The sequence below is a fragment of the Sparus aurata genome, chromosome 10 (genome assembly GCF_900880675.1).
Source record: "Sparus aurata chromosome 10, fSpaAur1.1, whole genome shotgun sequence".
NCBI lineage: Eukaryota > Metazoa > Chordata > Actinopteri > Spariformes > Sparidae > Sparus > Sparus aurata.
Window position 1 is genome coordinate 15,336,364 of NC_044196.1, and position 141,768 is coordinate 15,478,131.

The following is a 141,768-nucleotide window of genomic DNA, read 5'->3' on the forward strand; positions in this document are numbered from 1 at the left end:
CCTCATTCAGAGACGGGATAAATGAGACTTAAAACAGTGTTTAAAATTTCAACATTTTTAATTGGGTAGTAAACTGCTGAGACACTTTATTTCTGCTTTCCCTTCAGAACTAAATAATCACAAGAAATCTGTCATTTTATTATTGATGCAGATTCTTCATTTGGGGAGGCCACAGGGGGTTCCAGATTCAGAGTTATGGGGGCACTGGCCCCTGTTGGCCCCCCTAGAACTTTCAGTGAAGACTCCTTTAAACGTCATTTCCAGTGTGTTTTATTTATAACTACTGTATTGTGTCTCTATTTTACATCATCTTTTTGTCTTTTATTTTGAAGCAACTCCTGTTTCAGTGAATGAGTGCCCTTTCATGGAGAGCTGCTGTGTAGCTGTCAGGCCTCTGTTGATAAAACCAAATGCAAATGCTAAGATAGACGTGACAGCCAGGACTTCTAGTAAGATAATGCAGACATACTGCACACGATCACCTGCACGTGTGTTACGGCCTCCATTATGATAATCTAAGCACTAGGCTGAAAGGGGTCGGAGGAAGCAACATATTAAGGACGCCACACTCAATGTAAACAGTTAAACAAACTTTATTATGCAGTTCTCAAAAGAAAATCCAAGAGCAAACAAAAGAGGGCTGAAGATGCTGGCCAAAAAGAACAAAAGATGAGAAGATGTGGGACCACAAATATTTTGAGCCTGGCTTTATCACACGATCTTATTTCATTTTTTAAAAGGTATGCAAATTAGCGCATTTTTAATGAGATAAGGCCTCATTTGCATATTCAAACATTAAAATACAAAAAACTTGCAATACATTTTTTTCTTAGCTTAACATGAGTAATCAACTGAGAAAGTTTCATGGTGATACCTATTATCTATTTTTTCACCCTATTCACCTGTAGTGTCTCGCCTTAAGCCACTCACATTCCTACTAACCTTCACTGCACTTAATGATGTTGACCTCTTAGAGTGCTATCAATGACATAAATGAGTTCCTCATGCCCAGAAGCTTGGAAATACATATTTGGTTTACATTTCTATCACATTTAGATCCTAAGATACTCACATTTACAATTTTGTGCATGAAAATGACATATAACAGAGGTCAATGACCTCTAGCTGACCTCAGGGGTCGAACTGAGAATGCCTCCACATCTTAAATTAAAGCTTAGGTCATCAAGAACAAACCCTGAAAGTTTCATACTTCTTTCACAAAAAGCAAGATTATTGAGCTTAACAGCTCCACTATAAACTACCTAAAGGAAAAACTAAACCTAAAACAAAAGAGACGAAATAACTGGACTACCAGCAATCTCCAGCCCAAAAAAGAACACAGCAAACTAAGTCCAAAAAAGCCTCAGCACCTTAAGGAGGTTTTAACCAAACCTGCTCAGAACAACAGAGCAAAAAAGGTGAGGGAGGAAACCCTCCTCACAGGTAACTCTAACAACAAATGTGACGTCAAAAACAGCAACTCAGAGACAACATGTAGAGAAACTTGTGAATCACAAAATATGTTTGTTAATAAACATTTTCTTATCACACATGTGACAAACAGGAACAACATTTGAAGTCCAAATTTGATTCATTTGATGTTAATGTTTCAAAGATTAATCAATGAAGGCATCAATTTGATTGCATACAAACAAACCAAACAGGGTTTCAAGGGTTAAAGGTTCAAACAAACATTCTGAGCTAAGCGTACATGTTTTAACAAGGTTTCACATTAGCTTTAGCTTAAAGGGGCAATACGAAAGAATTGGCCTCCTTGAATGACTGTAGCTACGAGCATGCTAACTTCAGTGAATATCTTGTCAACACAACACAGACACGTCTTTGACACAATGTCTCACATATTCCACCTTTAAAATGAAAACCTCACCACAGTAGATCATGTTTAATACAGGACAACTGAAATTGTGTAAAGAAAAATAGTACCTTAATTCATTTACTGTCTCTTCATGTCATGTGTAGCACAAAACATCTGACAGAATGTTGTGGAAGCAGGTTTAAGGTGTATCTGACAGAATGTGTGGCTAAGGAACAAGATCAATGATCAATATGTTTTTCTATTCTTATAAGCAGAAATCATTTCATCATTTAGCTGAGCTTGATTGAAACTTTACATGTCCGGGAATTATGAGCCTGACAGCTGGAAACAGAGTGAACAAACTCACAATAATTTGGCTCAACTGCAGTTTTGCTTTGTTGGTTGTTGATTCTTGTATCCCTCATAATGGACAGGGAGGCACACGTTTCCAACTTTATTACACGCTACAACCACTCTCTGTTGGTGACGTGTTACACTTGTAACCATGCAACACCCGCACACCAAATTCTGGGATTTAACATCATATACAGTCATGCTTGAGGCGCTGATGCACAGGTTTCCTCCATTCACCACACGCTGGCCACCCATAATGCAGATGTTCTTAACATTAACCTCTGAGTCGTCGATGAAGGACTGAACTGGAACTCTGTCACAGATTCCCTTCCTCGTTAGGTACCTGTGTAATGAGATCATTGTTTAACTGAATAGTGTTGACATTGTTTATGTCCAACTTTCATCTGTCACAGTTCCATGTTTGTACTTATAACAATGGCCGTTTTCAAACCTATGGTCATACATTTATACATTCATATAGGTTACAACTATTAAATTGAACATCAATCGTTAAGAGTGGGCTGGCCTGTCTGGACCACAGAACCGGTCTACTTAAAGTCCTAAGAGAGGTGGATAACTGTCTTGATGGAATAGTGACACTGCCACTACCACTTAAAGATTCAGAGATTGCCCCACTAACCCAACAACCCTTGTCAAATTTATGCAGCTTGGAGTCAATAATCCAAAGTTGCTCTAAATGTAGCTAGCAAGCTGACAGCACACAATCACGGTCAGGCCTATTCAACTTCTTTATAAGAAGAGCCAGATTTAAAATAAAGCCAAGTGCCGAGGGGCAGCACTTTTACATTCCATGCACTTTTTATTTTTTCACCACTTTGTTTATTAGTTTTCACAATTGTAAAAAAAAATATATTACAAAAGTGAAGTAAAAAACATTGCACTGCATTTTGTTGTTCTGTGCTTTGGACATAAAAAACTACTTGCAATCTCGAGAAAAAACAAACAAAATTGAACTCACAGGAAAGCAGAGGAAATAATGTTTGACCCAAGACCATATATGGCTTCCATATTTTTGTGCTTATTGACAGACATAACTAATGAATGGGCTCACTGACCAACTTACAAAATGAGAAAGGGCCAGTCTGGGATGTTAAAGCATTTGGGAAGCAAATTTTGAACAGCGCAGGTTTGAACACGCAGGGAATTTCCCAACTGTCCAATATGTGAAACTTTAGTTTTGAGAACAATAAAACTGAATGTGGCTCACTGATAACACACAGCTGGTGCTGTTTGAACCTGAGTGCTCCTGTGTTGTCATGTCACTACCTGATCACACAGATGCTCGTTAAACATAGCACTGAACTGTAGGATTGAGTTCAATTAAACTGCAGTAAAGCAACAATTACTGGTTCTTTCTAAGGGAAATAATTGATCAAACTTTAAACTCACCTTGCCCATGAAGATTCAGAATTTCTGTCCAAGTTATTGTCGTTCAGGATGTGTCTGTAGGCAAATGTGTTGTACGCATTGTTGCCGCCTGTCTGCTGACAGGGTTGTCCTTTTGCCCCGTGATTGAGGGCCACAGTGAAGATGACGCCAGTCAGGAGAACGACATTCATCATATCTAGAGTGAGAAAAGAGATTTCAAGCTAATTAATGCGTTGTTCACAGGAACATTAATGTGAATAATGTATCAATGCTTTACATGGAACTACTGCAAGAAATGAGTGATAAATAAATCATCATCAAACTGTCCTGAAACTTTTTGAGATTACAGTGTTTTTAATATTTTATATACAGTCTTTGGTTTGCATATGACTGTGGTTTAGTCTGGTGTGGTGCCATTAAAGTATTATTTCTTCATATCTTCAATACCATCAGTATATAAGGGTTGAAAAGCAGGCCTGATGTTGAGGAAACCTTTATAATAATTTTGACTGGGTTGCACCAACAATGATTAAATTGATTTAAGATAAACCTTCCTTCTTCACTTTCGGCTGCTCATCATAGTCTTACATTGGCCGCTTTCTGACGTTTTAGGAATTTGTTAAGTTACTGCTGGTGAAATCCCCTCATTTCCTGAATGTGTAGCTTCATAATAACCCATTTTAAATAACAAGTTAACAAAAAAGAAGAGCACTTACAGCTACTTCTTTCAAAGCAAGTCACAGCCACGGATCAGCTGGCTGCTTTTAAATGTAACCCACTCACAGCAAGACACAGGCTGAAACAGGGAACCCTCTGTGGTAATGGAGAAGCCACAGTCTCAGGCTGGGCTGCACTAACAAGGATTATGTCTTCAACCTGATTTAGTCATTTTCTAACTTTGAATTATGCTGCACCAAACTTTAGAACTATCTCAAAACGAAGAAATATCAAATAAAAACCACAATTAAGTTTTTAATCTAAAGATTAATTAGATCAATTTAATTTCTGTTGCACTCAAAACTTTAAACTCCAATTTAAACTGTGCCTAAGTATTTACTTTAAACTGACACTTGAGGAGGTTTTACTTTTTAAATGGCTGTCTTACTGAAATAGTATGAACTGAATTGGGTTTTTCAAATAAAATTGAAAGAAAAAATGAAAGAAATGCAGCTGGCTAACTAGTATTTCCCTACACATGTGCTGGCTCTACTTGACTCAGTTGAGGTGATTTTCCTTTCATTAGAATGGAGCTTCCTGCTTGATGGTGTCTCATTTACTGATAAAGCACTTGCCATGAGTCGATGATGTTTAAAAGCAGAGCGCTGATCCATGGCTGTGACTAGCGGTCACTGGAGTTGCTGTGAATGCTTTTCCTTTCTGCAGTTTTACTGAGCAATTGGTGCTAACAAAGTTCTGTTAATTCAGTAAAACACACACATTTAAATTCCCTGTTATTTATTTGTGTAAAGGCTTTTTTTTCTATCATGAAGCAACAAAAATAGAACATTTTTACCAACAGTAACATGAGATGACTCCTGAAACAACCGAACATGATGAAACTTTTTAAGTAGCTATAGCATAAAAATTTAAGTTTTTGTCAATTACTACAGAGCAGCCAAACGGAGACACAGGCTGCCAGTCCTACAATTGTTTTTATATACCTATTTATTTTTATTTTGGGGGCATCTCGATATCAATTCAACACATTTTGGTTTACATCAATGAACTTAGTTTTGCAAAACAGACATCAATTGGTAATTGTGCAACAGATCTCTGGTTAATTTCAAATCTAAATGTATTAATTTTAAACCTGATTTGCTGAATTCTGCTTAGAAGTAATATGAAAATACAATTTAAATGAAAAAACAAAACAAATCAATAGAGTCATTTTTTAATATAAATAAAATGTAGACAGATGTAGAGAGGTTTTCTCACCTTACTCTGTTGCTGTGTCAGTCTGGAGGTGATCAATACCGACTGATGCTGAAGTCTCGGACAGAAGCCTGAAGTGAGTTTCACCTTTATTAACCTCCTTTTATCTCGTGAACATCTGCTCACACCCAATAATTTTAACTCAAAAAGTGAGCAGCCAATTACAATACAGCAAAATCATCTAATGTCCAAAACAACAATTTCTGTTAAATGAGTAAGTGTACGTTTCTTGGTAGCCAGTGTTAACCATGGTGATGGGCTCACACATAAAACCACATACACAGAAAGTCAGACATGATAAGATGCAGTTTCCAAAAACCAGGTTCAGTGTAAGGACATGCAAAACCACAAAACAGCTCTCCAATCGGTTTGTATTTGAGCATGAAAAACAAGCCATTTATAGCAGCCATTACTCCTGTGGTCTGATGGCACATTGTGTCAGCTAATCCAAGTTTGTCAAATCAAAAGTTTAATTGATCAGTAAAAAAAAAAACCTTACAATCATGGCAATACTAATTAAAACAGTGTTTACGGTTTAAACATTTTTTAATTGGGTAGTAAACTGCTAAGACACTTTCTTTTCTGCCTTTCCATTCAAAATAAAATAATGGCAAGAAATAATTGCTTTTAACTAAAGTTTAATAAACTTCATGATATTCCATAATCTGTTTATGGAACAAATTGTTCTATAAATTGTCTGTGAGGTTATCTTGGTCCACATCTGGCATACAGGGAATTTGCCCGATGTGCCGGCAGGTCTTATGGTAAAAACGACCTTTTACCTATTTATCTCTTTATTTACTTTTGTTTACTGATTGGCCAATAAAACAGGTAGATACTCCCATTATTCATGATTGACCCTGGGCTGGCCCAATCACAGCCGAGGCCCCCTTTAGTTTTGCTAAATTCTGATTAGAAATAATCGTAAATTTATCATTGTTGCAGCTCAACCTTAGTGTATACTCGAACTCCTATGTGTTTTAAATAAAAAAGAAAAGAAAAATACAAAAGAAACAATGGAGTCATTTTTGAATGAAAATAAAATTATCAAAAAATAAAAGACAGACGTAGAGAGTTTTCCTCACCTTGCTCTGTTGCCGTGCCAGTCTGGAGGAGATCGAGAGCGCCTGATGCTGAAGTCTCTGATAGAAGCCTGAAGTGAGTTTTCCCTTTGTCACCTTCCTCTTGTTGTTAGCAGCCAATTGCAATACAGCAAAACTGTGTAATGTTAATGTATTGACAAAAAACAACAACAATTGCTGCTGACTGAGAAAGTGTACGTTTTTTTGGTAGCAAGGTGTTAAACCGTGGGGATGAAAAACACATACGCAGCAAGTCAGGACAAACCAGGGTACGGCCTTCCTGAGGCTAGTTGAGGGTCTAAAGCTTCAACCTTTGTGGGTTTGATTTCTCAGTTCGATTTGGCTGATAATGGCAATCAATCAGTCAATCAGTCAATCAGTCAATCCTTCAATCCATCAATCCATCAATCCATCAATGTGTCATAAACACAACAACAAACAGAGAAAAGACTAGTGTTCCCAACTGAAGGATTGGAAGAAGGGTGGACTGGATTTGTCTCTCTTTTTTTTTTTTTTTCTTAGATTTTTGTGCTGGCGTCAACATGGAGTGATTTATTCAGAAAATTAATCAGATGTTTTGATGTAGATTAGGTGTCTGACTTCCTGCTCTGTGCTAAATTTGGCTGAATTGATGTATCCAGCAAAAGTAAAGGCCTTGCCTATCTTCTACGGAAGGATCTGGACTGCCGGAGCTGCAACGGAGTAGATACGCAACGCAGCGCACATTTCAACCCAAAATCTTTACAGCTAGCTGCAATACAGCAAACGTGTGTAATGTCCATACGTTTATGAAAAAACAACAATCTCTGTTGAATGAGGAAGTGTATGTTTCTTGGTAGCGAGTGTTAAACCGTGGGGATTGGATCACACATGACAACACATACTCAGCAAGTCAGACATGATAAGATGCAGTGTCAGGACAAACCAGGGCCGGTGTAAGGACACGCACAACCACAAAACAGCTCTCCCATCAGTTTTTATTCAAGCTTAAAAAACAAGCCATTATTAGCAGCCATCACTCCTGTGGTGTGATGGCACTTTGTGTCAGCTAATCCAACTTCCTCATGTTAACAGTCGAACTGATCAGTAGAAAACCCCTGAGCAACCATGGCAGCACAGCTGAAAACTGTTTTGCTGATTAAAGAGGCAATACAATACAATTGACTTCCTGAGGCTAGTTGAGTATCTGAAGCTTCAGCAATGGTGGGTTTGATTTTAGTCTCAAAATGGCCAGAAAAGAAAAGATGATTATCATTTCAATAGCTCTATTAAGATAAGTTGTGTTGAAACTAGTAGATGTTTTCCCATCATCATCTGAACCCTTGTAGAACATGTTTTTACAAACTACAATTGTGTTGCCTCCATCTGAAACCGTAAAAAACATCCATGCGGGCGAAATATGAAGTTAATAAAAGCTCAATCATTTGACCAGTGATTTGACTTCATAGTCTGCATGATAACGCCAGTAAAACATCTTGTTGATCAGGCAGGACGTATTAACTTTGGAGAAATAATTGTGATTAAGCTGAAGCATAACAGAGCCGACTGAACATAAGACTGCAGAAAACCAGTACAACAACTTCATGGGCAAACATTTATGGACAATTAAATAACAAAACACGAAATAAGACGAGACAATAAAACTCTGAAGACAAGGCAATAATCAAATAACTTTGACAGAGGGTTTTTTTCCCCTCCAGCTCCAGTCTGAAGTCAACATTACAGTAACGTGATAACAGAGGTGCCTCAGCAGATCACTGCTGCAGTCAGGCTGATAAACAGGCGTGAAGATATGTCTTTTTAATGCAAAAAAGTTTAAAAAAGTAATTTCTGAGCTCTACTCTAGCTCAGCTCTAGTAAACAGCTCGGTTAAATAATCTTATATTCTGTTTTGAAAGGGAGCAGCGGAAAATCACATATTTCATGTTAAAAAAAAAGATATATTTAGAAAATACTCGCCAAATGCAAAAATGAAATATAAATAACCTTTGTTACTGTTGCTAAATCGTTAGAAAAGGCAACATGTTCAAACAACTAGGTCTTCATCAGTTGTAGCAATGGCTAATCACATGACCTAGATAATAACATGACACAAAAAATTGTGTATAATATCACAACAGAAATGTTTAAGTTTACAGTAGATTCTCATTGGGACCAGGATACGTTTATGCATCCAGTCTATGGATTCAAAAAGCTTCCCTTTGGTAAAGTTTTCAAATTCTCTCCCCTGGCCGCACCAAAGGTCACTACTTTTGATTTTTCACAGCAGAGATAATGAGAGGCTCTGAGTTTTTCCCATTTCGATGAAGATGTGGACTTAAATATGGGGAAATCTCACCCCCAAACGAACACCGAGTAAACGAGTAGATGTGAGACTGAGCCGTCACATCGTAGAAGGACACCAGACCTTCATCGTAATCCACGAACACTCCCACCTTCTGAGGTTTCACTTTCAGCGAGAGGCTGACGGGCGGAGCTGTCAAGGCTGCGTACTTTTCATTTTCATAATGTACAGTAACCCAGTAACCCTTATCAGGGGTCAGCGAGAGGTTCCCCTTGCGGTTTGCATCACATCTTGCCACACCCAGGTCCCACCCGGTCTTGCGGGTGACCTCCACCTCCCAGTAGGACCTCCCAGACGTCAACCTGTTGAGCCCCAGGACGCTGCCGAACATATCAAACCTCCCTGGAGCAGCCGGAACTTTCTGGTCCTGATCTCCATCTTTAACTTTCTTCCCATCAGGAGAAAGAACAAGGTAACTGTGTGCAGTGGTCGGGTCCAGCTTAACATCCACTGCAGTTGAACAGAAAATAAACAGAACAATGGAAATCAGGACCGTGGTGCACAACACAAACAGACCCTTAGATGCTATCAAAAGTCCTCTAAGATAGTGAAGTGGTCGTATTAACAAAACATTTTTACTTTGGTTTCTGATGTCTTACATTTAAGGTACAATATGTAAGAACTGACAACCTGTTAAGGTTATACTCAGAACAAATAGGGGGCAGCATATCACCAGCGTCACCGCTAACTGCTACCGACTATGCTAGATGCAGTAAGCTAATTAGCTCAGTTAGCCTTGCAGGTAGCAGTCCAGACTGGAGAGCTGTTCACATCCCGTTGATTAATCTATTTGTGTAATGTTTTCAACATAAATTCTTACATATTGCAGCTTTAAAGTATCTATACAATATACAGTCAGTTATTTAAGAATCAAAATCAGAACCATCACAATAAAAGTCACATTTTAGCAATGAGAGAGACACACCTGCAGATGTAGCCACCCTCCTGAGCTCTGTAGGGGAAAAAGTGAAATTATATTATAACACCTGGCTTTGTATTAAATAGAAAACCTGACAAACTCGAGAAGAAGAACTCACCAACAGAAGAGAGTTTTTCCAATTTCTGCTGAATCTGCTCCATCATGTCTGATGTTGTGCTTCTCAGTGTACCAGGGTAGAATGAACCATCGACGGTTACGTTCCTCCAATCTCGGGATTCATCCACCCCCTTTAGAGGAGAAACCTGTGCGGGAGCGTGTCAGTGTGAAATTATTTTGATGAATCAGAAACAGAAAACAAGTGAAATGGATGCAGATCTTTAATCGGGCTGTTCCAATACTGTGTATCAGTGAGTACATGAGTCTGTGCAGCGATCGGATACAGAACCATTTGATTCAATTAAATTCTTCTTTTGCAATAATATCTTTGTAAATGCATCAGGTTACAGGGTTTCCTATACAATTTACATCATCAGATCTTGTTGAAAATTGGCATTGCAGCTGAATCCATTCTAATAATCAGTTGCTTTTCTCAGCTCACCTGCAGGTCTGGGTTTTGGTCCAGCTCATCAATGGTCTCTCTGAGCTTGTCGATTTCGTTTTGCAGCGTCTGGAACAGATCTTGTGCTTCTCTCTCTACTCTCTGTCTCCTAAACATATCAAACAAAATGTTTGTAAATTTTAATAAATTGTGTGATACGATAACTGCAAAGAGTACATTTCTGCAGTGATGGCCACTAACTGGGTCATCACCGTGGCTTAACTGCACATCCAGCATTTAAATAACGTCTTTACTGGTTCTCTGGGCTTCCAGAGACTTCACGATGGAAGCGCTTAATGAAGCCATCAGAGTTTTTTTTTTTTTTTTTTGTCAGTTGTTTTTGATTTTCCATTTTAAATCAAGCCCCCATCTACTTCAGTTGTTTGGAAGAATGCTGCAACGGTGTTTCCCTCCCCATAAATACTTTCCATTGGCATGAGGGTGAGTGGATAAATAAACGGTTTCATCCACCTCATTCCTATCCCTCATAATACCTCCTGGCATGTTCTGTTACTTGTCCAGAAACAAGGTTTAACACTATCATTATTGCTTAGCCAACTTAGCTAAACCTTCTAAAGGAAAGTGCCACCAGTGTGTCAGTTATTATGATACTTTGTTAATCCTTGAACTGGAAGTATAACCCTCCATAGTTTCCCCAGTGACCCCCCCTTGGAAACTCATGGGTTATCTGAGCCACACATGACCCACCTCTCCTCCAGCGGTTGAAGGGCTTTCCGCCAAGCGTCCTCCACGACTCTCATCACCTCTGAGAACACATTATTGATCTCCTGCCATTCAGCATCCAAGCTGTCCTGAAAGGAGTAACGGACAGTGAGGATTTTAAAGAAAGCATTTCAATTAATTAAGCATCAAAACCAGAATCAAAAACTGCTTCTGCTTACTGTGCTGGCTGTTACGGATGATCTGACTTCAGTCATCTTTTGTTCTCTCCTTTGGATTTTCTGCTGTAAATCAGCCCTTTTGCTGTCTTGCCTTGCCTTGAATAAAGACAAAAAACATTGATTAATATCAATAAGCACACATCAAGTCAAGGTACAGGCAGTGCCAGCGGCTATGAGCGAATGCAGATAGGGAAATTAGTTATTAACAGCAAAGCTAACATGCTTAGTTTATGCTAACATTTGGGTATTAGATGTTGATGAAGGTTATCAGTCATCAAGGTTGTGTGTGTGCTGTATCGTAGGCAACTGGACTTGTTTCAGTTTCTTGAAGATGTTTTCAACTCTCATCAAAGAGACTTAGTCAATGGTACATCCAAAGTGAGAGCTATTAGGAATTCCTGGACCCAAAAGTCCCTAAAACCATGTGCCAAACAGCACTGAAGAAGAAACCATTTGAAATATTGTTTATACCTGAGGTAGCCATTTTGGATGTAGGGCTCTCGTGAAGTTTATATTCATTTTCACAAGAGGTATGGGGGCTAATTTACTTTTTTAACCTTCAAAAATGACAAAACTCTGCTTCTTATGGTCAGATACCTCAGTCTGAACCAAAGTGCTGGACTGACTGACAGCAGACTGACACTGCATCTCTTGAGTCACATAGGCAGTTTTAGATAAAAACATTTATCCCAATTATGAGAAGTTGATTACCTTGAGTTGTCTTTGCGCCTCCCTCTCTTTCTCCTTCTCTTCCTCCTTTATTTGGAATAGTTTATCCTGAGCTGTGGTTGTTGGGATATTCCAGGCATGCCCTACCTAAAGGATGAAAGCAGTCAGTGTGAGTTGGACTTTGGGTTTCCCAACTGGTCAGATTCCGATGCTTTGAGATGGTGGCCTGCCGGACCTACCAATTCAAAGCTTCAGAATTTCAGAAAAAGTCTCAACAATCAAATTTCTCACAAATTGGAGCTTTAAAGAAGATAATTCCAGGATAAAAACTGGATTTGCTCTCCAGCACAACATCTGAAGAAGTCAAGAACCTGTTGTATCTGCTGTGGTCCAGTGTTGAAATCAAGGGCTCGGCGAACGCTGGTGGCGGTTGGATAAGAGTGCTGCGGAGTCTGAAACACTATAAGGAAAGAAGATTGGTCACTGTCAGACAAAGCTGCCTCCAATTGTTTCCTCTTGTTCTTTTTCTGTTCTGGTCCTGTTATGAATTATAAAGAGCTTACACCAATCGTTTGTCTCCCTCACTGCAGGACTTGCTGGGCTGCCAAGGGTCAGGTAAGGCTGTGAGAGAAAAGGGGAGGACAGGTTTTTATGGCTTTACTCAACAAAGCTTTGCCATCTTGTCCCAGTCGCTCAATATTTACATGTCACTTGCAAGTTACAACCACATAGAGTTGAGCAAGAACTTAGCTCAAATGAGTATCGGCCATTAGGCACAGGCAGCGCCAGCGGCTATACGAGACGGCAGATAGGGAAATTAGTTATTTAACAGCAAAGCTAACATCCTTAGTTTATGCTAACATGTGGGTATTAGATGTTGATGAATGTTCTCAGCCATCCAGGTTGTTTGTGATGTATCATAGGCAACTGGACTTGTTTCAGTTTTTTGAAGACGTTTCATCTCTCATCCAAGTGAATGGTATTTCCAAAGTGAGAGCTATTAGGAATTATTGAACCCAAAAAGTCCCTGAAACCATGTGCCATACAGCACTGAAGAAGAAACCATTTAAAAGATTGTTTATACCTTAGTTAATGTAGCCATTTTGGATTTAGGGCTCTCATGAAGTTTATATTCATTTTCACAAGAGGTATGGGGGCTAATTTACTTTTTTAACCTATAAAAATGACAAACCTCTGCTTCTCATGGTCAGATACCTCAGTCTGAACCAAAGTGCTGGACTGACTGACAGTAGACTCACACTGCATCTCTTGAGTCACTTCGGCAGTTTTAGATAAAAACATTTATCCCTATTATGAGAAGCTGAGTACCTTGAGTTGTCTTTGAACCTCCCTCTCTTTCTCCTTCTCTTCCTCCTTTATTTGGAATAGTGTATCCTGAGCTGTGGTTGTTGGGATATTCCAGACATGCTGTACCTAAAGGATGAAAGCAGTCAGTGTTAGCTGGACTTTGAGTTTCCCAACTGGTCAGATTCCGATGCTTTGAGATGGTGGCCTGCCGGACCTACCAGTTCAAAGCCTAAGAATTTCATGACCTCAGAATAAGACTCAACAATCAACTTTCTCACAAATTGGAGCTTTAAAGAAGAGAATTTCAGGATACAAACAGGATTTGCTCTCCAGGAGAACATTTAAATAAGTCCAGTACCTGTTGTATCTGCTGTGGTCCAGTGTTGAAATCAAGGGCTCGGCGAACGTTGGTGGCGGTTGGATAAGAGTGCTGCAGAGTTTGAAACACTGTAGAGAGAGAAGATTGGTCACTGTCAGACAAAGCTGCCTCAAATTGTTTCCTCTTGTTTATTTTTCTGTTCTGGTCCTGTTATAAATTATAAAGAGCTTACATGAATCGTTTGTCCCCGTCACTGCAGGACTTGCTGGGCTGGCGAAGGTTTGCGTCAGTGACATCAGGAAAGGCTGTGAGAGAAAAAGGGAGGAGAAGATTTTATGGGTTTTACTCAACAAAGCTTTGCCATCTTGTTTCAATCACTCGATATTTACATGTCACTTACAAGTTACAAACACATAGAGTTCAGCGAGAATTTAGCTCAAACGAGTATCTGCCGTACGGAAAATTACGAAGTCTGGCACCCTGTTAATGCGTGTTCTCTCTGACCACCAGGACTCGAGATGGTTCGAAGCTGCCATTCTGTCAGTTAGATCAGTACTCAATTAATAATAAAATCTCGTGTTTTAATCTGCCTATCCAAACCTCTGAGATCAGGATTTCTAGGTCAAATCCTGATGCTTATGGTTGTTTTTTGTTTTGGCAGTCAGGCTTTCCCATCATGCAATACACCATGACATTTGCACCATATGATCCTATAACGCTATAATAATGATATCTATACAATGGACAAGACAATGACAAGTCCCCAGCTGTCAGTGACATGTTAAACCAATATCATGTCTTATTTTTGCTTATAAATACCTGCGTCTTGACTGGAGTGCTGTGAATTGGTGCGCTGTCCTTTCGAAGAGCCTCTTCGAAAACATTTCTCCAAGCGTTTCCGTCACCATCTGAAAATAAGAAAGGAAACATCCTTTATATCAAATGAATGCCATCTTTTGAAGCTGCAAACCCACTGAGAACCAAGTAATAATCAGTAGGTTCGTAGAATGGGGCAAAATGATCTGTGGTTAATTCTGCTTGGCAGTTAAATCGAGTTGACATCAAAACTGTAGTGGAACTACTGACTAGATTCTTCTTAAAGGGACAAGGCGCCTCCAAATCGAAAACACTTACTTACCTCTTACCTGTAGCGCTATTTAGCCATCTAAATTGTTTTAACATGAGTTGCTGTGCTTTGAAAATATCGGCTTTAGGGATGTCTGACTTCTTTTGAATACAATGGAACCAAAGTAAATGGTAAATGGACTTTTCCAGTCTACTGACGACTCAAAGCGCCTCTAGGTTGTGCCTTAAGCAGCTATGCAAGGTGCCAACTTCAAATCAGGAGCAATTTGGTTTAAGTATTTTCCTCAAGGATACTTTGACATGTAGACGGGGGAGCCAAAGATCCAAAAGACTGATTAGTGGATGACCCACTCTACCTCCTGAATGACAGGTGCCATGTTTTTCAAAGTTCATTTGAAAAACTCAACACTCCACGTTTCTTTAAAGATAATCCAGACTTTGTTGTTTGTGATGTTAGTCAGGAACTTGTTTCTGTTCGTATCACTGTGAGGGGAGGTAGCGTGCATCTACACATGTAGATATTAATAGCATCTTGCTTGGCTGAGCTGTGACGTTAGCTATTTTAAATAATTTAGGAACTATTTTCTTTCCATATCACAGACCAGAAGGACACTGCGTCCACTCGTGGTTTAGAATCTCAGGCTCGTGACAGCACAGGATGCTTACATTAATGGTGTCGGCTGAGCTGTGTCGTTAGCTATCTCAGTCACCTAGCTGAATGAGCTTCTATATGCCCACAAAGAGGGCTGGGGATTATTTCATATACCCGAGTCATGATTCCTAGAAAGAGACATTGTTCTTGAGTTTATCAAATGTATTTTTGAGAGAAGGCTGATACCCCCAAAACTCAACAACTTACACCAATACAATCAAGATGGATAGATGGCACTACAACAAAAGGGAAATATATGTACAACAAGTAGAATCTTTGCAAATCAGCACAGTTTTAGTTGTGTAATACTCACAAGAATTGACTTGAGGGGTGAAGATATCAATCAGAGGCTCGTCTACTTTGATTGGAGGTCCCACGTAGGTCAGTTTAGGAAAGTACCTGTTGACACTGAACTGTTCACTCTCAGGGATCCTCATCCCCTTCGGCGTGCACCCCTTCTTCCCCTGGTGAGTTCTCAGGCCATGGTAGGTCGTGACTTTGGACCAGCCGCAGCAGCTGCAAGTCTGGAGGCTCATGTCTGATGTGGTGATCTTCTGCAAAGGGTTAAATTCACATTTTTATCCATTTTAGCAATATGCTAGGATAGCACTTACTCCACAGCTGTAGAGGCAACAAGTGCTTGTCAATATGTACAGGATTCAGGATTGTGTGTTGGTTGTTTAAAGCATAAAATCTGAATTTTTGCCTTGGAAAGAAATCATTTGCATCAGTTGCCACAACAGGCTTAGAGGTAACAGTGCATCGTCATAACTTGCTTTCCCTATTCTGACTTTATCACTTTTTGAGCTGATAACTATTCTTCCTTAGAAATAACACTTTTGAAACAAACATTGCTCTGAACCCATGGAAAACCTGTTTCAAGGTTTAATCTCCAGGAAAGGACATGTTAAAAGGAAATTAAAACCCAACTTTACACTTTTAAAGTTCACTTTTTCTTCTTAAATCTTGTGTGAACTGCCCATTTGCTGCTATTTCATTCTTTAAGTCATAGTTTCCCCTAACATCTGTGATCATTTATGACAATTGACTGATCTGTTTGCAACATGGATGTGTGGGATTAATATTAGACAGTGATCAGTCGCCCTCTAGTGGTGTTGAGCCCATGGTACAGTATCGACTACTTCCTGCTGCAAATTTTGACACACATAATCGAAACTTAAAGAGGAATATAATGAAATCAGTTAACTTTAACTAATAAATTGTAAGTGAAGATAAGATAAGATCAAACATTTTTGATCCCAGGAGAAACATTTAAGTGACAGTAGCAGAGGATGAGGGCCAGAGAGGCACTAGAAGTAAACATAAACCATAAAAAGGTGGGGTAGCTGTGGCCCAAAAGGTAGTCTGGGTGATAAGATGAAGTGTCATGATTGGATGCCAAAACAATGTTACAGCATTCTCCTAAACAACTGAAGTAGATGGGGACCTGTTTTAAAAGGTTAAATAACATTTAAAAAATGTCTCCATACGGGTACATGTGATCCACGTATCATGAAGCCCTGAGATCCCAAATTGATCCGACAAAATGTTATTTAACCCCGGTCTAAAGTGCATGCATGAGCTGGATGTGTGTTGAATTTGTAGATAACACTTTTGTTAACTCGTTTTGGGATTTTGCCAGACGAGCTGTATGGAGCAATTTTTCCAGTTGTTTCATTACATTTTAAAACAAGTCCCCTGGTGAAAGCTGCAACACTGTTTTTACTGTAAAGCTCCATAAATGTTTTGTGCGCTACGAAGCTTCACTCAACTTTCACATCAGCATTTACATGAGTAGATAATGACTGATGAACTGCTCCTTTAAAAAAACATACAACTGTCTGTGTTTGCACTTTGAACTGTCGATAAAGCCAATGATTTTAATGACACTCAGACTAGGACTGTTTGGACAAAAGTTAACATGAACTCACATGTGCAGTGGAACAGGTTATGAAAATAACTTTCACGAGAGGAAAGTTTTTTTTTTCGTGTGATGGCAGATAAAGAGCGACCTATTGCTTCACACAAACACACACACACACACACACACACACACACTCACACACACACACACACACACACTAGCACACGCCCTGAAACCTGAGGTTAACCAAAGTAGCCTCCCTGTCAGTAACTACATGTATAGTATGACTTGTTTGTACTGGCAGTCATAGAGTGTCACTCATACACAGCATACTACACTGTAGATAACACTGCTGACATTGCTTATTTTGATAAAATACTAGTTAAGATAAGCAGCTGACCTCAAATGACATTTAAACTCTCTAAGAACGGAAATAATTTCTTTCAAAGGCTTAAACACTTTTTTTTATATTATCTCCTCTTTCACCAGAGAAATAAATCATCTCACCTGTGTTCTAGTTTTTGTTGTGTTGCCTTATAATTGCAGTCGAAATCACAAAGTGTCTTCAAATAACAATAAAGTCAGATATCCAGCAGCCTACCTGTCACTGCCTGCCTCACCTCGGTGCTCCTCTGTGTGGTCTGTCTCTGCTTCACTCCCTTTATCACTTCACCCTGAACTGTTTCAGTTTCATTTCACACAAAATAACTCTGCACTCTTCCAATAATCGCTCCAAACGTGCAGTAATTTGATCTTATCGGCCAGCGCCTTCCTGATAGAAGATGTCACAATGTGTTGTGTAAAAAACAGCATTTCCTTGTGTAGACTATAAAAAGTAGGAATAATGCAATACCCTACAGTATGTTAAATTGGCTACAGCATAACAGCCATACAGGATTGTTTAGCTGACGACATTTAAACATATTTAATGTTCATGAATAACTTAGTGCGTTGAATGTATGGAAGATAAGTAGTGCCACTGTCAAATTTTATTTGAGTTCTGACATTTTTTTCCCACAATTTTGGCATCTGGACCATAAATGAAATTAAAGGAGAGAGAAAGAAACAATATATATTTTTATATAATAAATGAACAAATGTGACAATGAAAAGAAGAGAGAAGTAATAAGTAATGAACAACAAAAGATAAATACAGAAATACATAAGATTTTAGTTTTTTATGTCTAAATATGCATGTTAACTAATGCATGAATATAAAGGGGTAATAATAATGCTTGCAGCAGTGAAACAAATATTATCATTATCATGCCAATAGAGCATAACTATAACAATAGCAATAACAGTAATGATAATAGCAAAAGGATCATAAGTCAAACTGAAGGAGAGAAAAATGTTTAAAAAATTAAAGATGGAAAATTAAAATAGAAGCAACAATTACCACAACAAACAATGGCACCAATTAAAAGAGAAAAAAAAAGAAACTGATTACTACTGTTATTGTGTCATCGCCACCACTATGAGTGAATTAAGGAAAGAAATTGATACAAGATAATAGCCGTTTTTATTCATATGCATGTTAACTATTATCGAAATTGTGATTTTTGAAGTGACAGTGGGGGCAGAATGAGTTTTAAAAAAAGAGGGATGATATTTTTTTATTGTGGTGGCAACTAGTGAAATAGGTAGGATCAATAACTATACTAATAATGATGATAATATTAATAACAACCAATAATAATACAATACCATAGTAAACAAATATATTGAAGATAGTCTAAATGATTATTCAAGAAAGAAACAAAAGAAATTGAAACAATGAAAAAGAATTGATTCTTCTTATTATATCGTCATCACCATCTCATCCCTACAGGCCTGGTTAAGACCTGGATGTCATTCAATTTTCTCAAACTCAACAGTGTCAAAACTGAGCTCATGGCTCTGGTGTCCATGGCGCTTCTCCGAAACATTGTAAATCTCCTCCTTGCTCCATCTCTGCCGCCCTCGAGGTCCGCAACCTCGGTGTCATCCTGGACTCTACCCACAGCACATTATCGCCAAATCCGGTCAAATTTTACCATCTAAAAAACATCTCAAGACTCCAGCCAACACTCTCCAACTCTGACAGAAACTCATGGCCATTTCATCAATACTGCCTATCTCGACTGCTGCTATGGTGTCCTGTTCGGGATCCCCCGTAAGGTCCTGGACAGGCTCCTGTATGTGCAAAACTCAGCTGCAAGGGTTTTCGCCTACAACAGACCTTGACAGCACACCACCTCTACCCTCATTCAACTCCACTGGCTACCCATTAGGTCCTGCATCAATTAGAAAATCCTCTTTTTGATCTATAAATCCCTCCATCCCTCCATGCCCTTGACCCCCAGTGCCTAACACACCTCCCCCACCCCTATACCCCATGCCTGGACCTGCGGTCCTCAGACTCTTGCTTGCTTTTCACCCCCCTGCATCCGGCTGCAAACTCTTGGAGACAGAGCCAGAATAACTAAACTTAACTGGTTGCCCTAAATCTCCCTCATGTAAAAGCCAGACCTCCTGACAGCCGTACTCTTAGCCGACTGATAATACCCTTGCTTCATTTCCCACTGACTCTTCCAGTAGTCCTGCTCGCTCTCTGGGATCCTCATTCCCTTCGGAGTGCATCCCGTCATCCCTTGGTGTGTTCTCAGGACTTGGTAAGTCGTCACTTTGGACCAGCCGCAGTGGCAAACGCGAAGGCGTCTGTCTGAATTGTAGTCTGTTGGAAACATGGTTGAAGAGGTTATTTTAATCTTGAGGTGAAAATTGAACAAGTAAATAATGTTAATAATGTTAAAGGAATAGTTCACCCCAAAATGAAAAGTCAGTTATTATCTGCTCATAGGTGAAGTTTTATAGTTCACAAAACTTTTATGGGGCTTCACAGAAAAACGGTGTTGCAGTATTCACATTCAAAAACAACCCAAAAGAAGAAAAGTTAATTCTGCTCTCCCAGTGTAATGAAGCAGTAACTTTAATGGCTGAGACATGAAGCAGATGCGGAAGTTCCAAAACCTGCAGTTGCTCAAATGGCCACTTGAGGCATTATAGTATATCATTATAGTTTAGTTTTGTGTCCAATTTATGTGAGTAACATGAGATGAAATGCACTAATCTTTATGTGTGAGTGAATACAGCTTGTTAGCCTCAGCTAGCAGGATAGCTCCCAGTTTGTCGGGCTTGTTTAACTAACTAGGCTCGCTTCAGCTCCACCCACTCTCCTCCTCCTTGCCCATTTTAAATTAGAGTTAGGTGGAGTCAGGCACTGCCAAGATGGCGGCGGCTGGTACCCGCCACTTTGAGCCTCAGTTTAGCCCTTCAGATACCTACTGGTGATTTCACAGTGGCTCTGTCCGCTATTTTATATAGTCAGCATGTGTAATCGAAGTCTCTCTAATAGATCCTGAATAGATATGAAAAAACTTTATTTACACCCTCAACAATCAGTTGAGCCTTATGTATCCACTGCGTAACAAAGGTGGAAACATATACCTTTTGCTCAGCAGCTACAGTGAAGTTTTTGGCTTTTAAAAAGGGTGTAAATAATGTTTTTCAAGTCAATTTGGAATCTCAGGGATTCACGAGACTTGGGTCATGTTTATTTTTGACTTTTTTAAAATTCTTTATTTAAAACCAGTCTCAGTCTACTTCAGCTTAGGAGAATGCTGCAACACTGTGAAGCCCCAGAAATGTTTTGTCGACTACTAAGCTTCACCTGACCCTCTATCTGCAGAGGGGTGAGTGGATGACTGAATTTCCTATTGTATTTCTTTTTGTTTGTGGCAATAAGAGGAGTGAACATACTGTGTGTGCAAAATCCATCAGTCTTGTTAAAGTTGTGGTCGTCCAGCCAGTCATTTTGATCGTATGGTAATTCATCATCCCACTTGCTGTAATTCTGGTCAGGCTCTTCAATCCACACAGTCGGCTGATTAGTTCTTCGCCTCATTTCCCACTGACTCTTCCAGTAGTCCTGCTCGCTCTCTGGGATCCGTCTTCCCTTTGGAGTGCATCCCATCTTCCCCTGGTGAGTTCTCAGGCCACGGTAAGTCGTCACTTTGGACCAGCCGCAGTGGCAATCCCGAAGACGTCTGTCTGGATTGTAGTCTGTTTAAAACATAGTTGAAGAGGTGATTTTAATCTCGTCCATTTTTGGAAGATTTTAACTTTTAGCTGAAAATAAAAATGAATACTTAAGTTGTTTTTTGGCAATAAGAGGAAAGAACATTATGTGTAATCTGGCTTTACATGTGCAAAACTCATCAATGTAGTCAGAGTTGTAGTCGTCCAGATACTGGTCCTTCTGATTGTATTGATATCCACCATTCCCCCTCCCATAATGATGCTGGTCATGCTCTTTAACCTCCACACCCTTCAGGGTGCATCCCCGTTTCCCCTGGTGAGTTCTCAGGCCTTGGTAAGTCGTCACTTTGGACCAGCCACAGTGGCAATGTCGAAGACGTCTGCCTGAATTGTAGTCTGTTTGAAACATAGTTGAAGAGGTGATTTTAATCTCATCCGTTTTTGGAAGAATTTAAACCTTTATTCGAAAATAGAATTAAACAGTAAATTTGTTTGCGGCAATAAGAGGAGAGAATATAATGCATAATCAGGCATATGTGTGTGAAACCCACCAGTGTAGTCAGAGTTGTAGTCATCCAGACACAGGTCCTCTTGACTGTCTTGATATCCACCATAGCCCCACCCGTCATAATGCTCTTCAATCCTTTTACCCTTCGGTGTGCAAATCGTCATCTTGGTCCAGGTGCCGTGGTAAATGTAGTTTCTCATGTCTGGTGTTTGTCTGTATAAAACACATTACAACACATGTTGCTCTACAGAGAATGCAGCAGTTCATCATTTTCTTCTTGAGTCAGGTAGCTTCTGTCAGCTGAGGTGAAAAGTCCAGTAGGGTCCTGAGTGATACACTGCACTAGTTGCTTTATGGTCTCATATCTTTAAGAAGGGCATCATACTGTAACATATATAGGCAGAGGTGGGTAGTGACATGCTACATTTACTCTGTTACATATACTTGAGTAACCCTTTTGAGTCAGTTGTACTTTTTGCATCCTTTTACTGTTACTTAGATATTAGATAGTAGATATTTTACTTTCACTCTGTTACGTTTGGATACAATGATGATGGCTTTATTATATGCGCTCATGCACTTTCCGTTAAGGGGCAGGTACTCATAATAATAAAGTTTGATGGTACATACACACGGTATATCATGCTTCAAAACTAGTGCTACCGATGAGGATGGCGCTGCACTACACTTCAAAAAGCGCACTGTTAGACCTCGACTTAATTAATGGGTGTTTTCTGTCCATACGTTCATATTGTATTTATATATTTATCAGATTTTTCGCCAAGGTAAATTCCATTCAGTTATGCTAAGGTAGGCATTGGCAGCTGGACAAACTGATTTTTGGATAATTGGACTGTAGTGTAGAGACTGGTGGAATATCAACACAGTTTTGGATTATTGAACAGATTAATCGAGGATGAACATAAACGTTCGCTGCAGCAGTTCCATCGTTTAAGACTTGTTATATTCTTTTGCTTTGGGCTGAATGTCAAAGTCCCTCTTGACTAATTGCAGTGGATTCAGATCACCTGTGCGTTGGGTCGGGAGACTGACTCCCTGACTACTTAACGAGTGGAAGCAGCCTGGGGAATTCCCCTCCCAGCCAATCAGAACTTGAAGACAGCCTTTTGGGAAGGCTACAGGTGGGGAGTGGCACCCAGGTTGGACTCTGAATCTGTCCCTGATACACTGCAGACATCATCCCGATAGACTGCCAGCCAGAATCTCTCTCCATTCAGGCCTGTATTGAGATATCTTTGCTGCCCCATTTCATTCCAGTTGAGGGGAAATGGTGCTTATTCTTGAGTGAGTTGAGTGACCACACAAATCACCTGTCAGCTAGGCTACCTACATCAGGGCCGTCCACATTTGTGCAAGTGTTGCATGCCTTACAAACAGTCGGACGCCTGCAGGTTTTCTTTTGTTTGTGTATATTTGGTTTATCTAAATTGGACCCCTTTAAACTGTTAGGATTTATTATTTTGCCTGCCTGATCTAAGTGCCTGACTACTGTGACGTAATAACTATGCACTGACAAACTGTATCATTTAAGAGTTGTACTTATCCTGTTGACCCATGTGACTGAAACAAGCATTAGCCCCATGTTATGAAGGGTTAATACATAGGAGAGAAGTCCCAGGATAAGAGAGAGAACAGAGAGTGCCTTTTCTAGGGAGAGACCAAGGTTACATGAGAATATCAGATGATGAACTTTTTACTCTATTTTTGCTGCACGCACAATGATGTCCTTGAAAAAATAAAGTAGATATTAGGGCATGAGCAACAGACAAAGTTCAGAGCTGCTGAAAACACGTCATAAGATAAGCTCAAGACAAGTGAGTGATGAGGTTAGAAAGTAGAGGGAGGTTTGACTGGAAGGATCGTGTTGCTAAGGGAGAGCTAAGTCTAAACCATGGCTCCACCCCACCTGTTAAGCCAATGAGAAAACACACATTTTTGCTGCTAATAATTATATGAAGTACTGTAATGTAAAATCTTTATCCTTTTCTGGGTGATGGGTTGCAGAGAAACAGCATTCCGCTGGCTGCGATTTGTCAAACAGAGAAGGTCCTTGATCAAGCTTTGCTTAATGATACAATTCTAAATAAATAGTACAAGGCCATATACACCTTGAGTTTTTAATATTTTATTTAATTGGGGACTTTAGAGCTTACACAAGCACATTTCAGTTTGATTATCCCCTGAAGAGCCATTTGTTTATTATCCATGTAGTTCACATTTGTCACTCCCTGTAGATGTACATGTTTTTTGTTTATATTTTTATGTAGGTTTTTTTCTCCACTTTTTCAATAACATTTCACCATTGGAGAAAGAAATCTAATACAAAAGTAAAGGAAAAAAAACATTGCACAGCGTCTGTTGTTTTGTGGTTTGGACATAAATGACTCATGATCTTAAGGAACCACATCAAATTGAACTCATTATCACGGGAAATGGAAGAAATTATATGTTTGAACCCTTGACTATACAGGACTTCCATTGTTTATGCTTATTGACAGACATAACTAATGTATGGGCTAATTTATCTACAAACTAAATGAGCAAATATCCAGAGTGAGTTTGTTAACATTACCTAACATTTCCGGTCTCATATGCAGGGACTTTCTTAGTTATATACAGTGTGGTTGTTAATTGAATACCACAGAGTTGATCACTTCCAACTTAGAAGAGAAAATATATAAAAGCTCATCATACATGAATTTCACATACAGGCTTTTTATTCATCTAGAGTGGTGGAGTTCAGGCACCTCTGTCAGTTGCCCCACAACATATCTTTTCTATAGATTCTCTCGGAGACAATTAGTGACAAGATGAAACTGCCTGCTCTGACTGTGGTTTAACAAGGATGTTTGTTCTGTGTATTCTGATCTAAACAAAAGACTATTATTGTGCTGTCCTTTATAAAGTGATGCGTAATAAAAACCAGACGTTTGCGACTCAATCTTTTATTTAGCTTGTTAGGTATCTGGGCCTTTTCCTCTTGCTGCTCTAAAAACCATAAAGGAGGAAGAGCTCAGGGTTACGATCTTAAAGTGTAAACTTAAGAGAGATACTGCAGTCATGTTTGCCTTTCACTCAAATATTTATCTAAATGTTCAACAAATAACTAATTTCGTACGGTAAAGAGATATTTAGTTTTGTTTACACATAAAGTTAAGTTATGTGATTTTTGAGTTCCAGAACCTTTTCCATTCAGGATTCTGTTCTTTTAGTGAGAAAAAGTCCACAACTACAGTACAGTATGTTTTTAAAACAGCCACAAAGCTATTTCCAATTTGAAAAGATGAGTGAATTAATATCAGCACTCCTGCTTCCACATGCTGTGGAGACATTGCAGTTGTACACATGCTGTATCTGGATAGTAGTCAAATCATTAAAAGAGACTTCATTGACGGCAGTGCTCAGGAGAAAGGTTTACAACATGGAAAAAATAATACTCTGAGGTATTACACCACCAGGATATTTCAGCATTGGGCGTGTGTGTGTGTGTGTGTGTGTGTGTGTTAAATCCCAATATCAGAAGGTTACGAAGCATCGAGACTTCAGGAACAAACACTTCCCCAAATGATCAGAAAAGTAAAAACCCTTAACATTTGATAACGTGAGGTTTGATTCAGCATATTTTTAGTCAGGTGCTGCACGCTATGCTAGAGGAGGACCTACCACTATTAACAGGTGATCAACAGATGGTAAAAATGTAGGTAATTCCCATTACAAGAAACACATTCATGGATAGTAATACAATGAGAAAACACTTAAATGTGGAGTATGGTATTACCTTTCAGCGATTGAAATGCTCCTTGTCTCACAGGCTTCTGTCTCTCTCTCTCTTTACTCCCACCTAGTGTGTGTCCTTCCTCTGGGCCTTCCTCCCTCCGCTAAGTTTCATTTCTGGGCAAAAGCCCTGCCAGCCACTTCCTTGTAAAAGACATGTCAGCATGCAAATACGCAAGCAAATCATCCGTTCTGTAGCTGCGGGGTGTGTTGCATGTTGCGCAAGTTTGCACAGATCCAAGGGTGGAATGAGGTTTTAGACTCTAAAAAATATCATTACCACTATTGTGCACATAGAAGTCCTGCAGTCAAAGGCTTATCTAAGTCAAAGTATCAAAGGAAAATAACTCATTATGGAGTTAAATTTTCAAAAGTTAAAACATCTGCCTCTTAAATGTAGTGGAGTGGAAGTATAAAGTTGCATGAAATAAAAAGTACAAATACATCAAACTTGTAAATCGTAAATACACCCACAGATCAAATATTGAACTTGCCAACTGGTTTTACAGGACACTCACTGTGGTTTCATGTGCCAATCATCTATTGCTCAATGTTGATGTTGGACTGAAAGCCAAAAGTTTAATCTCCAGGTTTCTCATTTCACTTCCAGGCAACAGTGTAACAATGAAAAGCAACAATATTGATTTAGTTGAATTTTTTTTTTCCTCACAAACACAAACTTTTTTTTTTAAATAATTACAGCGTTAATGGTTTGATATATTATTCATTCAGCCAAAAAAATTACAAGAAAAGACATAAATCATGAATATTAACACTTAAATACATTAAACTTGAAATAAATCATCCATCCAGGCATAAATGACATTCATACCATATATTCTTAGTCATTGGCAATAATCTTGTCTGAAGCAATTAACGTAGTTCTTGAAGTTTGAACTGAGTTTCTTTAAATTTGTACAAATAATCGTCAATATTTAATTATTGTTGTTTTTAGACAAAAATAAAACTTTAAAAGTACTTCATAGTTGCAGTTTAACAAGGATACATTTCTATAAATGTGTGTCATATCTGCCTGTTAAACACAAGGCCACAAACATCAACCAACTAGCTTAGCACTAAGACTGGTAATGCTGGGAAACAGGCTAGTCTAGCTCTGTTCAAAGGTAACAAAACATTCCTTCCAGCACCTGTAAAGCTCAGTAATTAACACATTACACCTGGTGTGTTTACTCCATAGAAAACTTTCTTTAAGAGCGACAATTTATGTGCGTGTTGTGTCCCAAATTATTTGTTGGCGCTGAGAAATTACTTCCTTGAATCTCTGCCCAGCAACTGCTCCCAGCAAAAAAATAGTCCAGCAGATAACCCCCCATAAAATGAAGCACTGATACTAACACACTTTGCGTTTTTGTACAAATCCAACATAAGAAATTTAACACAAGCACATCAAAAATGTAGTTTTATAGGTGTTTATAGGTCGACTTCTCAGATGTAAGTAATTGTAATTGATGGACATATCTGAGGTTCAGTGTGACTTATTATTTCCTCTTGGGGTACACCAAACGGTCAGGTTGGATGGTCGAAAGACTTTGAGACAAGGGATTGTCCCCTGCTCTTCATCCAAAACTAGGGCGTTCTTCGCCAATGCACTCCCCTAAAAAACAGATGTTCGCAACTCTTTGTTTAGCTTGTTAGGTATCTGGGCCAGGTACCAAGACCAAGAGCTCAGGGTTGAGATCTTGAAGCATGAACTTTTTTACAGTCTGACTTTTAAAGCTTGTAATCTGCTCTGTTAATTTGCATTAAAAAGACCAAGAGAAATGTGTTCTTACCATGTGGTCTTCCTCTGTAGAAAAGTTTTGTTCTGCCACTGAGATGTGCTATGTTAACTTTTTCTGCATTAGTTTTGTTTTCCCCTACTGCCCAGAACTACTTACTGCACTGATATGAGCTCAACCCTGACATGTCCTGACTCAATGCTGTGCCACAGATCTGTTCAAATGGTGGATTAAGGAAGTCAAAGACATTTTTAGAAAGAAGGAACAACCCAGATGTAATTTGAACAGATAACTTTTCAGATTTTAAAATAAAATAAAATAATTACAGAAGTAACAGCATATTTTGAAAACAATCAGGCTCCATCCAAGTCCAGATTTTACATATTGCACATCCTCCAGAGCTACAACAGTTAATTGATTAGTTAACTGTTAAATTAATGGCTAACTATGTTGACAATCATTTTGTAGGGAAGCAATTTTTGCCAGTGAAAGGACATTTAATGAAAACTCAGACTTGTTTAAAGGAGTCATCACCTGGTTTTTTACATATCCAGTCCCTCTTGGATCGCTTTGGATCAATTCTTAAAACTTATTAGAAAAAAAAACAAAAAAAAACACTGACACTTTTTCATACCGCGACTTTCTCACGCGAGATTATGCGCGAGGTTTTGACCGGTCCGGATGTGCATTGTATTAATATGTAATGAGGCGCGCGTTGATTGGCCGCAGGAAGGACAGAGCCGGAATGGGGGGCGAGCCTGCATGCACACAGACTCCACAACATAAACAGCCCCCTGTCATGGCGCACACACTAAATGAAGAGGCAGAGACGGTGGAAGAGACACGTTTACAGCAGGATGTCTCTGAATGGTAAATTCTTTTTTTTTCCGTCTTACTTTTCACACTCGTGTTTTACATGTAAGACCTGAGTTTTAATGCTGGCGGTCACGATGTATGGCGTGAAAATGACAGAGAAACAAGCAGATTCAGCGTGCTCACTCTGGCTGAGGACGGCTGTGAGCCGACGCTTAATATGCAAGTAGCCTCCTGTGGTAACGTCACCACAGGAGCAGAGTCAAAATCTCGTGCTTCAGGAACGCGCACTATTGTGCGCTATTCCTGTTCGGAAAAAGAGCCAAAGCAAAAAAAATAAGCCACTTTCAAACTCCAGCTTTTCAGGCAAGTTTCAACAGAGGTCCAACACCAGTATGCATGATTTAACGAGAGAAATTGCGATTTCCGGGTGATGACTCCTTTAAAAAAGATTCCTGAGGAAAATCTTAATTGTGAGATTAAAAAAATGTAATTATGAAACAGAACTATGAGATAAACGTCATAATGATGATAAACAGTAATGAGATAAAAAGCCCAAACGAGACAGTTAACCCAGTAACCATCATCTGGTTTGAGGGAGAGTGGCCCTTTGCGGTTTGCGTCGTCTCTTGTTACACCCAGATCCCATCTGGTCTTGTTGCTGACCTCCACCTCCCAGTAAGACTTCCCAGAGGTCAACATGTTGAGTCCCAGGATGCTACCAAACTTGTCAAACCTCCCTGGAGCAGCGGGAACGTTTTGGTCCTGATCTCCATCTTTCACTTTCTTCCCATCAGGAGAAACAACAAGGTAACTGTGTGCAGTGGTCGGATCCAGCTTTACATCCACTGCAGTTGAACGGAAAATAAAGAGAATGATGAAAAACAGAACCGTGGTGCAAATGCAAACAGACTTTTCAGACACAAAAGTCTATTATTTAAAAGATATCATCAGGAAGAAGCAGATTATTTCACATACCAGTAAACTTTAGAACCCTTTAAAGTTCTGTGAAGTGAAGACAATGGTTTTAGATCAGTTAAGTCAACATTAGCTGTGATGTAGTGTTGTCGTACTCATGTCTTATGCTGAGGGATCAATAAATTGTTTCTGATTCTGAGATCTGTCTTGGTCTTGACTGAGTCTCACCCTGTCATAGTCTTTCTCTCAACTTTGTCTCAACCCCTTGAAGTCTTGGTCTTGACTTGGCCTCAACACACTCTGGCCTTGGTCATGACCAACTACAACACTGGACTGAACTCTTACCAATGAAGGTCAGCTTCTCCAGTTTCTGTTGAATTTGTCAAATTTGACCTCTGTCCATTTTTTAAAGTTGTCCATTTCTTGAAGATTTGGGTAACTCTGAGGCAGGGAAAAAAGATATAGAAATAGATCAAAAAGGCATCACAGCTCTTCTTCCATTAAACAACATCTGGAAAGTGGTGCTGTCCTCTCACCTGCAGGAAATGGATGTGATCCTCAAATGCAGAGATTTTGTCCAACTCAGAGATGGTCTTCTCAAGCTTGCTGATCTCAGCTTGCAACTCTTTTATGAGGTCGTTTGCCTCTTTCTCCACAGCCTGCCTCCTTTCCCTCAGTGGCTTCAGAGCTGTTTCCTGGGCTCTCTCCACGATGTAAACCACAGCTGCGAACACAGCCTCAATTTCCCACCACTCATCGTCCATCTGCTCCTGGAATTGGGAGACAAGCAAGCATTGTCCATTTGGTATTGACTCAATTTTCTGTTTTATAGGGGCACGCAATCAGACTGTAGCTTACATATTCCTCGATATAAGTCTGTGATTCATGGTAATACCTTAACTAAAGCTACTCCGAACAATGTCTAAACCACAAGGAGGTAGACCATTTCTGTTTGGGGGAAGGATGGTACCTTGGTAGAGCATGCAGGAGGAGAAAGACTTATCTGTAAGACTGTGAAAAAACAAAATTAAGACTACACAGCCTACAGTCATCAAAAGCCATATTGTCCTGTATGAGCGTACAGATCTGATGAACTAGCATTTCACATGGCTGAAGTTAACGATATGGCCAGATTGATTAGGATTTTCATCTTCTTAGTACCTTTTCTGTGCAGAGTTGGCTGCTATGTATGTATGTATGTATGTATGCTAAGCGAGACGTTGAAATTCACTGAGCCATTTAACACAACTCAATGGTATTTTTACTATTAATTTGGAAAATTATCTTTTAAATTGATCATATGGCAAAATTCAAGCGGGAAATTAGGTTAGGAAATTAGGTCCCAAGACACTGGATTATGACATTCCCAGGAGGAGCACTGGCAGCTGTTCGGCCTGGGAGCCGACAGAGGAGACCGAGGGACCGGAACTGGTGTCAGTCGGGCCACAGACCAAGGAGCAGGAACAGGCGCCGGCTGGACCACTGACTGGGAACCACTGGCAGATGTGTCGGCCAGACCGCCAACAGAGTAGCAGGCACTTTGTAGGCAAGGTGGGCTAAGGCCTCGGCTTGGGCCGGTAGCTGGGCCGAGGCGTGGGCCTGGTCCATTAGCTGGGCTGGGGCTGTTGAGGCAGTGCCATTTAGGCTTTCTAACAAAACCCTTTCAAGATTGTCCACCTCCACCTCAACAAAAGGCGAGCTTTATTAAACAAAAGCCAAATTAATCGAAAAACCAGGGCATCCTATTTTGAATCCGTTATTGTGTATATACGCTGGCTGTGTCCCAATTCAGGCGCAGCATCCTTTGGAGTGCGCAACTGAAGTGCAATTACATCACCATGCCGCGTGAAGGCTCCCCACGAATGCGGCCTGCTTTTCCCTCTTCCTGGAGGACACACCGCTACTATCTTTCGCGGCTTTAAATTGCCCAAGATTCATTGCGCGCCCAAAGAGAAGAAAGAAAGAAAGAAATAATGGCGACCTCAAGTGGCGCAGATCTCTCATTTAAATGCAGGTATTGGGTCTATATTTGGTTTTTACTCATTTGAGCGTCAAATGTCAGACATGTTCAACTTCAAGGGACATTAAAACCTCAACTTTTCAGTTAAAATGCGTTGGTAATGCTCAGCTTGGTGCCTTTGGAAGTAAAGGCTTGAAAGCCTTTACTTTCAAATGTTAGACGTTCAGACTTATATCGTATTGTGACTGTGGAGATGTTATAGACTAGTTTTACTTCATGTAGCCTACATAAATGGACCGAGATGAACAGATTCAGATCAGGCTCTGATTCCAGACTGTTAAATCTAGTTAAACGTTTGAATTGAATAAAGAGCTAAGATTAGGATTATCCTTATGAGGATTATGTTTGTGGGGTTTTTTGTTGTTGTTTTTTTTTTCTTTTTTTCTTTTTTGCTGTATTAGAACTCTTTTGTCTGTTGACATAACACAAAACATCTTTTACATTTCATTGTGTTTTAGGGAGCAAACAGAGAGCTTCATCACTTCCGAGGTCAGAACAACATTTATTCACAAGGCGAAACATTCCGCTGCGACTGGATGGAAGTAAGGCAATAATAGATCATTAATAAAAAGCCCATGTGTCAGTCCTGATGTCACAAATCTCTGCATCCCTGTGTTAATGTGATCTTGTGTTTTCCTTTTCTCTTGCTTCTCTCTGTGTTCAGAACAGTTCTGGAGACAACAGGCCTGCAGGAGAAGGTCGAGTCCAGCAGGCCAGAAACAAGTGGGACCATTTCAAGAACAAGTACAAAGTAGCTGCAGGTTTGAATGATGATGTGGAAACTATATTTGTTTTACCCATGCAAGTAAATAAATAATTTGCTGAAAGTTGCTGACGTGATTGATTTCCACTTCCTTAGGATTGTCCTTTTGGATGAGGTGTTGGGACAGAGGCCTTCCACTGCCCCCCCTGTTCTAACTGCCTCCATCCCTGAGGACACACCAGGGCCAAGTGACCAGGAGGAGGAGGATGACGACAGTGAGGAGGAGGAGAGCCAGCCCGGGCCGAGGAGGAAGAGGACGAGGGAGGTCGAAGGAAGACATGAGCAAAGATGGTATATTTACGATGGGATAATCCACTCTGTAACCCACGGTGATGATCAGACAGAGGGGCAAGTGGTTTCCATACAAAGTAAAGTAATTTGTCGGCAGTTATCACCTTCTTTCTTTTTTTCCACTGAGAAAAAATACAGAGGACATGACCTCGGTAACCTCAATGGTTAGTTACGGCCCTGATAATGCACACCATCACCTGCACGTGCACTAAAACACTGCAGAGCTGCAGCTCATCTAGTTCTTACAACAAACAGGGAAAAAAGACTCAAACACAATATAGAATCAGAAACCTGCAGGTATTATTCAGGGGTGTGATGATGATGATGATGATGATGGTCAGTAACAACAAATGTGACGTCAAAAAATCATTTAAGGAAAAAACAGCAACTCAGAGACACATGTAGAGTAACATGTGAATCACAAAATATGTTTAATAGACATTTTCTTATCACACATGTGACAGACAGGAACAATATTTTCTTTCAAATTTTAAAGATTGATTAGCTTTAAGGCATCATTATGATTGCATACAAAGCAAAACAAGCAGGATTTCAATACAGTTTCAAACAAACATTTTGAGCCAAGCGTACATGTTTTAACAAGGAGTAAATTAGCTTCAGCTTAAAGGTGCAATATTTAAAATGGGCCCCTTTGAATTCACATGAACAACCAATAGGGGGCAGCACATCACCAGAAGAAAATGCTAATTGCTGCTACCTGTGTTCTTTTAATACACTCACAACTGTAGCTACTGTTAGCTTGTTAGCTCTGTTAGCACAAGAGCTTTTGACTGTTTTCTGACCCGGGTTAGCTGGTTAGCATGCTAACTTCAGTGGATGTCTGTTCAACACAATACAGACACGTCTTTGACACAATGTCAAAACTTTAGCTCTTCTTCATCTATTTCAATGTTTTAGACTATTTAGCGAAGCTTGATAGAAGCTTTAGATGTCAGGGAATAATTAGCCTGACAGCTGCAAACAAGGGAGAACCATCCCTCTAATTATTTAATGCAGGGGTCACCTTTCGGAATGACATTAATCTTTGCCTGATAATGGACAGGGAGGCATTCATTTCCAACTTCATCACATGCTACAACCACTTCATGATTCTTAGTTGTTACTTTTTTGACAGTGCATACCTCTATGGATTCAACATCATATACAGTCATCTTTGATCTGCTCCTGCACAAGTTATCAGACACATGTTCGCCCTTTGGACTGCAGATCTCCTTAACTTCATCCACTGTGTTGTAGATGAAGGACTGAACTGGAACTCTGCCGCAGAGACCGCTGATCCTCAGGTATCTGTGTAATGAGATCAGTGTTTTACTGCTTAAGTATTGACGCTGTTTCGGTCCAACTTTTAGCTGTCACAGTGTTACACGCTCCTGCTGTTTATTATGGGTTTTTATTCTTCATTGGATGAGTTTTAAACCTGTTTGTTTTTCACACATAAAATGATATATATGGACCATAATGCATCACTAAAAGCAGAGTGAGACCGTTCTCTCTGCTCACGCAAGAATCAAATCCTGTCCATCCAAATGTAAAATCTGGCAACATACTCTGATGTCACTCTAAGGTAATACTACTCTGTTGCTGATTGGCTCGTACTCTTTGCCTTTGTTGGTTGGTTTGATTAGTTTTAGCATCAGGAGAGATGATTGCTTCCAGTGAAATGTCAGGGTAAGCCAATAAGGCGCGTCTTACCTTTGCAATGGTAGGATTCATAAAGACTTTCTATCCTATCATTGACTATTGACTTCACATATCCTCAGCCAACAACACTACTGTGTTGTTCATCAATAAACATTATTTGAGTTGCAACTAATGTTTATAAACCTTTACAATTGCTTCTTAATTGGTTTATAAAGCATTTTACTGTAAAATTGCTTTTAACTAAAATTTAAAAAACTTCATGATATTCCATAATCTGTTTATGGGACAAATTGTTCTATAAATTGTCTGTGAGGTTATCTTGGTCCACATCTGGCATACCGGAAATTTGCCCGATGTGCCGGCAGGTCTTATAGTAAAACCGACCTTTTACCTATTTATCTATTTATTTACTTTTGTTTACTGATTGGCCAGTAAAACAGGTAGATACTCCCATCATTCATGATTGACCCTGGGCTGGCCCAATCACAGCCGAGGTCCCCTTTAGTTTTGCTAAATTCTGTTTTTTTTAAACGGAATTTTTAAATAAAAAAGAAAATAAAAATACAAAAGAAACAATGGAGTCATTTTTGAATGAAAATAAAATAATCCAAAAATAAAAGACAGACGTAGAGAGGTTTCCTCACCTTGCTCTGTTGCTGTGTCAGTCTGGAGGAGATCGAGAGCGACTGATGCTGAAGTCTCTGATAGAAGCCTGAAGTGAGTTTTCCCTTTGTCAACCTCCTCTTGTTGTTAGCAGCCAATTACAATACAGCGAAACTGTGTAATATCCATGTGTTGACAAAAAACAACAACAATTGCTGCTGACTGAGAAAGTGTACGTTTTTTTGGTAGCGAGGTGTTAAACCGTGGGGATGAAAAACACATACGCAGCAAGTCAGACATGATAAGATGCAGAGTCAGGACAAACCAGGGTACGGCCTTCCTGAGGCTAGTTGAGGGTCTGAAGCTTCAACCTTTGTGGGTTTGATTTCTCAGTTCGAGTTGGCTCATAATGGCAATCAATCAATCAGTCAATCAATCCATCCATCAATCCATCAATCCATCAATCCATCCATCATTGTGTCATAAACACAACAACAAACAGAAAAGATTAGTGTTCCCAACTGAAGGATTAGAAGAAGGGTGGACTGGATTTGTCTCTCTTTTTTTTTTTTTTTAGATTTTTGTGCTGCGTCGACACGGAGTGATTTACTCTGAAAATTAATCAGGTTTTTTTTATGTCGATTAGGTGTCTGCCTTCCTGTCTGCTCTGTGCTGTAGAGATGGGATTTATGGCTCTTTGAGAGGAGCCGGATCTTGGTGAGCCGTTCCTTTCAAAGAGCCGTTCAAAAACCTGGCTCATTTGACTGATTTTTAAATTTATTAAGTTTTAAGAAGCCAGCCTGGTGGTTACTCATTTTATCTGTCCTCCTCCTAATTAAAACCGCTGCAGCTGCTCTGCTCTCCGAGGCAGGGGCGGTCACGTGTTTGTTTTTTTGACGCAAAGGCAGCGTGCACAACCCAGTTGGCTTCATGCTACATTTGCATATCTAATATTTATTTATGTTGTTTATTTCGGGCATGTCAATTCATAAGCATCACATTTCATCATTGTTCAAATAATACAATACACATGGCCGAAAGGGAAAAGCGGGAGAAGCCAAAGCTTATCAAGTCCCGCCCCCATTACCCACAGGAGAAAATCTTCATCCTGATCTTTACGCACCGTGCAGCTGGACTGCGCTCCTCCCCATTTAACTTCCCTGTCCCACTCAGGGGAGGAGCAAAGGAGGAGCACACAGTGATATAAAAACTAATAAATAAATAAATACATAAAAATGAATGGTTCCCAGCTGCGACTCGGATCCCATCGTTCATGTTAGCGAGCCGTTCAATAGAATCGGTTCGTTCGTGAACGTCACAACACTACTGTGCTGAATTCGGCTGAATTGATGCATCCAACAAAAATAAAGTGTCTTCTAGTGAAGGATCTGGACTGCAAGAGCTGCAACGGCATAGATACACAACGCAGCGCACATGTTAACCCAAAATGTTTACAGCCAGTTATAATACAGCAAACGTGTGTAATTTGTTTACAAAAAAACAACAATTTCTGTTGAATGAGGAAGTGTGTGTTTCTTGGTAGCGAGGTGTTAAACCGTGGGGATGGGCTCACACATGAAAACACATACGCAGCGAGTCAAACATGATAAGATGCAGTGTCAGGACAAACCAGGGCCGGTGTAAGGACATACACAACCACAAAACAAATTTCCCATCAGTTTTTATTCAAGCTTAATTTTTTTTAGCAGCCATCACTCCTGTGGTCTGATGGCACATTGTGTCAGCTAATCCAAGTTTCTCATGTTAAAAGTCGATCTAATCAGTAGAAAACCCCTGAGCAACCATGGCAGCACAGCTGAAAACTGTTTTGCTGATTAAAGAGGCAATACAATTGACTTCCTGAGGCTAGTTGAGTATCTGAAGCTTCACCATTGGTGGGTTTGATTTTTGTCTCAAAATGGCCAGAAAAAAAACACACGCAGCTCTAATAGGATAAGTTCTGTTAAAACTCATAGACATTTTGTCATTACCACCTGGACCCTTGTGGAAATTTTTTTGCAAACTTCAATTGTGTTGCCTCCCTCTGAAAATGTGAAAAACATCCATGCGGGCAAAATATGGCGTTAATAAAAGCTGAATCATTTGACCAGTGATGTGATTTCATATTCTGCATGATAACACCAGTAAAACATCTTGTTGACCAGACAAGGCATATTATCTTTGGGGAAATAATTGCGATTAAGCTGAAGCATAACAGAACCAACTGAACATAAAACTGCAGAAATCCAGTGCAACAACTTTATGGACAAACATTTATGGACAGTTAAATAACAAAACATGAGATAAGACAATAAGACAATAAAACTCTAAAGACAAGGCAATAATCAAATAACTTTGAAAGAGGGTTTTTTTCCCCTCCAGCTTCAGTCAGAAGTCAACATTACAGTAACGTGATAACAGAGGTATCCTCAGCAGATCGCTGCTGCAGTCAGGCTGATAAACAGGCGTGAAGATATATCTTTATAATCCCAAAAAGTTAAAAAGTAATCTCTGAGATCTCCTCTCGTCAGTAAACGGCTCAGTAAAATAATCTTATATTCTGTTTTGAACGGGAGCAGCGGAAAATCACATATTTTATGTTTAAAAAAAGATAGATTCAGAATTGTTTACAGTTTACAGTAGATTCCCATTGGGGCCAGGATACTTTTATGCATCAAGTCTATGGATTCAAAAAGCTTCCCTTTGGTAAAGTTTTCAAATTCTCTCCCCTGACCGCACCAAAGGTTACTACTTTTGATTTTTCACAGCAGAGATAATGAGAGGCTCTGAGTTTTTCCCATTTCGGTGAAGATGTGGACTGAAATATGGGGAAATCTCACCCCCAAACGAACACCGGGTAAATGAGTAGATGTGGGACTGAGCCGTCAGATTGTAGAAGGAAACAAGACCTTCATCGTAATCCACGAACACTCCCACCTTCTGAGGTTTCACTGTCAGCGAGAGGCTGACGGGTGGAACTGTCAAGGCTGCGTACTTTTCATTTTCATAATGTACAGTAACCCAGTAACCGTTATCAGGGGTCAGCGAGAGGTTCCCCTTGCGGTTTGCATCGCATCTTGCCACACCCAGGTCCCACCCGGTCTTGCGGGTGACCTCCACCTCCCAGTAGGACCTCCCAGACGTCAACCTGTTGAGCCCCAGGACGCTGCCGAACATGTCAAACCTCCCTGGAGCGGCCGGAACTTTCTGGTCCTGATCTCCATCTTTAACTTTCTTCCCATCAGGAGAAAGAACAAGGTAACTGTGTGCAGTGGTCGGGTCCAGCTTAACATCCACTGCAGTTGAACAGAAAATAAACACAACAATGGAAAACAGGACCGTGGTGCACAACACAAACAGACCCTTAGATGCTGTCAAAAGTCCTCTAAGATAGTAAAGTGGTCGTATTTTATACTTTGGTTTCTGATGTCTTACATTTAAGGTACAATATGTAAGAACTGACAACCTGTTAAGATTATACTCAGAACAAATAGGGGGCAGCATATCACCAGCGTCACCGCTAACTGCTACCGACTACGCTAGATGCAGTAAGCTAATTAGCTCAGTTAGCCTTGCAGGTAGCAGTCCAGACTGGAGAGCTGTTCACATCCCGTTGATAATTCTATTTGTGTAATGTTTTCAACTTAAATTCTTACATATTGCAGCTTTAAAGTATCTATACAATATACAGTCTGTTATTTAAGAATCAAAATCAGAACCATCACAATAAAAGTCACATTTTAGCAATGAGAGAGACACACCTGCAAATGTAGCCACCCTCCTGAGCTCTGTAGGGGAAAAAGTGAAATTATATTATAACACCTGGCTTTGTATTAAATAGAAAACCTGACAAACTCGAGAAGAAGAACTCACCAACAGAAGAGAGTTTTTCCAATTTCTGCTGAATCTGCTCCATCATGTCTGATGTTGTGCTTCTCAGTGTACCGGGGGAGAATGAACCGTCTACGGTTACGTTCCTCCAATCTCGGGATTCATCCACCCCCTTTAGAGGAGAAACCTGTGCGGGAGCGTGTCAGTGTGAAATTATTTTGATGAATCAGAAACGGAAAACAAGTGAAATGGATGCAGATCTTTAATCGGGCTGTTCCAATACTGTGTATCAGTGAGTACATGAGTCTGTGCAGCGATCGGATACAGAAACATTTGTTTCAATTAATTTGGAAATCTTCTTTTACAATAATATCTTTATAAATGCCATCAGGTTACAGGGTTTCCTATACAATTTACATCATCAGATCTTGCTGAAAATTGGCATTGTAGCTGAATCCATTCTAATAATCAGTTGCTTTTCTCAGCTCACCTGCAGGTCTGGGTTTTGGTCCAGCTCATCAATGGTCTCTCTGAGCTTGTCGATTTCGTTTTGCAGCGTCTGGAACAGATCTTGTGCTTCTCTCTCTACTCTCTGTCTCCTAAACATATCAAACAATATGTTGGTAAATTTTAATAAATTGTGTGATACGATAACTCCAAACAGTACATTTCTGCAGTGATGGCCACTAACTGTGTCATCACCATGGCTTAACTGCACATCCAGCATTTAAATAAAGTCTTTACTGCATCTCTGGGCTTCCAGAGACTTGGAACACGACGGAAGAGCTTCATGAAGCCATCAGGGTTTTTTTTTTTTTTTTGTAAGTTGTTTTTTATTTTCCATTTTAAAACAAGTCCCCATCTACTTCAGTTGTTTGGGAGAATGCTGCAACAGTTTTTTCGCTTTCCCGGAAATACTTTCCATTGGCATGAGGGTGAGTGGATAAAGAAACTGTTTCATCCACCTCATTCCTAGCCCTCATAATACCTCCTGGCAAGTTCTTTTACTCTTTTACTAATGTACTGTTTGGAGTTATTTCCTCAGGGGGGTCCTCCACACTGGGAGCTGTGTCTGGGATGCTGCTGGGGGTGTTGTCCCTGGGTCCCTTTGGCCCAGCCAGTCGTTGTCTGTCAGGGTCGGGGGGCCTGGGCACTGCTGCCCCCCGTGGCACAGCCTGTGACTCCTCCCAGTGTGGACGGCCCCAAAGGTGGCGTTTCCTCAATCCTCAGTGCCTTGCCATGTCTCCTTATTTCCTGTAGTAAGAGTGTGTGTGTGTGTGTATGTGTGTGTACGTATGTGTGCATGTATATAGTACGGAGGGTGGGAGGGAGGGGCTTTCTTTATTATTGTTTTATGTTTCCTGTGTAAAGCACTTTGTGCTACATACTCATGTATGAAAAGTGCTTTATAAATAAAGTTGATTGATTGATTGATTGACTTGTCCAGAACCAAGGTTTAACACTATCATTATTGCTTAGCCAACTTAGCTCAACCTTCTAAAGGCCTGAAAGTGCCACCAGTGTGTCAGTTATTATGATACTTTGTGATCCTAGAACCAGAAGTATAACCCTCCATAGTTTCCCCATTGAGTGACCCCCCCCTTGGAAACTCATGGGTTATCTGAGCCACACATGACCGACCTCTCCTCCAGCGGTTGAAGGGCTTTCCGCCAAGCGTCCTCCATGACTCTCATCACCTCTGAGAACACATTGTTGATCTCCTGCCATTCAGCATCCAAGCTGTCCTGAAAGGAGTAACGGACAGTGAGGATTTTAAAGAAAGCATTTAAATTAATTAGGCATCAAAACAGAATCAAAAACTTAAAATTCTGCTTCTGCTTACTGTGCTGGCTGTTACGGATAATCTGACTTCAGTCATCTTTTGTTCTCTCCTTTGGATTTTCTGCTGTAAATCAGCCCTTTTGCTGTCTTGCCTTGCCTTGAATAAAGACAAAAATCATTGATTAATATCAATAAGCACACATCAAGTCAAGGTACAGGCAGTGCCAGCGGCTATGAGCGAATGCAGATCGGGAAAATTAGTTATTAACAGCAAAGCTAACATGCTTAGTTCATGCTAACATTTGGGTATTAGATGTTGATGAAGGTTCTCAGTCATCCAGGTCGTGTGTGCTGTATCGTAGGCAACTGGACTTGTTTCAGTTTCTTAAAGACGTTTTCAACTCTCATCAAAGAGACTTAGTCAATGGTATTTCCAAAGTAACAGCTATTAGGAATTCCTGGACCCAAAAGTCCCTGAAACCATGTGCCGTACAGCACTGAAGAAGAAACCATTTAAAATATTGTTTATACCTGAGGTAGCCATTTTGGATTTAGGGCTCTCATGAAGTTTATATTCATTATCACAAGAGGTATTGGGGCTAATTTACTTTTTTAACCGTCAAAAATGACAAACCTCTGCTTTTTATGGTCAGATACCTCAGTCTGAACCAAAGTGCTGGACTGACTGACAGTAGACTCACACTGCATCTCTTGAGTCACAACGGCAGTTTTAGATAAAAACATTTATCCCTATTATGAGAAGTTGATTACCTTGAGTTGTCTTTGAGCCTCCCTCTCTTTCTCCTTCTCTTCCTCCTTTGTTTGGAATAGTGTATCCTGAGCTGTGGTTGTTGGGATATTCCAGACATGCTGTACCCAAAGGATGAAAAGGATGAAAGCAGTCAATGTGAGTTGGAATTTGGGTTTCCCAACTGGTCAGATTTGGATGCTTTGAGATGGTGGCCTGCCGGACCTACAAGTTCAAAGCTTCAGAATTTCATGAACTCAGAAAAATACTCAACAATAAACTTTCTCACAAATTGGAGCTTTAAAGAAGAGAATTCCAGGATATAAACAGGATTTGCTCTCCAGCAGAACATTTGAATAAGTCAAGAACCTGTTGTATCTGCTGTGGCCCAGTGTTGAAATCAAGGGCTCGGCAAACGTTGGTGGAGGTTTGATAAGAGTGCTGCGGAGTCTGAAACACTATAAAGAAAGAAGATTGGTCACTGTCAGACAAAATTGGCCTCAAATTGTTTCCTCTTGTTATTTTTCTATTCTGGTCCTGTTATGAATTATAAAGAGCTTACAAGAATCGTTTGTCTTCCTCAATGCAGGACTTGCTGGGCTGCCAAGGGTCAGGAAAGGCTGTGAGAGAAAAGGGGAGGACAAGTTTTTATGGCTTTACTCAACAAAGCTTTGCCATCTTGTCCCAATCACTCAATATTTACATGTCACTTGCAAGTTACAACCACATAGAGTTGAGCGAGAACTTAGCTCAAAGGAGTATCGGCCGTGAGGCACAGGCAGCGCCAGCAGTTATACGAGACGGCAGATAGGGAAATTAGTTATTAACAGCAAAGCTAACGTGCTTAGTTTATGGTAACATTTAGGTATTAGATGTTGATGAAGGTTCTCAGTCATCCAGGTCATGTGTGATGCATCGTAGGCAACTGAACTGGTTTCAGTTTCTTAAAGATGTTTTCAACTCTCATCCAAGAGACTTAGTCAATGGTATTTCCAAAGTGAGAGCTATTAGGAATTCCTGGACCCAAAAAGTCCCTGAAACCATGTGCTGTACAGCATTTAAGAAGAAACCATTTAAAAGATTGTTTATAGCTTAGTTAATGATAGCCATTTTGGATTTAGGGCTCTCATGAAGTTTATATTCATTTTCACAAGAGGTATGGGGGCTAATTTACTTTTTTAACCTTCAAAAATGACAAAACTCTGCTTCTCATGGTCAGATACCTCAGTCTGAACCAAAGTGCTGGACTGACTGACAGCAGACTCACACTGCATCTCTTGAGTCACAAAGGCAGTTTTAGATAAAAACATTTATCCCTATTATGAGAAGTTGAGTACCTTGAGTTGTCTGTGAGCCTCCTTCTCTGTCTCCATCTCTTCCTCCTTTATTTGGAATAGTGTATCCTGAGCTCCGATTGTTGTGATATTCCAGACATGCCCTACCTAAAGGATGAAAGCAGTCAGTGTGAGTTGGACTTTGGGTTTCCCAACTGGTCAGATTCCGATGCTTTGAGATGGTGGCCTGCTGGACCTACCGATTCAAAGCTTCAGAATTTCATGAACTCAGAATAAGACTCTACAATCAACTTTCTCACAAATTGGAGCTTAAAAGAAGAGAATTTCAGGATAAAAACTGGATTTGCTCTCCAGCAGAACATCTGAAGAAGTCAAGAACCTGTTGTATCTGCTGTGGCCCAGTGTTGAAATCAAGGGCTCGGCAAACGTTGGTGGCGGTTGGATAAGAGTGCTGCGGAATCTGAAACACTGTAGAGAGAGAAGATTGGTCACTGTCAAACAAAGCTGCCTCAAATTGTTTCCTCTTGTTATTTTTCTGTTCTGGTCCTGTTATGAATTATAGAGAGCTTACATGAATTGTTTGTCTCCCTCACTGCAAAACTTGATGGGCTGCCAAGGGTCAGGAAAGGCTGTGAGAGAAAAGGGGCGGACAAGTTTTCATGGGTTTACTCAACAAAGCTTTGCCATCGTGTCCCAATCACTCAATAGTTACATGTCACTTGCAAGTTACAAACACATAGAGTTAAGCGAGAACTTAGCTCAAACGAGTATCGGCCGTAAGGGAAAGGCAGCGCCAGCGGCTATTCGAGACTGCAGATAGGGAAATTAGTCATTAACAGCAAAGCTAACATGCTTAGTTTATGCTAACATTTGGGTATTAGATATTGATGAAGGTTCTCAGTCATCCAGGTCATGTGTGATGTATCATAGGCAACTGGACTTGTTTCAGTTTCTTAAAGATGTTTTCAACTCTCATCTAAGAGACTTAGTCAATGGTATTTCCAAAGTGAGAGCTATTACGAATTCCCGGACCCAAAAAGTTCCTGAAACCATGTGCCGTACAGCATTTAAAAAGAAACCATTTAAAAGATTGTTTATACCTTAGTTAAACGTAGCCATTTTGGATTTAGGGCTCTCGTGAAGTTTATATTCATTTTCACATGAGGTATGGGGGCTAATTTACTTTTTTAACCTTCAAAAATGACAAACCTCTGCTTCTCATGGTCAGATACCTCAGTCTGAACCAAAGTGCTGGACTGACTGACAGTAGACTCACACTGCATCTCTTGAGTCAAAACGGCAGATAAGATAAAAACATTTATCCCTATTATGAGAAGTTGATTACCTTGAGTTGTCTTTGAGCCTCCTTCTCTGTCTCCATCTCTTCCTCCTTTATTTGGAATAGTGTATCCTGAGCTCCGATTGTTGCGATATTCCAGACATGCCCTACCTAAAGGATGAAAGCAGTCAGTGTGAGTTGGACTTTGGGTTTCCCAACTGGTCAGATTCTGATGCTTTGAGATGGTGGCCTGCCGGACCTACCAATTCAAAGCTTCAGAATTTCATGAACTCAGAATAAGACTCTACAATAAACTTTCTCTCAAATTGGAGCTTTAAAGAAGAGAATTTCAGGATAAAAACTGGATTTGCTCTCCAGCAGAACATCTGAAGAAGTCAAGAACCTGTTGTATCTGCTGTGGCCCAGTGTTGAAATCAAGGGCTCGGCGAACGTTGGTGGCAGTTGAATAGGAGTGCTGCGGAGTCTGAAACACTGTAGAGAGAGAAGATGTCAGACAAGGCTGCCTCCAATTGTTTCCTCTTGTTATTTTTCTGTTCTGGTCCCGTTATGAATTATAAAGAGCATACATGAATCGTTTGTCTCCGTCAATAAAGGACTTGCTGGGCTGCCGAGGGTCACGAAAGTCTGTGAGAGAAAAGGGGAGGACAAGTTTTTATGGGTTTACTCATCAAAGCTTTGTCATCTTGTCCCAGTCACTCAATATTTACATGTCACTTGCAAGTTACAAACACATAGAGTTGAGCGAGAACTATGCGAGACTACAGATAGGGAAATTAGTCATTAACAGCAAAGCTAACATGTTTAGTTTTTTCTAACATTTGGGTATCAGATGTTGATGAAGGTTCTCAGTCATCCAGGTCGTGTGTGCTGTATCATAGGCAACTGGGCTTGTTTCAGTTTCTTGAAGACGTTTCATCTCTCATCCAAGAGACAGTTCTAACTACCGTACTGCCACAGCGCAGTATGGTAGACAGCTGCCTTCGCGAGCCCGAGGAGTTCCCGCGATAATCACATGATCACTCGCGACTGCAGTTATAGGTATGTGTCAAAAAAACAACAGCAGGAAGTGTTCCCGACCGAAGGATTAGCAGAAGAGCTTGTGTTTGGGGCATGGTCACGGAAGTGCTAGAGCTGACCCAACTAATTCAACTATTCTGCACCAAATTTCACGGTGATCCATTTGTTGGTGAGATACAGTCTGAAGCACTTCAAAGTGCTGGACTGACTGACAGTAGACTCACACTGCATATCTTGAGTCACAAAGGCAGTTTTTGATAAAAAAACATTTATCCCTATTATGAGAGGTTGATTACCTTGAGTTGTCTTTGAGCCTCCTTCTCTTTCTCCTTCTCTTCCTCCTGTAATTGGAATAGTGTATCCTGAGCTGTGGTTGTTGGGATATTCCGGACATGCCCTACCTAAAGAATGAAAGCAGTCAGTGTTAGTTGGACTTTGGTTTTCCCAACTGGTCAGATTCCGATGCTTTGAGATGGTGGCCTGCCGGACAGGCCCAGTTCTAGACTGCCTTGATTGGGGGGGCAGTAAGAAATGTTGATGGGTCACCAACTGCTACTTGTTTTGAGTGCCATAGGGATGACGTTTTTTTGTATGCCTACCAGTCTATGATGCCAACCCAGACGTAAGCATGGCAGATTCACCGTGGTTCCATCGGCAAAGCTCTAACGGGAATTCTTTTTCTGGATTGACGAAGAAAACAAATTCTGTGGCCAACAAATTATTGACGTCAGTCTACTAATATATTTTCTATTTAAATTTGAAGCTACAATGTAATTGGCATTTTACATTTTAAGCCCACTTCCACCTCCCCGATGTAGGACAACTTTATCAATGCCCAATTATGATTAGTTATCTAATATTAAATGGAATCTAAACCTAAATATTGCGCAACTGGCAGATATAACTTTTGACGCACGGAAAGAACACACAGTGAATGCTATAAACAACTGCACAAAAACATGGACATATCAATGCACAACCCCAATGCATAAAAAAAAAAAAACTAAATCATCAGAGCCAGTCGTTCCATAATAAAAATGTCTTGCCATCATTCGTTATCCATGTTTACCTCTTTTAGCTGAAGCTGCACTTGATTGTAAAAACAAATCAGTCGGTTTGCAGCATTTTTCACCGTCAGCCTACAGTGCTCTCAGATTTCTCTCTCTGTCTCTGCTCACCCCTTGTGTCGCTTGACGCCTCGATTAATTTTTTTGCTAGCTTAATCTCAGTCAGCTTCCAATTTCCAATCTCCAACTTCCAACAACCACACAGACGCGGTCCACTCGATTCAGTCTTGAAATTCCCAGAAGGCATTGCTTCATTTTTAACTTTTGCAAACAAATAATCATATAAAAAAATTGAGGTAGATTTGTATTATTTCAAACCATGCACGTTTTTGAACATCTGAATTAGCTACAAAAGAATGCAGACTGATGTAAAAGTTTGTGACTGTAGAGGGTAACCATGGCTGTGATATAGAGACTTGTATGTGGTATATAAATAGTGATCAGATTGTTGTTGAAGAAGGTGTGAAAGAATTGGAGAGACGAAATACCCATTTAGCCTTTGAATAACGCTAGACAGACACAGAGTGATTAGTCAGCCGGCCTGTAAGGGTTTGTGGTTCCTCTGGCATCTGCCCATGTTTAAGATTGTCAGTCTGTAGCATACATTTTGCCCCACCCCCCAATTTTCCCAAATTCATCGTGTTAGATATGAAGGGAAGTTGGGAAATTTGGGGGTGGGGCAAAATGTAAGTTTCTTTATAATCTCTGACGAAGCAATTTTGTAAACAGCGCTATTAATAATAAATAATTTCCCTCCTAAATAATTTCCCAATAATTTCCCAGTCTGGTATCATTAAAGTAATTCTATCTATCTATCTATCTATCTATCTATCTATCTAAAAATAAATACATAAATCTTGTCTGATTGGTTGATGCTATATTATTGTGCACCACTTTCTCGCACCGTGGAAAGTCGTGTGTGCCTGCCTGGGTTCCCTGTTTCTCCCTGCCAGATGCCAGCAGCTTCAGATTAGCCGCTGTCGGAGGCTCTGGTCCCAAGAAGAAACGTTAAACAGTGGCCGGCGGCGCTAACCTGAATTTACAGGTTATGGAGTCCCCTCTCACTAACGTGTGTTGCTTAATCCTGTCGGCGGGGGTGGGTGAGGCTCGTGGGCCAACAGGACTAACAGCAGGGCTGGAAAGGGTTGAAAGTTGAAACCCACTTCACAACCGGTACATAGCCTGCCCGTGTGAGGCTTCCCATGCCGTGGAGTGGGACAGAGACAAACTAGGCAGGAGCCGCCAATGGGACTAGGCTGGGATCATCCCTATTTTCCCCAGGTCCTATGTTCCCCGCTGTTCACCCAAAGGGTTAGGGTTAGGGTTTATTAGTCATAAAACATGAAAAGGGGAACATAGGTCCCGGGGAACATAGGTACGCTCCCACTAGGCTACTACTGGCAGTTGCTAGCCGACATGCTAACAACTAACAAGCCTGGAGTGCCCGTAGTATCTAATGTGATGCTAACTGAGAGAAGCTGCTACTGACTGTGTGCACAGTACGAGAGAGAGAGAGAGACACCGGCTCTGTTGGCAGAAGAGCCGTGGACTGTGATTACTCCGAGCAGCATTTATGGGAATATGTTACAATATTATATATTTCAATATACTTTTTTTTTTTTTTTTTTTTTTTTCGGAATGAAGCGGGTCGGATTGGTGGGGCAGCTGAAGCATCTGGGGGGGCATTGCCCCCCCGTGCCCATGCCTAGAACTGGGCCCGCTGCCGGACCTACCAATTCAAAGCTTCAGAATTTCATTAACTCAGAATGAGACTCCACAATCAACTGTCTCACTAACTGGAGCTTTAAAGAAGACAATTTCAGGATAAAATCTGGATTTTCTCTCCAGCAGAACATCTGAAGAAGTCAAGAACCTGTTGTATCTGCTGTGGCCCAGTGTTGAAATCAAGGGCTCGGCAAACGTTGGTGGCGGTTGGATAAGAGTGCTGCGGAGTCTGAAACACTGTAGAGAGAGAAGATTGGTCACTGTCAGACAAAGCTGCCTTCAATTGTTTCCTCTTGTTATTTTCTGTTCTGGTCCTGTTATAAATGAATATGAATTATAAAGAGCATACATGAATCGTTCGTCTCCGTCACTGCAGGACTTGCTGGGCTGGCGAAGGTTTGCGTCAGTGACATCAGGAAAGGCTGTGAGAAAAAAAGGGAGGAGAAGATTTTATAGGTTTTACTCAACAAAGCTTTGCCATCTTTGCCAATCACTCAATATTTACTTGCAAGTTACAAACACATATTGTTGAGCGAGAACTCAGCTCAAACGAGTATCGGCAGTAAGGAAGATGACGAAGCCTGGCAACCTGTTAAAACATGGTTCCACCTGAAGAACGAAATTTTGATTTCAGACACAAGTATTTTTAATAAAACTCTAAGTCTTTCAGTTCATGGTGTTTTCTAGTAGTTCGTGGAAACTACTAGAAAACTACTAGTACTGTGAGTTCGTGACCCAGCTCATGAACTCACTGCTTAGTCGCTGCCATTTCTTACCAATAAAATAATACATTTACACAGACATTTTAGTATATCAGCCTCAATATAAAACTGTACCTGGCCAGTTTGCTTCTTTAATCCGACAAAATATATAAATGCATTGTGAACTTTGAAAGCTCTGATACAGATTATCATCACCCTAACATTTGTCACAATGCTTAGTCTCATGACTAACATATGTTTATTCTTTCAACCTCACCTGTGAGCCTCCAGCTTCTCCTCCTCCAGCTCCTCCAGCCTCTCCTGCTCTCCCTCCTCCAGCCTCTCCTCTCTTATCTCCTTCTGCATCTCTACTATCCGTGACCTGACAAAAATATGTTGATGCATGACATGAACAGTGGAACAATTTGGGGTGCAACAATCATCAATTTTGACGATGCGGTTATAGAGGAAAAAACTTAGTTTCACAATTCTCATGAGTTTGGATGTATAAAACATTACTTTCGTAACCTGAGGTTTTATTGTATTTTTCCCTAAATATTTCATTGTTGGTGTTTTTTTTAAACAGTTGCAGCCTTTCAACATAAAAAATAATTCATATATAAATATTATATATAAATATTAAGTGGTATATTGTAAGTAGGCTATTATTATCCCTATTTGGGAACTTTATCCATTTACACCGTTCCTACCTCAGTACACTATTATTTATTTGTTTTATTTTGTTTTATTATATTTTATTTTAGTATCTCTTTTATTTTTCCAATCATGTATATAATGACAGTGGGCTAGGACTGAGTGTCCATGGTGATCAGGCAATACTGACTCAAGTGACTCGCACAACCCAGTTCAATTTAGTCACTCATAATGACTCGAATCCTTAAAAGGAATTGTATTTACCAGCTCTAATTTTACAACAGAAAGTTTGAATTTCAAGAGGCGATCATCAATGTGATATTGACTGACAGAAAGAAAGCACAGTACGTGAACAAGGCGAAGAAGAAAAACATGCAGTGTCAGTGGTCACATCTTCTTCCTTGATTTTAAAAAATAAATTAGACTCGGCATTTATTTGGAACCGGCGAAACCCGACTGTACACACACACACACACCCACGCATATACGCACATGGACACCGATTCAAACGTTAATGTAAATGAAACCTCTGAGATTACAATCCTTCTAGCTGATGTGACCCAGGCAGAGCAAACGCCCAATTTACAGTGGCAGATTAATAAGGACTGGAGGAGCTTGTGGGCGGGTCTAAACTACAGGAAACAGGCTTTCAGCTTGAGCGGCCGTTTTCCGCTTGGTCCTAGTGCGTGACGTGTCTCTGGTTTTGGACGGTAAAAACTGCAGGGGACCAAAACGAAATTACGTCCGTGTCCCCCCTTATCACCAGGACTCAAGATGGTTTGAAGCTGTCATTCTGTCTACTAGATCAGTAAGTAACCAAACCTACTTACTTAGTAATAGAACCTTGTGTTATAATCCACATTTCCATATCTCTGAGATCAGGATTTCTAGGGTAAAATCGGGATGCTTATGGTTGTTTTTTGTTTTGGACAGCGGTCAACAGTCAGGCTTTGCCATCATGCAATACACAATGACATTTTCATCTGCACACTGAACAATCCTATAACTCTATAATAGTATCTGTACAACAGACAAGACAACAACAATTCCCAGCTGTCAGTGACATGTTAAACCAATATCATGTCTTATTTTTGCTTAAAAATACCTGCGTCTTGACGGGCGTGCTGTGACTTGTTGCGTTGTCCTTTCGAAGAGCCTCTTCAGTAACACTTAACAACCTGTTCCGATCACCATCTGAAACAAGAAAGAAAACATCATTTATGTCAAGTAAATGCTGTCTTTTGAAGCTGCAAACCCACTGAGAACCAAGTAATAATCAACAGGTTCATGAAATGGGGCAAAATGATCTGTGGTTTGGGAGTTAAATCAAGTTGACATTGAAACTGGAGTGACAATACTGGCTAGATTCTTCTTAAAGGGACAAGGTGCCTCCAAAACAAAAACAGTTATTTATCTATTACCTGTAGCGCTATTTAGTCATCTAAATCGTTTTATCATGAGTTGCTGAGTTTTGGAAATATTGGAAATGTCTGAATTCTTTCGAATATAATCGAACCAGATGGCACTAAGCTGCCAAAAAAAGTAAATGGTAAACTATTTAGGGTACCTAATCATGATTCCTAGAAAGAGACATTGCTCCAAAATTCAGCAACTCACACCAAAACAATCTACATGGATAGATGTAGCACTACAGCAAAAAGTAAATATATGTATTAATAAGTTTGGACCAAACTGCTTTTTAAATATACTTCATCCGGTCTGTAGAACAGGTAGAATCTTTGCAAATCGGCACATTTTAAGTTGTGTAATACTCACAAGGTTTGACTTGAGGGATATCAGTCAGAGGCTCGTCTTCTTTGATTGAAGGTCCCACGTAGGTCAGTTTAGGAGAGTACCTGTTGATTCTGAACTGTTCACTCTCAGGGATCCTCATCCCCTTCGGTGTGCACCCCATCATCCCCTGGTGAGTTCTCAGGCCATGGTAGGTTGTGACTTTGGACCAGCCGCAGTGGCAAACCTGGAGGCTCGTGTCTGACATGGTGTTTATCTGCAGGCGGTCAAATGCACAATTTTTATCCATTTTAACAACTTGCTAGGAAAACACTTACTCCACAGCTTTAGAGGCAACAAGTGCTTGTCAATATGTTCAGGATTCAGGATTGTGTGTTGGTTAGAGTTTTTGCCCTTGGAACCCTTGGAAAGAAATTATTTGCATCAGTTTCTACAACAGGCTTAGAGGTAACGGTGCATCATCACAAGTTGCTTTCTCTATTCCCACTTGAGCTGATAACTATTTGTCCTTAGAAATAACACTTTTTAAATATGAACATGATTTTTTCTGACCCCATGAAAAACCTGTTTCAAAGTTTAATCTCTAGAAAAGTAAATGTTAAAAGGAAATTAAAACCCAAATGTACAATTTTAAGCTCATTTTTTCCTCTTAAATGTTCGGTAAAATGCCCATAAGCTTTAATGTTATTCTTTAAGTCATAGTTTCACCTTAATATCTGATCATTTATGACAACTGACTGATCTGTTTGCAACATGGACGTGTAGGACTCATGTTAGTCAGTGATCAGTCGCCCTCTAGTGGTACTGAGTCAATGTTACAGTATCGACTACTTCCTGCTGCATATTTTAACACACATAATCGAAACTTAAGAAGGAATTAAATGAAATCAGTCAACTTTGACTAATAAATTGTAAGATAAGATGAGATAAGAACAACCATTATTGATTCTAGGAGGAGGCGCATTTAAGTGACAGTAGCACAGGATGAGGACCAGAGAGGCACTAGAAGTTGAAATGAACCATAAAAAGGTGGGGTACTTTGATTCCAGGTTCCTTGTAGGTCCCTCTGGGAGAGTAACTGTATCTGAACTGATCACTCTCAGGGATCCTCATCCCCTTCGGTGTGCACCCCATCTTCCCCTGGTGAATTCTCAGGCCACGGTAGGTTGTGACTTTGGACCAGCCGCAGTAGCAAACCTGGAGGCTCATGTTTGATGTGCTGATTATCTGCAAAGGGTTAAATTCACATTTTTATCCATTTTAGTTACATGCTAGGAAAGCAGTTACTCCACAGCTTTAGAGGCAACAATTGCTTGTCAATAAGTTCAGAATTCAGGATTGTGTGTTAGTTGTTAAAATCGGAATTTTTGTCTCGGAAAAAAAATATTTGCATCAGTTTCTACAACAGGCTTAGAGGTAATGGTGCATTGTCATAAGTTGTTTTCCCTGTTCGCACTTAATCACTTTTTGAGCTGATAACTATTCATCCTTAGAAATAACACTTTAAATGTGAACATACTTTGCTCTGACCCCATGGAAAACCTGTCCAAGGTTTAATCTCCTGGAAAGGAAATGTTTAAAGGAAATTAAAACCCAATTTAAAGATTTGAAAGCTCATGTTTTCTTCTTAAATCTTCTGTAAAATACCCATTTGCTGCTATTTTATTCTCTAAATCAAAGTTTCACCTTATTATCTGTTATCATTTAAGTCAACTGTGATCTATTTGCAACATGGATGTGCAGGACTCATATTAGACAGTGGTTAGTCACCCTCTAGCAGTGTTGAGTCAATGATACAGTATCGACTACTTCCTGCTGCAAATTTCAACACACATAATCGAAGTTAAGAAGGGATGAAATTAAATCAGTCAACTTTAACTAATAAATTGTAAGATAAGATCAAGGAGGGATGAGATCCTAGAAGGGACATTTAAGTGACAGTAGCACAGAATGAGGCACTAGAAATAAAAATAAACCATAAAAAGGTGGGGTAGCTGTAGCCCAGGATGCAGATTAGATAATGAAATGGAGCGTCATGATTTGATGCCATCAGTGTATGAATGGGTGACCATGATAAGTGTCAATTTACAAAAAGGTTCAAAAGATATATGGAAATATAGTGCACTTTTCTGATACAGCAATTATCATAATGTGCGTGATTAATTTGATTTAATCAAACATAATGTGGAAAAATGTATATATTAAAACAATACATGTTAGTATGTGTAGCTGTAAAATATAGGCCTATATAAATACACAAGTACCTAATAAATTGACATCATACCAAAAGATAGTTTGTTATATTACTGTACAATTGTAGTTCTGTTATATGATGTAATAATATGAAAAACAACAAGTTTTATATATACACTACCAGTAAACAGTTTGGACACACCTTCTCATTTGGTGTTTTTTCTTTATTTTCATGACTGTTTACATTGTAGATTCTCACTGAAGGCATCAGAACTATGAATGAACACATGAAATGATGTAGTAAACAAAAAAGTGTGAAATAACTCTAAATATGTTTCATATTTTAGATTCCTCAAAGTAGCCACCCTTTGCTTTGTTGACAGCACTGCAAACCCTTGGCCTTCTCTCAATGAGCTTCATGATGTAGTCATCTGAAATGGTTTTCACTTCACAGGTGTGCCGTGTCAGGGTTCATTTGTGGAATTTCTTACCTTCCTTAATGGGGTTGGGCCATCAGTTGTGTTGTGCATAAGTCAGGTTGGTACACCCCCTATTTGACAACTGTTAGAATTCATATTATGGCAAGAACCAGTCAGCTAAGTAAAGAGAGATGACAGTCCATCATTATGAACTGAAGGTCAGTCAGTCCAGAAAAATGAAAAAAAGTTTGAATGTGTCCCCAAGTGCAGTCGCAAAAACCATTAAGCGCTACGACAAAAGTGGCTCACATGAGGACTGCCCCAGGAAAGGAAGACCAAGAGTCACCTCTGCTGCTGAGGATGAGTTCATCTTCAGATCTTTGGTTCCACTTGCTGTGTCTTTGTGCGATGCAGAAAAGGTGAGCGGATTGTCTCTGCATGCATGGTTCCCACCATGAAGCATGGATGAGGAGGAGTGATGGTGTGGGGGTGCTTTGCAGGTGACATTGTTGGGGATTTATTCAAAATTGAAGGCACACTGGACCAGCATGGCTACCACAAGATCCTGCAGTGACATGCAGTTGCATCCAGTTTGTGTTTAGTTGGACCATTGTTTATTTTTCAACAGGACTATGACCTCCGGGCTGTGTAAGGGCTATTTGACCAATAAGGAGAGTGTGTGTCTTCAGACACTCATCAGCTGAGTTAGGATTTGACTCCGGCACACTACTAGGCTTATTGGGAAGAAAATAACCCAGAGGTTCTACCAGACACTAGTCTGGTGCGTTACGGCTCCATTACGGTTTTGCAGTACCGCAGTTATTATATATTGTTCCTGAGCAAAGGATAAGTAGAAGAACTTGTATTTTGAGATTTGTGTGCTGGATGTTTTATTTTGAAAAGTAACCGGATGTTATATTGTTGTTTTGGTATGTGACTTCCTGTCTCCTTGGTGCTAAATTCAGATGAATGGCTTTGTCAAAATTCACTGGTCACACATGCACGACTCAATGTAGAATTTGGTAGCACTGTCTCAAATTTTGGTCGTAAAATGCAACCATTTCGACGCCCTCTGGAGATCTGTTATACAATTGGATTACAACATTAATTATTTTCAAGACAGAACACGAAGGGAGGGTGCCAATGGGGGTCGAAAATTATTCTTTTTATTTTCCTCCCTCAACGGTGACTGGCGGCTCCCCTCCAGCAGATGGCGCTCTAGGCAACCGCATATATTGCCTATGCCTAGAGCCAGCCCTGACCTGACCTAAACCCAATCGAGATTGTTTGGGATGAGAGGGACCGCAAGATGGCTGGAAAACCAATCCAGGTGACTACCTCATGAAGCTCAATGAAAGAATGCCAAAAGTGTGCAAAGGGTGGCTATTTTGAGGAACCTAAAATATAAAACGTGTTTAGAGTTGTTTCACAGTTTTTTGTTACATAATTCCATAATGTGTTCATTCATAGTTTTGATGCCTTCAGTGAGAATCTACAATGTAAATAGTCATGAAAATTAAGAAAAACTATTAAATCAGAAGGCATATCCAAACTGTTGACTGTTAGTGTTTGTAGATTGTGCCTGTATTCTTTGTCTTAAAGAATAAGTTTGCCCAAAATTTAAATCTTGGTCAGTATCTGCTCACCACTATTTCGATGGTAAGTTGAGTGATGTTTTGTAGTCCACAAACTATTTCTGGATTTTCACAGCAAAACAGTATTGCAGCATTCTCCTAAACAACTGAAGTAGATGGGGACTTGTTTTAGAAGTAAAATAAAATGAAAAAAATTGCTACATAGCATGAGGTCTTGTGAAACCCTGAGATCAACTGAATTGACAAAATTTTATTTTCACCTGGTCTAAAGTCGTTGCATGAGCTGGATGTGCGTTGAATTTGTAGGCAAAGATTTCTTTAAATCATTTTGGGATTTTGCCAGATGTTTTATTACATTTTAAACAAGTCCCCATCTACTTCAGTTGTTCAGTGGAAAGCTACAATGCTGCTTTTACTGTTAAGCCATAATTGTTTTGTGTAGTACGAAGCTTCACTGGACTTTCACATCAGAATGTAGATAAGTAGATAATGACAGAATGTTCTTTTTAGGATGAACTGCTCCTTTAAAAAAAAAGTCTGTATTTGCACTTTGAACTGTCGATACAGCCAATGATTTTAATGACACTCTGACTCGGACTGTTTGGACAAGAGTTAACACGAACTCACATATGCAGTAGAACGAGTTATGAAAATACTTTTCACGAGAGGAAACTTTTTTTTCCGTCTGATGGCAGATAAAGAGCAACCTCTTGCTTCACACACGCACACACACACACACACACACACACACACTGTATTTAGCACATGCCCTACAACCTGAAGTTAACCAAAGTAGCCTCTCAGTCAGGAACTACATGTATAGTATGATTTGTTTGCACTGTCACTCATACATAGCATACCACACTATAGGTAACACTGCTGACAATGATCTTTTTGATCAAATATTTGTTAAGATAATCAACTGACCTCAAATAACATTTAAACTCTCTAAGAATGGTAATAATTTCTTTCAAAGACATAAACACGTTTTTTTTATATTATCTCCTCTTTCACCAGGGAAATAAATCATCTCATCCGTGTCCTGGTTTTTGTTATGTTGCCTTATAATTGCAGTCGGAATCGCAAAGTGTCTTAAAATAATAATAAAGTCAATACAACAATACATTTCCAGCAGCCTACCTGTCGCTGCCTGCCACACCTCGGTGCTCCTCTGTGTGGTCTGTCTCTGCTTCACTCCCTATTTCACTTCACCCTGAACTGTTTCAGTTTCATTTCACACAAAATAACCCTGAGCTCTTCCAATAATCGGTCCAAACGTGCAGTAATTTGATCTAATTGGGCAACACCTTCCTGATGGAAGATGTCACAATGTGTTGTGTAAAAAAGGGCATTTCCTTGTATAGACTATAGGAATAATGCAATACCCTTGATATTATTACAGTATGTTAAATAGGTTACCAGAACAGCATAATAGCCATACAGGATTGTTTAGCTGACGACATTTAAACATATTTAATGTTCATGAATAACTTAATGAGATGAATGTACGGAAGATGAGTAGTGCCGCTGTCAAATTTTATTTGAGTTCTGACATTTTTTTCCAAGAATTTTGGCATCTGGACCATAAATGAAATTAAAGGAGAGAGAGAGAAACAATATATATTTGTATAGAATAAATGAACAAATGTGATAATGAAAAGAAGAGAGAAGTAATAAGTAATGAATAACAAAAGATAAATACAGAAATACATAAGATTTTTTTTATAACTAAATATGCATGTTAACTAATGCATGAATATAAAGGGGTAATAATAATGCTTGCAGCAGTGAAACAAATGTTATCATTATTATGCCAATAGAGCATACACATAACAATAGCAATAACAGTAATGATAATAGCAAAAGGATCACAAGTCATACCAAAGGAGAGAAAAAAAATAAAAAATAAAATAGAAGCAACAATTGCCACAACAAACAATGGTACCAATGAAAAGGAAAAAAAAAACAATTGATTACTACTGTTATTGTGTCATCGCCACCACTATGAGTGAATTAAGGGCTAAAAAAATGAATCAAGAAATTGATACAAGATGATAGGACTTTTTTTAAAATATGCATGTTAACTATTATCGAAATTGTGATTTTTGAAGTGACAGTAGGGGCAGAATGAGTTTTAAATAAAGAGGGATTATAATTTTTTATTGTGGTGGTGACTAGTGAAATAGGTAGGATCAATAACTATACTAATAATGATGATAATATTAATAACAACAACCAATAATAATACAATACAATAGTAAACAAATAAAGTAATGATAGTCTAAATGATTATTCAAGAAAGAGACAAAATAAATTGAAACAATGAAGAAGAATTGATACTTCTTATTATATCGTTATCTCATCCCTACAGGCCTGGGTAAGACCTGGATGTCATTCAATTTTCTCAAACTCAACAGTGTCAAAACTGAGCTCATGGCTCTGGTGCCCATGGCGCTTCTCTGAAAGATTGTAAATTTCCTTCTTGCTCCATCTCTGCTGCCCTCAAGGTCCACAACCTAGGTGTCATCCTGGACTCCACCCACATCACATTATCGCCAAATCTGGTCAAATTTTACCATCTAAAAACATCTAAAGACTCCAGCCAACACTCTCCAACTCTGACAGAAACTCATGGCCATTTCATCAATACCGCCTATCTCAACTGCTGCTATGGTGTCCTGTTCAGGATCCCCCGTAAGGTCCTGGACAGGCTCCTGTATGTGCAAAACTCAGCTGCAAGGGTTTTCGCCTACAACAGACCTTGACAGCACACAACCTCTACCCTCATTCAACTCCACTGGCTACCCATTAGGTCCTGCATCAACTAGAAAATCCTCTTTTTGATCTATAAATCCCTCCATCCCTCCATGCCCTTGACCCCCAGTGCCTAACACACCTCCCCCACCCCTATACCCCATGCCTGGACCTGCGGTCCTCAGACTCTAGCTTGCTTTTCAACCCCCTGCATCCGGCTGCAAACACTTGGAGACAGAGCCGGACTAACTAAACTTAACTGGTTGCCCTAAATCTCCCTCATGTAAAAGCCAGACCTCCTGACAGCCGTACTCTTAGCCGACTGATAATACCCTTGCTTCATTTCCCACTGACTCTTCCAGTAGTCCTGCTCGCTCTCTGGGATCCTCATTCCCTTCGGAGTGCATCCCATCATCCCTTGGTGCGTTCTCAGGACTTGGTAAGTCGTCACTTTGGACCAGCCGCAGTGGCAAACGCGAAGGCGTCTGTCTGAATTGTAGTCTGTTGGAAACATAGTTGAAGAGGTGATTTTAATCTTGAGGTGAAAATTAAACTAGTAAATAATGTTAATAATGTTAAAGGAATAGTTCACCCCAAAATGAAAATTCAGTTATCATCTGCTCATAGGTGAAGTTTTATAGTTCACAAAACTTTTATGGGGCTTCACAGAAAAGCAGTGTTGCAGCATTCACATTCAAAAACAACCAAAAAGAAGAAAAGTTAATTCTGCTTTCCCAGTGTAATGAAGCAGTAACTTTAATGGCTGAGACATGAAGCAGATGCGGAAGTTCCAAAACCTGCAGTTCCTCGAATGGCCACTTGAGGCTGGTTCCAAAAGCGAGTCAATCATTATAGTCAAGTGTTGTGTCCAATTTATGTGAGTAACATGAGGTGAAATGCGCTAATCTTTATGTGTGAACGAATACAGCTTGTTAGCCTCAGCTAGCAGGATAGCTCCCAGTTTGGTGGGCTTGTTTAACTAACTAGGCTCGCTTCAGCTCCACCCACTCTCCTCCTCCTTGCCCATTTTAAATTAGAGTTAGGTGGAGTCAGGCACTGCCAAGATGGCGGCGGCTGGTACCCGCCACTTTGAGCCTCAGTTTGGCCCTTCAGATACCTACTGGTGATTTCACAGTGGCTCTGTCCGCTATTTTATATAGTCAGCATGTGTAAGTCTCTCTAAGAGATCCTGAATAGATTAGAAAAGACTTTATTTACACCCTCAACAATCAGTTGAGCTTGTGTATCCACTGCGTAACAAAGGTGGAAACATATACCTTTTGCTCAGCAGCTACAGTGAAGTTTTTGGCTTTTAAAAAGGGTGTAAATAATGTTTCAAGTCAATTTGGAATCTCAGGGGTTCACGAGACTTGGGTCATGTTTATTTTTGACTTTTTATTTTATTTTTTTATTTAAAACCAGTCTCAGTCTACTTCAGCTTAGGAGAATGCTGCAACACTGTGAAGCTCCAGAAATGTTTTGTCGACTACTAAGCTTCACCTGACCCTCTATCTGCAGAGGGGTGAGTGGATGACTGAATTTCCTATTGTATTTCTTTTTGTTTGTGGCAATAAGAGGAGTGAACATACTGTGTGTGCAAAATCCATCAGTCTTGTTAAAGTTGTGGTCGTCCAGCCAGTCATTTTGATCGTGTGGTAATTCATCATTCCACTTACTGTAATTCTGGTCAGGCTCTTCAATCCACACAGTCGGCTGATTAGTTCTTCGCCTCATTTCCCACTGACTCTTCCAGTAGTCCTGCTCGCTCTCTGGGATTCGTCTTCCCTTTGGAGTGCATCCCATCTTCCCCTGGTGAGTTCTCAGGCCATGGTAAGTCGTCACTTTGGACCAGCCGCAGTGGCAATCCCGAAGACGTCTGTCTGGATTGTAGTCTGTTTAAAAGAGAAGAGGTGATTTTAATCGCATCCATTTTTAGACGAAAATAAAACTGAATACTTAAGTTGTTTTTTGGCAATAAGGGGAAAGAACATTATGTTTAATCTGGCTTTACGTATGCAAAACTCACCAATGTAGTCAGAGTTGTAGTCGTCCAGATACTGGTCCTTCTGATTGTATTGATATCCACCATTCCCCCTCCCATAATAATGCTGGTCATGCTCTTTAACCTCCACACCCTTCGGAGTGCATCCCCATTTCCCCTGGTGAGTTCTCAGGCCTCGGTAAGTTGTCACTTTGGACCAGCCGCAGTGGCAATGTCGAAGACGTCTGCCTGAATTGTAGTATGTTTGAAACATAGTTGAAGAGGTGATTTTAATCTCATCCGTTTTTGGAAGAATTTAAACCTTTATTCGAAAATAAAATTAAACTGTAAATTTGTTGGTGGCAATAAGAGGAAAGAAGGTAATGCATAATCAGGCATATGTGTGCGAAACCCACCAGTGTAGTCAGAGTTGTAGTCATCCAGACACAGGTTCTCTTGACTGTCTTGATATCCACCATAGTCCCACCCGTCGTAATGCTCTTCAATCCTTTTACCCTTCGGTGTGCAAATCGTCATCTTGGTCCGGGTGCCGTGGTAAATGTAGTTTCTCATGTCTGGTGTTTGTCTGTATAAAACACATTACAACACATGTTGCTCTACAGAGAATGCAGCAGTTCATCATTTCCTTCTTGCGTCAGGTAGCTCCTGTTAGCTGAGGTGAAAAGTCCAGTAGGGTCCTGAGTGATACACTGCACTAGTTGCTTTATGGTCTCATATCTTTAAGAAGGGCATCATACTGTAACATATATAGGCAGAGGTGGGTAGTAACATGCTACATTTACTCTGTTACATGTACTTGAGTAACCCTTTTGAGTCAGTTGTACTTTTTGCTTCTTTTGCTGTTACTTAGATATTAGATAGAAGATATTTTACTTTCACTCTGTTACGTTTGGATACAATGATGATGGCTTTATTATATGCGCTCATGCACTTTCCGTTAAGGGGCAGGTACTCATAAGAATAAAGTTTGATGGTACATACACACGGTATATCATGCTTCAAAACTAGTGCTACCGATGAGGATGGCGCTGCACTACACTTCAAAAAGTGCACTGTTAGACCTCGACTTAATTAATGGGTGTTTTTTGTCCATACGTTCATATTGTATTTATATATTTATCAGATTTTTCGCCAAGGTAAATTCCATTCAGTTATGCTGAGATAGGCACTGGCAGCTGGACAAACTGATTTTTGGATAATTGGACTGTAGTGTAGAGACTGGTGGAATATCAACACAGTTTTGGATTATTAAACAGATTAATCGAGGATGAACATAAACGTTCGCTGCAGCAGTTCCATCGTTTAAGACTTGTTATATTCTTTTGCTTTGGGCTGAATGTCAAAGTCCCTCTTGACTAATTGCAGTGGATTCAGATCCCCTGTGCGTTGGGTCGGGAGACTGACTCCCTGACTACTTAACGAGTGGAAGCAGCCTGGGGAATTCCCCTCCCAGCCAATCAGAGCTTGAAGACAGCCTTTTGGGAAGGCTACAGGTGGGGAGTGGCACCCAGGTTGGACTCTGAATCTCTCCCTGATACACTGCAGACATCATCCCGATAGACTGCCAGCCAGAATTTCTCTCCGTTCAGGCCCCTATTGAGATATCTTTGCTGCCCCATTTCATTCCAGTTGAGGGGAAATTGTGCTTATTCTTGAGTGAGTTGAGTGACCACAAAAATCACCTGTCAGCTAGGCTACCTGCATCAGGGCCGTCCTTATTTGTGCAATTGTTGCAGGCCTTACAAACAGTTGGACGCCTGCAGGTTTTCTTTTGGTTTATCTAAATTGAACCCCTTAAAACTGTTAGGATTTATTATTTTGCCTGCCTGATCTAAGTGCCTGACTACTGTGACCTAATAACTATGCACTAACAAACTGTATCATTTAAGAGTTGTACTTATCCTGTTGACCCATGTGACTGAAACAAGCATTAGCCCCATGTTATGAAGGGTTAATACATAGGAGAGAAGTCCCAGGATAAGAGAGAGAACAGAGAGTGCCTTTTCTAGGGAGAGACCAAGGTTACATGAGAATATCAGATGATGAACTTTTTACTCTATTTTTGCTGCACGCACAATGATGTCCTTGAAAGAATAAAGTAGATATTAGGGCATGAGCAACAGACAAAGTTCAGAGCTGCTGAAAACACGTCATAAGATAAGCTCAAGACAAGTGAGTGATGAGGTTAGACAGTAGAGGGAGGTTTGACTGGAAGGATCGTGTTGCTAAGGGAGAGCTAAGTCTAAACCATGGCTCCACCCCACCTGTTAAGCCAATGAGAAAACACACATTTTTGCTGCTAATAATTATATGAAGTACTGTAATGTAAAATCTTTATCCTTTTCTGGGCGATGGGTTGCAGAGAAACAGCATTCCGCTGGCTGCGATTTGTCAAACAGAGAAGGTCCTTGATCAAGCTTTGCTTAATGATACAGTTCTAAATAAATAGTACAAGGCCATATACACCTTGAGTTTTTAATATTCATTTAAAGGAGTCATCACCTGGTTTTTTACATATCCAGTCCCTCTTGGATCGCTTTGGATCAATTCTTAAAACTTATTAGAAAAAAAATAATAAAAAAAAATCAAACATAGAGCTTGTTCTGACACTTTTTCATACTGCGACTTTCTCACGCGAGAATATGCGCGAGGTTTTGACCGGTTCGGATGTGCATTGTATTAATATGTAATGAGGCGCGCGTTGATTGGCCGCAGGAAGGACAGAGCCGGAATGGGGGGCGAGCCTGCATGCACACACAGACTCCAAAACATAAACAGCCCCCTGTCATGGCGCACACGCTAAATGACGAACCTCACGGAATTCAGGCATTTATGTACGAGCCAGAGTCGGAAACCGAACGGGAGAGTGAAGAGGCAGAGACGGTGGAAGAGACACGTTTACAGCAGGATGTCTCTGAATGGTAAATTCTTTTTTTTTCCGTCTTACTTTTCACACTCGTGTTTTACAAGTAAGACCTGAGTTTTAATGCTGGCGGTGACGATGTATGGCGTGAAAATGACAGAGAAATAAGCAGATTCGGCGTGCTCACTCTGGCTGAGGACGGCTGTGAGCCGATGCATATGCAAGTAGCCTCCTGTGGTAACGTCACCACAGGAGCAGAGTCAAAATCTCGTGCTTTAGGAACGCGCACTACTGTGCGCTATTCCTGTTCGGAAAAACAGCCAAAGCGAAAAAAATAAGCCACTTTCAAACTCCAGCTTTTCAGGCAAGTTTCAACAGAGGTCCAACACCAATATGCATGATTTAACGAGAGAAATTGCGATTTCCGGGTGATGACTCCTTTAATTGGGGACTTTAGAGCTTACACAAGCACATTTCAGTTTGATTATCCCCTGAGGAGGCATTTGTTTATTATCCATGTAGTTCACATTTGTCATCCCCTGTAGATGTACATGTTTTTTTTTTATATTTTTATGTAGGTTTTCTTCTCCACTTTTTAAATTACATTTCACCATTGGAGAAAGAAATCTAATACAAAAGTAAAGGGAAAAAAAACATTGCACAGCGTCTGTTGTTTTGTGATTTGGACATAAATGACTCATGATCTTAAGGAACCACATCAAATTGAACTCATTTTCACGGGAAAATGGAAGAAATTATATGTTTGAACCCTTGACTATACAGGACTTCCATTGTTTATGCTTATTGACAGACATAACTAATGTATGGGCTAATTTATCTACAAACTAAATGAGCAAAGATCCAGGGTGAGTTTGTTAAAGGGCCGTGTTTAGCCCACGGGCCACCAGCTAACATTTCCGATCTCATATGCAGGGACTTTCTTAGTTATATACAGTGTGGTTGTTAATTGAATACCACAGAGTTGATCACTTCCAACTTAGAAGAGAAAATATATAAAAGCTCATCATACATGAATTTCACATACAGGCTTTTTATTCATCTAGAGTGGTGGAGTTCAGGCACCTCTGTCAGTTTCCCCACAACATATCTTTTCTATAGATTCTCTCGGAGACAATTAGTGACAAGATGAAACTGCCTGCTCTGACTTTGGTTCAACAAGGATGTTTGTTCTGTGTATTCTGATCAAAACAAAAGACTATTATTGTGCTGTCCTTTATAAACTGATGCGTGATAAAAAACAGACGTTTGCGACTCAATCTTTTATTTAGGTTGTTAGGTATCTGGGCCTTTTCCTCTTGCTGCTCTAAAAACCATAAAGGAGGAAGAGCTCAGGGTTACGTTCTTGAAGCGTGAACTTTTTAACACTCTGACTTTTAAAGCTTGTAATCTGCTCTGTTAATTAGTATTAAAAAGACAGAGAGAAATGTGTTCTTACCGTGTGGTCTTCCTCTTTGCTCTGTAGAAAAGTTTCACTCTGCCACTGAGATGTGTGATGTAAACTTATTCTGCTTTCGTTTCGTTTCACAAAATGTGCCCATCCCCCCTCTTTCCTCCCCTTCTGCCCTGAACTATGCACTGCACTGATGTGAGCTCAGCCCTGACCACAATGCTGTGTCACAGATCTGTTCAAATGGTGGATTAATGAAGTCAAAGCCAATGTAGAAAGAAGAAACAAACCAGATGTAATTTGAAGAAATCACTTTTAATTAGATTTTAAAATAAAAAAGTAAAAAAAAATACAAAAGTTACATCTTTTGAAAAACAGACTCCATCCTATGCATACACACAAACACTTATTTTATACCCAGAGGACATTAACTGATTTTCCCCTATTATCTTTATAACCAACAACCAAGAAAACGTGAAATATGTACCAACTTGCCTGAAGTCCACGTTTTACATTTTGCACATCCTGCACCAATTAATTGATTAGTTATCTGTTAAATTAATGGCCAACAGTTTTAATAATCGGTTTGTAAGGAAGCCATTTCTGCCAGTGAAAGTAAAAAACATTGATGAATACATGATTTAAAAAGCTAAAAACCCCAAACTATGACATAAGAAGTCATAATATGAGATAGAAAGTCAAAATTACGTGTTGATTTTCCCCTTTAACATCCGACCAAACACAACGTTTGATTTAAAATTTGAACCCCTCTCATCCACAAACTCAAACACATTCTTTATGGCATGTCCATGTCCTGCACACATTGTTTCACAGCAGAAATGATTAAAGGATCAGTGTTTTTCTCATCTTGTTTTCTATGCGGACTGAAATAAGGGAAGATCTTTGCATTGAACGAACACTCGGTATACGAGTAGATGTGAGATTGAGCTGTCACATCGTAGAAGGACACAAGACCTTCATCGTAATCCACAAACACTCCGACCTTCTTTGGTTTCTCTTTCAGGGAAAGACGAACTGGTGGAGCTGTAAGGGCTGCGTACTTTTGGTCCTCATAATGTACAATAACCCAGTAACCATCATCTGGGTTGAGGGAGAGTCGCCCTCTGCGGTTTGCGTCATCTCTTGCTACACCAAGATCCCATCCGGTCTTGTTGCTGACCTCCACCTCCCAGTAGGACTTCCCAGAGGTGAACTTGTTGAGCCCCAGGATGCTGGCAAACAGATCAAACCTCTCCGAACCATTATCACCTTCCTTGTCCTCTCCTCCATCTTTAACTTCCTTACCGTCACCAGAGAGAACAAGGCATCGGTGCGCGGTGGTTGGATCCAGCTTTACATCCACTGTTGGTCACAGGTTGAAATTATTACAAGATCTGAACACAAAAGTCTAATGTTTAAAAGATATCATCAGGAAGAAGCAGATTATTTCACATACCAGTAAACTTTGGAACCCGTTGAAGTTCTGTTAAGTGAAGAAAAGGGTTTTAGATCAGTTAAGTCAACATTAGCTGTGACGTAGTGTCGTCATACTCAAGTTTCGCTCAGGGATCAATAAATTGTTTCCGATTCTGAGATCTGTCTTGGTCTCGTCTCGGTCTCACCCTGTCTTGGTCTTTCTCTCAACTTGGTTTCAACCCCTTGAAGTCTTGGTCTTGTCTCGGTCTTGACAACACTGGACTGAACTCTTACCAATGGAGGTCAGCTTCTCCAGTTCCTGTTGAATTTCTTCTAGCAGAGCATTTACAGTTCTTCTCATGGTGCCAAAAGTCAGAGACGTGTCAAACTCGACCTCTGTCCAGTCTTCAACGTTGTCCATTTCTGGAAGATTTGGGTAACTCTGAGGCAGTGAAAAAGAGAAATAAAATGATCAAATAAGCACCACAGCTCTTCTTCTGTTAAACATCATCTGGAAAGTGGTGCTGTCCTCTCACCTGCAGGAAATGGATGTGATCCTCAAGCGCAGACATGTCATCCACCACAGAGATGTTCTTCTCAAGCTTGCTGATCTCGGCTTCCAACTCTTCTATGAGGTCTTTTGCCTCTTTCTCCACAGCCTGCCTCCTTTCCTTCAGGGGCTGAAGTGCTGTTTCCTGGGCTCTCTCCACGATGTTAACCACAGCTGTGAACACGGCCTCAATATCCCACCACTCATTCTCCATCTGCTCCTGAAATTGGGAGACAAGCAAGCATTGTCCATTTGATATTGACCTCCATTTTTCTGTCTCATTAGGGGCACTCCAACAGAGTGCTAGACCTCATCATATGGCTGTGATTCATGGGAATGCTTAAGTAAAGCTATCTTCTCCAGACAATATTGGAATAATCTGGCCCAGACATTGTCTAAAGTTACCTTTACCTTTACCTTTACCTTTAAAATTCAGAACATTAGACAAGTGGTCAGAGCCACTCTACCAGGTACTGGAGGTGTGTTGTCGTTTTGTCCACCTAAATCCAACTCTAATACCCTGACACAATTTGATCCAATTAATGACAAAAACCTTCAAGACATTATACAGCATTTGAAGTCTTCCTCCTGCAGCCTGGATATTTTACCAGCAGGGTTCTTCAAAAAAGTTTCAGACTGCATGATCCCAGACCTGCTACAGATTGTTAACACGTCTCTTCTCTCAGGTGTCTTCCCCCAAGCCATTAAGACAGCAGTCATTAAACCACTCCTGAAGAAGAGAACTCTAGACACATCAGTAATGAATAACTATAGGCCCATTTCAAACCTCCCAATTTTAAGTAAAATAATTGAAAAAGCTGTCTTTCAACAGCTGAACAATTACTTAATAATAAATGGCTGTTTTGATGTTTTCCAATCAGGATTTCGACCACATCACAGCACTGAGACGGCCCTCGTTAAGGTCTTCAACGACATTCATTCAAACACAGACAGCGGAAAAATCTCAGTCTTAGTATTACTGGATCTCAGTGCTGCGTTTGACACAGTCGACCATAATATACTACTGGACCGACTGGAAAACTGGGTTGGACTCTCTGGTACAACACTAAAGTGGTTTAAATCTTATCTAAATGAGAGAGATTACTTTGTGTCTATTGGTGACTACACATCTGAACGGATGAAAATGACAAGCGGAGTACCCCAGGGCTCCATTCTGGGGCCTCTACTATTCAACATTTACATGCTCCCTCTAGCTCAAATAATGGAAAACAATGAAATTTGCTACCATAGTTATGCAGATGACACACAAATTTACATAACCATATCACCAGGGGACTATAATCCCATACATACCCTGAGTAGATGCATTGAACAAATCAATGATTGGATGTGTCAGAATTTTCTTCAATTAAACAAAGATAAGACTGAAATAATTGTTTTTGGATCCAAGGAAGAACGACTTAAAGTCTCTGCTCAGCTTCAGTCTGTAATGTTGAAAACTACAGACCAAGTCAGAAACCTTGGTGTGACTATGGACTCAGACATGAATTTCAGCAGCCATATTAAGACAGTTACAAAGTCAGCCTACTATCGCCTTAAGAATATATCCAGGATAAGAGGGCTTATGTCTCGGCAGGATTTGGAGAAACTTGTTCACGCATTTATCTTCAGCAGACTCGACTACTGTAATGGTGTCCTTACAGGACTCCCTGAAAACTCCATCAGACAGCTGCAGCTGATTCAGAACGCTGCTGCTCGAGTCCTAACAAGAACCAAAAAAGTAGATCACATCACTCCAGTTCTTAGAGCTTTACACTGGCTTCCTGTCTATCAAAGAATAGATTTCAAAGTCCTGTTGGTTTATAAAGCATTGAATGGTTTCGGGCCAAAATACATTTCTGATCTGCTGCCGCGTTATGAACCATCCAGACCTCTGAGATCGTCAGGTACCGGTCTGCTTTCAGTCCCCAGAGTCAGAAGTAAACATGGAGAAGCAGCTTTCAGTTACTATGCGCCACATATTTGGAACAAACTCCCTGAAAATTGCAGGTCTGCTCCAACACTCACCTCTTTTAAATCAAGACTTAAAACATTTCTTTTTGCCATTGCTTTTAACTGAAGCAATTCAAGTCTTTGAACTGCATTATTACTCTGACTCTACAGTCTTGTTTCTTTTAAAGCTTTTCTATTTTAGCCTACTTGTTTTGATGTTTGTCTCTTAATGTTTTTACTGGTCTTAAAATGCTATTTTTATTTATTTTTCATTATTATTATTATTATTATTATTATTATTATTATTTATTTATTTTTTTAATTTTTTTTTAATGCAATTTTTAATGTCTTTTAAATGAAATGTTTATGTCTTTTGATGTAATTTGTGTGTGCCTGTAAAGCACTTTGAGTTGCCTTGTGTCTGAATTGTGCTATACAAATAAACTTGCCTTGCCTTGCCTTGCCTTGCCTTAAGACCATGTCTAAACCAAACGGAGGTAGTTCGTTTTTGTTTGGGGGAAGGGTGGTACCTCGTAGAGCATTCAGGAGGAGGAAGACTTATCTGTAAGACTGTGAAAATACAAAATTATGAAGACTACACAGCCTTTTTCCTTCTCCTTGTACAATCACTGAAACCCATATCTTTTTTTTATTTTTTTTTGTCTTTTTTTGGCCTTTTATGGCTTTATTGATAGGTCAGCTGAAGATATGACAGGAAACAGGTTGAGAGAGAGGGGGAGTGACACGCAGCAAAGAGACCCGGGCCGGGAGTTGAACCCAGCTCCGCTGCAGAGCCTCAGCACATGGGACGCACGCTCTACCAACTGAGCTAAACGGCGCCCCCTAAACCCATATCTTAAACATTTTATAGCTGGTCCTGTATATGAGCTTGCTCACAGATCAGATGAACTCGCCTTTCACATGGCTGGAGTTATCGTAAGTCAACTGAGAAGTAGCATTATCTCTTTACAGTTGCTCAACTTCACTGCCACACCATTTGGAAACTTGCCCTGTCAGTTTTGACTTTGACGGACTGGACTGATTGCCTCGTCATATCAGGCTGTCATGTCTCTCTTGAAGCTCACCTTGCAGCTCTGAAGAGATGCATTTATCTCATCCACCTGTTTTCTTCTCTTTTTAACTTTCTCTTGCAGCTCTGTCTTGGTATTTTCCAGCTTAGCCTGTAGTAAACATAAAAAGCAAGTCAGTGTCAAACAATCTCATTTTCATCCACATCAATCTTGTTATTTCTGTGTGTTTGCAACTCTATCAATGTTTCCTTTTATTTTGCAAAGGATTAAAGTAAGTATACAACACTGAAATCAAGAAATGAATTCACCTTCTTGTTGCTCCATGCATCCTCAGTTGAAACAACCTCCTCCTGGCCTTCATCCATACAGCTTACACAAATGCATGTCTCCTTCTTCTTGCTGTAAAGCTCCAAGGGGCGTCCATGCTGCAGACAGGCCCTCTCATCCAAGTTCTTCACAGGTTCCACCAACTTGTGGCCCTTCAGCCTTTTGGTTGATGAATGATTCTCCAGGTGGGTGGGACAATAGGAGGCAAGACACACGAGGCAGGACTTCTTAGCCTTTAGCTTTTGCTCTGTGCAAATGTCACAGGCCACCTCGCCAGGCGCTCCAGTGTACTTGTCGTCTTTGTGTTGGGTTTTAATCATCTGTTCGACAACGGTTCTCAGGACGATGTTCACTTGTGGAGTATTGTTTTGATGCTTCTTGCATAGGGGGCACTTGTTGCCATTTGCCAAGCTACAGCCCAGGCATTTCTCACAAAAGGAGTGGCCACATGCTGTAGTGACAGGATCCTTAAATGTCTCCATGCAGATGGAGCATGTTAAATGATTCTCCAGTGCGCAGTTCTCTCTGGGTGATGCTTGAGCTGAGGCCATATCTGGAGGGAGAGAGATGCTGCAGTCATGTTTGGCTTTCACTCAAATATTTGTCTAAATGTTCAACAAATGACTGATTGTGTAAGTTAAAGAGATACGGCAGGAAAATGCTTAATATTACTGTAACAACAGCACAAGTACACAAGAAGTACAATAGATAATAGTCAGTGAACTGAATAAGAGACATTCTAAGAGAGGATATGGAACCACTCAAAGCTTTCTGAACATAGAAGTCGTCAAGCCAAAGATGGCAAGCCTATCCTCATAAAAAAAATAGACTGTGAAAACAGCTTATTACAACTCATATTTACATTTCTTAAGTGGAATAGGTTGGTCGGGGTGGATGGTTGACCCTCATACAGGAGAATGCTGTTCATGTCCAGTGTAAAACCACAAGTCAACGATGAGTTATTTTTACTTACTAAAGTGAAGTTACGTGATGTAATCACAAACTTTTCAATTCAGGATTATGTTCTTTGATGGAGAAAAAGTACATTACAATATGTTCCTATAACAGCCACTAGGCTGTTTCCAATTTGAAAATTAGAAGTAAAAATGAGTGAATTAATATCAGCACCCCTGTTTCCACATGCTGTGGAGACACTGCAGTTGTACGCATGCTGTATCTGCATAGTAGTCAAATCATTAAAAGAGACTCCATTGACGGCAGTGTTCAGTACAAAGGTTTACAACATGGAAAAAATAATACTCTGAGGTATCACACCACCGGGATAATTCAGCCTTGGGCGTGTTTGTGTTTGTCTGTGTGTGTGTGTGTGTGTGTGTGTGTTAAATCCCAATATCAGAAGGTTACAAAGCATCAAGACTTTAGGAACAAACACTTCCCCAAATGATCAGAAAGGTAAAAACCCTGAACGTTTGATAACAGTGAGGTTTGATTCAGCATACTTTTAGTCACGTGCTGCACGCTATGATAGAGGAGGATCTACCGCTATTAACAGGTGATCAACAGATGGTAAAAATGATTACAACACTTCATTCCCATTACAAGAAACACATTCATGGATAGTAATACAATGAGAAAACACTTAAATGTGGAGTATGGTATTACCTTTCAGCGATTGAAATGCTCCTTGTCTCACAGGCTTCTGTCTCTCTCTCTTTACTCCCACCTAGTGTGTGTCCTTCCTCTGGGCCTTCCTCCCTCTGCTAAGTTTCATTTCTGGGCAAAAGCCCTGCCAGCCACTTCCTTGTAAAAGACATGTCAGCATGCAAATACGCACGCAAATCATCCGTTCGGTAGCTCCGGGGTGTGTTGCATGTTGCGCAAGTTTGCACAGATCCAAGGGTGGAATGAGGTTTTAGATTCTAAAAAATATCATTACCACTAATGTGCACATAGAAGTCCTGCATTCAAAGGCTTGTCTAAGTCAAAGTATCAAAGGAAAATATCTCATTATGGAGTTAAACATTCAAAAGGTACAATATCTGCCTCCTAATGTAGTAGAGCGGAAGTAAAAAGTTGCATGAAATAAAATGTGTTCAAGTAAAGTACAAATACATCAAACTCGTAAATCGTAAATACACCCACAGATCAAATATTGAACTTGCCAACCGGTTTTACAGGACACTCACTGTGGTTTCATGTGCCAATCATCTATTGCTCAATGTTGATGTTGGACCCGCAGGCCAAAAGTTCAATCTCCAGGTTTCTCGTTTGAGTTCCAGGCAACAGTCTAACAATAAAAAGCAACAACATTGATTTAGTTGTTTTTTTTTCGCACAAACACACACTATGTTTTTTGTATAATTACAGTGTTTATGGTTCGATATATTATTCATTAAGACAAAAAAATTACGAGAAAAAACACAAATTATGAATATTAACAATCAAATACATTATACTTGAAATAAATCATCCATCCAGGCATAAATGACATTCATACCATATATTCTTAGTCATTGGCAATAATCTTGTCTGAAGCAATTAACATAGTTCTTGAAGTTTAAACTGAGTTTCTTTAAATCTGTACAAATCATCATCAGTATTTCATTTGCACATTATTGTTGTTTTTAGATAAAAATAAAACTTTAAAACTACTTCATAGTTGCAGTTTAACAAGGATACATTTCTATAATGCGTGTCATATCTGCCTGTTAAACATAAGGCCACAAACAACCAACTAGCTTAGCTTAGCACTAAGACTGGTAGTGCTGGGAAACAGGCTAGTCTTGCTATGTTTAAAGGTAACAAAACTTTCCTTCCAGCACCTGTAAAGCTCAGTCATTAACACATTACACTTGGTTTGTTTATTCCATAGAAAACGTTCTGTAAGAGCGACAATTTATGTTCGTGTTGTGTCCCAAATTATTTGTTGGCTCTGAGAAATTACATGCCGAGTTTCTCTGCTCAACAACTGCTCCCAGCAAAAAAATTGTCCGGCAGATAACTCCCCATAAAATGAAGCACTGATACTAACACACTTTGAGTTTTTGTACTGTTGTGGAAATTCTCTGCGCTTGGTGAAGAATGAAATAGAGACTTCTTGCCGGCCGACAAAGTTTTATTTTCTTTGCAAAGAAAAGGTCAATCAACATGCGAGCGGTTCAAAATGAAGAAAGACCCTGAACATCAGGAAACTTGAACATTTATGCCTGAGGAAAAACCCACCCCTTGGGTGTGTTTTGCATCCTTTGTCTGCTGTGGGGTCGGCCCCTACTCAGAATGTCTTTTCATACTCTTGCCTTTCACAGGTATCAGCACCGACATCCTGGAGTGTGGAATGGAGACATTAAAATACACAAATGGGTTGCAAACAAAGAGATCTGATACCTTGGGGGAAAGCAGGGTGTGGAGGCATCTCAAGTAAAAAGGGAATATTAAAATATACCACTACAGTACAAATCCAACATAAGAAATTTAACACAAGCACATCAAAATTTAGTGTAATTTAGGTGTTTATAGGTCGACTTGTTAGATGTAAGTAATTGTAATTGATGGACATATCTGAGGTTCAGTGTGACTTATTTACCAATATACTGCACAGGGTTGGAATGCCACACTAACATAGAACAGATATACAGTGATTTCTGTGTATAAATGAAAACATGTGCACCCCTGAAATAACTCGGTAGTGCATTCTTTAAATTTGCAAATGTAATCAGCAGCAACAAGATGGTGACGATAATATGGTCACATCTTATACTGTCCATCAATTTTGAGTGTGTGTGAGCACCAAGCATCAAAGGTGTAAACGCAGAGTCCACCTGTTGTGTTTGGCCTGCCTGAGTCCCGTTTGTCTGTTTAATTTTCCTGTGACCGACTTTAAACTGAGTTGGATTAGCATGGCTGCAATCTTGGATCCCCCCTTTCCTCTTGGGGTAGACCAAATGGTCAGGTTGGATGGTCAAAAGATTTTGAGACAAGGGATTGTCCCCTGCTCTTCATCCAAAACTGGGGCATTCTTCCCCAATGCACTCCCCTAAAAAACAGATGTTTGCGACTCTTTGTTTAGCTTGTTAGGTATCTGGGCCTTTTCCTCGGCCTGTTCTAAAAAACATAAAGGAGGAAGAGCTCAGGGTTGAGATCTTGAAGCGTGAACTTTTTAACACTCTGACTTTTAAAGCTTGTAATCTGCTCTGTTAATTAGTATTAAAAAGACAAAGAGAAATGTGTTCTTACTAGGGGCGAAATTAAGTCACAATCTGGAACTTTGAATTAAAAAAATAGTATCGTCGATGCTGACACGCTCCCATGTCACGTCCGGTCTGCTTGCCGAGCGAAAAAAAACAAAAACACCCGTGTTGAAGTGCTGCAAGTCAGCCTCCTCTAACTTAGCTACTAGCGAAGCCAGCAGCTATTAGCTACAGCCAGCCAGACGATAGCATGGTGTTACACCATTCCTGGTCGGCAAGCACAGGGGAGATGATTTCCTCCAGCGAAGTTTGTGTTTATCTTAGGGGTGAACCCCCTTTCACGTGTGAAGCTGGTCGGGAAATAATACCAGGGAGCTTTGCTGTATCTGGAGGAGCCGTGGCCTTTACTCATAGCCATACTGCAGCCTATATTGTACACTTTATTACTGTCGCTACTACTGCTACTCCTTTTGCTTCTCTTTCCTCTCCTGTTCACTGTCCCGCATGTACGCACGCTCCCTCACTGTCGCTCGCCCACTCACACCTTACGCACACACACTTCACGCACCGCCTTATTCCTGAAAGGGGCTACGCCACTCTTACAACAATGGCAACTGCAGATGCAGGAGACCCACAGACCATCGCCCAAGTGGAAGTATTTTGGATTTCTAATGAGTTATGTTGATAACATTCGCGTTGTCGACAAAAAAGCCACAGTTTGCAAGCTCTGCAGAAACTAGATGTCAGGTTATTTTCTTTAAGTTTTAAATTGACTGAAGATATAAGTTATTGTTACATTATGTTGTTAATAAATGTTTTAAATATGACAATGTAGTGTGGTACATTGCGAACAAAGGTCAGATATTATATTTGATAAAAGTCTAGTCTAAAAATGGCATAGCAAAGTGTGCTTTTAAAAAAATTAAATGTAAAAATCGAGAATCGAATCGTGACCTTAGAATTGAAAATGTAATTGAATCGAGGATTTGGAGAATCGTGACACCCCTAGTTCTTACCGTTTGGTCTTCCTCTTTGCTCTATAGAAAAGTTTAGTTCTGCCACTGAGATGTGCTATGTTCACTTTTTCTGCATAAGTTTCATTTCCCCTACTGCCCAGAACTACTTACTGCACTGATATGAGCTCAACCCTGACATGTCCCGACTCAATGCTGTGCCACAGATCTGTTCAAATGGTGGATTAATGAAGTCAAAGACATTTTTAGAAAGAAGAAACAACCCAGATGTAATTTGAATAGATAACTTTTAAGATTTTAAAATAAAGTAAAATAAATACAGAAGTAACAGCATATTTTGAGAACAATCAGGCTCTAAGTCAAGATTTTACATATTGCACATCCTCCAGAGCTACAACAGTTAATTGATTAGTTAACTGTTGAATTAATGGCTAACTATTTTGATTATCATTTTGTAGGAAGCAATTTTTGCCAGTGAAAGGACATTAATGAAAACTCAGACTTGTTTAAAAAAGATTCCTGAGGAAAATCTTAATTGTGAGATTGAACAAATTAAATTATGAAACAGAACTATGAGATAAAGTCATAATGATGATAAACAGTAATGAGATAAAAAGCCCAAACGAGGACATAAAAAGTCAAAATTATGAGAAATGTTGATTTTCCCCCTCCACATCCCACCAAACACAACTTTTGAACTGCCAAAATGTGATACCCTCTCATCCACAAACTCAAACTCATTCTTTATGACATGTCCATGTCCTGCACACATTGTTTCACGCAGAAATAATCAAAGGATGAGTGTTTTTATCTTGTTTTCTATGCAGACTGAAATAAGGGAAGAGCTTGGCATTGAACGAACACTCGGTGAACGAGTAGATGTGAGATTGAGCCGTCACATCGTAGAAGGACACAAGACCTTCATCGTAATCCACAAACACTCCGACCTTCTTTGGTTTCGCTTTCAGGGAAAGACGAACTGGTGGAGCTGTCAGGGCTGCGTACTTTTGATCCTCATAATGTACAATAACCCAGTAACCATCATCTGGGTTGAGGGAGAGTGGCCCTTTGCGGTTTGCGTTGTCTCTTGCTACACCAAGATCCCATCCGGTCTTGTTGCTGACCTCCACCTCCCAGTAGGACTTCCCAGAGGTCAACATGTTGAGCTCCAGGACACTGCCGAATTTTTCAAACCTCCCTGGAGCAGCGGGAACGTTTTGGTCCTGATCTCCATCTTTCACTTTCTTCCCATCAGGAGAAAGAACAAGGTAACTGTGTGCAGTGGTCGGATCCAGCTTTACATCAACTGCAGTTGAACGGAAAATAAATAGAACGATGGAAAACATAACTGTGGTGCAAATGCAAACAGACTTTTTAGACACAAAAGTCTATTATTTAAAAGATATCATCAGGAAGAAGCAGATTATTTCACATACCAGTAAACTTCGGAACCCTTTGAAGTTCTGTGAAGTGAAGACAATGGTTTTAGATCAGTTAAGTCAACATTAGCTGTGACGTAGCATTGTCGTACTCATGTCTTATGCTGAGGGATCAATAAATTGTTTCTGATTCTGAGATCTGTCTTGGTCTTGACTCAGTCTCACCCTGTCATGGTCTTTCTCTCAACTTTGTCTCAACCCCTTGAAATCTTGGTCTTGACTTGGCCTCCATACACTCTGGTCTTGGTCATGACCAGTGTTGGTCACGTTACTTTTAAATAGTAATTAGTTATAGTTACTAGTTTCTTCTCCCAAAAGTAACTGAGTTAGTAACGGAATTACTCCAATATAAAAGTAAGTAGTTACCAGGAAAAGTAACTCTTGAGTTTTAATGTACTCTGCATCTATGTATTTAGAAAATGTCTTTCTGCATGGCGGACCGGCACCTGCTCTCCCTGGTATTTAGCCAATGAAAGAGTCCGGGTCAGCTGTTGATAACGGGAGCATGTTCTCAACAACATACCAGCCTATCATGGCATTCAGTTCAGTCTGTGTCACAAGTTTTAGTGAAGCTGGAGCAGAAACATCCAGCTTTAGCTGCTTGGACGGCTCTGTGTCCTTCTGTGTTAGCGGAGCTCACGTTAGCCACACCTGCTGTCATCATCAACAGTGTCAACAACAGAGTTTTTTGCCACTAGTGTTGTAGAAGCGTGTGCAGTTAAGAGATGCTTCATTAGATTAGAGTTGCTTAAAACGGACGTGGACAAAGGAGGTTAAAGTAGTGTCTGTACTTCCACTTTGAAAACGTTAACTTTCCCTCTGGACTCGCCATTTCTGCAGCTCACCTCTACTAGTTTGTGTGTGCAAGGCTGTGTGGTTTGTGTGTAAACCGAACACAGCCTCTGATTGGCTTACAAACTCTCACTCTACCTTAGAGAGCCAATCATCACCTCTGCGGTTGTCCCGCCCCTCCCTCCTGCCTCACCGGAGAAAAATAAAGCTGCCCTGCGGCTCCGGTGGCTGAGAGCCAAGTCGGATGACAACTGCTTCAATGAGAAACTTTAATTTGTAACGCGCCACATTTTATAGTTGGTAAGGGTAACGGCGTTGTAACGATGGGAAAAGTAATTCATTAGATTACTCCGTTACTGAAAAAATAACGCTGTTATACTTAAACGCCGTTACTCCCAACACTGGTCATGACCAACTACAACACTGGACTGAACTCTTACCAATGAAGGTCAGCTTCTCCAGTTTCTGTTGAATTCGTTCCAGCAGAGCGTTTGTGGTTCTTCTCATGGTGCCAAAAGAAGTGTCAAATTTGACCTCTGTCCAGTCTTTAAAGTTGTCTATTTCTTGAAGATTTGGGTAACTCTGAGGCAGGGAAAAAAAGATATAGAATTAGATCAAAAAGGCATCACAGCTCTTCTTCCATTAAACATCATCTGGAAAGTGGTGCTGTCCTCTCACCTGCAGGAAATGGATGGGATCCTCAAGCACAGAGATTTTGTCCAACTCAGAGATGGTCTTCTCAAGCTTGCTGATCTCAGCTTGCAACTCTTTTATGAGGTCGTTTGCCTCTTTCTCCACAGCCTGCCTCCTTTCCCTCAGTGGCTTCAGAGCTGTTTCCTGGGCTCTCTCCACGATGTAAACCACAGCTGCGAACACGGCCTCAATTTCCCACCACTCATCGTCTATCTGCTCCTGAAATTGGGAGACAAGCAAGCATTGTCCATTTGTTATTGACCCAATGTTCTGTTTTATATATTTCTGTGATTCATGGTAATACCTTAACTAAAGCTATCTACTCCGAACAATGTCTAAACCACAAGGAGGTAGACCATTTCTGTTTGGGGGAAGGATGGTACCTCGGTAGAGCATGCAAGAGGAGAAAGACTTATCTGTAAGACTGTGAAAAACCAAAATTAAGACTACACAGCCTACAGTCATCAAAAGCTATATTGTCCTGTATGAGCTTACAGATCTGATGAATTTGCATTTCACATGGCTTAAGTTAACGATATGGCCAGATTGATTAGGATTTTCATCTTCTTAGTACCTTTTCTGTGCAGAGTTGACCGCTATGTCACTGTTGGTGATGTATGCTAAGCGAGACGTTGAAATTCACTGAGCCATTTAACACAAATCAATGGTATTTTTACTATTAATTTGGAAAATTATCTTTTAAATTGATCATATGGCACAATTCAAGCGGGATCAACATTTTTTTTCTTCGAAATTAGGTCCAAAGACACTGGATTATGACATTCTCTGGAGGAGCACTGGCAGCTGTTGGCCAGGGAGCCGATGGAGGAGACCAAGGGACTGGAACTGGTGTTGGTCAGGCCACCGACCACGGAGCAGGTACAGGCTGGACAGCCAACTGGGAACCACTGGCAAATGTCGACCGGTTTGCTGACTGGGAACCACTAGCAAGTGTCGGCCAGACCACCAACAGAGTAGCAGGCACTTTGTAAGCAAGGTGGGCTAAGGCCTGAGCTTGGGCCGGTAGCCGGGCTGAGGCGTGGTCCATTAGCTGGGCTGGGGCTGTTGAGGAGGCAGTGCCATTTAGGCTTTCTAACAAAACCATAGCATTATCTCTTACAGTTGCTCAATTTAACTGCCACACCATTTGGAAGCTTGCCCTGTCAGTTTTGACTTTGACGGACTGGACTGATTGGCTTTTCATATCAGGCTGTCATGTCTCTCTTGAAACTCACCTTGCAGCTCTTAAGAGATGCATTTATCTCATCCATCTGTTTTTTTCTCTTCTTAACTTTCTCTTGCAGCTCTGTCTTGGTGTTTTCCAGCTTAGCCTGTAGTAAACATGAAAAGCAAGTCAGTGTCAAACAATCTCATTTTCATACATTTATACACATGGATCTCGTTCTTTTGCAACTCTGTTGGTGTTTCCCTTTATTTTACAAGGGATTAAAGTAAATATAGTAATAATAACACCCTATGACTGAAATCAAGAAATTAATTCACCTTCTTGTTGCTCCATGCATCCTCAGTTGAAACAACCTCCTCCTGGCCTTCATCCATACAGCTTACACAAATGCATGTCTCCTTCTTCTTGCTGTAAAGCTCCAAGGGGCGTCCATGCTGCAGACAGGCCCTCTCATCCAAGTTCTTCACAGGTTCCACCAACTTGTGGCCCTTCAGCCTTTTGGTTGATGAATGATTCTCCAGGTGGGTGGGACAATAGGAGGCAAGACACACGAGGCAGGACTTCTTAGCCTTTAGCTTTTGCTCTGTGCAAATGTCACAGGCCACCTCGCCGGGCGCTCCAGTGTACTTGTTGTCGTCTTTGTCTTGGGTCTTAATCATCTGTTCGACAACGGTTCTCAGGACGATGTTCACTCTTGGAGTTTTGCTTAGATGCTCCTTGCATAGGGGGCACGTTCTGTCATTTATCGTTAGGCTGCAGTCCAGGCATTTCTCACAAAAGGAGTGGCCACATCCTGTAGTGACAGGATCCTTAAATGTCTCCATGCAGATGGAGCATGTTAGATGATTCTCCAGCTTGCAGTTCTCTCTGGGTGATGCTTGAGCTGAGGCCATATCTGGAGGGAGAGAGATACTGCAGTCATGTTTGGCTTTCACTGAAATATTTGTCTAAATGTTCAACAAATAAATGATTTTGTACATTAAAGAGATACGGCAGGGAAATGCTTAATATTACTGTAACAACAGCACAAGTACACAAGAATACTAGTCAGTGAACTGAAAAAGAGACTCTCTAGAGAGGAGGAGGAACCACTCAAAGCTTTCTGAATTTCAAGTCTGTCAAGCTAGAGATGGCAAGCCCATCCAGTTTCTTGTTAAGTGGAAATCGGATGAACTAGAAGAAAGAGCAACAAGTCCTGGAGGAAGCTGGTCGGGGTGGATGGTTGACTTTCATCCAGCAGAATGCTGTTCATGTCCAGTGTAAAACCATAAGTCAACATGAGTTATTTCTACTTACTAGAGTTGCATACAGGATTTTTGAATTTCAGAACCTTTTCCATTCAAGATTCTGTTCTTTGAGGGAGAAAATGTCTATAACTACAGCACAATATGTTCCTATAACAGCCACTAGGCTATTTCCTTTTTTTTTTTTTTTTTTTTGAATTGGAAGTAAAGATGAGTGAATTAATATCAGCACCCCTGTTTCCACATGCTGTGGAGACATTGCCGTTGTACGCATGCTGTATCTGGATAGTCATTAAAAGAGACTCCATTGACGGCAGTGTTCAGTACAAAGGTTTACAACATGGAAAAAATAATACTCTGAGGTATCACACCACCGGGATAATTCAGCCTGAGGCGTGTTTGTGTGTGAGTGTGTGTGTGTGTGTGTGTATGTGTGTTCAATCCTAATATCAGAAAGGTACGAAGTGTCGAGACTTAAGGAATAAATATTTCCCCAAATAATTAGATAGGTAAAAATCCTGAAACACCACAAATCATAACTGTGGCGTTTGATTTGGCATATTTTACAATCAGGTCCTGCACGCTATGATAAGAGGAGATGGTAAAATCACTTCATTCTTATTACAAGAAACACATTCATGGATAGTAATACGATGAGAAAAAACTTAAATGTGGAGTATGGTATTACCTTTCAGTGAGTGAAATGCTCCTCGTCTCACAGGCTTCTGTCTCTCTCTCTTTAAAAAGCCCTGCCAGCCACTTCTTTGTAAAATACATGTCAGCATGCAAATGCTCAAGCAAATAATTTGTTTGGTAGCTGCAGGGTGTGTTGCCAAGGGTGAGGGGGGTTTTAGATTCATCACGAAAACAATAACAATACCGCTATTGTGCACAGAGAAGTCCTGCATTCAAAGGCTTACCTAAGTCAAAGTATCAAAGGGAAAATAACTCATTATGGAGTTCAATGTTCAAAAGGTACAATATCTACCTCTTAAATGCAGTGGAGTGGAAGTATAAGGGTGGTAGTACATATACATCAAACTCACACAAAGCACAGCTCAAATATTGAACTTGCTAACCAGTTTTACGGGATACTCACTGTGGTTTCATGTGCCAGTCTATTGTTCAATGTTAATGTCTGACATGCACACCAATGTTTTAATCTCCAGGTTTCTCATTTCATTTCCAGGCAACAGAGTAACAATTAAAAACAAAAATATATTGTTTTAGTTGTTTTTTTTCTCACAAAAATACACTTTATTTTATTGTATAATTACAGTGTTTATGGTTTGATGTTGTATTCATTCAACCAAAAAATTACAAGAAAAGACATAAATCATGAACATTAACACTGAAATACATTATACTTGAAATAAATTACATCATCCATCCAGGCATAAATTACATTCATACCATTTATTCTCAGTTATTGGCAATAACCTGGTCTGAAGCAATTATCGTAGTTCTAGAGGTTTGAACTGAGTTTCTTTAAATCTGAACAAATCATCGTCAATATTTCATTTTGACATCATTGTTGTTTTTAGATAAAACTAAAAATTTTAAAACTACTTAATAGTTGCAATTCACAAGGATACATTTCTATAAATTTGTTGATCCACTGTCATATCTGCCTGTAAAACATAAGGCCACAACCAGATTAGCTTAGCACCAAGACTGGTAACGCTGGGAAATGGCTAGTCCAACAAAACTTTCCTACCAGCACCTGTAAAGCTCACTAATTAACACATTACACCTGGTTTGTTTATTCCGTTGAAAAGAGCGTCAATTTATGTGCATGTTGTGTCCCAAATTATTTGTTGGCTCTGAGAGTTTACTTCCTTGAATCTCTGCCCAACAACTGCTCCCAGCAAAAAAATAGTCCAGCAGATAACCCCCCATAAGATGAAGCACTGATACAAACACACTTTTGTACACAGTTTTTGTACACATCCAACATAAGAAATTTAACACAAACACTTAAAAAATAAGGCTTTATAGGTGCTTATAGGTCGACTTGTTACATTTTCCTTATATCTGATGGACACATATAAGGTTTAGTGTGATTTATTTACCAACATACTACACAGGGTTGCATAATGAAACGAAGATTTGTAATTTTCTTAATGCCACACTAACATAGAACTGATATACAGTGATTTCTGTGTGTGCATAAAAACATGTGCATCCCTGAAATAACTCTGTAGTGCATTTTTTTTTAATTTGCAAATGTAAACAGCAGCAACAAGATCGTGGCAATAATATGGTCATATCTTTATATCAAAAGTTCAACATTTAGGAAACACTGTCTGTCAACTTTGAGTGTGTGTGAGCACCAAGCATCAAAGATGTAAACACGTAGTCCACCTGTTCTGTTTGGCCCGACTGAGTCCCGTTTGTCCGTTTCTTTTTCCTGTGATCAAAAATCAGCCCGGAGTGGACTTAAAACCAAACTGGATTAGCATGGCTGCCATCCTGGATCCTCCCCTTTCCTCTTGGGGTAGTCCAACTGGTCAGCTTGGATGATCGAAAGACTTTGAGCCAAGTGATTGTTTCGAACTCCCCTGCTCTTAATCCAAACTGGGGTGTTCTTCCCCAATGTCCTCCCCTGAAGGTGGTCATCCACAGGATGTAGCAGTGTGAAGAAATCTCTGTGGAGACAAAAAAGTTAAATGGATCAGTGGTTGATGTGCAGCATCTTATTTGAAGCAAAAATCTCTATTAGATCATTTATTTGAGAAATACTAACTAAATCTTTCGACCATGACACACCTGTAGGAAGTAGACGCTGTCGTCAGTCTGTAAGAGCTGCTCCAGCTCAGCTTTTCTCGTTTGCAGCTCAGAGATTTCTTCTTCCAAATGCCCAGCACGTTCTTTAGTTTGAGCCCATGTTTGTCTTGGATCGTCTCCGTTGAGGTCTGCAGACAGCTTGATTTTCTCCACTTTAATCAGCCTGTCTTGAATGGCTTGCTGAAGTTTTGCCCTCATACGTTTTAGCTTAACCTGCGGGAAAACATTGCATCAGGAGAAGTTTAGGAAATGAAGGACAAATCTTCAATGCCACTGCTGTATTGTTCTCTCTGTCTTTAAAATCCTGATGCACGTTGCAGACCCGACCACAACCCTTCACTGATGCCAAACTGTTCTTCTGCTTCTTTGACAGCTGACGCAAAACAGACCAACTTTTACTTTCTTCCCACATGCATCCATGCAAGTTTCTCTCAGAGTAAATCATTGTGGATTTCCTTTCTTTTTGGAATGATTGTTGACTTAATTTTGGTACTTTTGTTTAAATATGTGATTAAATGAGAACATAAATGAAGTACTCTGGTCATGTCAGGGGTTTTTTATCATTTGTTTCTCACAATAAAGACCACATGCTCTCTAAGAGTTGTAGCCCACGTCATAGAAATGTTGTTTATATCCCCATTCCACATTCTTTTGTTTTCCCTCTCACTCAATGAAGTGGTCAAACACAATATAAAAATAAAGTAAATATACCTAAACAAAGTACTTGTCATGCCCGACCATGTTAGGTTTTAGCAGCAAAACCAGTTATTGGATAAGGTTAAACTACTGTTAGCTGTTTAGCTACTTCTACCAATGAGGTACAGAGTCCAAAGATGATCAAATCTGTGTCTATAAAAAGCAACAGGTGTGTTGTGTAACACACAAAATATCTCAACTCTTCACTGTTTCCTGGTGTGGTGCTTTTATCAGATTTTACCTTCTTCTTCGCAGCTTCCTTGTTGATGGAAATAATGTGATGGCCCCTGTGGTCTGTCTCGGCACACATGGAACATATGCACGTTTGATCACTCCTGCAGAACCTGTTTAACTGCTTCCCATGCAGTCTGCACACAGAGTCCTCCAGGTTCTTCACCACGCTGATCAGAAGATGGCGCCCAAGGTCTTCATTCCGGTAATGTGGCTCCAGATGAGCAGCACAGTACGAGGCCATGCACTCGATGCAGGACTTGACTGCTCTGCGCTTTGCAGGGCAGAAGTCACAGGGAACCTCTCCAGCTTTTAAAGGCACAGTAGCTTCCTCATGTGGAGCGCCAGCATGTGATGTCTGGTCTGTTGTCAGCTGTGGCCTGGTGGGGAAAAAGGCCTTGCAGAGGGGGCACTGACAGGCCCCATGGATCCTCCAGTACTCTCCTATACAGGCCAAGCAGAAGCAGTGTCCGCAGGGGAGGGAGGCAGGGCTGCTGAACTCATCCAGACAGATGCAGCACTGAGGAGGCTCTGACATCAGGTCTGTTATGGTGTGGCATCCGCATGTGTAGACGATGGTGCTTTCCTTCGGTTGTTTTACATTATATATATATATCTGTACAGAAACCAAAGGCTTGAATTAAAATACATATAAATTACTTTTGTTTTTTGTCTTTGATTGCAGGAACCCACACCAGCCGCCCAAGTCAAACACTGACAAAAAAAATACTCTAGATCTAATAATGATTAATGGTGATTGTGTTATTAAACAATAAAACTGTTCATACACACAGAACCGGCTGTTTCAGCGATTGTATGCGACCTTATCAGGGTTCAAAGGTAACACAGGAAGGATGGAGGGTAGATAACGCAGTATACAGTGTAATACATATGAATGAATCAGTAAATAAAGAAAACATATAACAATCCTCCATTTTCTTTTTCCTGTGTTCAGTATTGAGTCCCAATACAGAGTATTAAGTGAAGTGTGTTGAGCCAGTGTTGTAAAATGTACCCAAAGTTATACTTAAAATTAAATATATAATTTTAGAATATTGCTTCGGCAAAAGTAAAGGTCAACCATATGAGTAGTGCTTGAGTAAATGTCTTGAAGTGCCTGATATTAGATGTAGTTAAGTAAAAGTACATTTAACATTAACATACTCTGGGTTGACTGATTATCAGATAAATCTATTTAAAAATGAGCTCCTTTGGCTTTAATGCAGCATGTAACTAGTAAATAAAGTTATCAAATAAATGTAGTTAAGTACAAAGTATAATATTGGAGTGGAAATATAAAGTAGCAGAATATGGAAAGCGAGTAAAGTACCTCAGAACAGTACTTACTGTAAGTACACTACGATGACGTTAATACTACGTCAGAGGCCATGTGGTCATTTGAAAATATTGCACATCCCCTGGCCAATCAGAATTCACTGTCATACTGTATTGGTTAAGTATTAATCCAGGATTCAAATTATATATACACTTTTCTGGTTTGGGATCTCCGTTTTGCTTCGTGAAACTATCCAGAGTGACTAATGATGAACATGACTCATAACAGCTGTAAACAACAGAGAATTCAGTTCTAGTTCAACCATCAGCTCACAGCTTTTTATTTCCATTTGACTAAAAATCAACCGCAATAATCAAAACTTCACTTGAAAACACTTAAACCTTAAAAGCATAATGTGAAAACTCACATACCTTTTTTATGTGCTCTTGCTGGCTTGTCTTTCCCGAGGCTCTGACAGTGTTGTGTTACACTGCTATCGTTTGGTACCTCCCCCCCCTTCTGTACAGTTGCGACACACCAATTGCTGCTGGGAAAGAGGACGGCCCTGTTAGACTCTGTCATTTCCTGTATGCTCATAAACTCATACACACCTGATAAAAGCAGGTGTGTATGAGTTTTTTCAAAGAACAAAGGATCAGCTCCAAAAAAGGTCAACCAAACCACTCAATTGTCAGACAGCAATAACACAGCACACATGTTGACACCACATTCCACTTTTATTTTAAAGGATAAAAGACAATAAATGTCATGACAGAATTGCAAAACTATACTGTTATTACACATACCTTCACTTGATAACGAGCACTTTGCATTCATTTGAATGACAGCAGCTGCGTGAAAGGGGCAGTGGTGCGAAGGACAAGAGTTTGGTGGGCGGTGTCTTTTCCAAAAACCACAAACACAACACTTAAAGAGCAGGGAATGACGTCAATAGAGTCCCAGGCCAGGGAGCAAATCCTTATCTGCATTACAGCTACATTAGTTACAGTTTATGTCAAAAAGAATAGCCATCTACCATGTAATATTAGAGGTGGACATCACAAAAAACACTGCTCAAAGTACTTTTTAGTTACTAGTCATGTTGTTTAATTACCTTTATTGGAAGCAAATCAGTAAGTGAACCCATCCATTCCTCTGTGAAGTTAAGACGCTGATTCCGTCTTTAATATTTTACAAAATGCAAATTGAACTTAACCGACTCTTATCAGCTTTATCATTAGCTTTTATTTTCAAGCCGCTCTCACAACAACAAATCTACCTCTTGTTCCAAATTTATTTTTTTTTTTAAGGCAGTTGTATAGACTCTTAAGTCTTCAATATCACGAGAGGAATTGGAATAAACTTACTCTAGTAAAGGCTGTTGAGCTTTGCATACTAGGGTTCGGACAAACACTGGCATATAACGTAACGATGTCCGATGTTAGCTGTTCTTAGCCTCAGAAAATCAAATAAATGAACTATTGAACTAAGAGCTATTGAGGAAGCTGAGAAAATGCAAATACCAATGGCATGATTGACAGAAACACACTTGGAGCGTCTAGAAGAAAAGAAAAGCCGCTGCAACCAATTGTCTTGGATTGACCTAACAGATTTCATGAGAAAATAATAAGCATCAGAGCATTTATCAGCAACAAACCTCATTTAAGTTTTTCTCTCTTGACTAGCAGCAACTCCGAGGGGACACCCTACTTTTTGTGCTCGATGATCACAATGTTATGATGGTCAGTAGTTGACTGCAGGTCATCTGTGGTGCGCGATGGCATCGTCCATCGGCCCAGTCCTACTGTGTCCTTTCAGAAAATAAATGCAGAAAAAACAAAAGGAGAGGGAGTTCCGTTTTGTTGAGTTGCTTTTGGTTGCGATTGTCCAATGGAAAGAATCCCTATAGAGATTCATTCCAACTCACTAGACACAAGATAAAATTCACCCAAACCATCGTGGTGTGTCTTTCAAATATTCCAACAATCACAGACTCTGATTTGGGAGAATTTAACCCCAAGACCTCTTTAGATGTGACAATATGGAGAGAGGAGCAATCTGAAGCAGCGTGTAAAGTCAGAATACTTTTTACATCTAACGAGGTGAATGGCCATTTGTCGTTTCTCTGTTGCTCATAGCCTTTTGTGTTTTTGTTGCAAAGCCTCTATACTGTTCGACAGCAGCTTTGTTTAGTTAGCTGGCAGTTACTTTCCCACAAACTGTTTCAACGCTTCTAACGACCATTCAATGACCAAAGCCTCCGGTTTCTTCATCCAGCCGAACAGATAGAAATACGGGAACATCGGCTCTGTGAAATTCTCTCCTGTAAAAGAGAAAATGTGCATCTTCCTATTCACATCATAGAAAGAGACTCTGCCCTCATTATAGTCCAGATACACTCCTAGAAGTCTCGGCCTAGGGCAAAGGTGGAGGTCTTTGTGGGGTGCTGAATAATCGGCTCCCCTCTTTTGAATAGCAAAGAAGCCGTTTTCTTTTTTCATGTGCGCACCCTCTGATCTGGATGCTGATTCTTTGGCAACACCGACATCCCAGTTGTTTTTCACGCCGACTTTGACTTCCCAGTAGTGGCGTCCAGATGTGAAGCCCTCCGTCCCAAAGATCTTCGGCCCGTCAAACCTTTTGAAGAGGTCCGACAGACCAGGGGAATAAGGACTTGCATTTTTGTCGTACTTCAAACGTCGCCCGTCTTCAGTCACCACAAGGCAGGAACCAGCAGTGTCTGGGTCAAAGGTGACTGACTCTGAGAAAACAAAGTTCAGGTAAAGCTCTCGTCTTTCGAGACAAGTCAAATTAATCAGCACGGAGAGTTGATGTAATGTATTCTTAATCTCACCTTTATATCGTCTCATCCTGGTCAGCTCTGTAAGAAGTAAAAAACACACAGTTTCAGAAAACATCCCACATAAAATGGAGACATCTCCACAGATGAAGTGAGCGCAGTAGATTCTTACCCTTCCCCGTCAGAATCTCAAGTTCTGCTTGAAAAGTGGACACGAGATGAGTCATGACTCTCCTCACTGACTGTATACACAGATCTGAGTAAACGCCGATCTGAGACCAGTTCTTGGCACGTGATATGGTCCGCAGGGACTGCAAAGTCTGGGATGATTCACAAACACATGATTGTTAGTGGCACAGGGCTGTGTTAGTACTGCAGGACAGTTTTAGTGCTGGCAGTGACTTACCATTTTTTTTTTTTTTTTAAACCATAGAGGCATGAATGCACCATCAATCTCCTCAACTATCTCAAGAAAGCAAAAAGGGCATTTCCAAACAACATTAAATTAGTCATTAAAGGCAGCTACCGTATTTCTGGCTTTACAAATGTGAGCCAAGTACAGCTCCTTTCAGAAAACCTGTTCAAGGTGTTATTCCACCTTGACGTTATGTATAAAAAAAAAGGGCCCAAAGACAGAATGGTAGCTCATTTTTGTTTCGCCTATGAGCAGGCTGTGGAATCTGTATAATAAGTGTGGGTTAGCAGGGGGTAGGACCGGTCAGTTACATGCTACGTATGAAACATCTGGCAGATTTTAAAAGCAGCTAACAGCAGTTAGCTGTAAGGGAGGCAACAAAGTCCAGGAGCTAACAGGACAGTTAAGGATCGTTACTGGCACATCATTCTATTGCAAACTGCCTGAAGAAATGACACATTCGATGGAAATCTGACGGCTGGCAGCATTTTTGGCCTTTGAGCAAATTTTATTTCATTAGCAGCATCTTATTTCACATATATGTTGCCCTGATGACCTTCAAATTGATGTGTTCCCACTTATTTACCTCATCAAATTGACTACTACTGTGTGCACTGCTGTGACTCGTCCTTGTGTCGCTCTTTGCATTTAATCTGAAGCTGAGTGAGTTTAACACTGAGGTAAAGATGTAAGAAGAGGGTAAAAAGTGACGAGTAATGTGCAACGTGTGTGTTGACTGACCAGCAGGAGGTAGAGGTGGTCGTCACTCTGCGAGAGCTCCTCCAGCTCGCAGTGCCTCCGCCGAAGTACGGAGATTTCCTCCTGCAGCTCGTCGATCATCGCCTCGTCTTTCTCTCGAGACTTTCTGAGCTTCTCGTCGATGTTCAACTTCAGTTTGGTTTGTGCCTCGTGTACGCGACGCATCAGGGCATTGAAGAGCCTATCGCCGTCGTCAATCTCTTTCTGTGCTTTGGTCTAAAAATAAATAAAATTGACAATATCGCGTGTTCAGTAGACATTTATATTAAAAGTGTAAAATAATACATTGGCAGAACCTCCAGGTACTCACTTTGCTCATTTCCGAAGCATCTGCAAATTCTTTTATCTTTTCATTTCTGTTCTCGATCATTATTTTGATCTTTGCCATCGTGGACTCGATATTTTCCTAAAACACATCAAGAAACGAGTGAGCGAGCCGCTCGGTCTTTTATTTAACGTTCAGTTCATTCTCGGAGGCATTTCACAACTTACTTTCTGTCGAGCCCCTTCCTCTTCAACGGGCACCGTCTGGTGGTGTTTGTGGTCGGTCTCGCTGCACAGCAGGCAGATGCACACCTGTTCGTCCCTGCAGAAAAGCTCCAGGATGCGCTCATGCTTCCCACAGATCCTCTCCTCCAGGTTCTCCACCGGGTCGATCAGCTTGTGTCGGGCCAGGGAGGGGACTCTTTGGTGAGGCTCCAGGTGGTCTTCGCAGTACGACGTCAGGCACACGAGGCAGGACTTCAGGGCCTTGAACTTTGTTTCTGCGCACACGTCGCACGTCACCCGCCACGGTAAATCAGTTCTCTCGGGCGCCTCAACTTTCCTCTTCTTTATTTGGACGGAGATCTCCTCGATGACCAGGTTTGTGGAGATCTCGGGCCTCACCTGGAATCTTTTATTACACATCGGGCAGTGGCATAAGTCACTCCGGTCCCAGTGCTCGCTGAGGCAGGTCTTGCAGAAGTTGTGACCACAAGGTGTGGTGACCGGGTCGGTGAAGAAGTTAAGACAGATCGAACATTCGAAGCGGTTACCCGACAAGGAAGCAAGGACGTTGAATGATGACATAATGAAATCTCTGTGGGAGACAATTACACATATATATGCTCAATTTATCTGTTCGATCCCACTTAAAAGGGGAAAACTAAAAGGTGAACCCAAATGCAGACACTCAGGAGGCGAGATAGGGGAGAACAAAAAGCGAGAAATCCAAAGCTGAGAAATCCAAATAAAAAAAACAGTGAACAAACTTAAAGGAGTCAAAAGACCAAAAAAAAAAGTAGCAACATAACATGGCTAAACAAAGTGCAACAAAACCAACTCAGCAAAGTTTAAATACAAAATAGGAAATCAAGAATCCAAAACCTACCAACAGGGAGGACACAGGAGGAGACACAAGAGAAGACACAGGGTACATCGCTGGGAACCACACACAATGAACCGACAAGGGGTGAATGGGGAACAAAGGCTCAAATACACACTGATGAGGGGACGAGGAGCAGGTGAGGAGAGAGAGGAGGGAAGAGGACAGTTGAGGTAACGAGGGGAAGGCACAGAGGAAAAAAGCATGGAGGAAACTATACTGACAGACAGAGGGAGACAAACATGCAAGGAGGAAGGGGAGAAGACAGAGGGAAGAGCACAGAGGAGACACTTAAAGTTAAACTCTCGCCAAAAAGCAACCAAGGCTTTATTTGCGATTGAACATGAGTCAAACCTTCGTGTAAAAGCATAATTATGACGAAAGAGGCACTTTTAAGATTCACCGTATTTTTGTTTTTGGGCAAGCTAATTTTCAATGGGAGTGCATGGGGCACTTTTATGCTAGCATCAAAATCGCTATTTTTAAAACACTAAGAAGGCTCGACACAACATGAAACTTTGCTCGCAGTATCACCAGGGTCTCTACACATGAACACGAGCATTGAGAACATTGTTTGTGTACACAGAGTTTACTAAAAAGAAGGTTTTTGTACAACTCACGTTAGCAGTAGCACCTCTCCTGCCTGTTAGGTTGCACTCGGGGATCGACACTTTTTATCTGTCACGGGGGCGGCGCGCCGGAGATGCTACTGCTAACGGGAGTTGTTCAAAAACTTTCTTTTTAGCAAACTCTGTGTACACAAACAATGTTCTCAATGCTCTTGTTCATGTGTAGAGACCCTGGTGATACTACGAGCAAAGTTTCATGTTGTGTTGAGCCTTCTTAGTGTTTTAAAAATAGCAGTGTTGATGCTATCGTTAAAATGCCCCATGCACTCCATTGAAAATTAGCTTGCCCAAAAAACGAAACAACGGTAAATCTTAAAAGTGCCTCTTTCGTCGTAAATATGCTTTTACACAAAGGTTTGACTCATATTCAATCGCAAATAAAGCCCTGGTTGCTTTTGGACACAAGAGGGCATGGAAATCAAAGCATCAGACAAAACCAGACACAAGAAGACCCAACAAGACGACTAGAATCCTAAAAGTTATGTAAGACTTTGAAATCTAGTCTATTTTTAGGCTGTTGACAATGCAAACCTGACCCGCCCGATGAGTCATAACCACATGAATCAGCTTGCACTTCTTAATTCTGCATCACATCTTTTTTAAGTTCTATATTTAAAAAAACCAAAAAAAAACCAACAACAAACAAAAAAACAAGCAACCTACCGAGAATAACCTCACACATTTGCTGAACATTGACTCACCTGTAAATTTTCCTCAGTCCTAAACTGTCTCTCGCATGCTGGACCGAAGCAGTTACTGTGGCACAACAAACAACTGAACACTCATCATCTCGAGACAAGAGAGCCCTGAGAGGCTGAGGCAGCTCCTCTCACTGTGGTGGGTGCGGCCTCGTGACACCATTCAGCTGAAATGAAACTTAAGAGCACTTCCTCAAGAAGCCCATGAAGCCAGAAATAATGACAGCAGTTGAGAGAACATTTATTGTTACAAATTATGAACACACATATCGATTCAACAGAGAACCTTCTGAAGCATCAATCACTCCTAATTGAAAATCAACATGCAATCATGAAAACAGATCTAAAGACTAAGAATGTCATGCATTTAGGGGAGTTCTTGTTTTTTTTAGAAACACCCTTGTTTTGTGTTCTTGATGAGGGTTTACAGGGAGACTCATGTCTGTAAGGTAAATATGAATCTACAGGCAGCAGCAGGCTAGCTTAGCTTAATTTAGCGCGGCTTTACATAAGGACTAAAAACTGGGTAGCAGCGAGCCTGTCAAATTAAAGGACGTTACATAAAATCTGGATGCAGTGTTGGAGGCATTTATTCCTATGAAAGCTGCTCACTGGCACATGAAGCAAAACTTGCTCGACTTGCCGGTTCTAAAATGACCAGATGCTTACTTTTGTTTCAGCACTGTGCTAACTTGAATGGATTAAAAGTTAATGCAATTTACACGTGATACTATAATTATGAGGTTTGGCCAGAATGAAAGTTGATGTCAAAGGCTTGCACACTTCCTGAGGGCTTTGTTCCCCTTGTTTTCAAGTCTTTATGCTATGCTAAGCAAAGCTAAGCTAATCAGCTCTATATCACTGTGCAGACATAAGAGTGGCATCAATTTGCTATCTAACCCTTAGCAAAAAACTGAATAAGTGTAACTTTCTGTAAAACAGTGAACAAAAGCTGATTTTCCAAATGTCAAACTACGCCTTTAATTACTGAGATTTAGAGGTGCTGTTAGATTTATGTTTTAGACATCCTAACAGATTCTTAGCTTGGCTCTTCTTGCTCTGAATTGTCATGATGAGCTAAGCAAACAGCTTGCTAGCTTTAGCTTTATATTTAGCGAAGAAACATAAGAGGTACGTCCTCCAAACCGACCCTTAACCATAAATCGAATAAGCATAACTATCCATTCAAGTAGGGTTGGGTACCAAACTCAGAACTTTTTAAGGGCATCAACCAAATCTCGTTAGTACAACCAAGTATCAATTCACAATAAGTCAATTGTTGCCTAATTTCCATACCTGACTAAAAGTTGATCCCTCCATGGCTGACGAAACTCAAGTGAGGCATCAACATATTCGTGAACGTTGAAACGTGAACGGTACCCAACCCTACAGTACATTCAAGTCTGGAACTTTCATGAGCTGATATGAATACATTAGGTGTACAGTACAATAATTATACATTTGTTGAGCTACACTATACATGTCATAACGATACATAACAAATAAAATTCAAGATTTCATCCCAACAGGTATGGCTACAACAAAATACAGTCGTTTTTCACTTTCATAGAGACTTTCAGTGCTGTGTGTTCACATTTTATTAGCTTTGCTTGATCAGGCTTTTCTCATTCACTGGACAAATCACAATGGTGTCAGAGGCTTTGTCGCAGCAGTACAGGTAGAAAAAGGGCAAGATCTTCTCCCTGAACGTGTCTTTGAACGTGTAAATATGGGTCCGAGCCTTCACGTCGTAAAAGGACACTTGCCCTTCCTCGAAGTCCACGTACACACCCACTCGCTTGGGCTTTGGGTCGAGGGGGAGCAGTATTGGCGGTGATGTCGACGCCCGGTACCCCTGGCCTTTCTTCATGGCCAGGGCCCAGTAGCCTTGGGTCATGCTGACAGCGATCCTGCCTTTCCTGTTGACAGAAGACCTTGCCACCCCCAGGTACCAGTCGTCCTTGTCCCCGACCTGGACCTCCCAGTAATGTCTCCCTGAGGTGAAGCCTTCGCGGCCCAGGACGATGACCACTGTGTCAAAGCGGGCTGCGTTGTCTGGGAGGTCCTGCCATGCACCCAGGTGTCTCACCTGACGTCTGTCCTGGGAAAGCTGCAACCAAGGGTTGGCTGAGTCAGGGTCCAGGGTGACGTCCACTGCAGAAACACAGTGAAGCATGAATGAACAAGTGAAGGATTCATTCTGTTGGAGAGTTTTGAGATTGTGAAGTCAAACCAAATGCAACAAAAGGGAAAGCTTACCTGCGTATTTCACAATCTTTTGGATCTCTGTGAAAAACAAAAGACAGAACACTGGTAAGATACTGTGTCCAGGTTATGGTGGTCAATTTGAAATGATCAGAAACATAAAAGATTCGGGAAGGTTTGAGGAAATCCTACCACTTTCAGCAAGTTTGTCTATCATTTCATTTAACGTTGCCTCCAGTTTGGACACGGATCTCCTGATCATGCCGACACAGGTGTCAGTGGGAACGCTGGTCTCAGACCAGTCTTTGACAGTCGGAGGAGTGCTCAGGGCGGGGAAGTTCTTCAAAGAGACGGAGCACAAGAAATTACTCAGAAACAAGTTACACAACTTACATTTAGCAAGGCTGTAATCATTTTTGTTTAAAAATCTTTAGGTAATCGTTTTCAGGAAGCTCTTCTTCTTTTGAGTCCCCTTGAAATTATTTCTGATTATAACATCACAAATGATTTATTTGTTGATTTTGAATACAACACAGATTGTAGGATGGTGTGTTTAATTGTGCTTGTGGCTTGCATTACACTTCAGAACAGGAAGAGGGCACTGTGGCTGCAGCACAAAAAATGTATAAGGCCTGTGAAGTTCCTGCCAAAGCAGACAGTGGTGGAGGAAAAGCCAAAGGACTAGTTACTTTCGCCATGATCATACTCTTTTGGTAAGACAGTGGAGAAAAAAATATGAAAATCGTGGTCTGAAGGAGGCAATATGTAAGAACTGTAGTTCAAAACAATCTAAAATTAACTAAAATCACCAAGAAAATGTGGAGAAAAAAGCAGTTTTGAGATTATGACGTCTTTGCATTGTGCTGCTGAGATATCTACCGAAGTTAGCATGCTAATCAGCTAGCCCCAGCCCATCACGGTCCAACACTCCTCTGCTACTGGTGTAAACACCAACACTCTCTAGTCCCCAGGTTCCCACTCTAAACTGCTAACTGCACAGCTAACTGAGAGGAGGTTACTCTGGTCATGTGCTTCCCCTCTTTTTGTTTTTGAGTATGAATTTGACCAGAGGTTGCACCTTTAATTAGAGAACCACTTGTAGAGGTGGCTGAGTTGGTTTTATGATTTACCACCTGTAAATCAAAATGTTCTCTCTGACCTTTAAGAAGTGAATGTGGTCGGTCCGAGCCACGTACTCCAAGTCCGCGTTCCTCCTCTTCAGCTCGGTGATCTCCTGCTCCAGCTCGGCGACGAAGCCGTCGGCCCACCTCTCCGTCTGCCTCTGCTTCTCCTCGATGGACAGAACCAGCTCGGCCTGAGTCCTCTGGATGGAGCGCACCAGCTCCGAGAAGACCCGCACGCTTTCCTCCACCTCTCTCTGAGCGCTGGCCTGCAAACAACATCAGACAAAACGCACAAATATGTGATGCATGATCATTTTTGTGTATCATACAGTTTTCACTATTTATATTTAATCTCACGGGAGGACTCACTTTGTTTAGCTCCACACACTGTTTGATCTCCTCCACCTTTTTCACTCTGTCCTGGATCATCTGCTGGACGTCTATTTCTGTCCTCTTCAGCTGCGCCTGCACAACACGATTTGACACAAACAAGGCTGATGACATAAACATGATGACTTGAGCTTTACTTTTACTTTCCCTAGTTGGAGAGACAGAAACATTTGCCATTGCTGAGAAAAGTTGTTGATATGAATACACATATGTGTGTCCCATAGGAAATGACTTTCATGATGACAGATGAAGCATATTATTTTGCTTTGATTAAAACTTAAGACATGTTTGTGTATGGCCCCTGAACTAAAGGTTGGCAGGGTGCATATCAATTGAATGGTTCAGTCTTGCAAAGTCAGTAGTCTGCTTTCTTTGACAACAAGGCCAACAGCGTTGTATAACTCAAGAATAACGTCATTTATCAAAAGATCACACAGCAGGGAACAGTGTCTGGGAAGGAAAATTAAAGAAAGATTTTTTGCTGTCAGAGCCAAAATGTAAGATTCCAGTTTCAAAGGGATCATTTCTGTGAGTGAAAGGCAAATAAGAAAAGAAAATCTCAAAATGTAGAGATTTTAGTGCGGACAGTGTGACTTTAATAAACAAGGTTATTATTATTTATACCATAGACTCTTAGAATAGTCGGTTATTGGCAAAAAGTCAAAAGTGTCTGTCTGGCTATGCATTTTTTTTATTTTCATCTCATCGTCATTATTGATTTACTTTACAAACAGAAAATAGAAGCATATAATGCATATGCAACTCATTAGGGGAAGGGCGCATTAGCGATGAGGGGGCCAACAATTGTGCACCACTGGATGTCGGGACACACTCAAGACATGTTTGCGGCGACAAAACATATATTTTTGAAATCAGGGCAATTTCCAGCTGTGTTCTTGGTGACAGAGCCACATTTTTTATGTTAAAACATTATGTTTCTGCAAGTGGTTTCTGGGCCTAAACCTAATCAGATCATAAGCATTTCCTCTGGCAGTTGGGTTGAGACTGAGAAGAAGCACTGTATATAGAAGCTATAAATCACCATTGAAGGGTTCTTTGACTGTGTGAGAGCTGCTCCACCTCTGACGAAGAGATAAAATTAGATAAATCTAGGTGCTGTATCGTAGGCAACTGGACTTGTTTCAGTTTTTTGAAGATGTTTCGCCTCTCATCCAAGAGGCTTCTTCAAGTTCTAACTAACTGGAGGGGAGTCGCAGGCTTTTAAACTATGTGTGGGAGTGTCCTTACAGAGTGTGGGAGTGTCCTTACATAGTGTGGGAGTGTCCTTACAGAGTTGTTGAGGACACGTGTGAGGTCTGAGTTCCAGAGTCTTAAAGAAATCAGATATTCGATCTAACCCTAACCCTAACCCTCTATTTCGATTTGTGTCTGTCTCACCTTTTTCTCCATCCACTCCCTCTCCACGGGGACGGTGTAGTGCGCCCTGTGATCCGTCTCGGTGCAGAGCACGCACACGCACGTCTGATCCTTCTTGCAGAACAGCTCCAGGAGCCTCTCGTGCTTCGGGCACATCCTGTCCGCCATGTTGGCGACGGGCTCGATCAGCTTGTGCTTGGTGAACCTGGCCGAGTGAGACTTGAGGTGCTCCTCGCAGTAGGAGGTCAGACACACGAGGCAGGATTTGAGCGCTTTGGGCCTGCCGTCCCCCAGGCAGACATCGCAGAGCACCTCCTCCCAGGTCAGAGGTGGGAGCGAAAAGGAGAGGGGTGAGGGTGAGGGTTGAGGAGCTGGAGATGGAGGGATTTGCGGTGAGGGCGGTGGGGATGTTTGAGGCAGTGGAGGCGGCGCCTGAGCAGAAGCCTCGGGTGACGGCGGATTAGAGGTCTTGGGTGAGGACACATGCGGGATCAGCGGTGGTAACTCCTCTTGTTTCTCTTTCTTTCTCCTGTCCTCCTCTTGTTTCTGCCTCAGCTCCTCCACAAGCTGCTGCCTCTGCTCAGCCTCCAGAAGCCGCTCCTCATCCTCCTTCTTCCTCCTCTCCATCGTCCACTTCTTCTCAGCCCCGCCTTTCTCCTCCTCGCTCGCGTCCCCTTCGACGCTCCGAACCCTGATCTCCTTGAACTGCTCCGCGATCTCCCTCAGGACGGTGTTGATGCTGATGTCAGGCCTCTTGTGGAAAGACTTCTTACACATGGGACACTGGTACAAGGGGCTGGTCTTCCAGTATCCCAGGATGCAGCCCTGGCAGAAGTTGTGTCCGCAGGGGATGGACACGGGGTTGGTGAAGACGTCGAGACAGATGGAGCAGTGCACCTGCTCTTCAGAAAGGTTCCCAGTGGTGGCCATTCCTGCACGGCGGAGAGGCAGGGTCATTTTCAGCGCAAGAAACCAGCCTCTGAACGGGGCATCAGACCTGCTGTGATATTGGGGTTGCGAGGGGGTTAGATGGCGTGACTTTAAATGGGGTCATGTTCATGCAGATCTACTGAGCAAAGCATGAATAGGCTCATTTATTAAATTCAAGAGAAGGTTTATGCCATAACATTCAGTCTTTTTCTCTTTTTATATTTAATAAATGAGCCCCTGGGAGTCTTTAGGGGGAGTGTTGTCAGACTGTGAGCTTATATTTTGTGTTTATTTGACTCTTTTTTTAGGTTTCTTGAGCCTGAGCAAGACCAAATTTTAGATTATCGATATTTGAGAATTAAAAACAAAAGATACATCCGATATGAAACATTTATACTGCCTTGTGTCTGAATGACGCTGTATAAACCATCTTTCCTTGCTTCATGACGAATTTGTTTCAAAGTTACCTCAACTGCAAATTCTTCATTCATATGAGCTGACCCAAGATTATGAATGACAAGCTGATATTCATTACTACAACTTAATTCCTGTTGATTCAGGCCTCGAATTTTCTCAGATTTCCCAAAAATGACATTAAGATCTTTCCCTTATAACACGCTTCTTTTAATTGGCTTGAACACTGACTGAGCGCCTGTAAAGCCGTTTCACTTTTACCACCGGCGGCTCTCTGCTCGAGGCCGAGGTATTCATGGCAGAGCAGATCAACGTCTTTCCAAAAACATTGGTCAGACCTGGGATCTGTCTTGCAGTGCCTGCCCCCTCTCCAAACTGAGTTATTTTGACACAGATACACCAAAAAGCTAAATGAGAAACTTGCAGCTATGATTGAAGTCTTGTCTTGAGTTTATTTTGAATCTGTACTGAACAGACTGCGCCAGAAAAAGAAGTCCCTATCTGAGGTCACAGCCAAATGGTAATAGAAAAAAAGTACTAACAACGCTCCCCTAAGAGACCTGCTGGTGCACAGAGAAGCAGATGTGACAGGTATAGAAATGAAAATGCAGGAGAGGACGAGGAGGGATAGGAAGAAAAGAGCAGAGATATGGGGGCACTCACCAGAGAGCAGCTGCCTCGAGGCTCCTCTGTACACTGACACATGAGACAGGCTGTGAGCACTGCCACCTCCGACCAACACACACACACACACACACCTCAGACCCAAAATATACCCCCTCCCTCCCCCCATCTCTTTTTACCCCAGATACAAATTTATACTTCTAGGCCCTCAGCGCCTCAGGAGGAACAGCGTTACGGGGGGGGGCAAGTCCAGCTGGGGTCGAATAGGGAGGGTATATCACAATTCTATTAAGTTAATTAATCCAGTTCCCCCTAGCGGCCCCCTTTGTTTAACAATGATTCAACCAGAATAGGTTGGTGCTGGGGGCCCAAGAAAGTACATGCTGCCCAGGTGTCGTCCATCCGTTTAATCCGGCCCTGCGTTCAGGAGCTAAACCCTTTTCGAACAAGCTCGAAGACAAATCCTTCACTCACCAGCTGAACAGAACGTATGTGGCAGTGGATCTTTATTAAACAAGTTCAGAAAGAAAAAAGTTACAAAAGCAAATGTTTGATAAAAAAATACAGAGCATGAATTCTACGTCCATATTAAACCGGAAATTAAACTTGCAAACAGCGTTATTCTGACAGTATGTGCAAACATCTCTCATTGCCTCCCCCTGCAGCCCAAACACAGCACAATGTACATCTATTTAACTTTGTTACTTTAATCTCAAGCCTCATAGAAACAGTTCAACAAAGACTTAGCAAGAAGCAAAGTGCCGGAAGTGAAGAATTGTTTAAAAGCAACTACTTTCCTGAACACGTCCGACTGAACCGGGGCTACGAAACGTAAGAACCACGAGTCAACGTGTAGTACAGCAAAATGATCTGTCTCGTTTTCTTTATATACAATTTGTACAGAAGAGGATTAGAGCCAGTGTTAGAATGAGTTTAAAGTCACAATTCCGTACAAGTTTGTGATGTTTCCAGCGTTCAAAAAATGTCCATAGGAGTCAACTTCCCCAATCCTCTTCTGTATATTTGAGATAAGAATATACAGTATAAAAATAACTTCCGTAGATACATTTCTCTGTAATATGTGTCAAGTCAATCCTACACATTGACCCAAACACACTGGAAACACAATGCTTGCTTTCATTTTACTACTTCCAAACAGTCCCTCTGTGGGTCAGCGGCCTTCACTGGACCTGTGTGGATCCTGATTTCACTTGAGTGAATGCAACAACACGTCCATGTGATGACAAAGTGTTGCGGCGGGTTTATTTTGACTTTAATCTGTCCGAAGTTGTTTGAGGTAAAGTGCAATCAAGTAAGAACCGTCGTGAAGTCGGCTCACTGAGAAGAAACTGTGATGTTTTCAGACCAAGTAAAGGACAAAGTGACCCCGTTCTTAATCTCTTTCTTCTTGTCCGACCGGCCGTCGCTCTCAGGCGTGTTTGACCGGGGTTATAACGAGAGGAGCGGCGTTATTCCCGTCCTTGATGAGACAGGGGCTGAAGATCGGGTAGAGGCTCTCGTTGAACGAATGGGTGAAGGTGTAGAGGTGCAGACGGGCCTTCACGTCGTAGAAAGAGACCTGGCCTCCTTCGTAATCCAGGAAGACTCCCACTTTGGTGGGTTGCGACTGCAGCATGAGAGGCAGGCGAGTCGACGTCAAGGCCTTCACCTCCCCGCTCTTCAGCCACAGGCACCAGTATCCCCCCTCGGGGCTCAGCTTGATCTCACCCTTGCGGCGGGCCGAGCTGCTTGCCACGCCGAGTGTCCAGGCCATCTTGCGGCCTGTGTCCACCTCCCAGTAGTGGCGCCCCGAGCTCAGACCCTCTCGGCCCAGGACGAAGAGGGCCGGGCTGAAGCGCTTGGGACCCTCCGAGTGGGAGGTCTTGCGCTCTTCGTACCTCACCTGGCGACCGTCTTCGGACACGACCAGGTTCCTCTGGGCCGTTGCGGGATCCAGTATCACCTCACCTGGAGAGAGAGCAGAGCGGAATGAGATGCCGGGAGGAGAGCTTCACCTGCGTCTGTTCAGCAAATGAATTAAATGGAGGTGGACGGTCTTTTAAAACTAAGCAGAATTTGTTCATTTAAAAGCCTGAAAGTGAGACGCGTTGATCAGAAATTGGCCGCAGAATTGAGCTCGAGATCAATGTTTCTTTAATCGACTTCAGTGAATAAACTTTGGTAATTTGACACTCTTCAGTTGGCCACAAGCCCTCAAACTGAGCCTGCCTGTGTTCTGAGGATGTGGCGCCATCTCGTGGCCCATTTCTGGAACAGAACATCATATCAAAGCGCCGTTCGGCTGCTTGAGATTGTCAAAAAACAAACTCCAGTGCGAGAAAGTCACGACTCCTGCTGATCATCAAGCAGACATTTCAAAAAGTCTTACTCACTTGAGTAGTTCTGCACCTTCCGGAGCTCTGAGGGAACGAGAGAGAGAGTAAGACGCCGACAGAAAGAGAGAAAGAGAGAGAGAGAGAGAGACCAAGTGAGCAAATCATTCAGCTACAGAGTCAAAGTCAAAGCAGATGGCACGTGTGGGTGGTAAACATGTCGATCTAATCCAGAGCTGTAAATGCTGCAGACATGTGCTGCTGTCAGTCAGCTCGCTCTCTCTCTGCTGCTGCTGCCTCTCAGAGTGGATGAACTGTGCCATCAACACCATCTCCATCTGTCCCACCATCTTGTGTGTGTGAACGTGTGAGCGTGGTGGTGCTGGTTTGTGGTTGGTGCAATGATGAGTCACTTTTCTATTTCAAAGCTCTCGCCCGGTGACCTACATATCACCGATTAGGATTTTGAACAGGAAGTACAGATGGTATTGAATACGAGACGGAGCCGCTTAAATGTTACTGATTTACTCCTGACAGGGACGGCAGGAAGCACTGAAACTTGTTGGGGTATAGCTTAGGCTGCTTTACTTTTATTTTGAAAGGATACAGAACACGTTGGTGTATCTCGTTTCAAAGAAGACTATTTATGATGTGTTCTCAAGTATTTACAGTGTGACACCTAACACCTAACAATTCACTACAATAGCAAAGGAAATGTATATTTTTTTAGGTATGTAGATTGAATATATTATATTTCATATATTTTTTATGTATTTAACATACTGTGCTTAACATCTAAGATAATATATAGTAATATATATTTAAAAAATGAAAGCAAAAACATGTTAAGGAATACATTTTTAGATACATACCAGTAAATATTACCATTTTTATAATTGTAAAACAACTATTTTATATATATTCTTGAAGCTAAATGACAATTTACTGGCATGTGTTGTCAAAGAAATGTGGACCCCTACCATATATTAAAATATATTTTTCTTTTATATGTCAATATATGCGTTTTCTTTAATACTCCCTATACAAATCTTATGAGATTTGGTAATTGTTGCTTTAACATGATAAAATGTTTTATTCAAATGGTTGCTGCCAAAGTCTTGTGGTATTGTTGAGGTGTTCCTTTTATTTTGCCCAGCCCTGTATACCACCCATAATGTCATAATATTAACATGTGATACATTCTTGTTCATGTACTTATTCAATTGGGTTACAGAGAGAAGAATCGACTACCTTTCCCGTACAGCCGTCTGAGCTCCTCCTGGAACTTGTCGGTGAGGCTACTGACGGAGGAGCGGATGGTTCCCAGGTAGAGGTCGGTGTTGATGCTCACCGCCGACCAATCGGTGGGCTCGGGCGGGGGCGTCAGCGTCGTCAGGTTCTGCAGATGGAAAATGGAAGAGCAAGGTTATGCAAGGTTGAGATGGAATTAAAATATAATGATGCCTCCGGGGGGGTGGGGGGGGGACACAGTGTTCGGCGTGAATGGGCCTCATTGAATGTGACACCGATGGGTCGCTGCAGACGAGTCAGAAACAATCGTACATTCAGCATCGAATTTAACAGCTCCAGGGGGGGAAAAACAATCTTGACGAAGTGCAGATTTGTCTCTGACCATCACAGAACACTTTGCACATTATCTCTTTGACAGAAAAATCAAAGAGCACTCATGCGGGACTTTGTCCAGATCAGTGAATTCTTATCAGAGGACTGACAGATACAGAACTGTGAACGCGTCCGTCTGCATACTCTCAACTTCTGCCCTGTTTTTTTGGAGGGTTTTTTTTTTTTGTGACTGTGCGCCTTTGCCTCGCCTCACGCTATCCAGAAAAAAAAAAATCAAAAGCTTCAAAGATGTCTTTCATGAGAGAGAGAGAGAGAGAGAGAGAGAGAAAAAAAAAACAAATCAACATTTTATCTGTAAACAGTCCAGGATGAATGCACATAACAGCTGGCTCTCTTCTTCTTACAGGCGTTTGATGTCGCGTCACAAATCTCTGAACAACTACAGCTGCTGCAACCGTGGAGATAATTGGGTGTTACGTTATTCAGATAATTAATGATGATTGAAGAAGGAGATTTTTTAAAAGTATATATTGTTCCAGCCTGGCCGTTGAAATGATTCTATTAATATGGATATCCTTCAGATTTTCATCACTGTGTGTAAGAAACACTTCTGTGTCTCAAGGCCGTAGCATTTTAACTAATTAGCTCCCTCACTGTGTCCTAAATGCATATTAAGTGTGGTTTGTGTATGTAGGCTAACGCGCCGGGAAACTAATGAAGTCACCCTTGAAATGCCAGCATGCATTTTTAAAATTACAGCTGGAATGTGGTTCCCGCGTGAAATATTGATGATTAATCGGAATGGAAGAATCGGGAAGGAGCGGCGTCAAGAGGGGCTGGAGAGAAGTGGGGCGCTGTGAAGGAGAGCACACAGCCCATTGTGTTGTTTTAAAATAAAAAAAAAAGCATCTTGCATCATTTCCTGTGGTTAAGAAACAAAAGCTCAGGGTAAACAACAATCATTACTGAAAAATGACAACCCAATTTTCATTTGAAACGTTGAAATGTTCTTTAAAAGGTGCAATACTTAAGACTTTTAGTTTGAAACACTTGTCAACAAAATGTGAAGATATAAAAGTTTTAATATAACGTTGAAAATGTCACATATCTATTGAAGTTAGCATGCTACCCAGTTAGCCCCTTCGCCAGTTTGAAACAACACCTATGCTCCCCCAGTCTGAGCTGAGTCAGCTTATAAACAGCTAGCTGCGTGGCTAACTGAGCTAACAAGCTAACGCCAGCGACAGTTAGCAGCCGTTAGCAGTTACTGATGATGTTATGCCCCGTAATTGAAATCAACAGGCGACCAATTCTTACATATTGCAGCAAAATATACCATCTGAACATGAAAAAAACATTTGATATTGGGTTCACGTCGCTCAGGATCCCGTCCTACCTGCAGGAAGACCACCTTGTCCTGCGTCTGGGCGTAGGCCTCCAGCTCGTTGCTCCTCCTCCTCAGCTGGCTGAGCTCGTTCTCCAGGCCTCGGGCCAGCTCCTGCGCGTGGCGCTCGGCGTCGCGCTGCCTCGTGGCGATCACCTCCACCAGCTCCGCCTGACTCTGCTCCACCATGCGCTGCAGCTCGGCGTACACCTGCCAGCTCTCCTCCAACTCCTTCTGAGCGCTCGCCTGCAAGAGGAGAGAGTCCAGACAGAGAGGAGATTAAGAGCAAATCTGTGTTGTTACTTTATTTATGTTTTTCACCATGATTTCTGCCAACAGGCTGGATGTTTCCCCGATAAATTATCGCACAACCAGAAGAGGAAGATAACCTTTTTTTGTCCTTGGTAGCAATTGTTGAACAGCCAGAGTTGGTGCAACAGAAAAATATGAATGAAGGAAGCAAAGAAGACAAAGAGGAAGAGAGACAGAAACCAAGGGAAAATGAGAGTGACCAAACGGCATTCACTCAGTGGAAAAAGCTTGTGTTTCCCCTTCGTCAAGGACTTGAGAGGGTTTAAAGCTGACATCTAGTTTGAATTTTTTCTACTAGATCAGTAAGTAACAAAACCTGTAAAACTGGGATTTTTAGGCCTACAGTAACCGACTGCTAACAGAAGCCATGCTGCTAACACTAACATTAGCAGCATGGCTACCGCTAGCAGCCAGAACACTTACGAGAAGCTATAAGGAAGCCGGGGAAGAAAGGAAGGCAGACATCTGTGTTTGTTTCTGGTCACTAGTGTTAGTGATCTGGCCTTTCAGGTGCATTGTGGGAAATTCAAATTTCAAAGCGTAATCCAAGATGGTTTGGCCTCTACTGCTTCGACTAGCTTTTTCGCTTTTGAAATTTTAAACTTCATGGAAGTGTACCAACATATTTCTGTAGTTACCCATTAAATCTATATCCAGACTTCAGAATCAAGTATTTTAAACCTGTTTGAAGCAAAATGAGCATTATCTTTTTAATCAAACTGGCTTCCATTTCATCATATTTAATGTCTCTATTTGTTGCTTTCCTTTATTTAAAATGAGAGGAGATGGGTGAAATACATAAACATCTTTTAAATGTGGGACAAGCTCAAGAAACTTCAACAACATATTTCTACCAGCTGCACTACCATTTTATGTTAACTCATGTTTGTTTTATATCTCCTCTAAATGCTTTTTTGCCTTCTGAACAAAAGACATTAACTTTAGTTTCCTTGTTGTTTCGGGTGTGATATATAAATAAACTTGCCTCGAGTCCAACCAAATTAGCCTGTGAAATGCTACAGATGATTGTGGGTTTCCCTGAGTGTCTGACTGCTGCTTGAACAACTGGACTAACCAGTCGCGTCGGTCTGCAGCCAGGTGAAAGAAACCACCAAAGCTTTTTTTTATCTCAGACTTACCCGGCATGGGTTACCAGACACCAGTTGTTGTTATTTTACAGCATACAAGTGAAACTGAAGTGTATTGAAAAGCGTTTCTCTAAGTAAATTCAAAAGGATCAAGTGATGCGTCGTCGCCTTTATCTCCAAGTCCATCAGTTGAACCTGCGGACACAGCAACATGCACATGTGCAGTCGTGTGCGTGTGTGTGTGTGTACAAAACACAAACAAACAATCTAGTAACTGAATCCCTGTTGTACTTAAAGACGTAGATAAAAATGTCACAAAGCAGGAAATCACGGGAGCTGCTCTGAACCTGGAACGTTTTCAAATGAGACTTTACTTTAGCGTAGTTGTGTTTCATTTCAAGTGTTTGACAAACACATGGGACTCATCGGACAGTCATGAGAAAACCATTCAAAACCGCACCAACATTTTTGTTTCACGACTCCAATTACAATCCTTTAATTGAAATGAACAAAGGCGGGTAGTGTAATGAGGAAGCAAGTGAGAACAGGGTGAGGGAGACGGGAGGTTTTTACGCCGGTCTCACCGGTTGGACGGCCACTGACGTGGATCTGAGTCCTCTAGAGTAAACAAACTGAATAACCTGCCGGCGCTCTTCAAAACCGCAGAGTATGAGGGGCATGACAGAGATGTCGGCAAGCAAACACGTTGCAGGTTTAAGTTCAAGGGAAATGTAAATGCACCGTGTTCACACGGCATCCATTCTCCTTTGACCTAACACTGGCGGTGGGAAGCTCAAACGCGAGGATTATGTCATGCTGCCGTGTTCGCGTCGTCTAAATGTAGAGAATCTGAGGAACTGTAAGCAATTTACCACTTAACAAGATGCTCATCAACTGAAAAGATGATGGATAGTGTACATCTGGAGGGACGTCGGGCCATATTTCAAAGTAAAACAATATATTTGGTAGCACGTTCGCCTAACGTTAGCGTTCAACCACTTCCGAGCTAATGTTGCAGTTTCCCTTGCTGCGTTGAAAGCGTTGATATTTAAGAATGTATCTTGTCCGTATCTTTGCTATTGTATTATGTAGCTGACACAAATGTTAGCTTGGAAGCTAACGTAAGCTGTCGGCTAACCGAATGCTACGTTTTCTCAAATATATTGTCGTTTTACTTTGAAATATGGGTCAGCGTCCCTCCAGACTTTCAGAAATCCATCATCTTTACGGTTGCTGATAATATTTTCGTCAGATTTTCGTTTGTTTCTTGCATCTCTGGGACCTTCCTGGCTAAATAGAGACGCGGGAAATGAGATAAAATAAAATAAAAGTGACTCTGTAAGTGAAATATTATCCCATTAACAGCTGTGTGTCACGTCGCAGGGCTCTTTTGTGCTCGCCAGGATCAGTGCGCAAATAACGTTTTTTAAGCTTCGGCACATCAGAGAAGACTGGACAAATATTTAACATGCAGCACACAATGGGATAAACACAATACAGACGGATGGACAATAAAACACATGACACGCTGCTTTAAAAATCCACTACATGACAAATACGGATTTGATCTATAAGACCGATGTGTTCAGCTAAAGCAAAATAACCAAAATGATGTCCAATGAAATAAGAATGGTTCATGTTCACTCTTTGACAGCTGCTAAGATGCTCACGAGGTTTGTTCCCTCAACATTTTTAAAGCCTCGCTTTTGATCGAGTGCTGCAGCCACGAGTTGTGAAACAGGCTGTGAGGTAAACCAGGTAACTGTACGTCGTGCGCTTGTTTTTGCCAGTGACGCTCTCGGATTTGTTATTCTAAGTGTCAGACAACATTGTTGGAACTGATCCCTACAGAGTTAGACAATTATGTTAAAGACTGAGGTACCTGTTGTTCAAACCGAAACAGCCGCTCACCAAACTCATTTCACCGTCAGAGGACACACTTCCTTCCAACTTGACAGAAAAACTAAATCGTCTTTCCACTGTTCCAACAATCGCAAACTGTGTGGTTGGATTTAACCCTCAATTCACCACATTAGTAAAGTAAACTAGCTGTTTCTTGAGACGGAAGTTGAAACTGAATCTTTCAGACATGTTGTGTTTCGTCAGCTGTGTTTCCTGGACACACATTCAGGGTTCTGACTCGCTCGCTTCCCAACAAGTCTTCTTCTTTTACACTCCAGCCGACTCACCTTGATGACCTTGATGGATTGCTTGATCTCATCCAGTTTCTTGGCCCTCTCCTTGATCAAATGTTTGAGCTCGGACCTCTTCTTGCTCAAATTGCTCTGTGAGAAGAAAATCAGGGTTGTGGCTCACAGAAATAAATATAGACACACCATGAGAATCAAGTGGAAGTCCTTCAACAATCGAAATCCAATCAAAATATACGGATCAATCACTGCCGTTAGCCTTCAAACATTATTCAACAAACAATGGCCGCAGCTCACCGTCTTCTTCTTCCACTCGTGGTCGGTGGAGACGATGTCGTGGGACTTGTGTGCGACCTCGGCGCAAGCCGTGCAGATGCAGGTGTGGTCCGTGCGGCAGTAGACCTCCAGAAGACGCTCGTGCTTCTTACAGATCTTGTCCTCCAGGTTGAAGGTGGGTTCAATCAGACGATGAGATATCAGAGACTTCACCTGCAGGGAGGAGGACAGCCGTGGGTTTGAATGGGACGAATGCAGGAGAAACAAACCACGTGACGGCGGGTAATCTCGCTAAGGAGAAAGGAAACATTTTTATTACCATGCAATAATCATAAAGAAAGAAGAAAAACTGACCTTTTTATGGTGTCTGAGGTGTGTCTCGCAGAATGACCCGGGGCAGTTCACACAGGACTTGAGCGCCTTTAACTTCCTCCCGATGCAGGCGTCGCAGGGAACATCCCCGGGCCGGGCGAACTCCCCGGTGTCCTGCCCTGTGGAGCTCCCCTGGCCCGTGTCCGAGCTCAGGTTCAGCGTGGATCCCCGTGACAAGGCCCCACCTCCCCCAGCTCCTCCGGACATCACCAGCCCCTGGAACTGGGTGGAGATCTCAGCCAGGACCCTGTTGACGCTCATCTCTGGCTTTTTGGAGTAGGTCTTCTTGCACATGGGGCAGACGAACTTCTTGCTGTGGTTCCAGTAGCCCTGCAGGCAGGCCTTGCAGAAGCTGTGTCCGCATGGCGTGGAGACGGGCTCCACGAACACCTCCAGACAGATGGAGCAGGTGAACTGCTCCTCAGAGAGGACCCGGCCTCCCGGGGAGCTAATGTCTGGAGGAACGAGGGAGGAGAGACATGATAGAGATTAGATGCACAGGCAGTTTGGCAACACATGAAAAAAAAGAATCACAAATTCAATATTTATTTTTTCCCATTTTGAATATTTTCTCACATGATTGTTAATTTCAGATCTAAACTAACATTTTTAATGTGATATTGAAAGAATACATTTAATTGGCTTTTCTCCCATGTGAATATACATTTCAACATATAGAAACAAAACACAGCACATACAATCATGTATATATGAACATTTGATCCTTTTTATAGCAAGTTAATTCCACATTGTGACATGCGATTAGCTTTTCTACAAATGTGAAGTGAAGGAATGTAAATTCCAAGTGACACATATGAGTCACATATGTTAGAAGCAAAATATGGCACATGAGAGCATTTGGAATATCACATGTGAATTTAGCATTTTCTCCCATTTCCATGTTACAAATATGTCACATTTGAAATTTGCGCGACACATTTTCACAAATGAATTGTATATTTTGATCGGTGGTTGTCTATTTTCACTGTAAACTAACATGTTAATGAAAACAAAACAAATATAATGTCACATGTTCATTCAAAATGTTTACTTGTAATTGGCATTTTCCACTTACAAATAAAGATTTTAACATAAGTTCATATGTTATATGCTTTTTCTCACAAGTGGATTTAAAAAGTCTACATGCGGAAACAAAACATTGCACTTTAAATCATGTGAAATGGTCTTTTTTTAACATATGAATTCCACATTTTCACTTGCAATTAGCTATTTTCACAAACAAACAGGATGTTTAACACGTGTGAAGAAAATAACGTCACATGAGCTGGTAATTTTCGCAATTAACTTTTTTTTTTTCACATGTGATATGTTATTGGCTTTTTTCCACCCATGTGGATTAAAATTTCCACACGTGAAAACAAAAACACAGCACACAAAATTAGATGAGAATTCACAAATTAACATTTTCTCACATCTTTTAAATGGGACTGGAAAAGAGAATAATGTGTGATGCATGACTAGAATTTCAATGTACGGAAGACAACTGTAAAATTGTGGTGTTAAGTTTTAACATGAAAAACAAAAGATTTAATAACTGACCTGAACATTTTCACAACTGATGATATTCATTTTAAATTGATTTCCACATAAGAAATGTATATTTTCACACAAATGTGACTGTCTGTATTCCACATGTGTGGATGTCAAGTCTTTCTGGATGTTTGGCCCTCGGCATCTCTCGCTGCTGCACCAAGAGGGCCTTTGACACCTTTATGTTCCGTATGAGTAACTAAGATCACATGTCACAGGAAGTGAAGTGTGAAACTGCCTCCAGGACAGCAGTTTAGCAGTTAACTGCAAGCAAAAGACATGAGATGATATTTGACACAAAAACGCCTTGTTGGGTGTTGGGTGTTGGATGGAGGCGAACAGCGACGTGGCGCCGCTCCAAACTACCCGGTTACTCATCCTACATAAAATGCTAACGATATATAGCCCAAGCATTTTGAAATCAGTCCTGGTGTGAAGAAAAACCATTGTGTTCGATGAGAAAGAGGTGAAATCGGGACTCGATGTTACAAATAGTCTGAGGAGGTGTATCTCGAGACAAAGTATTTACTGTAGGATGTTTAGTATCGCAACCACAGTATCCCAAAAGTTGGGACACACTCTCCTCTTGTGTGTTGGGTGTGTTTTACAGAAAACAATACGGTTCATCAGTTTTGACATGAAGTACCTTGTCCTATACTGTATCCAGCTGAATATAGGTCAAAAAGGAATTGCAGCGAAACTGAAACAAATGTTGGATACGTTGGATGTTGGGCATGGGGTCAGTCACCCAACTTGGCGCCCCCATGCTGTGAAAGCCCCCCTCTTGGATTTCGTTAGAGCACCCTCACATCTCCGAACTTTCTCCAAAGACTACCCCCTGAAAAAACTCAGAAGCGATCGATCAACATCAATAACAGTCATGCGATAGGAGAGATTGGGAAAAGGTATTGGGAGATATTGGTCTTGCGACAAGCGGGAGGCGCAAGACCAGAAAACAACCTTTTCCTTCCCAAAATTCCCCAGCAGTGTTTGATATGTAGTATCAGAGAACACAACACCTTTCTTTGCACAAGAGCAGGAAGTGTGTTAAAGAGCGTCGCCGTGTTCGTCCGAGGGGGTGAGTAACTATCTGAGGAATGCAGAAACTCTGGACCTTCCACCTGACGGCACCTGCGTCAGGTTTAAAAGAAAACAAAGCTCTCCAAGAGCTGCCGCTGATAGGGCCCCCGCCGTGAGCTACGTGTCACAGAATCAGTGTGTTTACATGTTAAATGTGTTTTTTGGGGGAATTGAATGTGCGATTGTTAATGAGGGTTACTGGTTTTATTATTCTGTCTTTCTTTAAATCCCTGTTTTTTATTATTATTTTAAACAGGTTAAGCAAGTGTTGTATCACTTTAGGGCGTTACATCAGCCAAAATAACGAGGAAAGTTCATTCAAAAATACAAGATTTTGGTCATTTTTATCCCAGACAAACAAACACACACCCTCCACTGTAAGTAAGAGACTTAAGCTTACGTCACACTGTTTGTTGTTCTTCCGACTGAACTCACAGAACTAAATCTCAACAAGAACTGTACCCAACAGAGGCCTTTAGGAGACAAAATGGTAGAAGTGGGCAATAAAACACAGAAAAGATAAAGGAGGACTCACTCTGCATGTTTGTTTCCTCTGACGTGGAGCCGATCAGCTGCTGCTCCTTCTTCTTCTTCATGCACTTTGCTTTGAGCCACAGGCCGGCGGCCAGGTGCGGCGCTCTCTTCCTGAAACTTTGACGTGGCCCCTCCCACTCTCAGTGTGACACACCCAAACAGCTCACACACACACACACACACTGATTTCCATAAGCTCTGTTGTTGTTGCATGCAAATCTCCCACACCAAGCACGGATCCTGACTCGGTGACTCGTTCACCGTCGTTTTCCACAATTTCCTGTCATTTCTGTCGCTGTATATTCCTAAAAAAGGACAATTTACTGCAAATTCTTGCCCCTCCAGAAAGCATTTTACAGACGGATGAATGTGGTGAACGTTGCATTGTGGGTAATGTAGGCACCAGGTTTTAAAGAGGAAGAAGAACTACTTGAGTGTATTTCCAAACCTGGCACCTACGTCACCCTCAGTGCACCTTCTCTCCTCAGGAACCCCACGAGGCTTTAAACTACATTGACCCCGCACGCTTTAATGTTTGAAAATTGGGCAGAGTTAGCCTTTAATCACTCACTCTTGCACCAAAATGGTGAATGTGAAATGTTCTTGTTCGTAAGTTGCTCATGGGGTGAGTGAAAACTAAAACCTCCAACTAAAATGTTATTTTTAGGGTGATTGTGTCTTTTATTAGACATCACCCACAATGCAACTTTGCCATTGAGTAACATCACTGTGGGCAGTTCATCAGATTACATGCAGCCTCATCTGGAGAGAATCTATATCAGTTCTCCACCATCATGATTTCCAAAGGAGCGACCTCCTTCTTCTCTTTCGCCAAACACGGATCAAATGGTGGACCCTAAAAGTGAATGTGCACTTCTTTCTGAAGGTGAAGGCCTCCACGTTAAAAGGATGAAACCCGTCGCTCCTTGTAATCCACACACACCCTTCGGGGAGGACGGGGATGGATTTTGCGTATCACACAAAAATCCTGCCCTCCATCCCTGTGACCTCCAGTCCACAGTCCGTCCTCTGGAGAGGGAGTGATCTCCTCCCTTCTCCTCGAATTGCCGAAAGCGACTCAGAGAACCCAGCTGGATTTGTCTCTCTGCCCAGTTTTTCCATGAACCCCGCCGGGCTCGATGGCACCTTATGCTTCTTTAGAGACTTTTTGCCTGACTTCTTTCCCCACCTTCAGTGACAATTAGCCGAGATCCTGCAGTGTCGGAGTCAGATTGGCTGTGAGGGGAGTTTAATTTGTCCATATTTGGGACTTTTAGATTCACGACAAACCTGCAACTTTCTGCACTTTCTGAAGCTCTGTGTGGGAACACGGACCGCAATTATCGATGTGATGAATGATGCTTCTGATGTGATGAATGATAAGTGGCCCATCGGTTAAATGAATAACAAATGGCTCCATTTATCAAATCGCCTGTAGCGTTCAAATCATGACAACATAGTTTATCATCTCATTTTTTTTTTTTTTTAATTGTGCGTTATCATCAAATTACCTTCCACCCGTCAGGCTGTCAATGACAGAGTCAGGAAAATTGATCGCTTATTCATCAACCTCTGGTTTGAGTTTTAACCCCCCCTTCTCTTGATGCCAGGGACACTTGAGGCAAAAGGCAGGGAACGACCCAAACTGTGAAACCGTCTTACAAACGATTTCTCATGTGACTTTGCCTCAAACTTGTCCTTGTTGATGAACTCTCTCGCATCGATCAAACATGTCCGTATACAACCCAAGAAATCCATTTCGTCAAAGTCGAGGCTCTAACTGTTGGCTTGGTTGAACGGCAAACACAATCATGGTTGTTTCTAGCTGTAAAAGTTGCTGAAATGATCATACTTGCTAACATGCTACATGCTAAAGGTGAGTACCTCTCTAGGGGAGAAAATTGATTCTTCGAGGCATCGTGATCTCTCTTGGAATATCAAGAAAGTTGTTAAAAGGAAATTTAAAACCCAATTCTCGACGTCGTGATGGCCTGTAACAGTTACGTAGGACCGGGCTGCATGTTCCTTCATTAGAGATACGGCCTGGCAGATGTTGTTGTGAGCGTATCACTTTAAATTTTCATCCATTCACACAAAAAAGACAAGATTCGATTCTTCCTGCAGAGACCCGCAGGAGGGCGATGTGGTCTTTCCTCGTTACTATCATTGAATTTCTGCTCCAGGACTGCACAGTGCGCCTTTGAGACAACAGGTTTTCTGGAATTCTGTTGAAATACGCAACTAATGCATCTTCTAAAATGAACCCCTCAGTATGCATGTGTTATATTTTCTTTTATTCCTCCGAAAGTCTAAAGGAAGAAATGTTACGGAAGCAAAATAGCTAAAAAAAAAAAAATTACTGTTTTCACCTGTAGTCTCTCCTCTTTACCGCAGGCACTAACATCAAATGTGTGAGAAGCTGCAGCGCTTCGTCTCCACCACTAGTGGGCGGCCTTGAGCCGACAGTGAGGGAACACCAGCTTCACACTTTACATTCATGTTGCATTTTTACCCTACACACCAGGCTGTGGGTTGCTCACTTAAAAACCAAAAAAGAAACTATAACTCTCTCTAGAGATAGACACTGTCTGATTTTCAGCGTACGTCATGTTGCAGATGTCTTCTATTTCTGGTCCACAGCTGTGATTTATGAGCCTCAGATCCACCTCCCACCGGCCTCTCAAGAGAAAAAGATTGATTCCTTTTGCACTGCAGCGTATTGACAGCGCGGATGTCAATGAGACATTAAAGAGGGGGTTCGGTTTTCTAAAAAGGACCACACGTCCGGGGTCTCTGAGACGATATCGATCCCGCCAAATGTCACTGCGTCTCTATTCATCTGCTGCACGTTATCGATCGTCTTATATGTCTTCATCCTCCCCGCTTTTCTGTCCGTCGCGTTGTTGGAGTCGTACCCCGACTTGCGCCACTTAAAATGTCTTCCTGCGTTTGAAAACTAGTTTAATTAAGGCTGAAAAATCTAGGTGTGTGTGTTGGTTTCATGTGTGTGTGTGTGTGTGCATGCTGTGATATATATATATATACATATATATATATATATATATATATATATATATATATATATATATATATATATATATATATATGTTCAGCGAGGAGCCCCCTACAGCAAAAAACTCACTGCAGAGATTGTGTCGCATGATGTTATGGAGCTACAGTTCTCTTGGAGTGGGGGGGATTCTGCTTTCTCTCCCTGTCGCAGTGTCAGTCAAGGTAAATGTATTCTTCCTCCACCACCACCACCCCCTCCCCACCTTCCTCTTCCTCTCCTTCTCTGTCCACCGGCGACTCCGGCTTCCCCCTTAGCTCCCCTTTTTCGTCCATCGATCTTTCTCATCTTTTTCTTTGTGGACCCCCCTTCCCCCCGGTTTCCGTTTTATTTTGCACAACCCAATCCAGAGGTTCTCTTGCAGGTTTATAAATAGAAAGCTATACCCCTTCTCCTTCTGCCGTCTCTCTCTTTGCTTCCTGTTGTTTTCTTTTTTTTCCTTCTCTCCTTCCCTGCAACCCGAGTCTCTGCTGGAAGCCAGACTGCACTGTGTTTTTCCTGTCTTGAACACCCCCCCCCTTTTTTTTCCTTTTCCACACACCTCTCACTCTAAACTCTGACAGAACCCTGCCTGCGAATAAACACAGTCGCACACTCCTCTTTTCTCCTGCAGACGGTACGCGGCGCCCTCCGAATAGTTTTCCTTGTTTCTCAGCATGTTGCTTCCTCTGCCGACGCTCTCCGGTTTCTTAGAGAGGTTTCCCGCTGCTCTTGCCTCCCCCTTCGAGGGGATACGGTAGCGCTACTGAGCATTACTGTGTCGCGCTCTCTGTGTTGCTGATAACCTCGCCGTGCCCCCCGGCAAACCGGAGGACAACAAACAAAACCCACAGCTGAAACGGCCCCCTTTGGATCTGGTCGCGTGGCATTTTCTCAACGGGGTAGTCGTGTTGCATTAGCACCTCTAATAACTCCCGGAGACGAAAGACAAAAATCCCAGTTGGGATATTCTCTTTGGACTTTTATTTAGGGGAAGTGAGCTCAGGAGCCGGAAACTGATCGTCCCGCGCCTCCAACTTGAACACTCAGCCGACCCTGCTGCTGCTCAGTGCTTATGTAAGAGTATTGGCGGGGATTGAATGATTGATTGTTCCAGAGGAGTGTTTATGGCACAGCTGATTTGTTAACCAGTGACGTAACCCGTAAATTACATCAGCATCAATACCATTAACGAATGGTCCAACGGTGCAGTGCTTCACTGGCTCCACATCAGTGCACTTATTGGCTTGCGCTGAGTCAGGAGTCTGTGAGGAAATTAATACATACATTTATTCAGTTCAATTAAGACCTTGTATAAACTGTTCATATAATTGTATATAAGCTTATGAGAAAATGACCCTAATTCCCACTTGACGATTTCATGGACTCGAGTTTTAGTTTCAAGTCCTCTTAAACACACAACGATGAACATTTTGTAAATTACGCTAATGGACGATAACGCGCGGTATGCTATAAAAATACCCCTTTAAACAAGACGACACTCGCAAACAAGGTCTGTTTTGACTCTTTATACTATGAATGTTTGATCCACAGTCTATGTTAGATAAAGTTGGGTAATCATTAGTGGTATAAGCGTATTTCCTAAAATGTTGATATATTCCTTAAGCTTTTCATCACCGTTGGGTCAAAATGTCACGTACCTTCAAAACTATGCTAATAATTTTACCATCGGCCTTGTTTGTACCCCTTTACTGCTAATTATCAATCATGCTAACATACTAAAAGATATAGATTATATGTGCAGAACACCACGCTATCATCCTTTTGAGCATGTAACTAAGATGATGTTGGTGTTTAGCTCAGCCAACAGCGCTACAAGTGCGGTGTTAGACGATGACATCTCACTTTGCAAAGTATTAATGAATTATCAAAGTAATTAAAAGCTAGTAAGCTTTTAAGTCTTGTACAATGTTGACCCATCGTCTTCATGAGGCAGAGCCTCAAAGGACTAAAAAGAGAAAATTGGATGAATAATGAAACCATAACCTTCTCATCTGATTCAACAGGACCATTAAATCACTGCACGACTCCTGCTTCTGTACCAAATAAAGTAACAGGACTCTCCTTTCTCCCCTCCACTTTGTTTTTATTCCAAACACTGTTTCTTTAAATGTTACAATCCATCAGCTCTTGCGCAGCAGAGAGTTTTCCTAGCAAGACAGACATAAATACACTTAAAATAGACAGTCTGCCCTGTAAAGATTGTTGTGTAAAGTACCAAAAACTGCAGTTTTCTTGAATGGTCACTTGACGTCGACTCCAAAGGTGAGTCAATCCTCATAAGAGCCTGGGATAAAATGGCCAAATTTACAGCAGAAATAAACATGTTTTCAGCCCGTTGATGGCCGTTGGCAGAGCCTTGAGCTTTTGGGGGAATAAACACCTGGAGTCGAGTTTGTTTTTAAACGTTTTTGGACTAAAAGGTTGATATATCTTCACTCTCTCTTCTCAACAACTGCAGCAGCAAGTGCAGAGCTGCCAGAATCGTCTAAGGTCAAATTTGCACGCTTAGATTGGTAGATGCCAGTTATGTGGGCTTGTGTAACTAACTAGTCTCACACTAAGATCCGCCCACAATCCACTTCCTTGCCCATTTTTAATTAGCCAGGTGTCAGGCTAACGTTGTGCCATAGTAGGTTGATACTGCCAGGATGGCGATGAACGGTACCACCGACTCTGAGCTCCATTCTGGCTCTTAGAAACGTGTGTGTGACGTCCCAGTGGCTTGGTCCGCCGTTTTTACAGTTAATCTGTGGAATAAAACAAATCCAATTGCCAGATAAGAACATTTCTGTAGAGCCACTGATGAGTTCATGTTAATCATTGAAACTGTACAAAAAACACTTAGGGGTTAGGGTTAGGAAAACAATACGGTTTGGCATAAAATAGCTGTTTTGGATGCCATAAAAGCTGGAAATGTTGCAAGTCTCCTTATTAAAACACCAACCTTGACCGTATCTGCTGTTTGCAGACAGCAGTGGCATCATTAACTGGTGACTTGGCGGAAAAAACAATGTTGAAAACACCCAAAACCGTCCCAGCGGATGCATGTGACACACAGTTTCTACGCTGCTCTAGAAACATTTCTATCTTTAGCCCAAAGAACCATCGAAAAGCTATATTTTCTCCCCCGTCGCTCAGAATAAGTGTGACCATCATGTGCTTTCACTTCCTGTAGCTTCACCGCACAGACGCGAGCAGCTGGTGACAAGCTACAACACTGCAGTGCTTCATTCACATGCAGCACTCAATTTGTGGACCGCTCCGCTCTCTCGGCTCCTGCTGCCTGTTGCAGCACGCTGTGTGTGTGTGTGTGTGTGTGTGTGTGTGTGTGTGTATGTGTGTCTCTCTAGATGACGGTTGTGAATCTCCATGTCCTCCAGAGAATCCTTTCACTGTAATGTCTGTATCACACCCGTGTCAGGTAAAACCTTTTCATGCATCACATGTCTTTTGTTGCCATTAAGATGATTCACGTTTTTTCTTTAAAAATGTAATTGAGACATGAAAGCTGGTGCATCTGGGCCAACGCAGGATTTCCTTTTTCCGACCATACACCGCTCAAAAACAGCTCGCGCAGCGCTGCAGTTGGCGGCGGCGTTCTCTCTTTCCTCCTCCTGCCTTCAGATGTGATCTGATCTAATCTGATACCGTCTGATCCGATCTCGTCCGGCCCTCATCTTTTGTAATTCGAGCTATTCTCTGCATATGTCTCAATAAAGACGCTGAAATGCAATGAAAGACACGGGGCGCGTCTTCTCATCGCGTTATCATGCTCGACATTTTGAGGCTGAAGGTCGTGTGGTTCACTATACGTACGAAAACCCGTCTGTAAATCATAACTGACACAACATAAAATGATTCACGATTTCCTTTGATCTGTTCAGGCTGAAGGCAGACGAGAGCTGAGGGATCGCTGTTTTCTTTTCTATTATACTTCATCTGAGGAACTTATCCAAACATAACTGAAGGCAGACTCAGCGTGCATGAAACACGGCTCTCTCAAATCATGTTTTAAGCTCCGTGAACAAGCGGGATGACCTCTGACCCCTTACAGTATGTCTTCACATGAAATACACTCAAAAACCCCCTCTGGGATAACATGGATTTATCGCAAAATCCTTCGTCTGGTCTATAAAGCCTCTGATGCCGATGATCCGGCAAGCTGATCTGAGTTTAATTTTACTCCCATTATCAGTTACACCCAGAGGGAAAAACAGATGATTGACGTAAAACGAGACTCTAAAATGACTGCAGGCATCACAATCTCTGTTCCGAGATCGTTGCGACCATTGTGAAACTTTATTGATCTCTCACTGGGAGATTGACAAAATGGGATATTGTTCTTCAAGAAAGAAAGCTGATCCTCACAAGGACGAACCGATTCCTCAAGAGGAGAGAGGGGAGAGGGAAGCGTTCAATAAAGGATCAATGGAAAGCAGACACCGCCACAGGGTTAGGTTTAAGATTCCTGCTCATAATCTCAAGTAGACGTTTCCTCTTCATATATATGATGTACGATTAGGACTGGACAACATGTTCAACACAGCCTCTTACCTAAACGACTGAAATGGACCCTACTATTCCCCCCCAGAATAAAAAAATGCGTAACATAAACGCCTCAATCTGAAGGAAGTCCTTCTAACCACAGTTACTGATCCCAGGACAACACTGTGACACGGACAATATTTCTTTAATCTGTTTGAACTAAATCTGATTAGAGATTCAAAATGAACTGTCTACATGGATAGAAAAAAAGATCACGATACAATTTATTTGACATGCATAGAAAGTGGTTCCGTGGCTTATCTGCCATAAAATATAACATTCAGCACTCAGTTTCAGTTTGTAAATAAACTTTTTACATTCGTGTTTAACAAGCTAACATTTGCTGATGTTCTGATGTTAGCTGTCGAGATTCAGTTTACCATAATGCAGCCGTCCTCTTGAGTAGGAGCGGGAGCCTCAACCCAACATCCACACCCTCAGCAAGTCGTGTTCGCCAGTCGTCGCTCTCCGATTTGATCATCGAGAAGTCTGTCTGGGTCGGAACCACTTTTGATGTTTTTGACTTTTAGCTTTGTAACGTTAGAAGCTGCCTTAAAAACCTCTTCAACAGTTCTCAATTTGGTCGATTGTTACGTGGGTTCCAACTCGTTTGAACAACTCGTTTCGATCGGATCAGGCGTTCTCTAAAGTAACTTCAGCGATATTAAACTCCTTTCAAGGGGCGCTATGTCGTTTGAGAAAAAATTCAAAGGTGGCAGGGTAAGAATAAACTGTTTTTTTCCTAGAACATGACAATGATGGGTTATAATTACACAACAAAACCAAAATTTAGGAACAATAACACTTGTGGACACTGAGCAGTGAACACTTTGCCCATCAGAGTGGAGACACTTCTGTCTTGTGTTGAATAGATGGTGGAAATCAGCAAGAAGAGGATCCATCGCCCCCCAAAAATAATTGTGCTTTTGCTCCACGGGTAAGTAATTTATTCATCTTAAAAAATTATTCATGTTTATCTTCACATGTGTGATTCAAAAAGCCTTATTTCACTTTAAGGTGCACAAATCTATTCATGGATGACACCACTGAAACATGCCAGACCTCTCTGACCCCTGTGGTATGACACCCACATACAATCATGTGTCAAGGGGATACGCAAAGACAAAGCGGCCTATTTACTCTGTGCATAATTGAGTGCTCCAAATTCCTAAATTCCAGCAGTGTAACGACGAAGTGATCTGTCGTCACCCACGAGCCTGTTTGAACTGGAACAGCACCCAGAGGGGACTAGATTGAAACCAGCTCCTGCGGGGACCCTCATAGCATCCCCTGAAGGGTGCCGGTCAGAAGGACATTCTTCGAGAAATTGAGATCAACTTTGACAGCTCGACATTCAGATTGATTTAACCTGTTCTTATTCCTGGAAATGTATGTGAAATGATCCTAAAAGCCTATCCCAGGCTCGCCCGAAGAAAATTCATTGCTGTTGTTGAACCACTTGGAGTACAGGCATGGTTTAGGGCTCTTTTGAAAAGGTTATAAGCTGATTCCCCCCCCCCTCAAGCTGTCAGAGGCTGTGCAAGTGCTTCTGGCATTAATCTATAGGAGGTTTAACACACTAAATTATTCATATATTTATGTCGCCTGAATTTTTGTAATGCAAAAGCCTGGAGGCGACACATTGGGTCCACATCATTTAGTCTTAGATGGTCCAAGTTCAAATTTAATGACATTATCACTGAAGATGAACACTTAACACTTGTTTTTCTAATATTCAGACGCCTGGCAAAGAAATGCCATATTGTGACCTCAGAATACTCCTGTCTGAGAGTAATGGAAGCAAAAACTCATGACAGCTACTTAATTTCCTTAATAACACTAACTTTGTGAACATAAATAGTCAAAAACAAGTGTTGAGATGGAAAAGCAGCCTATTCAAAGAGCAAAACAGAGCAAGTTCAGGGCTCGAAAAGAAGACAGAGTGACTTCTCTACGTGATCATTCATTGGCTGTTGTAGGCTCTAGGTCGGGCACAAGCCAAATAAGCTGTCAATCAAATGGAGTCATTTGTCACCATTTAATTGTGAGATTTTGTGTTTTAGACTTAAAATGCTACAGAAATGAATCTAGAGGGCATTTGGGAATAAGAGAAAACCATTTTTGTTGGAGTTTGATGCTCTACTGAAACACCTAGACACTTTATGGGTGAGTTGGTGAAAACTTTGTCCATACTGGCTTGTTAGCTTGTTTGTTGATTGTACCTTACTGACATGGTTCTATGCTTAACTGTCGGGCCACTGTCTTTTAAAACTTCAACACCTACAGAGATGGTACATGTTATCCGTTTGCTGTTTAATGCAGGAAATTCGACAAAAAAACAGACAAAGGCCAAGTGTGTAGATTTCAAAGCAATATGCAGCAAATTTTATTTAGTGCAGAAAACACAGTACAGGGAGTGTTCTTGTGCATTCTCACCGTAGCCACCATTTCGGAAAGTCCAACAACACATCATAGACTGAAATGTCAAAAATTACACAGAGGGAATTTATAGCCTAAAACATACAAATATGGATTTCACATGCCTTCACATCAGGAAACACAACAAAACAAGTTTCGGAGGAGTTCACAACAACAACAGCAACAACGTATAAGGTATCCACATAAATTATAGAAACATAATTGGATTGAACCGGCAATAAATAAAGCATCAATCGTCATGGTAGAAGAAATGATGAGGCAGTAAGAAGATTGGTGGGATGTGGGATGGGGCCCTGTAGAGCTTCCTGATTGGCAGATGCCTCCCTGAAAGGACAGTGGTCACTGATTGGCCACGCTGTGAAGGGTGAGCCCACGCCTCGACGCCACATTGTGACCGTACAATCATCTCAAACACAAACTAAAACCCTACTTTTGCATGCTTTCTTTTTTTTTTTTTTTGTTGTTTACAGCGGGATGCACTGGATTTTTCTTCTGGGCTGCTCGACTGCTGCACCACAGACAACATAACAGAAGGGATGCACAAGAAGAGATTATCTAAATATACATGTTTTTTGTTCTCTAAAGTATGGCTTTGATGTCATTTCTAGGCTGTAAAGCTGCGCCCCAAATATCCACTGTTGGCGTACCGCACCGATTACTTTGCACTATCAAGTATATTCTCGTCAAGCATAAGAAGAAGTGGATGTAGATAAACACATACAGGCAGAGGAGAGTATTACGTTAGCAAGCATGGATTTAGGGAGACACTGCACAGACGCCGCAGTGTATAAATGGTATGTACAAAAAAAACCTGGCCGCTGTTTGCCAAGCTCTTGTCTGCCGTGACGTCAAGAGGTTTTTTAAGGAGGATGTGGGGACTTCACTTAAGCCGTCTTGCACAAACTATACGCTGCGTTGCTCCATTCATGATCACAGCAGTGAGACAAGCTCTTTATTCCACCCATCCTTTCCACTCATTCACGGCGACCGTGCTGTGCTCGCTGAACCCCTCGTTTTGTTGCCTTCGGGGTTGGTGGGGGGGGAAGTGAAATGAGGTCAGGCTAACAAAGCAAAGCCAAAAACACAACAGCATTGACAATGAAAGACGGAAATGAAGGAAAAAACAGTGTCCTTATGTTTATGTAATGTGGTGCGCTTCAGTGCGACGGGGAGCTGAATGTTCCAAATGATAAACTCTGTTCCAGATGTTGGAGGAAATATAAATCAGGTTGTGATACGATGCCTCGACAAATAGCAGCATCCGTCGTGTGAGATAGCTGAAGCTACGCTCGCAAAGTGCATCCACACGAAATGGCTTATAAGCGGTTAATTAGCTGTTGAAGAGAAGCAGTTATCGAGTTGGTAAAGGTATTGGCTGTTGTGATATCGCAAAGAAAGAAGTGATATCCCTTGCTTGATAGTAGTAAACAGTCCTACATGGGCAGGATTAGGAGATTCAAACTGCACTTTAGATTTTCAACGACATGCAAACTTATAACTGACCAACTGTGATGGCTTTAATCGGCTTCCCAATTCATGCTGAATTTGTATCAAACTCCTTTCTCCCCTTTAAAAGTGACATTTAGAGTCAAGACATTTAATTTGCGCCAATCCTTACACAACCACAAATAAGACTAAAAGAGACAGATCGTCATCTGTGCCGTAAGAAACATGGCCGCAGACACTCCCGCGAGGTGACCTCTCAGTTGGAGGTCACCTTTATCTAACCGCCGGGGTGATCTAACAGCCTCAAATCCATGAGGCTTATCACAAGTCACATTTCACATTGAAATGACCAGCCTGGTGGAGCAACGTTGAGCTTCTTTCGATTCTGACAGGTAGCTATTTATGGCCTCCAGCCACAGACTCTGTTTTCAATTACATGGATCTGGAACAGTTCAACTTCCCCCTTTCATATGCAGCACCAGCTGTATATTATCAAAGGTGTTGCATGCTGTTGTTAAAGGAGCTATATGTAAGTATTTTTGTCTAAAACATTTAAAAATGTTACTAAAATGACCAACAGAATGTGAAGAAATAACATGTAAAACTTATCTATTTAGGGTGTTGCGGAAATATCTACTAAAGTTAGCATGCTAACCAGCTAGCCTCTAACCACTCACTTTCGACAAGAAATCCCATTCGGTGGGAAAAAGAAAGTAGCAATATAAATAAATGCGAAACAAGAGTTAACATCAACATTGTTTTCAGATACACTTCTTCTTGCCTGCTAGTGTTAGCTATTTAGCAATAACTTAAAAAGTTAGCTAATTGTATAACATTACCAACAGTGTTGAAATGCTAGTGGTTTGTCGAAAAGAAAGACTGATGGAAGGGACTGCACTTTTCCTCGTTTGGTACAATTTCAAGGTCATATGCTGCCCCCTATTTGTTTGGAGTGTAACTACAACTGGTGGCGAATTCTTACATATAGCCCCTTTAAAATTTCGGGTTTGTTATCGTGGAGAGTCAACAGCTTCACAGACTGACAAAATGTCTGATATTTCACATTCACATTAAATAAATTTGAGGAAAAACTTGATAATAGAAGCTCCTTAAATGTGATTTTCAAAATCTGATTGTCTCGTTATCATTGCTTTTCTTCAGTCAAAATAGTTTTTTTTCCATTGACTGGAACATAATTTGTACGATATCAAACTACCCAGAGTGATCACCAAGGTTACATATGTATTCTGTGCTGCCCTAGGGACTGTGGTTCATAGCAGCACATTGCGTCTACCATGACTCTCATTCCCACTTTGTCGGAACACATCACTTACACTAAGAAGGGTGTTGATAAAATAGGTCTTCACTCAGAGAAATATGCACTACCTGCTGACAGGCGTGTAACACTGTTTACTGTAAGTGTACAGTGTGAATGATGTGGAGCGGCTGGACATAAAGGGGGCAGGTGCGGGTACATAAAGGAGGCTGAATCTCAGTGGTGTCCACTACGCTTATCTGAGCTGTTTTCTAACTTGTTAATCCCATCGGCTCCGGGCACAAACGTATCTCCACTGGATAGGCCCACACAGATTTAAAAATGTTTTACTCGAGGTGTCTGTTCAAAATGCCTGCCAAGTCAAATCCGCCTAAATCCGTATTACTAAGTGTACGTCAGGTAATTATTTGAAAAACCGTGTCAAATCCAGTTAGAGGTGGAGAAAAAAAAAGGGGGGGGGGGGGTTTGATATCAAACTCAGGTGATGTCATCGACAAATCTCCTCGACACTGTGAAGGAAGGGAACAGTCGGACAATGACAGAGAAGAGCGAGCGGGCGGCGATGGCGGCTGGCTTGTGCTGGCTGCGTTTTCTTCTTTTTTTTTTGTGCAACCGCTTCCTGTCCTCGATATAGAAAAGAGGTTACATTCCAATAATAATTCTAGTAATTAGTGAGATTATTATTAAAGCGATGGAGAGTAAGTCTGGCTTTTTCAGAAGCAGTTCAGTGTGCTACATACATCGAAGGGGGGGACGGGGGGAGGGGGGACGTGGACGGAAGGCAGGAGTGGGTGTGGGTGTGTGCATGTGCGTCCCGAAATATGTACAGTTTGTGTAAATCGAAGGAGTCGTTCATTTGTACAGTGTGCTTCATGTGTAATGCTGCAAGTCTGACAAAGAAGAAGTGTTTTGGTTCAATTTCCATTCTCTTATTTCGGTGTCTTTCTTTCCGTCTCCGTCCGACAGCTGCAGCGTCTCTCTTTCTTTCTGTCTGTCTGATCTAAAGGTGACAGGGCTCAGGTTCTCGGCTGGCATCTGCTCCGAATCATTATCAAGTGTTTATTTAAGGATGCAGAGGTTTAAGTTACCTTCTGGGGCACTGAGTAACCTGACACCAAGCACTGGCCGAGAGCTCTCAGCCACGGACAGACTCAGTGTAGGAGTCCTAAATGTGACTCAAGGCGGAGAAGCAATGTCACGCCAGATGGATAGACAAGCATACGTCATCCTATATCAGCGGCTTCGGCCCTGGTGTCCGAGCTGCTGGAGCCCCCAACTGTTCTTGGTTCTACATTAATTTATCAACCTGTTTATTATTTGAAAAGAAATGAACACCGTCATGTAGTGAAGAAGACTTGAAACTAGAGATCGAGACCATAAACTCATTGGGATAACTGTTTACTGAGGTAGTAAACAAAGTAAGAACTAGGGTCATTTTCTCATAGACTTCAATACATGGATTTCTTTCTGAAACCAGCACAGTTGCCCCTGCTGGTTAGTAGAAAGGACGCAAGTTTACGGCTCCTCTGTGGACCCAGAACCCTCGCCCACAATCACAGTTTGAACCGATGTTTTAAGAAATGTCAATCAAGATTATCTCACATTCCCCGACTTCCTCTTTCTGTGGCCGAGCCCTGCCGTTGTTAGTTGTTAATCAAATTAAAACAAACAGTGAGAATTATTTATTATTACACCCTGTCCTGGGTGAATATCACTGACTGCGGGCGCCGCCACTGAAAGCTCTTCAGATCTAGTAACACATACTTCATTAAAACCACTTGAATGTGTGTTTTAAACTGAGTGGGCGTGAGTGTTTGAACGAATCTCCACCGGGTCGTCCGGCGCTCATTGATATTAATCAGCATCAGGTATCACTGAGGGGCCGTTGAAGGACGGAGACGCATAAACACCCGATGATCGCTAATGTGTCAATCATCGGCTGCAGTGTGTGTGAGAGGCGCTAACGACTCATGTGAGCATGGCACATATTGATCTCGCCTACAGCAGATTGCCTCCGACCGTGCGAGTTACCAGCCAGTTTCCATGACCACCACCTCCGTCACCTGTGAGATCAGACCGGCTGTGGCGATCCAATATCTGGCCTACACGGGAGGCGATACAGAGGTGATTTTACACCTGAGACAGTTACTCGGTGTTATTTTCATCCTTGCGGAGGGAGACAGAGAATGAAAGAAAGCTTGTGACGCCGAAAGGAGGCGGAAATAAAAGAACCTGGAAACTGGAGAGTGTGCTTCTCTTCTTTTTGTGCGTTCCTGTTTCATCTACGTTGAAGGACGTGTGCTTGTTCTGTCAGTCAGCAGAGACAAGTGTTTATCTGTTTTTAAGCACTTCCGTCTGCTTGTGTGCATCTGGAGGTTCAGCAAGGACGGGGGATTAAGGGTCGCATGTCCGGGAGCATCGAGGGACACATGGGTGATATGTAGGGACGTTTGCAAAGGTTAATTTGGTGACGGGAGGTTACAGTATTTCGTCATGCTAGATTATAAATTCCAAATCTCCACCTTTCCTCCTCATCTTTTCCCTCTTTCTTGTCCCTTCCATCTTCCTCATTCTTGATATCAGCCGATCTCTCATGCAAAAAGGCGTTTCATGACACTTTGCATAATATCACAATAAATCCTGAACGATTCAAATCCCCGCTCCATCACCCCCACCCCCAAAACCACTCAATCTCAATCATTTACTGTATTTCTGTACATCTGCGGAACATTTTTTCTTTTTTTTTTTTTTTTTTTATCGTATCGTTTTCTTTCATAATCAGTCACTCTACTTCTTTTTCTTCTGGAAACGTCTGAACTGGTTCTGGATGGCGAGCGCTGCCTTCTCCGTCTCTGGCGCCTCCAGGTCGATGTCGACCTCCTCCTCCTGTTCCTGAGGCTTCGCTCCCGTTGCCTTTTCTGGATTGGAGGAGGGTAAAGGGTGGAGGTTATTACACAGCAGAGTGGACAGGAAGTCAAGAGTCAATCAGTCAATATTCAAGCCTATAAGCAATATCCAAATACAGTTTCTTGTTGGCAAAACATAGGATTGTTACAGGTCCACGGTGGACAGTACCGGATGCGGAGAACCTGATTTGTAGTTCCGGTTGAGGAGTCAACCAGACAGACGTCTTTACTAGTAGGTGTACAACTTAGTCAAAGTTTACCAATGTTGAACTCAACACAAAGTCAACTTGGAAAGTCTAGAAAAGCCACATGATAAAAACATTTTGTTCATATTCAAGTTAGCAGGGCGCTCTTTCCAATTGCGTCTAGAGGCATTTTCAGACTGGACATCAAAAATGAACTGAGCGATTCCAAACTGATCACATTTGCGAATAGCTCTTGTGATACTGGGCTATCAAGAGGTAGTGCCAACAGTATGCAGCTACTCAAGTCTTACATAAATGATGACAAAGTCAAAGAAAATAGAACTGATAAAAGCTATAAATGTTCCTGGTCTTTGTGCTTTAAAAAAAAAACACACTGCGTGTTTGTTCTGTGGCAAAGAGTTGTAAGGAAGAACAAAAAACACAGTGTGTCATGTAAAAGAATCTCTAAGATCATGTGTTTGTTATTAAAGGGGACCTTTGTGGTTATTCTGGGACCAAAGATGTCACTGTTAATTTCCAGTCATGAGGAACAGCTCTTTCTCGAGTAAAAAGACGGCCATGAAAAATGTTCAGCCACCTAAAAATGTCTTGGTTGACGAGGCAAGTTTCGGTGACGAAACCAACAGAGTCAGCAGCCTTCGTGTTCGGAGGGGTCAGGTCAACTGTTACAGATTGACGGTATGATATAGAATCAGAGAATCATGGTTGATTTAAGGTAATAAGTAAAGATTATAAAAGGAATGGCTGGGAAAAGACTTTGCCTTTTGATACTGTTGTTTTATGAAGTATTAAAAAAGATAGATGTGTAGGGAAATAAAAACTGTGTACTCAAATGACAAGCAACCTCATCCTGCGGGCTGATCCGGGCCAGCGGTGCATTGATAGATGGTAAATTCTGCAGTGCTGAAATTGGTTATTGATGAGCAACGCTGCAGAAAAGTGAAGCAGCAGCCAACTTTTCCTGCCTGACACACTGCAATTCCTGCCAAAAGACTGCCTTGTCTTGGTTGCTTAGCTCATGGAAAATCAGTGGTCTGACCTCTGTAAAAACAGAATGTCAACTTTCTTGTATTGTGGAGGCTCGAAAGGGGAGAGCAGGACAGAGAGGGGGGGAGGAGGCAGAGATGAACAGAAAAAAAGGTTGAGGAAGAGAAACACTTGCACACGTCTCGCAGACAATTCAGTGATGTAACTGAATCCCCAGAATGAATGGCAACAAACGTAAACTTGACAGCTTTGACTGATGTGTTATTGTTCTAATCTCTATAGAGCTCAACACTGAGGTTTCACAAGTGAGTATCCCATTCATGTTCTGAATAGAGAATGCTGATTATTAGTCACAATGTTGTAACCATCAAAGATAGAGATTGTGAAATGATGGTATGCTTCTGTAGAGGCCACAAGGCGGTACGATATCAAAAGCGATTTATTCTCAAGCGCTTCACTATCCACTATCCTAAAGTGTACCAGTGACACCTCTGATCACCAAATCATGTCAGATAACGAGTTACCGATGCAACAGGAACTCTGCGATAAGATCGTTTGCGTTTGTTTACGACAGGGCAACCATTAGTTCCCTTGCTGACATTCTGAGGGATGAGGAAAAGTCAGTCCCTGTAGTAGTGTGGTAGTAGTGTTGGGAAGTCATTGGAAAGGACTCCGTGGTTGGTTTATAGGAAGAGTAGTCCTTCATCCATTCATTCATTCTCTTCCGCTTAACCAGAGTTAAGTCATGGTGGCAGCAGGCTAAACTAGGCATATTCCAGATGTCCTCCTCCCCAGCAATGCTTTACAGGCCAGATAAGATACAGTATATAATACCTCCAACAAGTTCTGGGTCTGCCCTGGGGTCTCCACCCAGTTGGACATGCCTGGAAAACCTCCAAAGGAAGGAGCCCAGGAATCACCCAAACCAGATGCCTGAACCAACTAAGCTGGCTCCTTTGGGCGCGAAGGACCAGCGGAGGAAACTCAACTTAAGCTGCTTGTATCCCGGACTCATTCTTTCGGTCACTACCCACAGCTCATGGCCAGAGGTGATGGTTGGAACGTAGATCGACTGGTAAATCGAGAGCTTTGCCCTTCAGCTCAGCTCCCTTTGCACCACCACACTCCCCGCACCAAACCGCCTGTCCGTTTCACGCTCTACTTTGCCATCAATCGTCAACAAGACCTCGAGATAGTTGAGCTCCTTTACTCCTTCACTCTTTAAATAATTATGTACCTTTGCCTTTTTTTCCATTTTCCAATTTCATATGTTTTGCTCCGAATGAATTGTTTTATGGTCATGAGTCATCTCCTAGTCGGTTGGCTTGCTTCCAGGCTTAAAGCTCTTCATATAAAGACTTTCTGAAATGTCAGTAAATTAATGGGAAATTCACTCTAGAAATGCAATCTTAGAACCCATCAGCTATCATCTGGGGAAGACTTTAGATTGTTATTAGCTGTTTTAAAATGTGTCTGAGATATCTGTTCATACGCAAGTCTTAGCTCAAGTATCCGCAGGCTACACGATCCGAGATTGATAATGAACCAACCCGAACGTGCAAGACTAAGACCCCTTTACCTCTCCTTGTGCATGATTTAATAAAAGTGATTATGAAGGCAGTAATTTAACGACTTGGGACTTTTCTAAAAACCTCTTTTTGCCAATAAACCAAAGACTCACAACTGTTCTGTAAATTTAAGAGAGTATGTTTGTACAAAAGCTCGAAGACTCAAAAAAAGGTTGTTGATGTCTGCAAAAAAAAATAAAAATTCCACTGTTAAAGGGTTATTTGAAAAGTCACCAAGCCTAGCAACAAGGTTGCTTAGTCGCCTTCAGTGCCACTGTTCAAGCTCTTTGCCATTATTTCTGCTTAGAAAAGGATGAGAAGACCAGAGATTACCAGGATAGTCAGCTGGGCCTCATTATAGAGAGAGGAGACAAGACTCAGACGTACCTTTGTTGTCAGCTGCAGTCGTCTGGCTGCTGTTAGCAGAGTTAGTGGATGCCAGCTGTAGAAGAGAAAAAAGCAATATGTAAATATAACTGTACACATTACACTGTCACTTTTTGAGAACTTCCTGCAAAAGACACCGAAGAGTAAGAAGCGTTCGCACTGGAGACATTTATTCTATATACACACAAGTACTGCACAATCAAACAACGTCTTGAGTGACAAATTCAAGTGTTATAAGTCAAAATTGAATCGTCCAAGTGTCACGATTGTGTATAATAAATGCTGCAGCTCCCACACACCCACTGTGGACGAATCTGCACTCTGCATGTCCTGTAACAGTATTCTGCCAAACGGTGCAGCCTCAGAGTTTCATGTTTTGCTCAGACACACTTCCTGGCAGACTTGATGAGAAGCAGAGGACCGTCTTCTTGGAACTGTTGAAATGAATGTGAGGGAGTGAAAATGACACACTCACTGCTGAATGAGTGCGAGTGCGAGCCAGATTCTCCTGCTTCCTTTTCGCGCGCCAGATTCGCCACAAGTTTACCGTCGAGGGTGGGAAAAACAGGCCAAGGCCGGGGCGAACAACGGCGAGCATCTCCAGATGACAAGTGATTTCATTTTAACATCAACAAACACTTTGTTTTTCAGCCATTCGCTTCACACTTGTTTAGTTATCTCTTAGGTAAGTAACCATTATTATCTCCCCAGAATGTCACTTGCTAGCATGTTAGCATGAACATTTCTGACCTAATGATCTCAGTAACGCTGCACATATCGATTTTTTCCAATTGTGAATATAAAAACATCGATCTATGTGATGTATAAGGTGTCACTTGCAGTGACGTCTACGGAGCATTTTAGCTACTTTCAGCTTATCGTTTCGGTTTTAATATCCCAGAACTTCACTGTTTTTGTTGAGCTATCATCAACTTTGTCTCCAGCAGGTTGTTTCAGCCGAAAACCTGCACAGAGGCTCAGAGGAACTTCTGTGTGGTGATGTAAGCCGGACATTTGTTTACGCTAGCTGACTCAAGTCACATCCATTGGACTGTTGCGTGAAATCCAGTGTCCTAGATAAAGAAATCCAGAGTCCAATAGCATTAAACAACTTAGACAAATCGTCCACACGCTTGTCTAGGCAACCGAGAAAGACGGCGAAGTTCTCAATTTTCACGTCACATTACAACCTGCACACATGTGGCCAATAAAAAAGTGATTTATACATGTAAACTGCTTCAAGTTGTTACATAGAGCCCTGCTAACAAACCCACTGTAAGCAACCTGCCCAGCACGAGAAAAGTTAGCAACTAGCTAGCAGACTAAATATCTACATATTTCTGTCGGCAATGAAGGGTAATGTGGCTCTGTGTCTGCTGGACGTGTGCTGTTTTATCTGGGTACGGTATCTTCAGCTTTAATGTCAATTCGACCCAGTCTCGCTTGCAGCCTGGCACCATTTCTACCTGCCTTCACGTCTCCATTCTAGACTTAATTAATGAATAAACTCATTTTTATTTGGAGTAGAAGATGTGAAGCCCAGTTTACACTCTCTCCTCTTGTCTGTTTTCCACTTTGATCGTTTTTACTTCTACACATGACTTGTTAAAAATGTTATTTTTAACTCAGACCTCCATTAGCTGTCACACTTGTAACAGCTTCTCCTCGTGTGCTCCTTCTTGTGTCTCTTTCCTTCCCTTTCATTTGTCCCTCCTCCCGTCCTTTTGCGCTTTACTTGCGCTCTCGCCGCCACACCATTAGTGTTACTCTTGCGGATATGTGAGTCAGCGACACAGGAGAGGGAGCGAGAGAAAAGCGAAAGAGACGGACACCGACATCGAGGGGGAGAGAGAGATTCGGACAGATTCTGCCATTATGCAATATCGTGTCGGAAGGAGGGAAAAACCAAAGGGGAGGCGAAATCTGCGCATGTCTGAGTGTGTGTTTGCACGCGCATTAATGTGTGAACGACTTTAGGTGTGTGTGTGCATGTGCATCTATCCCTGCTTAACTCCGTCCTTATTGCACTTTATGATCCACGTAGCAAATGACCCATGCATTAACACGATCACCGACGGAGCGTGAATGAGTCGGTGAGGGGAGGCCTGTCACTCCAGCCCTGCCAATAACCCAGAGTCTATGTGCGTGCACCTATGTCTACAGGCATGCATGAGTGCGTGTGTGCGCTGATGTGCCGACGCCGCGCGTGGGAGTATTCTCTGCGCTCTTACAGTCTGTGGGCATGATGTGTGTGATTTATGTGTGTGTGTGCACACGTGCAAGAGGAAACCCAGTGGGTCAACAGCCAGTCGGAGGGGGGCAGGGGGGGAGGCCCACGTTCGAAAGCCAGACAGAGGAGAAACCCTAATGTTTAGCGACTGCAAGTGTATACAGTTTGTGTCTGGTAGGAAGAAAGAGGGCGACAGGATAGAGAGAGAGAGAGAGAGAGAGAGAGAGAGAGAGAGAGAGAGGGGGAGACCAAGAGCCGGGAGAGAAGAAAATTCAAATGACAGCCAAGGAGGAAGAGGTAGAGACAAGGCGTTTGGGAACAAGTTGGACAGAAACAAAAACATGTAATGAGTGAATGTGTCTGAACAAGTCAGCGTCTGGCTGCATGTATCAAGAGTGTAATTTTAAGTCGACACAGCTTAATTTTAAATGGCCTGAAAGTGATAGATGGGGTGTTTCGATGTGGGGTTGTGTGTGCCGGCATGATGCAGAGCACAATACTGCTACATCTAAACCAGCACCAAGACGCATAGCCACCTAAAACATGTAAGTGTATACTACGTTTTGAACATTTTTGGCGCTGTGCAGTATGTTGCCATCAAAGAGCCTTTCCTTTGGTACTATGTTCCTTCGACCGCACAATGTCCGTTTTCCTATGCACACGACTCCTCCCTCCCTATTGACACAAAGCGTCAACGCAATATCTTCGGGGTCCCACAGTTTGTTTCCCACGGTTTGGGTAAGTTGTGTGAAAGGGAGGTTAACATGCATAATACTTGCAGAAGCCTCAAACCAATGCAGCTAAATACAGTCAAGGCCACTAAGAATTTCATCTTTACACCTGTGAAAAAGACTTATGACAACGGTGGGACAAGGAAATGATCGCAGCAGCAGCTAATTAATGGTATTCTGTGCAATGGGCAAGCAATAAAAAGTAAATGTATGTCCGGTTAAGCTTTCTTCATACATGTGTTGATATTATTATCATTTTTTCCTTTTCTGTTGTTTCAGGTTTAACATCCTGAAAAGGGAACAGCAGAAGGATGGAGGCGATTGACAACGATACAGCGGTTACTTTTTGACATCTTTCACTTCCGACTCTCTTTCAAACTTAGCCCCGAACTGAATGATATTCAAGTTCTTCAACACACGTCATAGCATCTTCCTGACAAGGTGCATCGGGGAATCACATTTACATCACCACCGATTGTAAATGTAGTCTACTTAGCTGGGATTGCTGCAGAGTCGTACCCTTTCCCACTGAAGACAAAAGACAGATGTTAGTGGGTGTTAAGTGTGTTTTTGTTCAGAGAAAGTGGTTTCACCAGGGCTGCCAGCCTAAAACAGTTCAACTGCAGTTTCTCTGGCTAACATTCCCGCAGTTGAATTCAACAGCAATAACATTTTTTTTTTCCTGAAATCTTTAGACATATTTGAGGGGGAGAAAGAAAAAAAGAAAGAAAAACAGATCGTTACTGCACCACTGCAGTCGTGTCGGAAACATCAAGGCAGCCGACGACAGAAAATGATAATGAAGAGCAAAGGTGCAACAGGAAGCGAGGCAGCGAGAACAAGGGGGATGAAACAAAACCAAAAAAAAAAAGGAGAGAGCCGGAGAGACGCGGCGAGGGCAGAGGGAGAGGAGAATGACTGCAGAGAAATGAGTGAGTGTGTCTGCAGCAAGAGGGTGAAACACTGCAGAGAGGCAGGGGGAGGCTGGATGTTTCGGCATTAGCACACATCACACAGCGAGTGAGTGCAGGCGCTTTCAGCCGAGGAGGCATTTAAAACAGGCTTTTCGCTCGGAAAAAAGGATCCTCTCTCAACAGCCAGCCCGATAAGCTTAGAGAGAGAGAGAGAGAGAGGGAGAGAGAGAGAGAGAGAGAGGGAGAGAGAGAGGGAGAGGGACTGAATTCAGCCTTGAAAAGCACCAGGATAAAAAAAAAATAATAATCATGGGTGAAGGTGTTGGAGAGGAGGAAAACAAACACAGAGAGAGGGTGACAAATCGAAAGGAAATATCTGTATGAATGAGAGGAGATGTGCTACAAATGCACGTCCGAGTGTTTTTCTGGCGGCGGATGACAAACGGCGTCAATAACGCTAATCCGAAGGGAACCTGGGAAACGAAAATGCAGATTGTCAAAACCTGATCGCCTGGCTCACAGAGACAATTCTGACTTAATGCGCCTATCAGGGCTGTCAGGGATACATTCCCATCATCACTTTATCTTGTAGTGCGTAGTGCGTGCAGGGATTTTTCTTTTCATTCAGAATACTAGAGAATATATCCGCATGCAGCGATCTCGTTGCAGTGAGACAGGATAGGATGGCCGATGAGTGAAAGCGACACCGAGACGAGTCGACAGAGATCCGTCTGGATTCTTGGACCTTATTGTATTTTCGTGTTTGCAGGTTGTTGCGCCGGCTCTTTTCAAAACGCCTCCGGTTGTCCAACTTGTTTTATTGTGTTTACGTTCTGCGCGCTTTATCCTTTCCGCGCCGCAACACCACTTCCTCTTTTGGCAAGCCGAGTGTCTAAAGTGGATCGAAGTGTTTGTCTGAGTTATCGTCTTGTTAGCAGAGGCAGGAAAGAGGAAACCATATTTTTGAACTCTCCTCGGGCATCTGCTAAAAACAGAATCGCGTCACTGGACATAATCGTTGACAAAGTCTTTTGTCCTTCATATGTAATCTAGACATCATGTACTGGCAGTTTTCATCTGTTTAGTCGGACTTTACTCACGTGCTTCTTAGTCTAGATCCACAAACAACTTCCTTCAAGCGGAAGAAACTTTTTTTTGCCAATTTCCACCTTTTCTTTTTTTTTTTTACAATTTCTGTGTACTTATTTTGCCTGTTTTTTATTTTATGCACTTTTAGAGGGCCTTTAACACCCTGCAGCACTAGTAGCACTTTCTTGTGTTTTCTTGCAGCACTGTAGCACTTTCTTGTGTTTTATGTGTTGTTTTTATGTATTATTTTATTGCTTTGATGTAAAGCACTTTGGGTACCGTCTGGATATTGTAAAGGGCTATACAAATAAAATTTGATTGATTGAATTTGATTGTCGTTTTTATGTCCAGAACTAAAAAAGTGCTTAACAACCTCATCAGATCTTCTCGTCCTCACACTGTCTCTATTCTTTCCAGTTATTGGTCAGCTGATGGTGGCTGACGGTTTAAACTCTCTTTTACAAAAAAAAAAAAACTAAACTCCCCGTGGCCTTAAAGAAACCGGCGCGTGACGGCTGCGAAGGTCATCGGTCCGGCATCCCGGGCCTGCTGGGAAATCCAGCTCGAAAATAACGTGTAAGAAACCACTTCCCCACCCCTCCCACACCGCCATTAGTTTTGAAGGGCACTTAGCCCCCTTTTGCTCCAGTGAAGCCGTTCTATGATCGACGCGAGATTAATGTTGCCGCGCGGAGCGGCTTCCTGCAAGAAAGTAACTGTTAATGTGAAGTAAAGTAATCTCGTCCACTTCTGATTGAGCACTTTCGACGACGTCTCTTGCTCCTGATGACGCCAAAAAAACAAGTTTGGTGAATCGGTGCTGTTGAAATTCAAACCTGACCTCTGACCCCGATATTCTCATAATCATTTCTCCATCCCTTTGTTCAATCCTTTTCTTCTTCCTCGATTGTCCTTCCCACTCAATCCTTCTTAATCACAAAGTACTAGCTGGTTTTAAGTCCCCCCCCCCGCGAGATGTGTCTTCATCATCACCAACCCCCTCCCCTCCCTCCCTCCTCCGCCGTGTGCTTTTAGTCGGGGATTTCCCTCTTTTACATGTAGTAGTTAGCGGTGTGATTCATGAACGGCGAGCCTCAGAGAAACGAGCTGGGAGAAGAGGGGGAGGAGGGTGAGGACGGGAGACAGAGACAGATTGCAGCATTTAACAGGCTGCCCTGGGGAGCCGCTGAAGGTGATAGAGAGAGAGAAAAGACACATATGGAGGGAGAGGGGAGGCGAGGAGATAGAGAGAAAGAGACACGCATTGTAGCGAGGAGGTGATGGGGGGGGGGGGGAAAGAAGCTCGCCGCCTGGCTCGGTGAGGGAGATTGGAACGTACACAGCCTATTCAGAAAAAAAGGACTCGGCTGGCGTAAATGGAGTCCAGATGGAGGCAGGCGCTCCTACTGTACACACATATACAGAAGCAAGAAACACATGCACCCCCCCCACCCCCCTCCCTCCACCTCCTCCTCCATGCACTTCATTTACAACAAGGTTTTCCTCCAGGGTATACACCTCTCGGCACTGTTTTCCTCACACTTCTGTCACATTTTCTTTATCCGGTTTTCCTCCGCTGGCCCTTTTTTTTTTTTTTTTCTTCCACCGTTTCTTTCACCGTCCCCCCTGAACTCAACGGCGAGCCTTCACGGAATAATAAATATTAGATTAGTTATATAAGGTCCTCGAGAGCTGCCTGCAATTGTCAGCGGCGATTAAAATCAAGATCTCCCAGCCTACTGTTCCTGTCTGCTGTAGAAAACAAACTCATTCCTGAAGGAGTTGTTGTTTTGTTTGTGTGGGGGGGATATGGGGTCAGTGTTTTGGCGACTGTGCATCATCTCAGTTCTACTATCAGTCTTAACTTTTTATTTTTTAATTGGTTGATTATCTTCCCGATTAACTTTATAATCATTTGGTCTATTAAGAGCAAAAAAAACAAAACAGTGAAAGACGCTCAGAATTGTCAAAACCCAAAGATATTCCTGATGTTTAATATCACAGGAAACATAAAAAGCACATATTGACAGCTGAGGAGCAGGAACCAAAGAGTTTGCGTGTGCATCAGATAAAAATGACAAAGAATTGATTATTAAGGTGATGAAAATTGACATGTACTTGATAATCAACGTTGTCATGAATTAATTAAGACTAATTGATTCATTAGCTAATTATTTCAGCGCCAATTTTGCTTGTTCATGGTTTTCCTTATCATCTTAGGTCTTGATTGTAATGGCGACTAATGGTAATGATGTCCAATACTATACTGTAAGTGCACTTAACCTCTGCAGGAGTGTGACCTCAATGTCATTTATGGTCATTAAGAACAGAACAACACAATTATGGTTGCCAAATAACTTAGTTCCCTCAAAATATCAATTTTTTCTTGTCGAAGGCCGATAAAACTATGGAGTGACATCTGAAGTGCTGGTGTCTCAAATGGTGCTAGCTAAAAAAAAAAATCCTTCCTTTGCATAATGTTGTAAAAACAAGTATACAGAAGCCAGTAGGCCTACTAGCTAGCTAGGCTAACTAGCTTACAACAAAAGACATAGTTTGATGATATCAGCGAAGTAGCGTGTGATCATTTGAGTTGTTAGCTTTGCGTAACGACCACCACTGCCGATGAAAGTCTGTCAGATGTGAAAAGTTCACAGATGAGGTAAGGCATTAAAGTTTTTTATATAATGTTAATGTTTAGTTACGCTAGCCGTGATTCTTCTTCACTGTTTTCCTGGAAGTTATAGGGACAAGCATCCAAATGAAACGCACCGTTAACTTGACTAAGTTTATAGATTTGGAACACAACTCAGTGCAATATGTAACAAAGGTCTAGTCGTTTTTAGACATTTTACTTCAGATGAAAAGAGACATAACGTTAGCTCAAATTGCTAATGGATGATAGCCAAAGACACATGGGTAAAAGATAGCCTTGTGTCTATGTTCACAGTCTAAACAGTATTTACATGTACTGCTATGGAAGATTCCCAAGCAGTCTTAGATATTTGTTAACTGTCGCCAGAGGATCGACTCTTAGATGCTACAAAACATGAAAAAATATGCAAAATACTCGCATTGTCAGTAAAAAACAATTTCTGACACAAAAAATGAAGACAAATTACAGGTAACTTTTTCAACTACTTCAGTTTAAAGCTAGACAGTTGAGTAATTGGCCAGATATTAGTTCAATTAATCATTTTGAAGTTCTCAATAGCCAACATGAATGCCTCCATGATGAACACAACATCCTCCAACTACACTCTTATGCCACATCACCGGGACGATAAAGACATTATGAGATGGTTTTAGTGGCGCGCGTGAGAAAACAATATTTTCCGTCCCAACATTATGATCATGTTAGAATGTTGTCTTGGGGAAACTAGCTTAAAAGATAAATGAGAACCAGAAAAGTGCTAACTAGCCCTGGGGGGATGCAATAATTACGTGTCAGAACACGGTGACGTACTGGATTCATTACCGGTTGCTCCGGAGGGGGATGCGTCATTCGTGGGAGGCGACATTGTTACCCGTACTTTTTTTTTCTTTTGTGCAGGGAAAAAAGCAACCAGGATCTCTGCTGGGGATTTTTTTTTTCTACAACTATCCATCTCTTGCATCTCTGCCTCTTTTAACATCTTCTCTTACATAACATACGCCATGCGAGGGTGGGGGGGGTGCTGTTTTTTTCATCCACCTTATAGTTTTCCAGGAGTGCTTACGTTTTTAGCCTGGGCGGACTCGCACTCTTCTCTCTTTTCATCTCCTCTTCTGTCCTCTTCTGCACTCTACCCTTCAATTTTACACCCACCCAGTTGTTGTTTCCACCTCATCGGCACTGTGTTTCCCCCCACACTCGCTGTCCGCCTCCGCCTCTCTCCATCCCTCCTCTGAGGACACTCGTGCAGCGGTCCACGTTCGGCCGGACAGCCAGATGTGCAGTGTGTGCTACAGTATGAGCCGAACATCTGCTCAAAGCTGCTCTTACTGTACATTAAGTGGACCAAGCTGTTAAGCTCTCTGGATGCTCCACGCAGTCGGGACTACTGTTAGTTCGAACGGCTGCTTTTGCTGCTTAATTACAGATTCTAATGGACTCTGATTGGTTTTAGGTTCTAATGAACTTTAGGTGCTAATGTAATTAGACTTACGGCTGGACTTGGAGCTGTAAAGATAAACAGAACAGACCTATAAATGTTCACAAGATTACGACTTCATCATGCCCACATTGTATTACTCGATGTGCTTCACGGCTCCGAAGCTTGACGACCTCCAACTTAAGAGCTTAACCTGTGTGGAGCTATACCGTCGGTCCATTTACATTATCTATAATCTCTGCTCGTCAACATGTATTAAACGAACGTGATTAAAATTGTGTTCGGGCTGTAACATTAAGACTTAATCCTCGAACAATGCGAAAAAAAAAAAAGACAAGCCTTTGGATTTGGTGCGCATTTGCCCACCCATGTGTCTCCAGCGACTCTGTGACCGCTTTTCATTTTTGAAAACCGTAGCCCATTCCTCCCATCTGTTAAACTCTGCAGCTCAGCGCCCCTCAGCCTCTGTTCTCGAGCCGTAACAATCTCTTCATGCTGAAACACGCTGTACCTGCCCACTAAAAATAGCACAATGCCAGTTAATGGCTTTATATAAGTCAGTGGGTGTGGGTCTGCGCGTTGAGAGCAATTCAGAAATAGTTATGATTCCTGGGGGGTAGTTGGGGATAATGGCTGGTGTCTTGTGTGAGAGGACTTTGTATAGAGTACGTAATAAAGCAACACTGAGTGAGTGCTCCAGAACGTACAGTACAGTAAATATTCCCTTTCATCATTGAATTTGGGTCCACATGGCTCAGTTTTATCCAGTCGTTCTTTATGCAGCTGACTCCAGTGAAAAAAAACACACAATTATATTAAGAAAATGTTATAAACAATCTGGTGCATGGTTTAGGGATGGAAGGACAGTCAATAAAGTAATAACTGTTTTCACTAGCAATGGGCGAGTTCTTTGCTTCAAAGTGTCATTATGGAGTAAATGTTGATGTAATGGCTGTAGAATAATGACACCGTGGATTGGGTTTTATAGAAACTCAGGTTTGCACTTTGCAATTTTCTCTGCCAAATGGGCAAGACATTTCAAGGGAAAATAAAGCTGACTGGTGGTTCGGTCTGGCATGCAGCCTGGCATCATTTCTGTAGCATCCCTGATCTCCGTTTTACGCAGTTTGGTTAGGCCAAGAAGACCATCTGGGTGCGTTTAGGCACCAAAATACTTGGATGGGTTTCAGAGGTTAGGGTTACAAACATACTAACTTTACAAACACAGTAAAACAAACTCAATCTTGACTCCTGGTTTCACACTGGAAACCAACAATGGTCTCCTGCATGACACTCCTGTACTTCTACTCCCTGTATGGACTTATTGCTCTTCATACGACTTCTCCTCACTTCCTCCTTTGCAGCTGGAACAACTACTACAAATGAGTTGTCACTGCCTAACAATTAAAGTTAATGTGTTGGATTATCGTATGACCACTGCAGTTTACTTCTGACATACCAGACCTTTATCATACTTTTGCAGTTTAAGCAAGAAAACTTTAAACATATTGCAGTTTGGGTTAAAATAACTATGTTACTTATGTCAATCAGTCCAAGTTAATATAACTCGCCATTGACATTTGGTTTCAAGCTAGACACATGTTTTTAAAATGAGGTTCAACACATTGATTAAAGTTCATTCCGAGGGGAATATGAATGCACAACGTTTTCACAATTGAGAAATACCACTTGAAATCACAAATATTAACCTCATGGTGGCACTAGAGGAAAATGTCTGGGGTCACTACAGTTATTAGGATGAGTCCTCTGGGAACCATGAATATCTGTTAAAAGGCTTGAGCCAGTCTATGTGGTGGACACTGGCATATTTTCCTGGACAAGTGAAAGTGTTGACCTACTGGTGGTGCTGAAAGGAAATTTGAAGGATCGCGCGAGTCACAAAGGTTCACCCCCTGGGGAAGATGAATGTCTGTTGGAAATCTTGCATCAGTCTTTTCTGGCAGACTTTGCATATTTCCTGGACAAGTGAAAGTTTGACCTGCTGGTGGTGCTAAATTGAAATTAAAAGGATCATGACGGTCATGAGGATTCATCTTCTGGGGAGCATGAATAGTTGTTAAGACTATTCACTGTGAACAAAAGTGGTGCGACCAACCTACTACACTCTCATGACTCAAATGTTTGCTGGTTCCAGCTTCGCAGAAGTGAGGATTTGCTGTTTTTCTTGCAGTTTACGGGATAGAGAACAAGATATCTTGTGATTTTTGGATGGTTTGGTGAGGAAGAACAAGCAGACTAAAGACGTCTCCTTGGGCTTTACAAACTTACGCAACGCATTTTTCATAGAAAGAAAGAACTACAAATTAAGACGAATCCGAGTTTACAGAGTATGGATTCATCTTAAACGACGCTAACCAGCCGTCTGATGGTTGAGGGGAGTAAGCGCTGCTGGTAAGGAGTAGGAAAAATTCATCGGCGGCTTTGACATCTTCAAAGTAATTTGCAATTGATATTCAAAGCACGCAACAACTCCCCCCACCCTTCATCAAACATTCAAATATTCACATTTCAGTGTTTGATATCAGATAAACACTTACAGCTTCACCCCCATTGGGAGATGGAAGCAGGTGATTGGGCAGAAAAGAAAAAAAAAAACAAAGGAGGGGGGACAAGAGCAGTGATGGAGGGAGAGAGAAAAAAACAGAGGCTAAAAGGCAGAGGAAAGCACATATTTAGGTTTCCTTTAATAGAAAAAACACCTCCTCTGCTCGTCGCTTTTCTCAGCGTGCGTTTGTCTCCGCTCAACTCTCAACGGCGTCTCCTTTTGAAAAACACACTGCGTTTCTTAAGCCACACACACACACACACTCACACACACTTAGCTTAGTGCTGCACTTGCTGTCAGAAAAAGGAAGGAGGGGGAGAGAAAGCAGAAAGCCTCTAAAAGCTCAGCAGAAATGTATTTATAGACAGAAATAAAAGGATTATACCTCCATGAAGGAGTAAGGGGGAAAGCCAGTGATTTCCAGACATGCCAGCTGCTGTAGCATCTCGGTTGGAGGGGGAAGGCGGGGGTGGTGAAGGAAGGATGGATGGGGAGGATGCAGAGAAAGTGGAAGGGACTGACAGATGGAGAGAGACAGATTGACAAAGAGAAACAAGGACCGAGCGCTTTCTCAGTTTTACTCGACTCGCTTCAGATTGGCCTCGGAGCCACATCAGACCCCGGTAATTATCCCCTGCCAGCTTGCTCGGAATAGGTTCGCTTTTTGTGTGGGGGGGGGG

At 41.5% G+C, this 141,768-nt stretch overlaps 9 protein-coding genes and 1 long non-coding RNA gene across 13 annotated transcripts; all 10 read right to left on the minus strand.

Moving 5' to 3' along the window:
• Positions 1-7,533: 7,533 nt before the first annotated feature.
• LOC115589542 (E3 ubiquitin-protein ligase TRIM21-like) lies at positions 7,534-17,829 on the minus strand. The gene is made up of 15 exons (XM_030430490.1): positions 17,797-17,829; positions 15,645-15,885; positions 14,413-14,501; positions 13,826-13,898; positions 13,633-13,721; positions 13,296-13,400; positions 12,530-12,587; positions 12,338-12,426; positions 12,009-12,113; positions 11,298-11,393; positions 11,104-11,207; positions 10,396-10,504; positions 9,955-10,099; positions 9,843-9,869; positions 7,534-9,367 (listed from the first exon to the last, which is right to left on the minus strand). Exons 2-15 carry the CDS (start codon positions 15,865-15,867, stop codon positions 8,820-8,822), a joined length of 1,860 nt encoding a protein of 619 aa, XP_030286350.1. The 5' UTR covers positions 15,868-15,885; positions 17,797-17,829; the 3' UTR covers positions 7,534-8,819.
• Positions 17,830-19,573: 1,744 nt separating this feature from the next.
• LOC115589573 (uncharacterized) lies at positions 19,574-25,727 on the minus strand. 3 transcript variants are annotated; one of them, XM_030430547.1, is made up of 5 exons: positions 25,583-25,727; positions 21,827-21,996; positions 21,456-21,671; positions 20,997-21,299; positions 19,574-19,911 (listed from the first exon to the last, which is right to left on the minus strand). In XM_030430547.1, exons 2-5 carry the CDS (start codon positions 21,981-21,983, stop codon positions 19,679-19,681), a joined length of 909 nt encoding a protein of 302 aa, XP_030286407.1. In that variant the 5' UTR covers positions 21,984-21,996; positions 25,583-25,727; the 3' UTR covers positions 19,574-19,678. The 3 variants fall into 3 exon arrangements, with proteins under 3 accessions (XP_030286407.1, XP_030286408.1, XP_030286406.1); XM_030430548.1 differs by having other exon boundaries at positions 21,084-21,299; positions 21,441-21,671; XM_030430546.1 differs by having other exon boundaries at positions 21,441-21,671.
• A 6,760-nt stretch (positions 25,728-32,487) lies between these two features.
• LOC115589614 (uncharacterized) lies at positions 32,488-34,541 on the minus strand. Its single transcript, XR_003985562.1, has 2 exons — positions 34,429-34,541; positions 32,488-33,430 (listed from the first exon to the last, which is right to left on the minus strand). It is a non-coding gene; the product is annotated as an uncharacterized LOC115589614 (long non-coding RNA).
• A 1,510-nt stretch (positions 34,542-36,051) lies between these two features.
• LOC115589558 (E3 ubiquitin-protein ligase TRIM21) lies at positions 36,052-48,164 on the minus strand. The gene is made up of 13 exons (XM_030430514.1): positions 48,131-48,164; positions 47,502-47,574; positions 47,301-47,389; positions 44,657-44,761; positions 43,910-43,967; positions 43,726-43,814; positions 40,772-40,870; positions 40,062-40,157; positions 39,860-39,963; positions 38,709-38,817; positions 38,261-38,405; positions 38,149-38,175; positions 36,052-37,683 (listed from the first exon to the last, which is right to left on the minus strand). The coding sequence occupies exons 2-13, from the start codon at positions 47,563-47,565 to the stop codon at positions 37,136-37,138; spliced, it is 1,533 nt and encodes a 510-aa protein (XP_030286374.1). The 5' UTR covers positions 47,566-47,574; positions 48,131-48,164; the 3' UTR covers positions 36,052-37,135.
• Positions 48,165-57,352: 9,188 nt separating this feature from the next.
• LOC115589580 (uncharacterized) lies at positions 57,353-63,620 on the minus strand. Of its 2 annotated transcripts, none has more exons than XM_030430560.1 (5): positions 63,542-63,620; positions 59,618-59,787; positions 59,247-59,450; positions 58,897-59,112; positions 57,353-57,721 (listed from the first exon to the last, which is right to left on the minus strand). In XM_030430560.1, the coding sequence occupies exons 2-5, from the start codon at positions 59,772-59,774 to the stop codon at positions 57,489-57,491; spliced, it is 810 nt and encodes a 269-aa protein (XP_030286420.1). In that variant the 5' UTR covers positions 59,775-59,787; positions 63,542-63,620; the 3' UTR covers positions 57,353-57,488. The 2 variants fall into 2 exon arrangements, with proteins under 2 accessions (XP_030286420.1, XP_030286419.1); XM_030430559.1 differs by having other exon boundaries at positions 59,247-59,462.
• Positions 63,621-63,860: 240 nt separating this feature from the next.
• Positions 63,861-70,565, minus strand: LOC115589553 (probable E3 ubiquitin-protein ligase TRIML1). Its single transcript, XM_030430508.1, has 7 exons — positions 70,394-70,565; positions 68,752-69,323; positions 68,498-68,593; positions 65,446-65,679; positions 65,204-65,351; positions 64,950-64,976; positions 63,861-64,855 (listed from the first exon to the last, which is right to left on the minus strand). The coding sequence occupies exons 2-7, from the start codon at positions 69,319-69,321 to the stop codon at positions 64,290-64,292; spliced, it is 1,641 nt and encodes a 546-aa protein (XP_030286368.1). The 5' UTR covers positions 69,322-69,323; positions 70,394-70,565; the 3' UTR covers positions 63,861-64,289.
• A 3,762-nt stretch (positions 70,566-74,327) lies between these two features.
• On the minus strand, positions 74,328-79,983 carry LOC115589554 (E3 ubiquitin-protein ligase TRIM39-like). Its single transcript, XM_030430509.1, has 7 exons — positions 79,935-79,983; positions 78,320-78,897; positions 78,052-78,147; positions 76,802-77,035; positions 76,564-76,705; positions 75,329-75,355; positions 74,328-75,198 (listed from the first exon to the last, which is right to left on the minus strand). The coding sequence occupies exons 2-7, from the start codon at positions 78,893-78,895 to the stop codon at positions 74,669-74,671; spliced, it is 1,605 nt and encodes a 534-aa protein (XP_030286369.1). The 5' UTR covers positions 78,896-78,897; positions 79,935-79,983; the 3' UTR covers positions 74,328-74,668.
• A 660-nt stretch (positions 79,984-80,643) lies between these two features.
• LOC115589582 (E3 ubiquitin-protein ligase TRIM47-like) lies at positions 80,644-84,739 on the minus strand. The gene is made up of 4 exons (XM_030430563.1): positions 84,668-84,739; positions 82,971-83,576; positions 82,016-82,246; positions 80,644-81,894 (listed from the first exon to the last, which is right to left on the minus strand). Exons 2-4 carry the CDS (start codon positions 83,496-83,498, stop codon positions 81,862-81,864), a joined length of 792 nt encoding a protein of 263 aa, XP_030286423.1. The 5' UTR covers positions 83,499-83,576; positions 84,668-84,739; the 3' UTR covers positions 80,644-81,861.
• A 213-nt stretch (positions 84,740-84,952) lies between these two features.
• On the minus strand, positions 84,953-89,724 carry LOC115589552 (E3 ubiquitin-protein ligase TRIM41-like). Its single transcript, XM_030430507.1, has 7 exons — positions 89,583-89,724; positions 88,703-89,291; positions 88,521-88,616; positions 88,193-88,426; positions 87,209-87,356; positions 87,091-87,117; positions 84,953-86,997 (listed from the first exon to the last, which is right to left on the minus strand). Exons 2-7 carry the CDS (start codon positions 89,279-89,281, stop codon positions 86,441-86,443), a joined length of 1,641 nt encoding a protein of 546 aa, XP_030286367.1. The 5' UTR covers positions 89,282-89,291; positions 89,583-89,724; the 3' UTR covers positions 84,953-86,440.
• A 1,403-nt stretch (positions 89,725-91,127) lies between these two features.
• Positions 91,128-110,754, minus strand: LOC115589382 (uncharacterized). Its single transcript, XM_030430225.1, has 15 exons — positions 110,633-110,754; positions 107,449-107,921; positions 107,116-107,307; positions 106,858-106,953; positions 103,281-103,514; positions 101,552-101,699; positions 100,361-100,387; positions 99,403-99,935; positions 98,007-98,167; positions 96,021-96,999; positions 94,602-94,697; positions 94,268-94,498; positions 93,301-93,448; positions 93,163-93,189; positions 91,128-93,057 (listed from the first exon to the last, which is right to left on the minus strand). The coding sequence occupies exons 1-15, from the start codon at positions 110,691-110,693 to the stop codon at positions 92,504-92,506; spliced, it is 3,960 nt and encodes a 1,319-aa protein (XP_030286085.1). The 5' UTR covers positions 110,694-110,754; the 3' UTR covers positions 91,128-92,503.
• Positions 110,755-141,768: the final 31,014 nt, after the last annotated feature.

Bases quoted from the DNA above. Each gene is read 5' to 3' on its own strand.
- LOC115589542 (XM_030430490.1), bottom strand. From the start codon at position 15,867: ATGAGCCTCCAGACTTGCAGCTGCTGCGGCTGGTCCAAAGTCACGACC. The intron at 13,722-13,825 runs GTAAGCTCTTTA...CTCTCTCTACAG, and splicing joins GACGGGGACAAACGATTCAT to TGTTTCAAACTCTGCAGCAC. The intron at 10,100-10,395 runs GTGAGCTGAGAA...GCTCCCGCACAG, and splicing joins ACCAAAACCCAGACCTGCAG to GTTTCTCCTCTAAAGGGGGT.
- LOC115589553 (XM_030430508.1), bottom strand. From the start codon at position 69,321: ATGGCCTCAGCTCAAGCATCACCCAGAGAGAACTGCGCACTGGAGAAT. The intron at 68,594-68,751 runs GTGAATTCATTT...TGTTTACTACAG, and splicing joins ATGCATGGAGCAACAAGAAG to GCTAAGCTGGAAAATACCAA. The intron at 65,680-68,497 runs GTGAGCTTCAAG...TCCCAATTTCAG, and splicing joins CATCTCTTCAGAGCTGCAAG to GAGCAGATGGAGAATGAGTG.
- LOC115589382 (XM_030430225.1), bottom strand. From the start codon at position 110,693: ATGAAGAAGAAGAAGGAGCAGCAGCTGATCGGCTCCACGTCAGAGGAA. The intron at 103,515-106,857 runs GTGAGTCGGCTG...CTCCTCTTGCAG, and splicing joins AATCCATCAAGGTCATCAAG to GCGAGCGCTCAGAAGGAGTT. The intron at 93,058-93,162 runs GTAAGCTTTCCC...GTGTTTCTGCAG, and splicing joins AAAGATTGTGAAATACGCAG to TGGACGTCACCCTGGACCCT.
- LOC115589580 (XM_030430559.1), bottom strand. From the start codon at position 59,774: ATGAGAAACTACATTTACCACGGCACCCGGACCAAGATGACGATTTGC. The intron at 59,113-59,246 runs GTGAGTTTTGCA...TCTTTTAAACAG, and splicing joins CTACAACTCTGACTACATTG to ACTACAATCCAGACAGACGT. The intron at 57,722-58,896 runs GTAAGTGGAATG...TGTTTCCAACAG, and splicing joins AGAGCCTGACCAGAATTACA to ACTACAATTCAGACAGACGC.
- LOC115589552 (XM_030430507.1), bottom strand. From the start codon at position 89,281: ATGTCATCATTCAACGTCCTTGCTTCCTTGTCGGGTAACCGCTTCGAA. The intron at 88,427-88,520 runs GTGAGTACCTGG...ATTTATTTTTAG, and splicing joins ATGCTTCGGAAATGAGCAAA to ACCAAAGCACAGAAAGAGAT. The intron at 87,357-88,192 runs GTCAGTCAACAC...GAATCATCCCAG, and splicing joins ACCACCTCTACCTCCTGCTG to ACTTTGCAGTCCCTGCGGAC.
- LOC115589558 (XM_030430514.1), bottom strand. From the start codon at position 47,565: ATGTCACTGACGCAAACCTTCGCCAGCCCAGCAAGTCCTGCAGTGACG. The intron at 47,390-47,501 runs GTATGCTCTTTA...CTCTCTCTACAG, and splicing joins GACGGAGACGAACGATTCAT to TGTTTCAGACTCCGCAGCAC. The intron at 39,964-40,061 runs GTAAGCAGAAGC...TACTCCTTTCAG, and splicing joins TATCCGTAACAGCCAGCACA to GACAGCTTGGATGCTGAATG.
- LOC115589554 (XM_030430509.1), bottom strand. From the start codon at position 78,895: ATGGCCTCAGCTCAAGCATCACCCAGAGAGAACTGCAAGCTGGAGAAT. The intron at 78,148-78,319 runs GTGAATTAATTT...TGTTTACTACAG, and splicing joins ATGCATGGAGCAACAAGAAG to GCTAAGCTGGAAAACACCAA. The intron at 75,199-75,328 runs GTATGTGAAATA...GTTCAACTGCAG, and splicing joins AAGGGTTCCGAAGTTTACTG to TTGATGTAAAGCTGGATCCG.
- LOC115589582 (XM_030430563.1), bottom strand. From the start codon at position 83,498: ATGTCAGAGCCTCCTCAGTGCTGCATCTGTCTGGATGAGTTCAGCAGC. The intron at 82,247-82,970 runs GTAAAATCTGAT...GTTTTCCCGCAG, and splicing joins AGGAAGCTGCGAAGAAGAAG to GTTAAGCTAAAACGTATGAG. The intron at 81,895-82,015 runs GTGTGTCATGGT...TTGTCTCCACAG, and splicing joins ACAGCGTCTACTTCCTACAG to AGATTTCTTCACACTGCTAC.
- LOC115589573 (XM_030430546.1), bottom strand. From the start codon at position 21,983: ATGAGAAACTACATTTACCACGGCACCTGGACCAAGATGACGATTTGC. The intron at 21,672-21,826 runs GTGGGTTTCACA...TGTTTCAAACAG, and splicing joins CTACAACTCTGACTACACTG to ACTACAATTCAGGCAGACGT. The intron at 19,912-20,996 runs GTATGTTCACTC...TGTTTCCAACAG, and splicing joins TGATGGATTTTGCACACACA to ACTACAATTCAGACAGACGC.